The sequence below is a fragment of the Xenopus laevis genome, chromosome 8S, assembly GCF_017654675.1.
Source record: "Xenopus laevis strain J_2021 chromosome 8S, Xenopus_laevis_v10.1, whole genome shotgun sequence".
Taxonomy (NCBI): domain Eukaryota; kingdom Metazoa; phylum Chordata; class Amphibia; order Anura; family Pipidae; genus Xenopus; species Xenopus laevis.
In genome coordinates this window covers 82,242,849-82,375,695 of record NC_054386.1, presented here as the reverse complement: position 1 = coordinate 82,375,695, position 132,847 = coordinate 82,242,849, and the positions used below count along the sequence as shown (strand labels likewise).

The window sequence follows — 132,847 nt, the reverse complement described above, 5'->3', positions numbered from 1 at the left end:
CACTGAGATCCATTTTTAAAAAGTGCAAACAGATTTGTTTATATTCAATTTTGAAATCTGACATGGGGCTAGTCATATTGTCAGTTTCCCAGATGCCCCACTCATGTGACTTGTGCTCTGATAAACTTCAGTCACTCTTTACTGCTGTACTGAAAGTTGGAGTCTAACAAAAGAACAATGGGAAGGTAACCAGATAGCAAATTAAACCTCTCTAAAACTGAAATGGTTCTCTTTCCTCTAACTAACACCAGTAACATCCCGGAAGTATCCATCATAGTTAACAATTCCACTATCACCCCCTCTCCCCAGGCCCGGTGCCTTGGGGTTATCCTAGATATGCAGTCACTTATTTAATCACTTCCACCTAAGGAACATATCCAAAATACGATCATTTATCACCCAAGATGCTGCCAAAATTCTTATTCACTCTCTCATCATATCACGTATAGACTACTGTAACTCTCTTTTAATTGGCCTTCCCCTCCAGAGACTGTCACCTCTCCAGTCCATAATGACTGGCTCGCCATTCTGTCAATCCCTACACTGGCTTCCATTACCTTTCAGAATCAAATTCAAATTAATGACACTGACTTTCAAAGCACTTCATAACTCGGCCCCAACCTACATCTCTGAACTCATCTCTATATACTCACCCAACCGCTTACTACGCTCCTCTACTGACCTGATACTCAACTCTTCTCTCATTACCTCCTCACATGCTCGCATTCAAGACATTGCAAGGGCTGCACCCCTCCTCTGGAATTCTCTCCCACAGTCTGTCTGACTTTCTCCCAAAAAATAAAATAAAAAATAATTAAATAATTAAAAATCTGTTTGCTCTTTTGAGAATTGGATTTCAGTGCAGAAGTCTGCTGGAGTAGTGCTATTAACTGATGTGTTTTGGAAAAAAAACATGTTTTCCCATGACAGTATCCCTTTAAAGATGCATACAGAGAGCAGTTAGTCTTTTAAATAGTGCTGTTTTCTGCAGGAAGCTCACTGGACAAGAAAAAAAACCACAGCAAATAAATGATTGTTTTAGTAATGCACTGCATTTTGCACTTATTTTAATATATGTTTTGTTTTGTTTCGTGAGGATGGGTAGCAGGAAGATCTAACAAGTAAACAGACTGTATACTTGTGAATCTTTACATGTTGTAAAATCCAATATGAGTGAGCATGGGAAGACAAGCTTAACTAATCTACTGTAATGCTACTTAGATAGAAATAGTTTTTAAGTAGAAATATTCTGCATGATTTATGTATCACCTGCTCATCTAGATATAAATACTTAAAAGAGAAGTAAAGCTTAACAAAAATAGTAGGCTAGAAATGTTGTACATTTAGCAGTAAAGATCTGTGTCTCCAAAGATGCCCCAGTAGCTCCCCATCTTCTTTTCTGCTGATTCACTGCACATGCTCTGTGCTGCTGTCACTTACTGAGCTTAGGGACCCACTCACAATATACAGTACACATAGAATAGAAATATCACAGTATAAGGCTGATTAATAATTAATACAGATATTTACAACATGGCAGCACATAAAGCAGTGTAACTAGCATTCGAATTTAATAATAAGTCTTGTACTATCCACTTATATTACAGGCCAACCTCATTTTCTGCTTGGTCATTTGTGACGACCCCTAAACTTAGCTTCTCAACAGCTGCTCAGAGCCCACTGAGCATGTGAGTGTCGCAGACACTTTCCAAGATGGTGACCCCCCGTTACAAGTTTGAAGTCCTGAAACATTGCTGCTATTGAGAAGCTGAAACTTTAGTCTGGTGCCATAAGTTTACTATATAAAATATGGCATTTTAGCCAAAATTCATTTTAATGGTTTAGATCTCCTTTAATATGATTTTACATATTAACATAACTGCTCTAGCGCAGCTATTAACAACAGCTAACCAATTCGATCAATTAACTATTTAGAGGGTGACACTTGTGAAACTGCAACTGGAGGTTTTCTATTGGCTAACTAAAGAATCACAGCAAGCTTTCAGAACAAATTACCTCTTTATTAAGCTGATTCACTTTTACCTGGATTAGCTAGAATATATTAGGAGTTGTTCACCTTCCAAACACTTTTTTTCAGTTGAGTTATTTTCAGATTGTTCACCATAAACAAATTGCTTTCCATCTTTTATTTTTTACCGTTATCCCAAAATTTAAGTTTAATGTTCCTGTCTCCAGTGTTTCAGTCTGGCAGCTCAGTGATCCAGGAGCAGATTCTGAACTGTTACAATTTGCTACATTTAGTTGATACAATCAGTTGATTCATAATTCAGCAGTATCTGTGGAGTATTAGCAACTATTGTATCAATTCTAACAGCTGCCTTTAATGACACTTAGGGGCACATTTACTATGGGTCGAATATCGAGGGTTAATTAACCCTCGATATTCGGGCATCTAAGTAAAATCCTTCGACTTCGAATATCGAAGTCGAAGGATTTACCGCATTTACTTCTATCGAACGAAAAATCGTTCTATCGAACTATTAAATCCTTCGAATCGAACGATTCGAAGGATTTTAATCCATCGATCGAACGATTTTCCTTCTATCAGAAATTGCTTAGAAAGCTTATGGGGAAGGTCCTCATAGGCTAACATTGGTGCTCGGTAGGTTTTAGGTGGCGAAGTAGGTAGTCGAAGTTTTTTTTAAAGAGACAGTACTTTCGACTATCGAGTGGTCGAATAGTCGAACGATTTTTAGCTCGAATCGTTCGATTCGAAGTCATAGTCGAAGGTCGAAGTAGCCCAAAAAAACTTAGAAATTCAAAGTTTTTTTCATTCTAATCCTTCACTCGAGCTTAGTAAATATACCCCTTAGGGATTCTGCTCAGCAGGGACAAAGATAATAAATGTATCAACTAAATGAATCAACAGTTACAGAGTCAGCGACACCCCCCCCCCCCCCAGAGCTGCTTAGGTGTAAAATTAAACTTTACATTCAATATTATTAAAGCGGTCACAAGTAGAAATTAGAAAGTAATTGGAAAAAGTCTTTATTTCTGGTAATCTATCTGAAACCAATTGAACTGGAAAAAAGGTGTTTGAAGGTGAACAACCCCTTTAAAGAAACATGAGTGGTTGCTATTGGGTAGTAAATCAGGCCCGATGTATTGATTCTAGGTGTGTAAGACATTAAGCAAATCTACACTCTATAGCAAGGTGTTCCAAGAGTAGTTTTTAACACTTTCAGTGTCACAGGCTTCGATCTTGCAGCAAAGTTTAGAGAGAAAGGCTGAGCTGTAATATCTACAGCACTATCAGGACGGTACTTTAGAGCCAGCACTGTTGATGTTACCTCTACAGCACTTAAAGGGTTAAAGAAGAGTACTTGTTTCCATATTCTTATACTCATGACTCTTGTATAATACAGCATGTAAAGGTTCAATGGGTAAGTCTGAATTTAAATAACGTTTTTGTAGCTATAATAAAATGGGAGATTACGGAATAATGTTTGCTGGCTTAATGTTAAAATATGGAAATAAACAGCATCTTCTGTATGGAAGCCAAAACCAAAACAATATTGTTTGCTCTGCCAATAAATCAGTATTCTTAGCTTATGTGTGATTTATTTTGTTTGTGCACCTGTAACTTTTGTCTGTTATACTACAATGGACATGTACTACTTTATATTTTTTTTAAATGTATGATTTGTTTTTAATAAAGGTAAAATCTTTTATTTATTTGTGTGTCTTTATATTGTCCCGTGTCCTTTATTAAAAAATGTAAAAAAAAAAAAAAAAAAAATACAGGCATGTGATCCTTTATCCAGAAATCAGTTACACAGAAAGCTCTGAATTATGGAAAGGCCATCTCCCATGAACTCCATTTTATACAAATAATACAAATTTTTTAAAATGATTTATTTTTCTGTAATAATAGCTTGTACTGAGCATTCTGGATAACAGATTCCATAGCTGTATATATATATATATATATATATATATATATATATATGTATGTATATATATATATATATATATATATATATATATATATACATATATATATATATATATATATATATATATATATATATATATATATATATATATATATATATATATATATATATATATATATATATATATATATATATCCCATATCTGGCCAGTCCTATGCTCAATTATCATCTGATTCATTAAGAATTCTATTGCTTCATTATACATTTTACAAAGGGACTAAAGTTTTACCTGCAACTTACTTGCTGCTTTCAAAGTAAACCTCCATACTTGGCCCTGGCCACTCCAGTCTATCCATGGGTAATATTATTTTACTTATCCAATTGAGCATATTGCAACCGCCCCCATATTGTTTTCATAATCTGCCTTTATTTGCTATGCGAGTAGTCCCCAACAACACGGCTAAACTGACTGATGGACGACTGACACGCCTACGCTCTAGCGTGGAGCTGCACACCCACCGACCTATGTCTCTCAGAGCTTGCCGGCTTTGATCTGCACGCCAACATACTGCAACCAACACGGGATGATACGGAACCTGCTTTTGGAACTCTGGTCAGTGCACCCTCCTTACTATAGATATGGACATGGCCGCCCATTTGCTAATGTTTGGACATAGCCGCTGAACAATTCCTTTTCCCCCCTGATTCTGATCGGTACCAGATATTGACAGTAAAGTCCCGCTGCTGTGATCAGGCAAACCATCGATTCCAGGCATTTCGATTGCCACAAATCCTTTACTTATCACAATGTAACTTTCTGTCCCTGCTTGGTGTTTATGAAACAATATTGACTGGAACAATTGATTTTAACTTACTACTTTGTACCCTCCAATTGAGGTCACGCTTGACTTACGGAACAGCGTGTTGATCACAATATGTTTATGATTGGTTACATTGTTAATTATGTTCTCTTCTTTACACTATGTATCTATTTGACATAATAACCTGTCACAACTATTAAAGATTCGTGATATTCTCATGTGTGTATTCTTTATACCCTATTGCTGCACTGTAAATCCTTCTCCATGCCCCCTGACATCTGATGACATCATCACTCGTGTTTTCCCGCTACTGTGTGTTTAAATATTTGGTCTGCACTGTACTTTGTACTTTGAGAAAGGCTAAAGGGTTTTTTTCAATAAATTTCACAATTTTTGTACTTTAAGACCTGAGAGTGCTCGTCTTCTTCTAGTTTATAGATAGATAGATAGATAGATAGATAGATAGATAGATAGATGATAGATAGATAGATAGATAGATAGATGATAGATAGATAGATAGATAGATAGATAGATAGATAGATGATAGATAGATAGAGAGAGAGAGAGAGAGAGAGAGAGAGAGAGAGAGAGAGATAGATAGATAGATAGATAGATAGATAGATAGATAGACTGTATATAGATAGATATACAGTATATAGATGTATGAAAATTTTTAAGTGATAACATTTATAATATATATATTTCAGTATACAGTATGTTATCTTATTGTATAAATAGAACTGCTATTTATGCATATTTGGGACATGAGATGTTGGGGGTGGGCTGTATCTTGCCACATAAGTTTCTTTGTATGATAGACATTTAGGGTGATGGCTCTTGGCTAAACCCTGTCGACAAAACCTGGGAAAATACATTTCTATTGAAGTAAGTGCAAAGCTCTGCTGGTAACACAAAAATGCAGAATAAGGCCGTTTTGCGCAATTGTTTTATCCTATTGTTTTATCAGCAGATATTTGGACTGGCTTTAGTGCAAAGGTATTTTTGGACATATTGTCACCTGCTCATTAGATTCAGCACATGTGACAAATTGTACCGTTTGCCATCACAGAAGTGACACAGGCAGTTGTTACATCCAGCATAAACTTGTCTGATGCCCCATCCTCTGGTCAAACCATGCAACTGCTGGTAAACTTTTACCTGACTGCACCCCATAGAGAGACAGTGATTTAATAAATCACGGCCCAATGTGCAATGCCAGCCATAGCCAGGACACATAGAGGGTGCCCATGCATTCTTAAGGAGGTGTCTCGGCTGACACAGTTGCAGCTACAGGTAAAAGTCAAAAAGTGCTCTGTTCTACACTTGCAGCAGGTAAGTTGTGTTTTTTGTAAAATCCTACCTATTCATCTTTGACATTACAAGAGGGGCATGACAGACGGAGGTCTATAAAATAGGGTTGCCACGTGTGTGGTTTTCACCGGGACAGACCCGTATTTTGGAGGGCTGCCTGGGTGAAAATTGGCTGTCTGGATTTCCAAATTAGGAAATGCAGACAGGACTTTAAGGTTTATGGCATGGCGATCAGCCAATAGCTTATCACTATGCCATAACCCTGCCCCAACACCACCAGACCCACCCTCCACATCACTAGATCCACCCTTCAATGTCACCCACCTCCCCCCCAATGTCACCCACCTCGCCCCCTATACTGAGTTGATCTACCTAGAAGGTGACAGCCCTACTATAAAAGTTAGCACCAAAAGAGCTGGAGTTGGGGAAACATGCAAAACAAAGATTGGGCGGAAGAGGTCCTTCATATAGTAAGGCCCACTATAAGTAAATTGCTGGCCTGAGCCTGACCCAGCCAGGCACCTCTAGATATTGGAAATGGTGGTGGAACTGATGGTGGAACCAAGGCTCTTTGTCATACTTCCCAACTGTCCCACTTTCTGCAGGATTTTCCTGATTTTGACAGCTCAGCCTGCAGTTCTGGATTTTGATCAAAAACTCCCAGAAATATGTTCAAACTTTCATAGGTGGTAACTTTAATGCTAAGAGAAACCATGTCCTACAGCTAATCATACAGGTCTCTAGCTACAAGGTCATATTTAAAGGGAATCTGTCACCTAGACAGGGGCGTATTTGTATTAAGGCACCTGAGCGCCTGTGCCTAGGGCGGCAGGTTTTGGGGGGGGTGGCCCTCGGGGGCCTTGAAAGGAACAGTTCAGTGTGAAAATAAAAACTGTGCAAATACATAGGCTGTGCAAAATAAAAAATGTTTCTAATATAGTTGGTTAGCCAAAAATGTAATATATAAAGGCTGGAGTGACTGGATGTCTAACATAATAGCCAGGACACTACTTCCTGCTTTTCAGCTCTCTAACTCTTAGTTAGTTAGTCTGTGACTTGAAGGGGGGGCACATGGTACATATCTCCTGATGAGTCTATAGCCCAATTGTATTTTCATAGCAACACCGTCCTATGAAAAAGTCAGGACTTTTGACATATAGAGGCAGATTTATCAAGGGCTGAATTGAAACTTGTTTCGAATTTTTTCCGTGCAAAAAACTCTTATGTCAGGAAGGCTGCAAACAACTCCAAATTGATTCCAGGACATCTTCCATAGGCTAAAACAGCAATTCGGCAGGTTTTAGGTAGCGAATAGTCAAATTTGAGTTCTTAAAGGGCCAGTGTATGATAAATCTCGAAAATTTAAACAAAAAAAACAAATCAAAATTTTAATAATTTTCTAGTTGAATTTCATAGTTTTGGCCTTAAAAAATTTTGAAAATTAAAATTTTCACTTCGACCCTTGATAAATCTGCCCCATAGTGTCCTTCCCTTTCTCCCTTTTTAATAACACTGGCATCTGGCATCATACCTCTCAACTATCCCGTTTTTAGCCGGACAGTCCTGATTTTGACAGCTCAACCCGCAGTCCCTCGTTTGTACTGGAAAGTTCCGACTTTCTCTGCACTGAACAGACAGAAAAAGAAAGAAAGTTCCTCACTTAATTGGCTTTTGGCAAAGAGCCCAGAACAACCACAGGTGCAAATAAGATACTTTGTAACAATTTTAAGATAAGCAAATAAGTAATTGTAACAATTTAAGGAGGTCCCTTGAGAGAAGTCACACTCACAGCTTAAAGGGCAATTCACCTTCATTAGCAAAATTGTAATAACTTAAAAAAAACCACAGACATATGTTCAAACTTTCATAACCTGCCACATTTTGTCAAATTAACCTAGAAATTAGGGGTGTGGCTACAAAAATGGGCGTGGTCGAAAAATGTTTGTCCATCTTTTATTTCCAAAAATGTTGGGAGGTATGTGGCATCATAGTGGCCAGCTGGCAGACTGTAACACAATTCATGTCTGCTGAAGAATTACAGAAGTCTAATTTAGTTTATAGAATACAGGCAATGGTCAGGTCAGACTGACAGGCAGTCACTGGTGAAACCAGAAGACGAAATACAATTACACTGTGTTTATTTAGAATTTAGAGCGACGTCGCTAACCGAGCCTACGTGATGACGCCAAGTACGCGCACGTAGACGCGTGATGTCATTGGGTTGCGCCGGTCTCATAGATCAACGCGACCCGTATGGGATTTATATGTAGACGGAGCAACTTTTGAAACCACTGAAAATGGAAGGAGTGGAGATGTGGGTGAAGAATCAGCTCCATGATGTTCTGGGCATGAGTGACCGACATGTGGCTCAGTTCCTGGTTGGTACTGCTCTGAGAAGTACGAGCACTGCTGACCTGCTGACCCGTCTTAGGGACACTGGGGCCATTGATGTGACTGAAAAAGTGAAGGGGTTCCTTGAGGAGCTCTGGCAGAGGGTGAGCGGACTATTTGACTATAATGGGAAATAACCTACAGTGCTGGTTGTAATGTCTGGTCTTCTGATCATGAAGGGGAGAAACGCATGCAGCCAGATTATATTATATTACATATATATATGTTTTTTGGATTTAGGGCAGAGACACACGTGGAGATTCGGGGAGATTAGTCGCCCGTGACAAATTGGCTCGAAATCGCCGGCAGGATGGCACTCAGAGCGCTTCGCTTTCTGAAGTTGCCTCGAGAGGAAACTTCGGGCGACTTCGGAAAACAAAGCACTCCGAGTTCCTTCCCGCCAGTGATTTAGATTCTAGCCCGCGGGAAGGCAGTTAATAGAGATTAGTCGCACGAAGAAGAGGCGATTTGTCACCAGGCGACTAAATCTGCCAGAATCTCCACATGTGTCTCTGCCCTTAGGGTAAGGACACATGGGCAGATTAGGGGAAATTAGTCGCCCAAGCGACAAATCTCTTCGACTTCGGAAAACGAAGCGATGCAAGTGCCACCCCGCTGGCAATTTTTCATTATAGCCAGCGGGAAGGCAGTTAGGGGAGATTGTCGCCCCGAAGAAGAGGAGGTTTGTCGCCGGGGCAACTAATCTGCCCGTGTGCCCTTACCCTTAAAGGGGTTGTTCACCTTTAAGGGCAGAGACATACGCTCAGATTCGGGGAGATTAGTTGCAGAGCGACAAATCTCTTCTTCGGGCGACTAATCTCCCTGAACTGCCTCCCGTCGGCTAAAATGTAAATTGCAGGCGGGATGGCAATCGGTGCGCTTCGTTTTCTGAAGTTGCTTCACGAGGAAACTTCTGGCGACTTCAGCAAACGAAGCACTCCAAATGCCATCCCGCTGTCAATTTAGATTGTAGCCGGCGGGAGGCAGTTTGCGGAGATTAGTCACCCCTGAATAATAGGCGAGTTATCGCCGGTCGACGAAATCTCCCCAAATCTGAGAGTGTCTCTGACCTAGAGAGTGATATTCTGAGAAAATTTGCAATTGGTTTTAATTTTTTATTATTTGTGTTTTTTGAGTTATTTAGCTTTTTCATAAAACAGCTCTCCAGTTTGCTCCTCTCCTGGTTGCTAGGGTCCAAATTACCCTAGCAACCATCCACTGATTTAAATAAGAGACTGGCATATGAATAGGAGAATGAACTTTACATTTTTTAAAATGTGTACAGTCCTGTCATTGTGCTGAAGGATCTACTCCAGTGCAAGATAAACACACAACAATACTGGTCAGAGCAATTGTGTTAGCAACTATATATTGATCTTCACAGAATATGATGATGTCCGCTCTTAAAATTCTCAAGTGGTGGATTCCCTTTCCACACGTGTCCAACTTCTTTAGGGAAATGTATATCATTCTATTTTTTTTTTTAACAATAATTTCAATCAAGGGTCGGGTCTGGAACTTTTGTATAGGGAAATCCCAATTTGCATTCATATATGTATGTTCCTGCAAATCCCTATTTTGTTGGCATGACAGCAAAAATAAAATTGTCCAATTAAAGGGGTTGTTCACCTTCCATACTCTTATATATGTCTAGCTGCGTAGTATTCCAGGTTCATATTCTGAACTGTTACAATTTACGATGTTAGTTGATACATTTCTCAGCACCATCTGTGGAATATTAGCAACTATTGTATCCAGAGATAACAAATGCATCAATTAGAACAGTTTACAGAGTGGTTGACTCCTACCCAAGCTGCTCCAGAAAGACTTAAGAAGATAAAAAATGAAACTTTAAAGGTCAGTATTTAAAAAAAAAAAAAAAAGGTTACAAATAAGTAGGGATGCACCGAATCCTTCGCAAAAGATTGGGCCGAATACCGAACCGAATCGGAGACTAATTTGAGTATACAAAGGGGGAAAATGTTTTACTTCCTTGTTTTGTGACAAAAAGTCATGCAATTTCCCCCCCCCCGCCCCTTCTACTTATTATCAAATAAATTCTTATGTTCTCTTCTGAGCAGGAAATACCCGGAAAACCTATGTTGCAGTTATTTAATTGTGGAGTTGCTAAAGTTTTTAGCTAACTGAAAGCGGCCAGTATAGGCTAGTAGTTCTAGTACATCTGTTGTGTATTGCCTTGATTTTCAGTTTTCACACTCTAATGCTATTATTGTTTTTATATTCCTGTATATTTACCAGATCCCTAGAAAGGCCCCTGTTGAGCGACCAGCTCGGGCTGCTGAACGAGAAGCAATGGCTATGCAGGAGAAGAATAAATCATACACTTTGCTAGAGGATAGTGAAGAAGAGGAGAAGCCTAATAGCAGAGATGAGAAAAGGAAAAAGAAACACTTAAGGAAAAGAAGGAAAGAGGAGTCATCTGATAGTGAAAATGAAAATGTGCAGTAAGTAAATAAATGTTTATTAATGAATTCAATAAAATACACCATCAGTACTATCAGTTCAATGTATAAAGATGAACTGTTCTAACTCTATAATATAGTTGGGAAGAACATAGTTTCATGTTTACAGCTTTGGGCTGTATTCCCTTTTGAATGTCTTTGAATTCAAGTTCCTCCAACGAAACTTGTATCACTAAAGAAAACCGTCTAGAAAGAACCCTCATACCACCGGTACGAAGGAATCCAGAGGTTTAGACTTCCAAAGCCATTCCTACTTTTCATAGGTTTTCCAACAGATATTCTGTCTAGCTGGATGAAGACAAAAATGTGCAAAACATTTTTTCATTCCTTGCTTGTCCCTCAATGCAAACTCTATAACTGAGGAAAAATATTAAAAGGCCGCCTTATTTTCCCTTTTAGTCTTCATGCAATACATCCTGTATATGTGTCAAACTTTTATGAAGTCTTGCAGGTTTTTTTGTAAATTTTCCTTCATCATCTTCACCATCCTGTTTTTCTTCAAACATATTTAATGTTTACACGCATTTTTCTTTTCTTGCTCGGTTATTCCGTATTTGGCCCACATTTTTTAATCTATAAATGATTCTTGCATTCTATTTTAACCATGCTAAAATTCTCCCAAGTACATAAATCGGGGGTGTGCATGTGACCTCACTGCCTGGTATATTATAAAAATAAATATTCCATTCATTCTTTCTATCCTAGGACCACTAAGGTACCATCCCCTCAAAATACCTCAGAGGATGAAGATGAGAGAGAGGAGTTGGCACGATTAAAAGATCTGGAGGAGCGAGATGCCTTTGCAGAAAGAGTGAAGAAAAGAGATAAAGAAAAAACAAGAAATATTGTAGAGAGGTCAGATAAGAAGGTCTGTAAAATGAGAAGCAATCACACTAAAGTAAATGGCCCTGCCAGGGCAGATCATATTTATAGAGCTGGCATATACAAAGCTATATACTAAAAATAACAAGCTGCACCTTCCACCTAAATATTTCATGTGTAAATAAATGGAGTAACTATGAAATGGCTGTTGCATGATGAAGAAAATGATATACCATAAATCAGTACCTTCCATAATTACATAATTAATTTTCTGCAATATAGTGAGGGTGACAAATAGCCCTTTTGCCAGTACCCTAAAATTATTTGTAGCCAAACTACTGACATCTTTTATTTCTTAATTGCATTAACCCTTTAAGTGCCACAGAACGTAGAATCTACGTTCTGTGGAAAAGTAACTTGAAATGCCACAGAACGTAGATTCTACGTTCTGCAGCACTTCCGGGTTCTGGAGCGGAGGAGCGGCTGTTAGAGCCGCTCGCTCCGTTCCGCTTCGATCCCCTGCCCCTAGGCAACGAGCAGAGCAGGGGATCGAGTGGCCCCTGGGGCGCGATCGCCCAGGGGCCCAAAAACAGCAGCAGGCACGTGTTCCTTACGTGTCCTGCTGCTGCAGCCTGCACTGCGCCGATCAGCTCCGCCCCCACAGCACAGAGACACGCAGATCGTCGCAGATGTCTTCCTGGGACCCCTCCACATCGTGTGCAACAGTCTTCAGCGACTTTTTCAGGTTAGTGCAACAATTACACACACAAACACACCAACACACACTTATTACAGTAATACACACTTAGATTCACACTTACACACACTTACACATACATTTTTGGGGATTGGGGGGGTCACTTACACTCACTGCACTTACACACACGTGCACACGCACACACGCGCACATAACATGTAATTTACCATTTGTACACACGCACACGCACATACATGGCATTGTGGCTTTTTTTTTTTTTTTCTTATCGCATCGTCTCTTTATTTTGCTGAAAAAAATGTTTTATTGCCATTACGAATAGCGTATTCGCTAACCGTACTGTGCAATATCTTTTGTATGTTATTTCGGTGATTATATTGCAATTTTGGGTATTTTGGTGCATTTTTAGCCATTTTATTGAATTTTTAGCCATTTTATTGCATTTTCAGCTCTGCATATGTTGTGTTCACTTGTTTCTAGCCGTATAACCTGTTTGGCCCAGCTAAAATATTCAAACTGTGATTCTGACGGCCGATAACACTATTCTGGAAAAAAAACATTGATTTTTGTGGTTTTATTGGATTTTTTTTCATTTCACTCTTTACTGCCTTATTTTGTTTTGCCTTGTAAATTTTATCTACTATATATCCATTTGGGGGTCTCTGTGCGCCACATAGTTTGGTATATCTATGCATATTGGGCATCAAAGTGTTCAGTAGACCTCTGGCGTTCATATTTAGGATGTTTTATGCTGATACGTTACGAAATGTGGGGCATATAATGGGGTAAAATTCAAGCTTTGTGACGATTTTCAGAAATTTGATAAAAACCGTTATGTTCAGCATTGCTTTGCAGTTTGGCAGTTTGTAGTAGAAACACTTATTTACCCATATTGGATTCGTCAGAATGTGTACTTTCTGAAAATATATGGTTTTCTGGGGTCTCTGTACTGTTAGGGGGGTCTAATGTCGCATAATACACACACCAGGTGCTCATATTGCAGCAGCCAGCGCGTCAGCTGTGAAAATGTATATACACTATTGTCATTTGGTGGTCTCTGTGCGCCACATAGTTTGGTATATCTATGCATATTGAGCATCAAAGTGTTCAGTAGACCCCTGGCGTTCATATTTAGGATGTTTTATGCTGATAGGTTACGAAATGTGGGGCATATAATGGGGTAAAATTCAAGCTTTCTGACGATTTTCAGAAATTTGATAAAAAACCGTTATGTTCAGCATTGCTTTGCAGTTTGGCAGTTTGTAGTAGAAACACTTATTTACCCATATTGGATTCGTCAGAATGTGTACTTTCTGAAAATATATGGTTTTCTGGGGTCTCTGTACTGTTAGGGGGGTCTAATATCGCATAATACACACACCAGGTGCTTATATTGCAGCAGCCAGCGCGTCAGCCGTGAAAATGTATATACACTATTGTCATTTGGGGGTCTCTGTGCGCCACATAGTTTGGTATATCTATGCACATTGGGCATCAAACTATTTAGTAGACCCCTGGCGTTCATATTTAGGATGTTTTATGCTGATACGTTACGAAACGTGGAGCATATAATGGGGTAAAATTCAACCTTTGTGACGATTTTCAGAAATTTGATAAAAACCGTTATGTTCAGCATTGCTTTGCAGTTTGGCAGTTTGTAGTAGAAACACTTATTTACCCATATTGGATTCGTCAGAATGTGTACTTTCTGAAAATATCTGGTTTTCTGGGGTCTCTGTACTGTTAGGGGGGTCTAATGTCGCATAATACACACACCAGGTGCTTATAGTGCAGCAGCCAGCGCGTCAGCCGTGAAAATGTATATACACTATTGTCATTTGGGGGTCTCTATGCGCCACATAGTTTGGTATATCTATGCATATTGGGCATCAAAGTGTTCAGTAGACCCCTGGCGTTCATATTTAGGATGTTTTATGCTGATACGTTACGAAATGTGGGGCATATAATGGGGTAAAATTCAAGCTTTGTGACGATTTTCAGAAATTTGATAAAAACCGTTATGTTCAGCATTGCTTTGCAGTTTGGCAGTTTGTAGTAGAAACACTTATTTACCCATATTGGATTCGTCAGAATGTGTACTTTCTGAAAATATATGGTTTTCTGGGGTCTCTGTACTGTTAGGGGGGTCTAATGTCGCATAATACACACACCAGGTGCTTATATTGCAGCAGCCAGCACGTCAGCCGTGAAAATGTATATACACTATTGTCATTTGGGGGTCTCTATGCGCCACATAGTTTGGTATATCTATGCATATTGGGCATCAAAGTGTTCAGTAGACCCCTGGCGTTCATATTTAGGATGTTTTATGCTGATACGTTACGAAACGTGGAGCATATAATGGGGTAAAATTCAAGCTTTGTGACGATTTTCAGAAATTTGATAAAAACCGTTATGTTCAGCATTGCTTTGCAGTTTGGCAGTTTGTAGTAGAAACACTTATTTACCCATATTGGATTCGTCAGAGTGTGTACTTTCTGAAAATATCTGGTTTTCTGGGGTCTCTGTACTGTTAGGGGGGTCTAATGTCGCATAATACACACACCAGGTGCTTATATTGCAGCAGCCAGCGCGTCAGCCGTGAAAATGTATATACACTATTGTCATTTGGGGTCTCTGTGCGCCACATAGTTTGGAATATCTATGCATATTGGGCATCAAAGTGTTCAGTAGACCCCTGGCGTTCATATTTAGGATGTTTTATGCTGATACGTTACGAAATGTGGGGCATATAATGGGGTAAAATTCAAGCTTTGTGACGATTTTCAGAAATTTGATAAAAACCGTTATGTTCAGCATTGCTTTGCAGTTTGGCAGTTTGTAGTAGAAACACTTATTTACCCATATTGGATTCGTCAGAATGTGTACTTTCTGAAAATATATGGTTTTCTGGGGTCTCTGTACTGTTAGGTGGTCTAATGTCGCATAATACACACACCGGGTGGTTATGTTGCAGCAGCCAGCGCGTCAGCCGTGAAAATGTCTATACATATTGTCATTTGGGGGTCTCTGTGCGCCACATAGTTTGGTATATCTATGCACATTGGGCATCAAACTATTTAGTAGACCCGTATGTTTATATTTAGGATGCTTTATGCTGGTAATGATACATGGACAATACGATGCTGGAAAGTTGAAGCTTTGAGGCAATTTTCAGATATTTCACCAAAACCGCCAAATTTGGCAAAGCCTTGCGACTCAGTAGTTTTGAGCAGAAAAGCATGGGTACCCATTTTAGATTCTGTAGAATGTGTACTTTCCAAAAATGTATTGGTTTGGGGGGTAAACATATATTTCTGTGTTTTTACCCCACAAAAATGCAGACAATGTGCTGATTTTTCATTAGCTGAAGTTACCCACAGGACAATTTGTATGTGCTAACTTCATTTTGGGGCCTCTAAATGCCATATACTTTGGTAAACCTATGCACAGTGGGCACCAAACTGTTTGGAGGACCCCCGGCAATCACAATTTGGGTGCTTTTTTGTGATACGTAATGATACATGGGCGATATGATGCTGGAAAGTTGAAGCATTGAGGCAATTTTCAGATATTTCACCAAAACCGACAACTTTGGGAAAGCCTTGCGACTCAGTAGTTTGGAGCAATAAGGCATGGGTACCCATTTTAGATTCTGTAGAATGTGTACTTTCCAAAAATGTATGGGTTTGGGGGGTAAACATATATTTCTGTGTTTTTACCCCACAAAAATGCAGTTAATGTGTTGATCTTTCATTAGCTGAAGTTACCCACAGGACTATTTGTATGCACTAACTTCATTTTGAGGCCTCTAAATGCCAGATACTTTGGTAAACCTATGAACAATGGCCACCAAACTGTTCGGAGGAACCCTGGCAATCACATTTAGGGTGCTTTTTCTTGGTGCATAACGATACATGGGTGATATGGTGCTGAGAAGTTGAAGCTTTGAGGCAATTTTCAGATATTTCACCAAAACCGACAATTGTGGGAAAGCCTTGCGACTCAGTAGTTTGGAGCAGAAAGGCATGGGTACCCATTTTAGATTCGGTAGAATGTGTACTTTCCAAAACTATATGGGTTTTGGGGGGCAAACATATATTTCTGTGTTTTTACCCCACAAAAATGCAGTCAATGTGTTGATTTTTCATTAGCTGAAGTTACCCACGGGACTGTTTGTATGCGCTAACTTCATTTTGGGGCCTCTAAATGCCAGATACTTTGGTAAACCTATGAACAATGGCCACCAAACTGTTTGGAGGAACCCTGGCAATCATATTTAGGGTGCTTTTTCTTGGTGCGTAACGATACATGGGTGATATGGTACTGAGAAGTTGAAACTTTGAGGCAATTTTCAGATATTTCACCAAAACCGACAATTGTGGGAAAGCCTTGCGACTCAGTAGTTTGGAGCAGAAAGGCATGGGTACCCATTTTAGATTCGGTAGAATGTGTACTTTCCAAAAATATATGGGTTTTGGGGGTAAACATATATTTCTGTGTTTTTACCCCACAAAAATGCAGTCAATGTGTTGATTTTTCATTAGCTGAAGTTACCCACGGGACTGTTTGTATGCGCTAACTTCATTTTGGGGCCTCTAAATGCCAGATACTTTGGTAAACCTAGGAACAATGGCCACCAAACTGTTTGGAGGAACCCTGGCAATCATATTTAGGGTGCTTTTTCTTGGTGCGTAACGATACATGGGTGATATGGTACTGAGAAGTTGAAACTTTGAGGCAATTTTCAGATATTTCACCAAAACCGACAATTGTGGGAAAGCCTTGCGACTCAGTAGTTTGGAGCAGAAAGGCATGGGTACCCATTTTAGATTCGGTAGAATGTGTACTTTCCAAAAATATATGGGTTTTGGGGGTAAACATATATTTCTGTGTTTTTACCCCACAAAAATGCAGTCAATGTGTTGATTTTTCATTAGCTGAAGTTACCCACGGGACTGTTTGTATGCGCTAACTTCATTTTGGGGCCTCTAAATGCCAGATACTTTGGTAAACCTAGGAACAATGGCCACCAAACTGTTTGGAGGAACCCTGGCAATCATATTTAGGGTGCTTTATCTTGGTGCATAACGATACATGGGCGATATGGTGCTGAGAAGTTGAAGCTTTGAGGCAATTTTCAGATATTTCACCAAAACCGACAATTGTGGGAAAGCCTTGCGACTCAGTAGTTTGGAGCAGAAAGGCATGGGTACCCATTTTAGATTCGGTAGAATGTGTACTTTCCAAAAATATATGGGTTTTGGGGGTAAACATATATTTCTGTGTTTTTACCCCACAAAAATGCAGTCAATGTGTTGATTTTTCATTAGCTGAAGTTACCCACGGGACTGTTTGTATGCGCTAACTTCATTTTGGGGCCTCTAAATGCCAGATACTTTGGTAAACCTATGAACAATGGCCACCAAACTGTTTGGAGGAACCCTGGCAATCATATTTAGGGTGCTTTTTCTTGGTGCATAACGATACATGGGTGATATGGTGCTGAGAAGTTGAAGGTTTGAGGCAATTTTCACATATTTCACCAAAACCGACAATTGTGGGAAAGCCTTGCGACTCAGTAGTTTGGAGCAGAAAGGCATGGGTACCCATTTTAGATTCGGTAGAATGTGTACTTTCCAAAAATATATGGGTTTTGTGGGGTAAACATATATTTCTGTGTTTTTACCCCACAAAAATGCAGTCAATGTGTTGATTTTTCATTAGCTGAAGTTACCCACGGGACTGTTTGTATGCGCTAACTTCATTTTGGGGCCTCTAAATGCCAGATACTTTGGTAAACCTATGAACAATGGCCACCAAAATGTTCAGAGGAACCATGGCAATCATATTTAGGGTGCTTTTTCTTGGTGCATAACGATACATGGGTGATATGGTGCTGAGAAGTTGAAGGTTTGAGGCAATTTTCACATATTTCACCAAAACCGATAATTTTGGGAAAGCCTTGCGACTCAGTAGTTTGGAGCAGAAAGGCATGGGTACCCATTTTAGATTCGGTAGAATGTGTACTTTCCAAAAATATATGGGTTTGGGGGGTAAACATATATTTCTGTGTTTTTACCCCACAAAAAATGCAGTCAATGTGTTGATTTCTCAGTAGCTGAAGTAAAGTCCTGATCAATTTGGATGTGCTAACTTCATATTGGTGTCTCTAAATGCCAGATACTTTGGTAAACCTATGCATAATGGCTATCAAACTGTTCAGTGGACCCCTGGCAATCATATTTCAGGTGCTTTTTCTTGGTACCTAATATAGTTTGGGATATGCAGAGCAGCAAAATAAAACCTTTGAAATGATTTTTCAGAATTTTGAATTTTTTTTTGAAAAACCGCTATGTTCAGACAAGCTTTTATGTTTGGTAGTTGGGAGTAGAGAGACATAGTTACCCATTTTGTAATCGGCAGAATGTGTACTTTTCAAAAATGTATGGTTTTCTGGGGTAAACCTACGGTTTCAGGAGTTTTGGCCTTGGAATCTAAAGCATGCCGTTTTCTGCCTTAGTGCTTTCAAAATTCGGCAATATACTGCCGGGAGTTTTTGAGGTACAGAAGTCCTAAATCTCCCTAAAACTATACATATCTGGTATTGGCACGTTCGAGAGACATAAGGCTTTCCAAATCAGTTGGATTTTCATCCGTAAAATGAAATATTTTTCTGGTATAAATTGATATACGATGAAAAATGGTAATTTTTCATTTTTTTTTGGTATTTAGCACTATAAATTTTTTTGCACAGGTGGAAATACATGAAAACTCAGGCAGATTTAGAAAGCTCAGTTTCTACCGAAAAAAACAATGTATAGTTTTCCTAGGTAAACTATAGGTTTCCCCTCAGAAAATGCCCCTAAAGTGAGAGAGCACAAAATGTTTCAAAAACGGCTGGCATTTCGCGTAACCAAAATGTGAAATTCTGCTGGCACTTAAAGGGTTAAAGGCAGGAATTTCTTAGAGCACTCTGTGTATGTGTTTATTTTTTTGTTTGTTTTTTCAAGGCATACGAAGAAGCCCAAAAAAGGCTGAAATTAGCAGAAGAAGATCGCAAACAAATGGTAGATATTATTGTTATATATAGTTTTTATTATCTGTATAAATGTGCTTCTTTATAGTTAACCTTTAACGTTGCTATATGTAATATATTATGTTTCTATAAGGTGATCTGTTTTATAAAGGTTCCGTTTTATAAGGGGTGTATATGTGTAGCATTAGCTTCAAATAGCTTCTAACATCATAGCTGGTGTAAATATACTAAGAAAGAAAAAAAAAAAAAAAAGCTGAGAATTCGGTTAGTCTATATAAAAGTATAATGTGGATTGTACTATCTAAGTATAAATGAAGCATGTAATATGACTTCTACTAGTTTTCAGAGAACATTTAGTTACAAAGATATGAGTAAATTTTTTAAGTACGCTTGTTGATTACCAGTATAATGTGTGACAGTCTAGAATATCATTTTCATGAAATATGCATCCTATAACTTGTTAGATTCCTGAGCTAAGGAAGAAGTCCCGTAGGGAATACCTGAATAAAAGAGAAAAAGAGAAGCTGGAGGATCTAGAGGCAGAAATAGCAGATGAAGAGTATCTTTTTGTGGAACCTGATTTGAGTAAAACAGAGAAGAAGGAGCTTGAATATAAGCGCAGGGTGCGTGATCTTGCAAAGGAATACAAGAAGGCTGGGGAAAAAGAGAGAATGGAAAAGCATGACCGCTATTTTATGCCAGAAGAAAACCGGAGTAAGGTATGATTAATCTAAACATTTTTTTCTTCAACAACAGTGGAGTAGGCAATTTCACTGATTTTATAGGTATTATATCTTTTAATTTCATTTTATAGCACTCCTGACTTGGAGCAAGGGGTTGTTAGGAAGATCTGTATTTCCTACAGTTAACCTAAGTAATGAAAGCTATTCATATTCTGTACCTAACAACCTAATGGGTAACTTAGGGGCATCTCCTCTTGTATCGGATGTGAATTTTACACTTGTCTTGTCGCAGAAAATTCCTGATCGCTATGAGGAACCTGTGACTGAGGAAAGATTTGCTCCACGTGAAGAACAGAGGCGGTGGGAAGAGGAGCATATTGGGGCAGCTTCTCTGAGATTTGGAGCAAAGAATGCACGTGATCAAGGGAAGGAGTATGAATTTGTAATGGAAGAAAATGAGGTCATACAGTTTGTTAGCTCAGCACGCATGAAGGGGACTATGGATAAGGTAAAGCATTAAAGGGGGGGGTAGCTCACCTTTATGTACTAACATTTAGTAGATGTACATTGTAGAATGACCAATTCCTGACAACTTTTAAATTGGTCTTTATTTTTTTAATTATTTGCCTTTTTCTGATTATGGTTATGGTGAACAGTCCCTTTTACTGAGGGTTTTAAATGATCATTTAGGCTTATTATTAAAACTGTTACTTGATTTTTAGTAGTTATAGAAATGTTTGGGACCTTGGAATCTCCATATTAGGATGCAATTTGTATAGCCATCCCTTTAATACACTAAAAAATTCAATAAACCCAGTAGGATTGTTGCTGCTGTCGGCTCAGTTGCCATTAGGTACCAGGAAAAGCAAAGAAAAGGCAAGGAAATACAATTTTAATGATGATTCGCTTAAAATTGCCAATATGGAAGATGTTTTCAGTACTTTCAGGTAGATCCCATAGCTGTATATATTATGAATAAGAGCTTTATAGCAAAGAGAGAGTGACACTCATTATCCATGTTAATGTGAGGATTCTTAAATGAGGTTTTATATTTATAATAGGCATTCTGGCAAGTCATTTCATCCGTATCAATAAATTGTGAAATACAGAGATTTATTTTATTTTTAGTTAAAAAAAAAAAAAAGCTTTTTTTCTGATGATGTACTTGCCACAGCACAGAGCAGCTTAACACAAACAAAAGATAAGCTAGCCACCACTCAGTCCCACTACAAGGCCACTTTCTTGTATCCAAGAAATGCTCAGAGTGCGATATCATTACTCCCTTCAGTAGTGATCTTTGTAGAAGTACTGTCCATGCATGACTTTATGAAGCTTTTTCGTATTTCTGCGCACATTGGATTACCTTATTTGTAGCCATCTCCACTTATTAAAGTCTATATTTTCATTCAAGGAGGAGGAGAATTCTGAAACCTTGTCTGAATCAGAACGGAGGAAACTGTCTATACAAGAGGTTCGACGCAGTCTCCCTGTCTTCCCGTATCGTTCTGATCTTCTTCAAGCAGTCTCCAATCATCAGATTCTCATCATTGAAGGAGAGACTGGATCTGGCAAGACAACCCAAATACCACAGTACCTGCATGAACATGTAAGTTGTATCAATAGTTTAAATTCAAAAACAAGGGACCCCAGCTCATAATATTTGAAAAAAATTTTGGTTTTCGGTTTAACAAATCTCACCAACATATTTTACTGCACTCCGTATGAGAAAAAAAACCTCCCTGCCTTTTTCCTTGATAGGGTTATACTAACAATGGTTTAAAGATTGGTTGCACACAACCTCGAAGAGTGGCTGCCATGAGTGTAGCAGCACGAGTTTCCGAAGAGATGGGCGTTAAACTAGGCAATGAGGTGAGTCTTTTGTTCACACATTTTCAGTAATTCATTTGTTATTTTCCTCATCTCACTTTAATCTATGGCACCTACATTAACCAAACAACTTCTACAAAATGCCACTTTGTTTGATCAATTGTGGTAACAGAGGTGCAACATATATTTATGTTTAATAGTTACTCTTTGGATGTCCAGTTATGTATACCTCTGTAAGACTCATTCAGTCAACACATTAAATGATTTGGTTCCTTTACTGATATTACCTTCTCTGCTCAAACAATGACAGTCATGCTAGACAGTAATTTTTCACATATGTATTCCTTGTTAGTGGCCCTCTTTCATGTTTCAGTTTACCCAGCTGCTTTATCTTCACATGGCAAACACTGATTTAACCAGTTGTAAACTGTTGGAAAAAGAGACCCTTTCTTACTCCCCCCCCCCCCCATTCTTTTGCCTTAGGTAGGATATAGCATTAGGTTTGAAGACTGCACATCTGAGCGCACAGTGCTGAAGTATATGACAGATGGGATGTTACTGCGGGAATTCCTCACTGAGCCTGATCTGGCAACTTACAGGTATGCAATATTTAGCTTAGTTTGTATTTAGACAGGTGATTTTTGTTACATATAATCTTTAGAAAAATAAAGATAAATAATAAATATCTGTATGTCTCTCAGCTTATCCAATTTTAGATTACTCTCTCTGTTTCCTTTTTTTTTTTTTTTACAAGTGTAATAATAATAGATGAAGCTCATGAACGGACTTTGCACACAGATGTTCTTTTCGGCCTCATTAAAGACATTGCCCGTTTCCGCCCAGACCTCAAAGTTTTGGTTGCCAGTGCCACACTAAACACTGAGCGATTCTCCTCGTTTTTTGATGATGCCCCAGTGTTTCGTATTCCTGGGCGCCGGTATCCAGTGGATATATATTACACCAAGGTAAATCACTGTAGGTTCCACTGACATTTTAACTATGGCTATAGAGCATTATGTTCCCTTCTTTGATATATATATATATAATTTTCCCCGAAGGCTCCTGAAGCAGATTACTTGGAGGCCTGTGTGGTGTCCGTGTTGCAGATTCATGTCACCCAACCATCAGGAGACATCTTAGTCTTTCTTACAGGACAGGTATGTAGGTAAAAGTAGGAAACTGCTAACCAGCAAAATGTGTACCGTTTTGTTATTTAAATTTATTCAGTGCTTGATGAAATGTTATTGACCTTAGGTTAATGTGATATCGAATTGCCTTGCAGTCAAGATGCCCACTACTTGCTTCCAATTAACATCTGCATGAAGTGGCTGATGCTGAATAATGGTAGTGTGAATGTCGCATGTGAATTAACTCTAGCTTAGGTTTCTCATTTTATGTATTTGTTGTACTGATGGCATGGGCCGTGCCAATGATCTGCAGTCTTAGTATGTGTACTTTCTATTTGTTGCAGGAAGAGATAGAGGCATGCTGTGAAATGTTACAGGAAAGATGTCGTCGGCTAGGATCCAAGATTGCAGAGATGCTAGTATTACCAATATATGCCAACTTGCCTTCTGACATGCAGGCAAAGATCTTTGATCCTACACCACCAGGAGCAAGAAAAGTATGCGCGTATATACCTTATTTTGTCATTCCACCTTTCTGGCAGACCTAATCATATGAAATCGCATGTCTGACAGTCATCTTGTAGTGTGACCCAATTATGTAGAGGGCTACATTTTTAGTAAAACCCTATTAAGGATTGCTCTGACAAAAGTAGCTGTAAGACATTCTCTTTCATTGTAGCTTGTTTCAGGGAGAAGGGTATTATGAATTTTTTCCTTTATATGTGGCAAAGACTGTGCAGTATTGGGCTGTCCTTTCCCAGTGGTATAAACTGATGTAGCTGGCGTTCTTTCCTTTCTCAGAAAAGGGTCAGACGGTGTTATAACCCTTTTGGCATTGTTGCCATTTTTTTTTCTCCAGGTTGTGATAGCAACTAACATTGCTGAGACTTCACTTACAATTGATGGGATTATATATGTGATTGACCCAGGTTTCTGCAAACAGAAAAGTTACAATGCCCGTTCAGGAATGGAGTCCCTCATTGTCACTCCCTGCTCAAAGGTAAGTCTTACTAGTCTTTTAGGCTTATACGCTTTTCAGTGTAGAAGTTTGCAGGTAGATTATGCAAAAGTAAGTATTTGAGTCAAAGAGATCTGTTGAACACTTGGGCAGGCAAGGAGCCAAAACAGTCTTTGGTACTCCAGTCTTATTTCGCTTGTGGAAGATGGTCAAACAACAGCCTAACATTAATTTATAACTGCAGGGCCACCCTTACTCCAATACAATCATAAATGCCTTCAAAACAATAAAGGTAAACCCTTATAATGCCCTCCGTGTCTTTCCAAGTAATTTTAAAAGTAGATCTTAAAGCATATTATAGTTGCTTTTTTTTTATTTACAGTCATATTGTTTATCATTGGCTGAGCTTTCAAAGTAGCAGCTTTTTAAATACATTTGAATACAAGGAAGGGGGAAGGGAAGCTATACAACTTCAGTGACAACAACACAAACTTGGTTCACAATTGAAATTGAGCAAAGAAAAGTGATGTCTCCAGTGGCCCTTACGGAGCAGCCACCAAAGATGTTCATAATTACATTGTATTATACAGCACTGTCCTACAATATTATATTCAACATCCTGTCCAAAAGCCTCATCCAATTGAGCCATTGTTATATGTATCATGCATCGGGAATCTCTATCAGGTTAACATCCAGCCACAGGCTCCATATTCTCTCAAATTTATCCGTATTTACTTACCCCTAGCCAAATAAATGAGTTTAATGGAGGGAAGAGTTTTATTTAATTAAATTAACCCATTGAGTTTAAAAGTTTATTGGATTAACAGAAAATATGCAATATGCATAACATAATTAGTCAGGTGCATAAATTTGGGCACCACAACAGAGATATTACATCAATCCTTTTGCAAATGTAACGGCCTCTAGACACCTCCTATAGCCTTTGATGAGTGTCTGGATGGCGGTATTTTTGACCGTCCATACAAAATCTTTAGAGTTCGGTTAAATTTGATGGCTGCCCAGCATGGACAGCCTGCTTCAAATCATCCCATAGATTTTTGATGATATTCATTCCTTACAGTTGAAACTGACAGTTTAAACTTCCGAGACAACTTTTTGTGACCTTCCCCTAAACCATGATACTGAACAATCTTTGTTTTCAGATCTTTTGAAAGTTGCTTTGAGGATCCCATGCTGTCACTCTTTAAATACATTGTCTCATGATTGGTCACACCTGTCTATGAAATTCAAGGTTTAACTAGCTAATCCACCCAATTTGGTGTTGCCAGTAATCAGTTTTGAGCAGTTACATGCATTCAAATTAGCAAATTACAAGGGTACCCACATTTTTGCACAGCCAATTTTTCACATTTGATTAAATTTCGTACTACTGAATACTGCTTCACTAAAAAATCTTTGTTCAGAAAACACCCCAGTACTCAGATGTTCATGGGAAATGAAAGACATACCACTGTTATCTTTTTTTGTTGAAAGTGGAGTAAATTATTATGCCGACTGAGCGGGGCTCCCAATCTTTTACATATGACTGTATATATTTTAACCCAACCTGTACATTATTAATCTGTGTTCCGCACAGAAAATTCTCTACTAAAATCCATTTAAAAAGGGATCAAAGACTCCAGACAACAATAGAACTGTCCTATGTATATTGCCTATTGCTCCAACAATACCTTATTGGAGAATGCCTTCCTGGAGTATATGTTGCACAATGTGCTTTTTTTTTTTTTCTGCTTGTGGAGAAAAAACGGATATGTCACACTACTGTTTCACGGGCAAAGTAACTTTCATGAATATCATCTGCCTGTTACTGTTTGGTAGATTTTGTCTAGAAAAAAGGTAAAATGTCAATTTCCTGGATCAGGGTCTCACTGGCTGACTATAGTTGTTGTACGGTATACTATATAACATATGTTGTATAGTATATGACATATAGAGGTCTAAAGCAAGGATTGGCCATTTTTTTCAGGCATCAGCCAATCAAAGGGCTGGGAGAGCTGGACGTGTGGCAGCAGGAAAATGTTTTCGACTTTATACAGCTTGGGCATATAAGCATGAGATGGAGGATACAACAGTGCCTGAGATCCAGAGAACTAATCTGGGAAATGTAGTTCTCTTGCTTAAAAGTTTAGGTGAGAAAATGTGTCTGGCATATAAAGAAGTGGTAAAAAATGATGGACTGTATTTAACATATGCAATTATATCTCTGTTTTGTAGGCATAAACGATCTAATCCACTTTGACTTCATGGATCCACCACCCCATGAGACTCTGGTTTTAGCACTTGAGCAGCTTTATGCACTTGGTGCCCTGAACCACCTTGGAGAACTGACAAAGGTAAAAAAAAAGGATAATTTAATAATGTTGATTGTGTTTTCAAGTATTGTGTTGTAATGTTTTTTCTTTATTTGATAGTTGGGTAGAAGGATGGCTGAGCTTCCTGTGGACCCTATGTTATCCAAGATGATTTTGGCATCTGAGAAGTAAGTTTCTGAAGCCGATGCATGCTCTCATGGTGGATACTGGCGTGAAAATGCATACTTTTGTGTTTTCACATTGAAATTCTCCTTGTGTCTTGAAAAGAAAGCAAATAGATATAGACACAAGTCAAGTTGCCCATACACAGGCTGATATAAGTTGCAGATTTGTCCCCTCCAAACAGTATTGACATCCTGCTGGCCCTTGTATGAGATTTTCCAAACTATATCTAAAGGTGGCCATACACTATAAGATCCCCTCATTTGGCAAGGTCGCCAAACCAGCGGATCTTAACCCGATATGCCCACTAATGGCTGGGCGATATCGGATGAACCCAAACGTTCGGCGCCTAACAATCGGATTGCAATACTATGAATGGGCTCCGACGGGGTGCAGGACGGCATCAACTGATGCGGTCCTGGATTGTAGAAAAAAAAATAAACTTGACCGACATCTGGCCGATCTTTGGCCTGATATTGATCGGGACGACCCGTCGAGGGTCTGCACATACGGGCAGATAAACTGCCAAATCAGTCTAAATGACCAATATCGGCAGCTTTAATCTACCCATGTATGGCCACCTTAGCCAAACTGGGCAAATAGAAACTTGCTTTGCGAGGATTTGTGTATGGCTAGCTTTACTGTACTATTTTTTTTTTTTTAGTCGTATCATGCTTAACCAGAACTGCTTGGGGGACAATTGTGGACACCTCTGTCTTTTACAAGTGTGCAGTTACCTTACATCTTCTAAATCTTATGTTAACAGGTATGGTTGCGCTGAGCAGATCCTCACCATTGCTGCCATGTTATCTGTAAACAATACTATCTTTTATCGACCCAAAGACAAATTGGTTCATGCAGATACAGCGCGTGCTAATTTTACTGTGCCTGGGGGAGACCACATGGTGCTGCTCAATGTATATACACAGGTGGGTATATAGAAGGTGCCATAACAAATTCCATCTGTAGCCTCCCTGCTTTAGTGAAAATGCAGGAATGTCTTGGTAGTATCCGTGGATGCAATATGATTTCTATGCCCATAGTATCCCAATTATATAACTAAAGCAGCATCCATTTCAGTTCTAATTCACACCACCTATTGAATTGTGTTCAGTTTATCCCAATTACATTGTATATATTATATATCTGTATTTTTTTGTATTGTTCTTCAGTGGGTAGAGAGTGATCCTAATTATATAGCTAGGAAAGCATCAAAGAGGCTGCATCTATTTCAGTTCTAATTCACACCACCTATTGAATCAAGTTCAGTTTATGCTAATTACATTATATGTATTTTATGTATTGTTCTTCAGTGGGTAGAGAGTGGTCACTCCCTCCAATGGTGCTATGAGAACTTTATCCAAGCTCGCTCTCTCCGCCGAGCACGAGATGTGCGTGAGCAGCTTGAGGGCCTAATGGGACGTATTGAGATTGAGTTGACATCCTGTGAGGGGGACTGCGTACCTGTGCGCAAGGTAAAGTCAGATCTATTAAAGGGAATCATATTTTTAAAAAATGTGTGTCTTTACTAAACGATTACCACTCTGTATAATAGCTATATGTTTCCTATTTAAACAATATATGATCAGAGATTAACAATTCAAAGGGATGGTGTTTGACCATTCAGTGCAGGAATTGACATTCATGAGCTGGGCTTTCATGAAAGGTGTGGTTCACTTTAGTATGATGTTTAAAAGAAGGTTTTGTGTATTCACCATTAAATCTTTCTCTTTAGTTGCTTGGGGGACACAGGAACAGCGGGGGTATAGTAGATGGTACCTCTAGAAAACAGGACACTGCAACAGAAGAATAGAACTAGCTCCTCCTCTCCTGGCTGTACCACCAGCAGGCAGAGCCCAGTTCAGTTTTGGACCAAAGTAAACCAAAATCTAATATAACATGAAATGAATAACCTAATGCAGGCACAGCAGGTACTGAAAATCACTAACTACTACACCACATCTGACTGGCAATTAGGGCCTCTATCCGGGGAGGGAAGTCCTGTGTTCCCCAAGCAACCTGAAGAGAAATTTAACGGAGAGTACACAAAATCTCTTCTCAATTATCTGCTTAGGGGGAACAATGGGGACAAAAACTGCCACGAGAATAAGGCAGGAAGGATAAGCCTATGAGAAAACTGCCACCGCTGGTGGAGTGAGCCTTCAGTCTTGAAGAGGGCTAAGAAACACTGAAGATGATTTGTCGCTTAAAGAGTGCCTTAGAGCTTTCAGAAGTGACTTCGGACTCCTGAAGATAAAGTGTGTCTATAACCTATAAAATCAGAGAGTCCACAGCCTCAGAAGAAGGCAGGGGAGACTCTTCATCATCCTGGTCTGAACTAGGGTTTTTTAGTTCCAGTTTGTCAGTTTTTTTCTTTTATTTTCACTTAATGTTGTTACTTTTCTTTCATAATAGGCAATCACAGCCGGATATTTCTACCACACCGCACGTCTTACTCGTAGTGGATACAAGACTGTTAAACAACAGCAGGCTGTCTATATCCATCCTAACAGCAGTCTACACGAGGAGCAGCCCCGCTGGGTTATATATCATGAACTGGTTTTCACTACCAAGGAATATATGAGACAGGTATTGTATTTTTATACCAGACCAACTTGCATTAAACTGTTTCACATTTCATTAAAGATCTGTATTGCTCTCCAGAGCCACAGCAGTAAACTGAGCAATGGCTAAAACATGAAGAGAAGGGGGAGCCTGGAAAATGCATTGTTTCCTGCTGCTGGTAGAAATTGGCACACCTGAATTAGAAGAAGGTTTGTGTATGTACTGGACCCTCTGCTCAGGCTCCTCTAGCATGCTGAGGGCTACATTGAGTTTCCTACTTCAGGCCTGCAAAAGGGGGACCAAAAAGTAATATGTGGCTGGGACACTGGGATCACCTGGCTGTAGCTAGGGATAAATTGGAGCTACAACATGGAACTGACCACTGCTCCTGTATAAACTGTAGCAAACAAGGGATAGTTGTGTTTACCTCTAAATCATTTAAACAAATAGGTGGGGATACAATGACTGTGCAACCACAAAATATGTAGACAAAGACAAGAGGTCCTCTGCACTCCCCCATAATCTATATACAAAGGAAATTAAAAATCTGTTCTTAAAAATGCCTTCCCCTTTAAACAAATTTGGCATTGTTTGTCCTTCTTCGTGTACTTGACTGCTATTTAGACCCACCACATACAGTGGCCTAATCACATTAATAAATTCTTTGGTTTGGACCTTTATATTCTTCTATTTACATGGTCTATTTCCATGAATACAACTGTTTGACAGGAGTGCTGTGGGCAACTTTCTAACCAACACACCACACCGCAAATCTCCATGTGTGCATTTTCAGAGCGCATCCATGCACCAGAACATTTTGTATTTTAAAAGATGTTACATATCTATATATTACAAGTCACTAAATAGCTTGTATTTAAGAACTCAACACTGTGACTTTATATGGTCATTAACTGCCTTAAAGGACCAGTAACATCAAAAAATTAAATTGTTTTAAAGTAATATAAAATTATAATGCAGTGTTGCCCTGCACTAGTTAAACTGGTGTGTTTGCGTCAGAAACACTACTATTGTTTATATAAATAATCTGCTGTGTAGCAATGGGGGCAGCCATTCAAAGGAGAAAAGAGTCAGGTTACGCAGCAGATAAGCTCTGTAGAACATAACGTTATTTGTTATCCACTATTTAACCTGTGCCATATAGACTTTTTCAATTTCCACCATTGCTACACAGCAGCTTGTTTATATGAACTATAGTAGTGTTTCTGAAGCAAACACATCAGTTTCACCAGTGCAGACTAACACTACCTGATACACTTTCATTTTTTCGTGTTACTGTTCCTTTAATGACTGCTAATGTTGTTTATCAGTGGGTGATGTCTTGTATACAATTCAGAATAATGGCAGTCCGATATCACTAACCTGATCAATCATTGTTTTTGGTAGAAATTACATTTCTACATGTCAAATAATTTACTAGTATGTGTAGTAGAGTAATAGAAAACTAACAGACCCAACAGACATGACATGCTGCTGATTCTGTGTAATTGAATCATTAGTTGAAACTTGTTCCAAATAATAGCAGTATGAAGAACAGCATACTATGAAGTAGACCAGAGAGGGCAAAACACATAAAGAAGTGCAGAAAAGATAGGCTATTCAGCTAAAATGATCTCAAATCTTTAAAATGGCAACCACAACCTGAAAGATGTGGAAGAAAAGGGAAAACTACCATTCGAATGGATAGAAGAATAGCAAAAAATGGCAAAGACTCAGCCAATAATCAGCTCCAGGAAGATCAAAGAAGGTCTAAAGTTACCTGTGATACTGTTACAATTAGAAGACGCCTCTGTGAAGCCAAACTATCAGCAAGAAGCCCCAGCAAAGTCCCATTGTTGATAAAAAGACGTGCTGAAGAGGTTACAATTTGCCAAAGAACACATTAACAGGCCTCAAGAGAAATGGTGCATTATTTTGTGGACTGATGAAACCCTTAAACACTGAATTCAAGTCACAGTACATAGTGAAGACAGTGAAACATGGCGGCCCAAGCATCATGATATGGGGATGTTTCTCATACTCTGGTGTTGGGCCTATTTATCACATACCAGGGATCATGGATCAGTTTCAATACATCTAAATACTTGAAGAGGTCATGTTGCCTTATGCCAAAGAGGAAATGTCCTTGAAATGGGAGTTTCAACAAGACAACGACCCCAAACACACCAGTAAATGAGCAACATCTTGGTTCCAGACCAACAAGATTGATGTTATGAAGTGGCCAGCCCAATCCCTGGACCTTAATCCAATAGAAAACTTGTGGGTTAACCTCAAAATTGCTGTTTCTGAGGCAAAACCAAGAAATGCAGAAGAATTGTGGAATGTAACAGGTGCCAGAAGTTGGTGGACTCCATGTAACACAGATGTGCAGCAGTTCTCAGAAACACTAATTATACAACTAAATATTAGTTCAGGGATTCAAAGGAAAGCCAAATCTTGAAACACTTTTTAGTTCATACAGTGAATGTTTTGAGTTTGTAAAGAAGAATGCAGACACTGCTATTTTTTTGAACAGCCTAATATTCCATTTTCTTTATAGGAATAACACAAATTTGATACATTTTTATTCATGTTTTGATTTGGAATATAATGTGCAGTGTTTCCAATGCATTTGTGTGTATGGAAATAAAATTATTATTATAAGGATTTTGATCTTTATTCACTTTTTTAAACACCCTGCTATTATTTTTTTGAATATATACCGTACATGGTATCTATATATGTAATATATATATATACATTTTGTTTTCAGATTATAGAGATTGACAGCACATGGCTCTTAGAGGTAGCCCCACATTATTACAAGTCTCGGGAGCTGGAAGACCCTGCTAGTAAGAAGATGCCAAGGAAAGCTGGCAAAAGCAAGGAAGAGCTGGGCTAAAGGTAGCTATTTACATTAATTGGGAATTTGTATGTTTCTGCCTTGCAGTATGTGTCTATTGCAAATAGTATTTAATAGCTCTGTTGATGTCTGCTGCCTCATTTAAAATTAGTAATGTTTATAATGTTTTCACAAGGTGGCATCTCTTAGGAACACAATGAATAAATTATAATTCCTGTAAAGTTGGTTCCATCATTCTGCTATGACCGTTTGCAGTATGGCACACAAACACTCCCACCCAAACAAATAAATTCAGACATTTTCTATGTTTACATCCTGTTATCGGAAAACGTTTTTTTTTCAAAACGCATCAGTTAATAGTTAACAGATTTTTTTTATATTCAATTTTGAAATCTGAAATGGGGCTAGACATTTTGTCAATTTCCCAGATTTTTTTTATATTCAATTTTGAAATCTGAAATGGGGCTAGACATTTTGTCAATTTCCCAGCTGCCCCTGGTCATGTGACTTGTGCCTGCACTTTAGGAGAGAAATGCTTTCTGGCAGGCTGCTGTTTTTCCTTCTCAATGTAACTGAATGTGTCTCAGTGAGACATTGGTTTTTACTATTGAGTGTTGTTCTTAGCTCTACCAGGCAGCTGTTATCTTGTGTTAGGGAGCTGTTATCTGGTTACCTTCCCATTGTTCTTTTGTTTGGCTGCTGGGAGGGAAAGGGAGGGGGTGATATCACTCCAACTTGCAGTACAGCAGTAAAGAGTGATTGAAGTTTATCAGAGCACAAGTCACAGGACTTGGGGCAGCTGGGAAATTGACAATATGTCTAGCCCCATGGCTGATTTCAAAATTGAATATACAAAAAACTGTTTGCTCTTTTGAGAAATGGATTTCAGTGCAGAATTCTGCTGGAGCAGCACTATTAACTGATTCATTTTGAAAAAAAAAATTTTTCCCATGACAGCATCCCTTTAAAAACGTTTGGCACCACCAAGTGTAATTTGCCTTTTGTTCTCCTTTAAGTTATTTGTATATATGTTGTAAATCCCTTGGCTGAGCCTGGGATTTTGCCTGACGAAGGGGTCCGTGTGCTCTGAAAGCTTGCAAATGTTACTTATTCAGTTAGCCAATAAAAGGTATCAGCAAAATTTACATTTTCTGCATTTTTTCAATGGCTAACACGGTACAACATCTCAAATCCCCTGTACGTAATGGTTAATGTTAAGGGTTAAAATTGTACCCATTTTAAAATTATTCTTACTTTTATCTTCTAGAGCGGTTACTGTGCTGAAGTCGTAGAAGATTCTGAACCAGTTGGATTGTCCAAACATCTGTAAATCTCTTGTATATAAATATTTTTGGTACATGAATGGTTTGGTTTGTTTTTTTTGTTTTTTTAATTTCCCTTTGTCTGCCAACTTGTTCACTTATTTTTAATCAATCAGTGAGAACAAGAAGGGGCATACTGAAAGAAAGCTGAGAAAAGTTATTTTGCTTCTTTCAGAGTGTACCACCTTTGGGGAATTGCACCATTACATACAGGGCAGTGGTAACTCAGGAACAAGCTAAACAGGGGTTGAATGAGAGGCTCTAACTCAGGACCAAAATTTTTCTGCTGTTTTGTGATGGAGAATTAAAGCCTGAGAAGAGTTAAACTACAAATGCACTTTCTTGTGTACTACACTTACAGCAACAACTCTGTATTCACTAATATTTCTGTTGGGCAAACTTTCTCCTGAGCATTCCATCTTTTTGTCTAGGCTGGCAAGGCTTAGGGGTATATTCAGTGGCGTAACTATAATACAGCAGACCCCGCGGTTGCGGGGGGGCCCGGGGGACAGAGGGGCCCGGACCAAGGGGTCTGCTGAACGGAAATTCCTTGAACACTGTGTGCGGCAACCGCCACAAGTAATTTAACGGCAGAGCGGTGGGGCTGATCGGAGGACAGGACAGGATGTGCGAGCACTGAAGCGGATGCGTGTATGCGCATGCAGGTACGTGCGTGCGTGCAGCTAAGCCGGGCCCCTGAAGATTTTTTTGCAGGGGGGCCCGGTTAGCTGTAGTTACGCCGCTGGGTATATTGGGCTTAGAATATGCTCCAGCCTTTAGCATTGGTCTTCTTCGGTTATCTCAGAGAAATTACATATGCCACGTGTTCCATTGGGGATATTAATGATTGGCTAAGAGCTCAAAGGGATACTGTCATGGGAAAACATGTTTTTTTCAAAACGCATCAGCTAATAGTGCTGCTCCAGCAGACTTCTGCACTGAAATCCAATTCTCAAAAAAGCAAACAGATTTTTTTATATTTAATTTTGAAATCTGACATGGGGCTAGATATATTGTCCGTTTCCCAGCTGCCCCCAGTCATGTGACTTGTGCCTGCAGTTAAGGATGGAACTACTTTCTGGCAGGCTGTTATTTCTCCTACTTAATGTAACCGAATCAGTCTCAGTGGGACTTGGCTTTTACTATTGAGTGTTGTTCTTAGATCTACCAGGGAGCTGTTATCTTGTGTTAGGGAGTTGCTATCTGGTTACCTTCCCATTGTTATTTTGTTTGGCTGCTGGGGGGAGGAAAGGGGGTGATATCACTCCAACTTGCAGTACAGCAGTAAAGAGTGACTGAAGTTTATCAGAGCACAAGTCACATGACTGGGGCAGCTGGGAAATTGACAAAATGTCTAGCCCCATGTCAGTTTTCAAAATTGAATATAAAAAAATCTGTTTGCTCTTTTGAAATATGTATTTCATGGCAGAATTCTGCTGGAGCAGCACTATAAACTGATCCATTTTGGAAAAAAAAGTGTTTTCCCATGACAGTATCCCTTTAATTTAAAGAGGCACTGCTTTGGGTCTTTAGAGAGCTGGACTGATTTTTCTGCCGTAATAAGAATACATGGGGGTGAACATCTTCCTGGTACTAAAGCAAGGAGGAATATTCAGGCTACTTAAAGATCTAAAATTCTTCAAACAATTCATTACAAAATACAATTTCAGGATGGATAACTTTAGGTATCAATGTAAGAATAATACCTTATAATTACAGTCTGTTGAAAAGATGCTTCTCTTCCCCACTCAGATTCATCCACCAAACAGGAAATATTTGAGAATTTACTGGATTTCATTCGCTTATTTTCAGTTCAAAGCATTCCTTTTTTAGTATTACTTATGATTAGAAAGGCTAACGTAGAGGATGAGAAATACAGGTCATCTAGAAGTAGAAGCTAGAACATCCACTACCTGAGTGCACTGAGAGAAAAGAACTTGCTTAAAGGGGTTGTTCACCTTCCAAACACTTTTTTCAACTTTTCAGATTGTTCCCCAGAAATAGACTTTTTTCAATTACTTTCCATTATTTTTTTATTCATTTTTTTACTGTTTTTCCAAAATCTAAGTTTAAAGTTGAATGTTTCTGTCTGTGGTGTTTGAGTCTGGCAGCTCAGTAATTCAGGTGCAGACTCTAAACTGTTTTCTCAGCAGCATCTCCGGAGTATTCGTAAATATTGTATCAATTCTAACAGCTGCCTGTAATGAAAATCAGAGATTCTGCTCAGCAGGGACAGTGATAAGAAAAGAAATGTATCAACTAAATGTATCAATTTATAGCAGTTTACCGGGTCAGCGACCCCCCCCCCTCTCCCAGAGCTGCTTCAGAAGGTGAAAAATGACACCTTACACTTCAATATTAGAAAAACAGTGACACATAGAAAAAGTTAATTCTAGTGATCTATCTGAAAACAACTAGTTTGAAGGTGAACCACCCTTTTAAAGGAAAACTATACCACCCGAACAATGTAGGTCTCTATAAAAAGATATTGAGTAAACCGCTCATGTGTAAAACCCTGCTTCATGTAAATAAACCATTATCATAATAATATACTTTTTTAGTAGTATGTGCCATTGGATAATCATAAATAGAAAATTTCCATTTTAAAAAATAAGGGCCGCCCCCTGGGATTGTAAGATTTACTGTGTACACATACAAACCACATGTTAGGTCACATGAGCCAATTAACAGACAGAGTTCTGCCTTTTGCTTCTCACTTCTTCCTGTTACAGTTAGTGTTGTAGTATTTCTGGTCAGGTGATCTCTGAGGCAGCACACAGACCGTCATGAAATGGTGGTTTAAGGAAAGAGATGTAAAAGGGCAATATTTACTTACATATATACCAGTTTGTTAAGATTCTATAATATGTCACTTAATTTGATATCTACTATCTGTTGCTTAAGTGTTCATTTTGGGGGGTATACAGTAGGTTTCCTTTAATCCTGAGATGTAGCCATGAGATCCGACCTCCAGTGACGAAAGAAAAAATTGAAAAGCTGAATGAACTGCTCTCCTGGCAGAACATTTAGAAGTCTGACTAAATGTTGAGCTTCCCTGGTATATGAGACTTTCCAAGGTAAGTTGGTGTCAAATCTGCAGTCGAGCGAAGTGTTTACAGAGCTTGGCTTCTTGTCCCTTAAGAATGATTAGCATAATTGCCAGTGTAGCAGTATTCTCCTATATTTATATAAAGCAAACATTCCACTGCACAAATTATGTATCCACACTTGCTTCAATTCATTGTAAAATCACATTTACACATATACTCTATTTAGTCTATATTTTTAGTCAATAACCTACGTTTTATAGAAACCATAACAATCAAAAAGACTACCCACCTGGAGATACACTTGAGGACTTCTGATTGTAAATGATCAAAAAGGAAAATATTGGAGCTCATTGAGCAGATTTAACCATCAAAGAGAAACAGATCTCAGGTAGAGAAGTTATGGGGCAGAATACAGACTAATCTGAGCTCTCAACAGGATCCACTAGAAAATCCTAATCTGACCAAAGTTAAAAATAAAAAATCAGATTGTCTTGGAGCTAAATAGTAATAAGTATCACCAAGACTGCTGGGCATGATAAGGAGTGGGCTGTGTACTGTGCACTCACAATGCCAACATCGCTTCATTCATTACAAAAAATAGCAAAATAATGAAAATGTGAGGTGTCCCGTATTTTGTGTTGAAATTAAGATACTTTTATACAGCATATAAAATGTCAAAGCATTCTAGTTTATAAACCTATTGTTGTTCAATTATGTTTATACTGAGGGTTTATATTCTGATAATAGGCTGTTTATCCCCATGAGTATGTTAAGAAGTCTATACTGAACCTAAAAGTGGGGTGAATGAAGTAAGTAATGCAGAGCTGATCTCAAAGCAGGTGCTTATTTTTGACAAACTCTGGTCGCCTACAACAATGTGTCCTGCCAATGAGAGCAGTACACATGTTTTAGGCTCTGTTTAGCACAGCTTTTATTGGTTTCCCGGGGAATGTTTTAGATGCTTGTGTTGTTCCCAATTCTTTTTAATCTTGAATGTAGCACGTGGGTAAAAAAAAAGTTGGGGATCTAGGCTAAACAACACCTCGTAGAACTGACTGCAGTATGTGTCTGGCAAGATAAACAGGGAAGCAAGCTTCCACAGATCGATTCCTTTTTCCCCTTGAAGGACAATTGCGCAAGAGGCACATGATTTGCCCAGAAGCGCCATTAAAGGAGAAGGGAAGCTACCAAGACTGTTTATTTCCAATAGATTAGCCACAATATTGTAAGCTATAACACTTTTTATGCAGAATGCTTTACCATACCATACCACCCCTTTAGATTAGAAGAAAAGAACTTTCATTTGAAGCAACGTAGGGGGTTCTTCACAGTCAGGACAGTGAGGTTGTGGAATGCACTGCCGGGTGATGTTGTGATGCTGATTCTGTTAATGACTATAAGAATGGCTTGGATGATTTCTTGGACAGACATAATATCAAAGGCTATTGTGATACTAAGCTCTATAGTTAGTATAGGTATATATAACTTGTGTGAAAGTAGGGAGGGGTGTGTGTATGGATGCTGGGTTTTCATTTGGAGGGGTTGGACTTGATGGACTTTGTCTTTTTTCAACCCGATTTAACTATGTAACTATGTAAACCGCTCTAGAAACACTCTCTGTTCATATTATCCTGGTGTGACAACACTTCCTGCCTGAGTCTCTCCCTGCTCACTCATAGCTCTGGACTCAGATTGGAGGGGGAAAAGGAAAGAGGAGCAAACTGAGCATGCTCAAGCCCTAGCCCTGGAGGTTTTAGCTGAAAACAGGAAGTCTGATACAGAAGTCCATGTATACACAATAGAAGGAAAGAAATGCTGAGTTTCTTTTGACAGAGAGCAGCATTACTTTGAGGGTTTACTGGTGTATTTATATAGACCTTTCTGATAAACCTTACTTTATTTTAACCTTTTTACTTATCCTTTAAAGTTCTTATGAAATCAAGAAAACCTGCCAGAAACTCTAGGTACTGTAGGATCTGGAGGTCTATCTTGGAAGATGGAGCAAATCTTTAAGCAGTTCTTCTGTCTTAATTGAGAAAGATTAGGTAAAGGGCCTAAAGCTCAGCAACCTAAGTACTTCTGCAATTTTTGCCTTTTCATGGGTCCAGTGGGTACTTCTCCAATTTTAAGGCATCTATCTGAATTGTACAGGGAAGTAGACCCCATTGTCCTACATAGGCTTCCATTGGTTCTGGAATTTCTCTCTGTTGTTGCTGTTTGCTATTAAATGTGCCAAGGACAGTACAGAGTTCTTCTGGACTGAGTTTGCTTGAAATTTGTGCCTAAAGTGATAACAGACTTCCATATAAAATAAGTTTATACGGTGAAGTGTTGAAATATAATGTTGGGTAGCTCAAGATTTTGGCCAGTCTGATAGATTATTCATTTTACCAGGAGGTAGGAGGCATGGTAAAGCAGCTTCTAATTCCACCGTTTTCAGATCTCGTTGTCATCATGAAGGCTAACCTCAGTAGGGCTGCAGCCAGCAGACACCTTCCTCAGTATAAGCTCAGAGGTCAGTAGCAGAAGTGGGAACTTGCCTAGTGGTGATCTGCAGGCAAGTGTCTCAGTACTAAGACTACTGTTTGGATCAGGCCCGGATTTGTGGGAAGGCCACCTAGGCCCGGGCCTAGGGTGGCAGGATTTTAGGGGGGCGGCATGCTGCCCAACCACACCCACATTGGTTCAAAAACACTGGGGATGCGCATGAGATACAATCTCCATGAAAATTCGCACGAATAAAGGGGAGGGGACAGGGGCGACAAATTGCAGTGGGCCTAGGGGCGTCCGCTATGTAAATCCGGCCCTGGTTTGGATGTGGCATCGTGTAATTGGTCTCCATATTCTGCCTTAGGTTTTCTATATATATTCAAACGTGCAGATTTCTGGGAGTCGTATTATTTTCTCCCACCCATCTTTGTGAGTGTGCTCTATCCAGGTAAATGCATATATGTAGGGGGACAGGGAGAAGGGAGGATTGCTTCATACTTACAGTAACTGTGATTATTTTTCATTATTTTTTATTTATCAGCATACTTCCCTCTCTTTCATGTTGTTGGGGTTCAAGCTTGATATGCGACACAAGAATGCTCTTCTGAGATATTAATTACTTTTCGGGAGGGGTCTTCCCTGAGGTAGGAGGTGGGGCTATCCCAGTAGTGAGAGCGGATATGGAAGATTCCAGGAAAGGGAAAATCAAGGTTATGAGGCAATTTTCACTTTTGTAGGATGTTGTACCTACATACAGTTTGTGAGAAAAAAAAAAAAGTAGGGATGTACCAAATCCACTTTTTTGGATTCGGCTGAACCCCCGAATCCTTCACGAAAGATTCGGCCGAACCGAATCCGAACCCTAATTTGCACATGCAAATTAGGGGTGGGAAGGGGAAAACAATTTTTACTTCCTTGATTTGACAAAAAGTCATGCAATTTCCCTCCCCGCCCCTAATTTGCATATGCAAATTCGGTTCAGCCGGGCAGAAGGAATCGGCCGAATCCCGAACCAAATCCTGGATTCGGTGCATCCCTAAAAAAAAAGTCGTCTGTACTAAGGGACCATTTTCAATAATATGGGGCTTTAGCTTAATTTCAAGGTAAAATATACTCTGCTGCAGGATTAACATTAGTTTTCTCTATATGATATATCATGTAAAATACAGTATATGGACATAGATGATCCTGCACACTGGCCTTTATTTATCTGCACATTTGCATTTAGACAACAGGGAGCAGCTCTATTGCTCTGAATAGCAAATGTTATTCAACAACTCTAATGAAACGGTTTAGTCTCACGGACAAATTAATGCTGAAATGGTTGTGTTTAGAATGTTATCAGCCCTGAAAAGTATGTATTGTTTTTTAAATCCATAATTGGTTGGTAAAATGTGTATATTCACAGTCCTAGGGTAAATCATTATGAACACACATTTAAAGTGATATGGAAAAGTTTGGGAACCCCTCTCAGCCTGCATAATAATTCACTCCACTTTCAACAAAAAAAGATAACAGTGGTATGTCTTTCATTTCCCAGGAACATCTGAGTACTGGGGTGTTTTCTGAACAAAGACTTTTAGTGAAGCAGTATTCAGTTGTATGAAATTAATTCAAATGTGAAAAACTGGCTGTGCAAAAATGTGGGAACCCTTGTAATTTTGCTAATTTGAATGCATGTAACTGCTCAATACTGATTACTGGCAACACCAAATTGGTTGGATTAGCTTGCTAAGCCTTAAAGTGTCTCCAATCATGAGAAAAGGTATTTAAGGTGGCCAATTGCAAGTTGTGCTTCTGTTTGACTCTCCTCTGAAGAGTGACAGGATGGGATCCTCAAAGCAACTCTCAAAAATCTGAAAACAAAGATTGTTCAGTATCATGGTTTAGGGAAAGGCTACAAAAAGCTATCTCAGAGGTTTAAACTGTCAGTTTCAACTGTAAGAAATGTAATCAGGAAATGGAAGGCCACAGGTACAGTTGCTGTAAAACCCAGGTCTGGCAGGCCAAGAAAAATACAGGAGCGGCATATGCAGAGGATTGTGAGAATGGTTACAGACAACCCAAAGATCCCCTCCAAAGACCTGCAAGAACATCTTTCTACAGATGGTGTATCTGTACATCTTTCTACAATTCAGCGCAATTTGCACAAAGAACATCTGTATGGCAGGGTGATGAGAAAGAAGCCCTTTCTACACTCACGCCACAAACAGAGTCGCTTGTTGTATGCAAAAGCTCATTTGGACAAGCCACAGTCATTTTGGAACAAAGTGCTTTGGACTGACGAGACAAAAATTTAATTATTTGGTCATAACAAAAATCGCTTTGCGTGGTGGAAGAACACCACATTCCAAGAAAAACATCTGCTACCTACTGTCAAATTATGTGGAGGTTCCATCCAGGCCCTGGTTAGGAGTATGGAGTGAGCATCGTACTGCTTGACCTTTGTTATTATGCTTGGCAGGACTGGTACTGAAGAAAAAGCATAGATCAGGCTTAAGTTCCAGGGCATCCAAAAATGCTGCTTCTGGATCCATTGTCCATATTGTGTTGAGCAATAAAGAGGTAGTCTGTGATTCTTGTGAGAAGCTAATATTTGAATGTCTGGTAGAACCAACTTGTGAACCATCTGTTGGAACATATCTCAATGAAGGGTCCACTCACCTCGATTTATTGTTTGGCTGCCACCCTGCCTGTTTATGAAAGCAGTGGCATTGTCTGCTGAATATGTAATGTTTGTGATCTTAGCTAGTAGGGATGCACCAAATCCAGGATTCGGTTCTAGATTCAGCCTTTTTCAGTAGGATCCGGATTCGGCAGAATCCTTCTGCCCAGCAGAACCGAATCCTAATTTGCATATGCAATTTAGGCGCAGGAAGTGAAATCGTGAGACTATGTCACAAAACAAGGAAGTAAAAAAAAAAAATGTTTTTCCTCTTTCCACCCCTAATTTGCTTATGCAAATTAGGATTCATATGCGGTTTGGCGAATCTTTCGTGAAGGATTGCAGGGTTCGGGCGAATCCAAAAGAGGATTCAGTGCATCCCTATTAGCTAGAGCAACCATCTGGGTACTGCATTGCAGATTACCCAAATCTCTAGCGTCTGCAGTTAAATATTTTCTACTGACAACTATCCTACATTCCCACAAATACTTTGTTACAACATAGTTGAGCACATAAGTAAAAATTGCTGTTTGAATAAGTTGAAATTTCCATTGAGGGTCAGATCTGTGACAAGTACTGCCAGTGAATAAATATAACCTAGTTAAGCAACTTTATTTATTGGCCATCATCTCTTTCAGGTAGGGTTTATAAAGCTTTCTCAGTCGTACTGCATCTTTGGGGTTTGGCTCCTGCCACTCATACCAAGAGTACCAAGGTCCTGCTTTAGGCGAAAGTGTGTCTGAAACGGCACCATGGCTATTTAAATAGTCTTCATGAGGCAAAACTATATAGGGAACATGAGCAGGAAGAAACCCTAAACAAAACCAAAAAAAAAAAACACAGGGATGAGACTAGTGCAAATGGAAGCAATACACAGATAACAAACTGCTTTAACCCTGCTTAGTGCTTACCATGATCCGTTGCCTCTGTAATAACTTCCATCAAGACTTTCTGCTGTTTCATACACACACCTAGGAATTAACAAGTGACAGTTTTATAGTGTAGCCCTAAACACAACCACTGGTTTGTTCCATCTCTTGTATGTCACATATGAAGGCCATCTATGAACCTGCTTGAAATACATACCTGTTGTTGTTGGATCGTAAACTATTCCTGTATGGGGACATATAAACTGCTGAAGTAATTTCACATTCTGGAAAAAGAAAAGAAAAATCCAATTACATGGTTTCCACTTAAGAATATTGGTCCAATAGCTAAACCTGAGCAGGGTGCAAACCACCAATCAACTTTGTCATGTGGCACAGGGAAACAATCATACTTATGAACAGCAGGGGGAGCCCCTGTCTTACTTCCCAGCCATGCAGAACTCAAGCATGTTTGTTTCACTATAGAGCAGTCGGCGACTGTGTAGAGATTTGTATTGGATTTTATTTTTGCCTTTACATCCCCTTTACTGTTTCAACTCCAGCTGCAGGGACAAAGATCATGGAGCCAGATTTAAATAGATAAACTGGGATTCTATTTGGAGGATTATTTGCTGCAGCCACTGGTTCTTCAGAGTTGGAGAAAGTTTGTATTAAATAATACAAAAACTATAAAATCAACATTTAGATTACATGACAACACAAGACCCAGTGCAGTCTGTATATTCCGATTATTAATCAGTCTTGCTGTATCGGCTTCTGGCAAATATTATTGGACTTGTGCTGTTTTGATCATTTATGACGATCCCTAAGCAGCCCAGACCACACTGAGCATGTGCACAGTCTTGTCTTGCAAAGATGTGTAACAAAGTTAGAAGATGATGACCCACTGTGGCCAACTTTGAAAGCATAAATCATTTGTTTGATTAGGCTTGTGGTGCAGTAAGTTCATGTTTATGTTTAGTATACAAAATCCAGCATTTCTAGCCTTATTCTATTTTAGATTTTACTTCCCCTTTAAAGGCGTGGGTTTTTTTTTTTTTTTTTTTTTTTTTTATGAACCACCTTGTTGGATGAGCAGTTTGGTTTTCCAACAGAGCACATTGTTGGTCAAAATGACTAGTGTGCCATAGGCCTGCCCTAAGAGCAATGGCCGACTAAAGGTGGCCATGCATGGAGAGATCCGCTCGTTTGGCGATGTCGCCAAACAAGTGGATCTCCCTCCGATATGCCCACCTTGAAGTGGGCAATATCGGGCTGATCCGATCGTGGGCCCTAGGGCCCAACAATCGGATCCTAGTGAACGCGAACAGGCGGTCGGATCGCGGGACCGCATCAACGAACAGATGTGGCCGCGATCCGACGGGATTTTTAGTCCCGTCCGATCGAGATCTAGCCGACTTTTGGCCAGATCTTGATCGGGGAAGCCCATCGAGGGCCCCCATACACGGGCCAATAAGTTGCCGACTCGGTCTGTCGGCAGCTTTTATCGGCCCGTGTATGGCCACCTTAAGAGAAAATTCCTGTTGGAAATAACAGATATCAATGTTGGTAAAACCTATTCCCCATAGTTTTCTCCAGACGTAACTAAAAATAGAAATAGCGATGCGTTGGTTTTACATTCGCAGATTTCTGGGAGATTTGTTGCCAGAGAAAAAAAAATGCACGAATGCGGGCGACAAATCTCCTAAAAAACAGCTGGTGTCCAACAACAGTTTGTAATCCACAGTATAGTGTAGCCTTGAAAGAATAAAATTCCTTCTCTAGAAAAATGGCAGCCATTTAGTGCAAGGAAAGCCCCCGATCCTTTGCTTAAGTGTTGTCATTGTATAGCCCACATACAGTTGCTGGCACTATATAAACAATATTTATAAACAAACAATCTATATAATGCTTTTAGAAACATATACGCACCTTATAATGCAAGCCGAGCTTCTCATCCCGACAGATTGGGCATGGATTCCCACAAACCTTCCCTCCTCTCTGTAACACATGACAAATTGTAATACATTTAAAAACAGTTTATATACTTTGTCTAGAGACTCTAGATAAAATGAAACCTCTCTGGGAATATCTTCTGATGCACTGGAAGGAGATACTTTTGGTTCAAAAACGTCAGGGGGCTCTGTGTATATTTCATGTCAACACAAATCATTTTTTTCGACACAAAATGCAACAAAACTTTTTAGGGACTTTACTCACATCTGAGGGAAGGTCAGAAATTACTTATCTACACAAAACGTGTTCCCCTTGCCACAACGGGCCACTGTTTTATCTCACTAGTCAGATTTTAGCATTCATCTGTACATGTACCTAAGGAAGGGATCCCCAACCTTTTGAACCCGTGAGCAAGATTCAGAAGAAAAGGGAGTTGGGGAGCAACACTAGCAAGAAAAATGTTCTTGGGGTGCCAAATAAGGGCTGTGATTGGCCATTTGGTAGCCCCTATGTGGATTGTCAACCTACATTGAGACTCTGTTTGGCAGTACATCTGGTTTTTATGCAACTACAACTTGCCTCCAAGCCTGGAATTCTAAAATAAGCTCCTGCTTTAAGGCCACTGGGAGCAACATCCAAGGGGTTGGAGAGCAACATGTTGCTCATGAGCTACTGGTTGGGGGATCACGGACCTAAGGGCTGTGTTTTATTCCATTTACCCAAAAACCACATGGCTGACCAATCAGATTACACTCTTCCATAATATAGAACTACTCAACAGGCCTTATTTTGGCATTAAATTGTGTGTACAAAGGAATGATTTGTGGTAACATGAAATTACTCAGGAGATAGGGCCCAGGAATATGCCACTACAAGTGGGGACCCATGTTTAACCAAAAATACACATTAAAGGGATACTGTCATGGGGAAAAAAAAAAATTTTCAAAATGAATCAGTTAATAGTGCTACTCCAGCAGAATTCTGCACTGAAATCCATTTCTCAAAAGAGCAAACAGATTTTTTTATATTCAATTTTGAAATCTGACATGGGGCTAGACATTTTGTCAATTTCCCAGCTGCCCCATGTCATGATGCTTGACAAAGGGGCTTGCCCCGAAACGTTGCACTTCCAGTAATAAAACTTTGCAAGGTGTTCACCTGCATTCACATCTTGTGTGCCAGTGTGCCTTTTCTTAGTATCAGATTTGAGGTTGCCAGTTACCTCTATCACTGTGCACCAAGGAAATTGGAATTATCTACACAGACAGGTGTGCGTGAGCAACTACTACTTTCCGAGATGCACCTACACACCAATATTACAACTTAAAAAAAAATACACTTGCTGGTTCAGGAATGACATTTTATATTGTAGAGTGAATTATTTGCAGTGTAAACAGTGTAATTTAGAAATAAAAACAACATCATAGAAATCATGACAGAATCCCTTTAACTGTGAGCAAAATGAAAAAGCATGGAATTAAGTGTAAAACAAAGTAAGGCTACAGTCAGATGGACGGTTTCTCAGCCTGCACAAGTTATGTATTTTTGTGCCAAAATCTGCCCCCCGATCTGGCTAAAAAAAACAGAAGGGGAAAAAAATAAAAAAAAGATTGGATGATGGCAGGTAGACACAGGGAAAAGTAATACAGTTCCCATACAAATATACAGATTTGAAGCCAATATTCCACTCCTCCAGCCACTTACAGGTCTTCTCTTTCTTCAATAAATGGACACTGACTGCTAATGTATTTCTTAAAATTGTCTGCAAAGATCTACCCTTCTCTTGATTCAATGTACTTTTTGTGTACACACAAAAACAATTATATTATAGATTATACTTACAATACAGGTTTTACGGGTCTTTTGTGGTGGAATAGGCCCTTTATGGTTTCGTCTGTAATCAGCCCATATAGATTTCTGGCCATACCTCTGTAAATATTCTGAAGGAGGCAGAGAGGAAGTAATTTATACAAAAAGGAAAAATGATCCTAGAGAAAAGCTGTTTGTAGACAACAGGCACACTGCTAATTTTCAATTTAAAGGAACAGTAACACCAAAAAATGAAAATGTTTTAAAGTAATGTAAATATAATGTAGTGTTGTGCTGCAGTGGCAAAACCAGTGGGTTTGCTTCAGGTGTACCATTATAATTTATATTAACAAGATGCTGGATGGCCATGGGGGCAGCCCTTCAAGCTGGAAAAAGGAGAAAATACACAGGATGCATAGCAGATAAGCTCTGTAGTATACAATGATTCTTTAGTACTTATCTGTTCTCTACTGTGTCTCCTGTACTTGAATGACTGCCCCATGGCTACACAGCAGCTTGTTTATATAAACTATAGTAGTACTTATCCGTTATCTACTGTGTATCCTGTGCATGAATGGCTACCCCCATGGCCACACAGCAGCTTGTTTATATAAACTATAGTAGAACGTATCTATCTACTGTGTATCCTGTGCTTGAATGTCTGCCCCCATGGCCACACAGCAGCTTGTTTATATAAACTATAGTAGTACTAATCTGTTCTCTACTGTGTATCCTGTGCTTGAATGGCTGCCCCCATGGCCACACAGCAGCTTGTTTATATAAACTATAGTAGTACTAATCTGTTATCTACTGTGTATCCTGTGCATGAATGGCTACCCCCATGGCCACACAGCAGCTTGTTTATATAAACTATAGTAGTACTTATCTGTTATCTACTGTGTAACCTGTGCTTGAATGGCTGCCCCCATGGCTACACAGCAGCTAATTTATATAAACTATAGTTGTGTTTCTGAAGGAAACACCAGTTTTACTAGTGCCAGACAACAAAATCTTTTGGTGTTACTGTTCCTTTAACGCAAACAGAAAAAGAAACAAAGTACAATACATTTTACAGGATGCAGTTTAATATTTAAAGGAGAACTAAAGTAAATTAACAACTGGCTTCCAAAACTTTGATCTTCAACCCCTCTCCTGAAACATATGGTTAAACTGTAACAATGCACCTGTACAGTTCAGCATATCTAGAAGTTGTCCCCAATTCATGCAAGCATTCAATCACCATCTTAACTGGCCACAAAATCTTTCCTCCTTCTGCCTTACCTTAATGTGCATCTGAAATACATGACTTATGCCCTGATCTCATAACAGAAACGATTTTTACAGAAATGGTTGGTTAGAAGGGTTTAAATTTAGAGATCATTGGTTATGCTTTTGGATTCCAACAAGGTCCCCACTTGCAGGACTTGTGTAGAGTCAATTAGGTAATTTTATTAGTGAGACGGACGTTTCGGCTACAACAGTGTCTACAACTAATAATTACAACTCGTTTCTAATTATTATGTGACAATTATCTTATACGGAGTGCCTGGAACGTTGCCCTAAATTTGTATGCACTTAGGCTAAATAAACCACAGATTCATTCTTCATCATATCAGTGTACTACCTAACACAAGATAACAGCTGCCTGGTAGGCACTCAATAGTAAAATCCAGGTCCCACTGTGACACATTCATTTACATTGAGTAGGAGAAGCAACAGCCTGCCCAAAAGCAGTTCCATCCTAAAGTGCTGGCTCTTTCTGAAAGCAAATGACCAGGCAAAATGACCTGAGATGCACCTACACACCAATATTACAACTAAAAAAAAAAATACACTTGCTGGTTCAGGAATGAAATTTTATATTGTAGAGTGAATTATTTTCAGTGTAAACAGTGTAATTTAGTAATAAAAACAAAATCACCTTCCAAACACTTTTTTCAATTCAGTTGTCTTTAGATTGTTCCCCAGAAATAAAGACTTTTTTCAATTACTTTCCATTATTTATTTTTTACTGTTTTTCCAAATTCCAAGTTTAAAGTTTAATTTTCCCTATCTCTGGTGTTTGAGTCTGGCAGCTCAGTAATTCAGGCGCAGACTCTAAACCAGGGATCCCCAACCTTTTGAACCCATGAGCAACATTCAGAAGTAAAAGGAGTTGGGGAGCAACACAAGCATGAAAAATGTTCTTGGGCTGCCAAATAAGGGCTGTGATTGGCCATTTGGTAGCCCCATTTAGATAGTCAACCTACATTGAGACTCTGTTTGGCAGTACACCTTGTTTTCATACAACCAAAACTTGCCTCCAAGTCTGTAATTCAAAAATAAGCACCTGCTTTGAGGCCACTGGGAGCAACATCCAAGGGGTTGGAGAGCAACATGTTGCTCACGAGCTACTGGTTGGGGATCACTGCTCTAAACTGTTACAATTTTGCAACATTTAGTTGATACATTTCTCAGTTGCATCTCTGGGGTATTAGCAACTATTGTATCAATTCTAACAGTTGCCTGTTATGAAACCCAGAGATTCTGCTCAGCAGGGACAAAGTTAAGAAATGTATCAACTAAATGTATCCATTTATAACATTTTAGAGGGTCCGCGACCCCCCTCCCAGAGCTTCTTCAGAAGGTGAAAAATTACACTTTACACTTCAATATTAGAAAAACGGTCACACATAGAAAATGGAAAGTCATTGGAAAAAGTCGTTATTTCTGGTGATCTATCTAAAAAAAAGATGAAGGTGAACCACCCTTTTAAGTTGGAATTTTGCCCACTGGGCATTCACATGTGTATGAGACATTTATTTATATATTAAAATGACAAACTAAATGCGTGATTGCTCATAAGATACTCTGGTTACTACACAGCGAATACCTCAATAACAACACAACAGTTATATTTATATGAATCTATCTGGCAGCTTGTGTTGTACTATATTTCTGTATTTATGGCTTTTTTTTTTTTTTTTTTTTTTGCAGTTATAGAGACTGATGTGATCCATAAAAGGTCAAATTTCAAATTGATGCAAGTTTTTAAAAACTCCCATAAATTTGAATTAGACAAATTGAAATTTATTAAAAAAAAAATGTAATTTTTCAAACTCGGATGCATCAAATCAACCCGAAAACTAGAATAGATCTCAATTTGAATTTAAAAAACTCAATTTGAGTTTTTTCTCTGGAAAAAAAACTTGAATGTCAGGAAGTCTGCAAACAACTCCAAATTGATCCCTGGACGTCTCCCATTGACTTAAAATGCAATTCGGCAAGTTTTAGGTGGCGAATAGTCGAATTTGAGTTCTTAAATGTATGATAAATATCTAAAATCTAATTTTTTAAAAAACTTGAATATAATTTGAATAACTCCTTAGTCAGATTTGACCATAACAAAATTAGACCCTTGATAAATCTGCCCCTTAAAGATATTCATGACATTCACAGTGTGTGCCCGTGCATTTCATGATATTTACAGTGTGCCCCCCACATATCATCATTTTCAAGTGGGAATCCCTGAAACCTGAGCTGCACTGCCTCATGCTGCTGCCTGTATTGCTCTGCTATGCATCATGTGTATGGATTCCCAAAACCCATGGGGCCTTGTTTATTGAGGAGTATGACACTACAAAGGACAAGAGAACAGTTAATTGTTTAGTTGTAAATGTTCACCATTCCCCTGCACCCCTCCTCTGCAGCACGGAGTTGGGAGTTGGAGGGGGTTGGGCCACTGCAGACATATAAATGTCTTTAAAGAAAAAAAAAAACCATTGGTCATCAGGCCCCCCCCTTAAAGAAGAACTAACCCCCCCTTAGGCAAAAGTCCCCACTGCCCCCCTGCACAATGTTTCCCCTGAATTATGTGCCCTCTTGAAATACTGACCGCACATGCAGAGTCAGCACAGCGGAGCTTCCGGGTGCCTTCTTCTGGCGCTTTGGTATTCTTTGTGGCTTCTTCCTGCCCTTCGCCAATTTCCGTTACTTTCAGCACATGCGCAGTTGTAACGAACGGGAAGATTGATCCAACTGCGCATGCGCCAATACATCGATCACGTAATGAAGAATACCAAAGCGACGTAGATGACACCTGTGAGCTCTGCTACGCTGACTGTGCATCAGTATTTCAAGAGGGGACACAATTCAGGGGCAACACTGTGCAGGGAGGGGGGCCAGTGGGGACTTTTGCCTAAATGGGGATTTAGTCCTCCTTTAAAGTAACAAAAAAAAAAAACACACTGGTGTTCAGTGGAAACCAACTAAATTTGGCAGGCAATCTTTCTCCTAGGCGATAGCAGCTTCTTCGTTCTTGGTGGCTTCTGATTTGGCCCCAATTCCTGTTTGGGCCACCAGACACTTGCCCGAGCGTCTCGATAGCCAGAGCGGCCCTGCCGGAGGTAAGGGCTGTAGTACCTTGGTGCTTGGCACAGCTGCAAGTGGGTCATAGCAGCATGTGGTGACTGGATTTAAATTGCGTCCAATGAGGTCAGGAGGAGGATGAACGAGGTAGGCAGGATCTGTCAGCACTTAGTATGCACAAGATTTGATACAGTCCATCACTTCTATCTACACATGCACAGTAGCAATTGTTTTAGCAGCGGACAGCGCATGAACCCATTTTAATATATTATAAATATTTATACCCACACACTGGCAATTACATTAAGTATGTACATCCTCACCTTCACTATTCAAATACTCCCAAGGCTGGTCTTTATAGCGAGAATTTGCATCAAAGGAGTCAGCAAGACTTGTAAGTTGGCGACTGCACAAAAACAAAGTGGGACCAGGAACCTGAAGAGACAGCAAATAGGCCAGTTACACAATTTATTCTTCTATAGAAAAACAAACACTCATCAAAAGGATGTGCGTCTGGGGACAAGGTAGCAAGGTAGCGTCTGAAAAAAATGATAATGGAATTTATGTGACCATCTAATCCCATTATTTAGCATAATTAGCATTTTATTCTGCCCAAGCACAGTTGCATAGCTATACAATTATATAATAGTTGCAGTACTATATAACTAATGTGATACATAAAGTAGCTTAAAGGAGACATATTGTGTGAACAATAAGAACGTGCTAGTGCATTATACTCATTTAGATATAGAAGAATTGTGCTTAAAAAAAAGTAGCGTTTCAGTCGGATTTATTGAATATTTCTGCAAAAACCCTAATACTCCCTCCCTTCTCTTTCACTTCCTGCTCCCTGAATTCCCAGGCTGTGCAGGGGAGCAGGCGGCACTCAGCTCACTGCACTATAAGGACAGGAACCAATCAGCAGCTACTGCAAGACCTGCTAGGGAACTGAAGCCTGTCTGTGCTTGTGTGACTGCAGGGCTGTGATTCGTTGTCCCCCTCCTGTGCTTCTGGCTTCCTGATTTTCAGCTCTATAACTCTGAGTTAGTCAGTGAATTGAAGGGGGGCCACATGGGACATAACTGTTCAGTGAGTTTGCAATTGATCCTCAGCATTCAGCTCAGATTCAAAAGCAACAGTTATGACCCATGTGGCCCCCTCTCCAGTCTCTGATTGGTTACTGCCTGGTAACCAATCAGTGGAAACCAAGAGAGCTGAAAAGCAGGAAGTAGTGTTCTGGCTATTATGTTACACATCCAGTCACTCATGCCTTTATACATTACATTTTTGCATAATTAACTATATTATAAACATTTTTTATTTTGCACAGCCTATTTACCCAGTTTTTATTTTTACACTGAACAATTCCTTTAAAGGGTTGGCTCACCTTTAAGTTAACTTTTAGTATGTTGTACAATGGCCAATTCTAATCAACTTTTCAATTGGTCTTCATTATTTATTTTTTATAGTTTTTTTTTAATCAGGTGGCTTCTTCTTCTTACTCTTTCCAGCTTTCAAATGTGGGTCACCATACCTCTCAACATTTTGGGAAATGGAAAAAGAGGGACAAAAATATTTTCTGTGCGGAGCGCGCCAAATTTTTGGCCACGCCACTTTTTGCAGCCACACCCCCTAATTACCATGACTATTTTACAAAATTTGCCAGGTTATAAAAGTTTGAGCACATTTCTGTAGTTTTTATGTTTTATTACAGTTTTACTAATGAAGGTGAATTGCCCTTTAAGCTTTGAGTCTAACGTCTCCCAAGGGACAAAACTGTTACAAATGTATCAAGTATCTATTCTGGGCTCTCTGACAAGAGCCAATTAAGTTAGAAACATTGTATCTCTTTTGGCTATTCAGTACAGCAAAATAGGGACTTTCCCCTTCAGTGCAGCGAAATAGGGACTTTCCCCTTCAATGCAGAGAAGTCGGGACTTTCCACTACTAACGCGGGACTGCGGGTTGAGCTGTCAAAAGCGGGACAGTTGGGAGGTATGGGTCACTGACCGCATCTAAAAACAAATGCTCTGTAAGGCTACAAATGTATTGTTATTGCTACTTTTTAGTGATGTACCGAATACACTTTTTAGGATTCGGCCGAACCCCCAAATCCTTCTTGAAAGATTCGGCCCGGATACTGAATCAAAACATATGCAAATTTGGGGTGGGAAGGGGAAAACATTTTTTACTTCCTTGATTTCCGACAAAAAGTCACACAATTTCCCTCCCCGCCCCTAATTAATTCGGATTCGGGCAGAAGGATTCGGACGAATCCGAATCCTGCTGAAAAAGGCAGAATCCCGAACCAAATCCTGGATTCGGTGCATTCCTACTACTTTTAATTACTCTTCTTTTTGTTAGGTTCTCTGCTGTTCATAATGCGGCCTCTTATTCAAATCAATGCATGGTTGCTAGGGTAATTTAGACCCTAGCAACCAGACTGCAGAAATTGCAAAGCAGAGAGCTGCTGAACAAAAATCTAAATAACTCAAAAACCACAAATAATACAAAATGAAAACCAATTGCAAATTGTCTCAGAATATCACTCTTCTACAAGAGCGCCCCGACATCTGGTTGCTTCTTTATGCAGTCACCGACGTTCTACAGCACCTGCATTACAGTGACAGCGGTGAGTTGGAGGGGCTACTAACGCCCCCAATACATTTAGTCTGTACACGTGTTAGTACTCATTAATTACAAGCCATTACCTTGCACCAAAGCGCCCGCTTGATGGCAGACACACACACGCCACCCAACCAAGTAGCCATGTTCTTGCTACAGAACGGGCACCTTGTAACGCTACGTCACGAAAATATCCACCAATCACGTCTCACAAACACACACGTTTTTTTTTCTACGTGCTTTTTTTTTTTCGCCAACTTTATCAATAAAAGCAAACACACATTTCACCGCTAAGGGTGCGCTTCTAAAAGAAGTACTTCCTGCTTTATTAAAACACGTAGTCAGGGCATAAAGCTAAAGCTCCCGATATCACAAGTTTATATGTGTCTGGCAATAAATGTGCATATGGAAATATAACAGGGTCTAGTGTAAGGATGAGTAGAAAAGGCCAATGAAGTTGGGTCAGAGCTCAAGCGCTAGTCATACTATAGTTAACTTTTTTTTTTTTAATTAAGGGCGTTGGCCTCGATTACGTAACGTTGCAGGTTTATTTTTTGCTGCGTCATCATTGACAGAGAGAGACGTTGTTTCGCAGATTTATTCGTTAACTAAAATTCAGGTTTAGCTCTGTGAGCACGGTTTATTTCGCCGTTAAATTACATTTATGGAAGAAAAATCGCATTTCAGAAAACTCAAATAGAACTAGACGCTTTCTCTTTACATTCTCGACGACCATTGGTCGATGCTGGTGACGTCACCAGTTGCTACCATTTTCTAGCGCCTGCCGCTTCTTGTTGAACCAATCGTTTTTTCGCCTTTCGGATTGCTCCGCCTCCACACTCTGTGACGCTGCCGAGGCTACTTAAAGTTGCGGTCGGGTCGACGGCGCCATTCCAGCCTTTGTCGTCAGGTAGGTGGTTTGGTGACTGTTGTTTGCAGTGTTATTGTGCCCTTGAAATGGATTCGTTTGTTTTATTGTTTCCTTTGTTGCGACCAATCGTTTGTGCACGTGTTTTATGATTTTTTTTTTCCTTTTTAGGTATATCTACCCGTGTTCTACTTGGCTTCAGCGTCGCACCAAACATTTGGACAGTAGTTAAAGTTAATATCAAAAGATCAAGAACCTTCAAGTTTGGAAGCTATAGAAGAGCAAAAAACAAGGGAGCCTCGTCACACACCTTCTACACCACCTATTCCCTTCCCCCTCCTTTTTTTTTTTTTTATCCCACCAATTTATACCAATCAATCTTATCTGCCCTCAAATAAGGAGACTCTGGACTTAATTGTACCAGTCTAATATACAGGAGTTCAATGTTCAATATATTCTCTTTAATTTGAATATCTATTATGTAATTTAAAAAGGGCACAGTTTTTAGGTAGTGGCACCTAGCCAGCCACACAAAACGTAGATTTTTTTGATAAAATGCCAACCACAGCCTTTGTGTGGGTGTAAGCCTAAGGCATTTTTTTTTTTAGAGGATATATTCCCAAACCCCTATCCCCAGCTTTTTTTCTTTCTTTTTTTAGCCCTCATCCAACCTACGAATCGGTGAAGGAGAATTTTGGATAGTAAGTGTTGCTTTTGAACGACCTTGGAAAACCATTTTACCCCACCAACTCCCTCCCTCATAAACCCTTGGTGGGTTCAGCTAATATCTGCCGTCCCGCAAGATTTTTGGATTTCTAGCAAATCCATCTTGGATATATCCTAGCTATAGCTGTAATTGCTTTGAATCATATTGAAAGAAGGCTAAACCTGCAGACAACTATTACCCTCTCAAGCTTTTATATAGCTTTATGAAACATTGGCACATCTTTCTAAGTTCTAAATGGATAAATGACCAATGCCTATGTGTAAGGTATTGTTCAGGCACATTATAATAGCAAGTACATTTTACTGAGTCTGGACAGTGATTTTGATCGGATTTTATGGGATGTACGAAAAAATGAGCTCCCATACCAAAGATGGCGTCTGGGCTTTGTTCAAAAACAAAAAAAGCAAACGCAATATCTCGGTGTGGGAGACGGCATCCTACATTAACCTAAGGAATATAAGCCTATTTTTTCCCCCCAGGTGTAACTTATGTTCGGTTCAAGGAGCTTAGTGAACAGAATCATGAGCAATCTGTACATAAAGATTGCAGGGAGAGTCTCATGAGTCTACAGGGAGGTATAGTTCTCCATAAAGGACAATGCATTGAAATGTGCCAAAGCTGGCAGAATCAAAGTAGGGAGATTTAAAAAACAAAACAAAAGGGGGAGTCCATGTGGATTAAAATTTCTATTTTTGAACTTTCTGTCCCTATCTGCTCTACTTGTTAATCTACATGCCAATTACTGTAATAATTACAATTTTAGATGTCCTGAAGGAATTACTGTTTGCACAGCAGTGGAGTCATTTTCTTCACCCCCTGGCAGACTGAGGATATACCTAAGAGGATTGTGTGCAATCTATCAATAAAGATTGCTTTCCTTCATCCCACTATTATCCTGTATGATAGCAAACTTTGATTAGATTTAATAGGAGGCTATAATGCAAAAATAATTTTGGTATAATAATCTGTACATGGATTTTTGTAACCATTTTGTAAACGCCATGTTACTCCTAATACATCAGCTTGATTTTTAGCAACCTTTCTCATCTCATGAATTCCATTATTGCCAGATGCCATATATGTCTCTATTTTTATATAGTTATCTATAAATTAACACCCCATATTTCCTGCTTAGATAGGAAGATATGGAAATGTATTGTTTCATCTCCAAACGTTACGCTGTGATTCTTTTACAACAAGCAGTTAAACAATTTTTTCCCGTTCATTATATATATAATATATTTTTTTAACTATCAAAATGGCTGCCTCGGTTGTTGTTTTAACATCTAGCACGTTGTAGCTCTAAAATGGACTCTCCTCCTTTCTCTTTGTGTTCCTGCTGAGGCAGGCATTCTAGACTGTATGGCTGCCACTTTTGCTCATCTAATGAACGCCCTCTGGTGTCTACATTGATAAAGAGTAATCCTGAAAATCATAGAGGAAAGAGATTTTTTTTTTTGGTACAATTCTGTCCAGTGAGATATAGCTATATTTAACTCCTTTACATAAATGTTAGTTATTTAAAGAATACCTCATTTTCACAGGCAATCAAATATTTTTAATTGAGTTGAATTAATTTTAAAGATCATCTGTGTTTTCCCCAGTTTTCTGCACAGATCACAGAACAGGCTCCAGTTAAATGTGCAAAATGTTACATTTCCCTAGCTGTCTGCATTACAGAATCTGCTTTTTATTTTCAACTAAATTATTTATTAGATCTGTATCTTCTTGGAAATTTAAAACTTGTATATTTAGACTTTACAAGCCAGGAGTTGAATCTTACACTGGCTTTATTATAACCAAAATAAATATATTCCCAGTTAAGTTAAAGTGATACTGACACTAAAAAGTTTCTTTTTCAAAATATTAATCTATATTAAAAGTTACCTATAGGTCTTGTTGATCGTTTTTCGCTGATAGTTCTGCTCTTGTAAGTAATTACTTGAAGTTCCTAAACCTGACTTTTGCCAACCTGACTGTCCCTTCTCAGTCTGTCAGTTAGAGTTTCTAATGCTAACGGACTCCTGCTGTACAAATATGGCAGCCCCCTCATACAGGAGCATGGGGGTAAGAAAGGTAATGTAAAAGCATCAGGAAAAATTATAAATATCATTCAAAGACAGTTATGATAGATATAAAAAAAGATTATTTTCTGGTGTCCGTATCTCTTTAAGCAGAATTTTAAAATGTTCACATAAATAATACCATTGGGTGGGTGATAATTGGCGTTCTCTAAATTAGCTTGCTTGTATTATAATTTTTGAGGCAGTCTAGCTAAAGCATTTGAAAAGAATGTTAACTAATGCAGTCCTGTTCAAAATTTAATGTTTTTCTTCATATGGCCTGTTCTTGTTTTCATTAATATTTTTGCATTTTATTTTGACAAACAGCATATTTTTTTGTATACTTTATATTGCTACAAATAATGAGTTAAGAAACATCTCTTTACTACATACTTTAAATAAAAAGCACTAGACTTTAAGATATATAATAATAAATTTGAGAACGGTATTTAAAGAGAAGAAATGTATTGTTAGTGCTCACCTAAAAATTCAATGAAACATTGCTAATTTTGCATTTCATAAAAATTTTAATTGATGAATTGAGCAATCCTTTAAATACTAGGACAATTCTAAAATTTTTGCCAGGTAAGTAGGAATGTAGTTCATTAGAATGTACACTAGTGGAACCCAGGCCTCACATTTTTCAGAAGTTTGCATTTGATTTTAGGTTTTTTTTGGTTTTTTTTTGCAGAACTGTTTCATAATCTCCATATAATGTAATGTATAGGAAAGGAAGACTCCTGTTAGAGAAATGAGTTCTGCACACTACAATTTTCAAACTATTATTATATATTTGCAAAAATAAGGACATTTCATCATTTGTGAATTCATACTATCATAAATGTAAACTTTTCAGATAAGTTGTGCTTTTCTATATTAACTAAATGCTGATTATCATTTAGGGATGCATATGCAAATTAGGGGTTGGAAGGGAAAAACATTCTTCACTTGCATATGCAAATTAGGATTCGGTTCAGCTGGGCAGAAGGATTCGGCCGAATCCTGCTGAAAAAGGCCGAATCCCGAACTGAATCCTGGATTCGGTGCATCCCTATTATCATTAGCTATATATTTGGACTTGCGCTTGCTTACTTATTCTTACCTGTGATTTTAATCAATTTTAATAGAAGAAGACTAGTTTTCTTTATGCATTTATAATGCACACCTGTATTTGAGCAGACATTTTTTTAAAATATGAATATATTTTTTTTATCATAACCCTGCGTTAACATATAAATATTATGCACATTAGTACTTAGTATCGAAATCACGTGGCATTTTCAGAGAAGCTTAAGTCTCTGAACTGCATCATCAACAGAGAGGAAGGACATTTTGATAACGGCTTAGTATTTCAAATTAGTCATTATCATATGTGAAAATACAGCAAATGTGGCCTGCAAATAAATTAGGTATTTTCTGTATTGTTAAGAGAAAACAAAGCATTATTGCCCTGCTAAGAATTTTGAGGTTAGTCTTAAAGTGGAATAAAAATGTAATATATCACAATGTCCTATAAGATATATTGGATCTAACTGTTAATGAATATCTGACACCTAACTCCTGCAAGAAGAGAAACAGATGCCGAGAGAGGAATAGTGAAGATAAACTTGATTATTTTCCCTTAAAGACTGTGTCATAGTCCCTTAGATGTTGCCCCAAACCATTTGGAATCTTGGTTTTTCGACCGACTCTGTTTATCACACTGGTGTGTTATCGAAGTACTTGAAAGGTGTATCCAGCAGAATCGTTTATTACATCAGATTTTGCCATGACATATCAGTAATTTTACATACAAAGTAGACCATTCTAGGCTAGGTAATTATTCAAGTTATTATTAGGAGGTAGATAGTGGCATCCCATTTTTCAATACTGTAGAACAAAGCCCTGATCAGTTAGTTTGAAGCTTAAAAGCTGTCTTCTTATATTTTTTAGTCCCCTAATTCTTTAGTCCTGTTTCTGCATATCACCACATCCCATATTTACCACATATTTTTTTGCTACAAGTCTTTGTAACCTCTTCAACATCTTACATTATCCTTCTTCCTCCAGATCATGCATAGTCATACATTTTGTAATCACTTGCCTTGTTTTACTACAGTGTTTGCCAATACCTTTTCCAATATCTCCTCTAATTCAGACTTGCTTGTTTGTTATTTTCTTACCTCATGCCTTGCTGTCCTTTCCTTTAGAACCCTGAAATCATGGGGTCAGGACCTATTGACCCGCTAGAACTTTTGAAGGGGCTGGATAATATACTCGGCCAAGGTGGTGAAGTTAAAGCACTTGAAGGGATGGCCAAGATCTTCAAGTATGTATCCTCATAAGACTGTTTATGATTTAACACTTTGTAACTGCAAGAAGTTAATGGATTTTGTTCTTTCATGTTCGTAGCCTTATGAAACAGTCTCAAAAGATGGTTAACCGTTGCATTTACTTGAACATTGTTCTACAGACACATTCCCCAGATATTCTGTCCAAGTGAGTGCCATTTGCATCTTTAATAGCATTACTATAGATGTACTATATTTGTTGTTATTTTACATATATTTTAATAAAACGTAACTGCTTAATATACCTAGAACTAGCATTATATACTTAAAATATACCTAGAACTCGCACCTGGAGTCTAATTCTTAAATAAAATTGTTTAATAGGAACGTGTGGCAATTTGACAAGTATTAACATTAAGTTAAATCTAAATTATACTTCTCTGTTGATGGTAATAGTGTTTAAGTAAAAGGTGAGCATTTTGTTTTATTGGTGGTTCAAGTTCCTAACATACAGGTTTCCTAACTTTACAGGTTTATTCGTGTTGGAGGGTATAAGTTACTGAATAACTGGTTGACTTATGCGAGGACTTGTAATAACAGCCCACTCTTGCACCAGATACTCCTCACACTGCAGCATCTGCCTTTAACTGTTGATCATCTAAAACAGGTTAGATCTACAGAGGTAGACTGTTTAAATTGTTATATGTCTCAAGCTGTTTATGAAAGTTCAATATAGCAAATACAAAACATACTATAGAGGAAACTAACACTTTCATGTTTCTGCTTCAGAATAACACTGCAAAACTTGTAAAACAACTCAGCAAATCAAGTGAGGATGAAGGTAAGAAACCAAATTATTGTTCTGCATACACTGCATTAACAAGGTCTTTTTCTCAATCTGATTTGTTTTTAGTATTGTTTTATTTGGTATTCGGCAGGGTCTGTTGTTATTCGCTTTCTAACATTTTCATTTATTTTTTTTTTCTCCGTTTTTAAATCATTAATAAAATTATTTTTTTTAAAAAAACTTTCTCCTCTTTGTCTGCTGCTCTTTAGAACTTAGAAAACTAGCTGGAATTTTGGTCAATGACTGGATGGCAGTTATCAGGTCCCAGACCAACATACAGCCTGCAGGTAAAGGTCAATCTTTCTGGAAGTGTTTTTGTAGGGCTCTCCATTAACATGTACAGTAACGAGCTATTCTTATGCCGAGCTCAGCATTATTAGTTTATTAACCGGTAGTTTATAGTTTGATTATTTTTGCAGACTCACAAAATGAATACGGAATATATTAAAATAATTCTGTTTATAATACACAATAATGGTATAACCTGTAAAATGGTATCCATTATAACTGATGTCTAGCGGTGTTATGTCATGGCTGTTTAACAATTTCCAAAATAATTTGCTCCCTTCTTGAAAATTTGATTTGATGGTTTTTTTTAGCCATTAACTTGAAGATCTTTGAGCTGTACAAAAGCACATGCAGGCATTCAGCCTTGTGTCTTTATGTACTTGTGAAGCTAAAATTTAATATAAGCTTCAGCACACTGAAATAAGAAACTTTATAAATACAGTCAATTAAAAATCCTGAAATAATCAAGTTTATCCTTACTTTATCTCTCTGCATCTGTTTCTCTTCATTCCCTCTTCATGCAGTTGGGTGTCAGATATTCATTGACGGTTAGATCCAATATATTTTATGGGGGGGGGGGGCTTCCTTTTGCCTAGAAGATGTATTAGAGCTCACTATATTAAAATCACCAGAAATCCTGTATCTCTACATACAGGATTTGTGCAAAAGGCAGTTATTTTGTTAGATTTTGTTTGTACTGGAATTATTTATTTGATTAAACTCTAATTCGTCTGCTAGGAAAGGGAGCCCCCCTGTAAGATATATTGGATCTAACTGTCAACGATTATCTGACACCCAGCTGCTGCATGAAGACAGAATGAAGAGAAACAGATGCTGAGAGAAGGATAGTGAAGATAAACTTGATTTTCTCTGTCTTCTCAGGGGGACACAGGGAACTCTTGGGGTTAAGCTCCACCCTCCAGGATGCAGGATACCGTCTTAACCCCCACACACTGTAGCAATCCCTCAGTTTTTAAGTGTCCTGCTTACAAGGAGGATGGACACTGTCTTCAAGACAGAAGCATCAGCATTATGGGGTGTCACCAGGTGCAGGGCTACCTGCATCCTTCAGAGTGAATTCCTCCCCTTGAGGGATACCTCACCGGGGTCATTTCCTAGCCATGACAGTCTATATCGGACCTGCACAGATAATCCTGCAACCCAATAGGGACAGCAGACGTTCTGACCGGTGAGGAACATGAATGAGTATGATGTTTACTTCATGCTCCGTCTCCCTGGGTTGCTCCCCCTCCCCCACATCAGCCCTTCTGACTGCAGCCCTGTTATGCTACACTCAGCCTGCCCCTCCCGCGCCCTTCCCTCAGGCTCCAGCGCCTTACTCAGAGAGACAGGCTTCACGCTCCGTGCCCTTTCCTCCGCACCGCATTTGGAACGCATCACGTCAGACCAGTATCAGCAGGAGCCCAATCTCCACTGGCACAACTCTTGGAGGCACAGGTGATTACTCGCCTACCCCTGGGGCCACGCTCTCTCCCTTCAGGCGGCAGTACCTTTGGCAGCCACTTCTTCCAGGGATCCTAGCCCAAGGCAGCCATCCCTCAGCAGGTACCCTAGCCACTGCACACATGGCAGAAGGTAAGTCAGGGGGACTTTTCTCCAGGACGGGGAGAGCACCAGCAGCACAGGTGACTTACTTTGCCTGCAAAAATCCCCGGGGGCCAGGCTGAGATCTTACTCAAAGGGGCAGGGGCCCACGCCCACCCAGGGACCCATCCCACCCACGACATCTCAATATGGGGATCCCTTACAGCACTAGATGGGCTGGCGGGCACATCAACAGACCCCTTATAGGCCATTCAGCGGTCGCAGTCTCTGGCATCCTTGCAGAGCCTTCCATTCATTGCTGATAATTTGGGCAAAGCTCTAGCTGAGCTAGGTCAGAAACCCGGTGGAAATCGCAAGAGACTTCCCAATCCCAAAGGTAACACTGACACCCATACCCCCTCTGATGGGTTATCAGCGGGAGGGGACGTTTCTCATTCAGAGGGTGAACTTCCGCCATCTGATGTTTCCTCAGAAGAAGAAGAGGAGAGTGAGGAGGAGACTAGGTGCAGAGATGTCCCCCATGACGTGGACAATATCATCAAGGGTGGGATGGAAGTACTAAAAATCACACAGACCGCAGAATAACAGGCTTCATCTGCGAGCTTATTCAAGAGGAAACGGTATGTTTTCCATCGCTTGATCAACTACTCAGTATAATACATGAAGAGTGGAACTCCCCAGAGCGAAAGTTCCAAGCTACACAGACATTTTCCAAATCCTACCCATTCCCCAAGGAATTGGTGGAAAAATGGTCTATGCCCCAGTCTCAAGACTGTCCAAATCCACAGCCTTGCCAGTCATAGACACCACAGCCTTCAAATCCCCATCCGACTGACGTCTAGAGGAATTCCTGAGGACAGTTTACTCATCTGCGGGATCGACTCTTCAGCCAGTGTTGGCTTCGGCCTGGGTAGCCAGAGCCATACAGGCATAATCCGAGTCCCTAATTGCGAACATTCAAGAAGGTTTTCCCAGAGCAAATCTTATCATCCACAGTCTGTCGCGGAGGTGGAAGCCTATTTGTGCGGCGCAACTCTAGACACCGCACAGATCACCGCACGCACCTCAGCACTTTCCGTGGCAGCCCGCAGAACACTCTGGCTGAAGAATTGGGCAGCCAACCTCAGTTCCAAGAAATCCCTAACTTCGCTTCCCTTCAAGGGATGACTTTTCGGTGAAGAACTTAAAAAGATTGTTTCCCACGCCACGGGGGAAAAAAGCACCTTTCTTCCTCAAAACAAAAACAGAACCACAACACCGTCCAGGCGAGGAAAGTTTTTTTTTTTTGTGGCCACAGTGGACGATTCTCCAGACGAAGCAGTCCTCCTCAACATTCCCAGTTTGCTCAAAACAAGGCGATCAGGGTCGTACGCCATGGAAGACCAACAAGTTCCACAACAAGTCTTCAGAGGAGGTCATTACCACAATGCTAAAATCACACAAAGCCACATCATCTAGAGCTTATCACCTTACCTTTCCTTGAGTGTAACATTCCCAGAATTCTATCCTTCCTGTAGAAAGGCCTTCAGCTAGGTTTTAAGTTGAGTTCCTTGAAGGTTCAAGTTCCGGCTCTCTCTCTGTTCTATTCCAGACTTGACTAGCGTTGACCGATTCGGTCCGCACTTTTCTGCAGGGAGTATTGCACATCGCCCCACCGTTTCGGCCATCGATACCAGGATGGGACCTCAATCTGGTGTTGGAGGCTTTCCTTGATCCCCCCTTCGAACCCCTGGGGGTCTTTTCCAAGAAGTGGCTTACCTGGAAGGTGGCGTTCCTAGTAGCAGTTTCATCTGTCAGAAGGGTTTCGGAACTCCGTGCCTTGTCGTGTGATCCATCATTACTGGTCTTCCACAAGGATAAGGCAGTACTGCATACGGTGCCTTCCTTCCATATGAACCAAGAGATTGTACCATCTCTCTGTCTGGAACCCAAGAACGACAAGGAACGTCGACTTCACAGTCTCGATGTAGTCAGGGCTCTTCGCTGGTATCTTGAAGGCTCCAAACCATTTTGACGCTCTCAAGCGATATTCGTAATTCCACCTGGGCCTCTTCTAAGACTTCCATTGCAAGATGGTTCAAAGAGATCATCCGCCAGGCTTCCCTATCTAAGGGAAGATCTCCACCAGCAAATGTTCGAGCTCACTCCACGAGATCTTTGTGAGCTTCCTGGGCATGGCGCAACTCGGCCTCTTTGGACCAGGTCTGTAGAGCAGCCACTTGGTCCTCGGTGCATACATTTACTAAATTCTACAGCCTAGACACATTTTCTTCAGCGGAAGCCTTCTTCGGGCCACAAAGTACTGCAATCTGTCGTGCAGTAACATGTCTCAATCTACATCATAACTTTAACCAGATTTCGCTCCCACCCTGCTGTTCTGGGGCTGCTTTAAGTCCCCAAGAGTTCCCTGTCTCCCCCTGAGACGACAGAGAAAACAGGATTTTTTGATACTCACCATTAAATCCATTTCTCTGTAGTCTATAGGGGGACACATGGCTTCCCATCCCTGAGCGAAATGTTGTTCCTGTTGGTCCTACGGAAATGTTTTCCTGGTTTACCAGTTCTGCAAGTTACAGTTATATATATATATATATATATTACTTTTCAGCAGTATCTTTGGTACAAACTGAGGGATTGCTACAGTGTGTGAGGTTAAGCCAGAATCCAGGCACATCCCCTTAATTTTAATCTAAGTGTCCTGCCTCCTGGAGGATGGAGCTTAACCCCAAGAGTTCCCTGTGTCCTCCTATCGACTACAGAGAAACGGATTTAACGGTATCAAAAAATACTGTTATTTTAGAAACCTTGCATAATATTTAATTGGTTGTATTTAGAAAGTTTCTTATTTCAGTATGAAATTTATATTAAATTTTCATTTTTGCGATAGTTCCCCTTTGAATTTTACTAGGGATGCACCAAATACAGAATTTGGCTGAATCCAATTGTTTGGCAGAACTGAATCCTTAACGGAGAATTCAACCCGTAACATAAAAAACCCCTACCCTACGTAGATCCCCCCCCCAGCCTACCGGGTACCCGGGGCAAATGCCCCTAACTTTTTACTTACCCCTTGGTGCAGATTCTGTCCACGGCAGCTATCTTCTTTAAACTTCGGAAGCAGACCGTCGTTTTCGGCACATGCACAGTTGGGAGTAATATTCCGGTCCCGAACAACTGTGCATGTGCCTAAAGTCACGGAAATCTCTGAAAATTTTCGTGACTTTCGTCGCATGCGCAGTTGTTTGGGACCGGAATATTACTCCAACTGTGCATGTGCTGAAAACAACGGTCTGCTTCCAAAGTTTAATGAAGAAAAGAAGAAGGCTGTCGTGAACTCCCGAGGACAGAATCTGCACCAAGCGGTAAGTAAAAAGTGGGTACCAGGTAGGCTGGGGGGGAGGGAGGGGGTCTACATAGAGTAGGGTTTTTTATGTTATTGGTTGAATTCTCTTTAAAATCATGTGACTTTTCATCCCACGACCAAGGAATTGAAAAAATGTAACCCTTCTTGCAATTAATTTACATATGCAAATTAGGGTTCCGGTTTGGTTCTAGATTTGTCGGATCTTTCATCAAGGATTTGGGATTCATGTGAATCCCAAAATAGTGGATTTGGTGCACCCCTACATTTTTGAATACAGGATAAATCCTTTTCTATGTAATTGTTGTGCAATTCTGTTGAGACCCACGTATATTCTTAAACTGGGTCATCATCCGTGTTATTTGTACAGCGCCAGCAAGTAATGCAGCTGGAGCTTTATAAATGTTGTCAAACTACCTGTTTCCTGTTCTGTGTGTGAGATAAAAAAGTTAAATTCAATCTACTCCTTATTTAAACACTAATCTAAGTCTCCTCTTCATAGATAAAGAGAAGAAAAAGAAAAAAGAAGATGCCAAAGGATCTAGCCCAGTCCTTGACAAGACCTCTGAAGCCAAATCAGACGATAATGGCGATAAAAAGGAAAAGCCCAAAATTCAGCGTACAACAGCTCCAAGTCATGCAAAATTTAGATCCACTGGTAAAGCAAACCATACCACATTCCGTGTATTTTTAAAATCCTGCCCATATGGGATGTAAAGATAGCTGTCCAACAACATGTAAAGAGTTGAACTGCATTTCTGTTAATTATGAAGACCATTGTTGTAGAATGAAGCTTTTCTATAAGGAAAGTGGTTTTGGCATAAAGATGGGGGTTGTTCCAGAAATATAAATCCTATTACTGGTTTTGTAAGCATAACTTCACTATTTGTCGACTCAGGGGGACAGAGTGATCACATGGTGTTAAGTTCCATCCTCTAGGAGGCAAGTCCACTCCCACTTTGCCCTTACACTGTTCCCATTCCAATTAGTTTCCTGCTTGCAAGGTGGGTGGACAGCCATGTTTCTTGTGAGAGTCTAAAAATACTTCTGTGGTCCGTGCTAAACACTGAATTCCAGGGGTAACTCTGTGGTTGAATAAATGAAGATCATTGAGTAGAGTGAAGCTTTTGTATACGGGAAGTGGGGCTTGGCACAGAGATGGCTTGTTCCAAAAATATGGGTCTTATTACATTTTTTTAAGCACAATTTCACTCCTATTTCAGGTCTTGAAGTAGAAGCTTCTTCGCTTGTTCCAGTTAAGAAACCTACACCTGTTCCAGTCTTGTCTGACAAGTATTTGAAACCAGTTCCTGTTAAGAGGCAGAGGTAGGAATACAATATTTAAGTGAAAAACATTTTTGCCAAAATTACATAGGCGTGATTAAAGTGCTTACTTAATCCATTACATAAGGAGTAGTCCTGGTTGTGTTGTCCTCCAGTCAGAGGAGATCTGGCATTTGCAAAGGGGAAAAAATTATTTTGAGTATGACAGCTAAAATAATGAAGCTGTGAATTACTATTTTTAGAAAGGCAGAAAACTAGGAAAATGACAGATGCTGTAGACAATAATGCTGGTAATAAAGATGTGTGGACATATAATTTAATAAGAGGCACACAGTAACACTGTTAAACAGATGATTTATTAAGATTCTTGTGCAGTTTCATTCACAACTTGCCAAGATTGCCTAACGAGATGTTTATTAGTATTTGACACCATTTTTTGCTTCCTTAGTTCAGTTTCAGTACCTAGTGATGCTGCTCCAGCAGAGAAAAAATACAAACCTTTGAACATAGTTCCTAACACTACTAAAGAAATTAAGGTCAAGATAATTCCTCCACAACGTAAGTTCTTTTTGCATTTACTTTGCTTTCTATTGAAACTACATATGCCCTCTTTTTGAACTTAAAGGAGAAGGAAAGGTTATAACTAAGTAAGCCTTATCAGAAAGGTCCATCTAAATATACCAGTAAACCCCCAAAGTAGTGCTGCTCTGAGTCCCCTGTCAAAAGAAACACTGCATTTCTTTCCTTCTATTGTGTACACATGGGCTTCTGTATCAGACTTCCTGCCTTCAGCTTAAACCTCATTGCCCTGGGCAAGAGCATGCTCAGTTTGCTCCTCTTCCCCCCCCCCTTCTCTGCTGTAATCTGAGCCCAGAGCAGTGAGAGACTCCGGCAGGAAGTGATGTCACACCATGTTAATACTGCAACTCCTATCCTAAACAAACAGAGAGTTTCTAGAGCTTTTTACTCAGGTATGGTAAAACATTCTACAGAATAAATATAGCATTCTAGCTTGCACTATTGCAGCTAATCTATTGCCAATAAAATGCCTCCATAGCTTTCCTTCTCCTTTAAAATCTGCTCCATCACCTCAAAATTTTAAATCGGCATGGCCAAGTGTACAAATTTTCAGAAGGAAAAGAATACTATATTAACTGAAGTTTTTTTTGTTTTGTTTTGTTTTTACATTTTATTTTGAAGCCATTGAAAGTTTGGGCTTTTTAGATGCACTGAATTCAGCCCCTGTTCCTGGAATAAAAATCAAGAAGAAAAAGAAAGCTGTTTCCCCTACTAGTAATAAGGTATGTAACCAAAATAATGGTAACCTCTTCTGCAATACAACAAACAAAACAAGCACTAATGCTTTCCTTTCACTAAATTAAAACATTGTTACCCCAGAAGCTTGTAATACTGCTTTACAGCTATTGTAATGTAGAGTAATGTGCATTGTCTTTTTCAAAAGGCCAGCCCATTTGATAGCAAGTCCCCAACTGAAGCAAGCAGTCTCACCAAGCCTTCATCACCTGAGCCAGAGCCCCCAGTAGAAGGGATGGAAGTGGAGCGTCCAGGAACCCCAGTTCCTGCTATTGAATTACCAGAGCCAATGGAAAGTAAGGCACTTTGTTTTATCACAAAGTAGTATTTTGTTTCTCCTTTTGCAATTTTTTGTTCTTTACAATCTGATTTTTATTTTCAGTTTCTGCACCACCTCCTCCTGCCCCTTCTGAAACCAAGCCCAGCGAAGCTGATGCTTCTCAGTTGACCAAGAAAGGGAAGAAAAGGAAAACGGTCAGTTGGCCAGAAGAGAGCCGTCTCAGGGAATACTTCTACTTTGAGCTGGATGAAACTGAGAGAGGTTAGAGCTTCTTGCTTAAATCATTGTTTTCACTATAAAGCAAATCTCACAATCAAAATATTAGATCTTATGTTCCTTTATATCAATACCTATGTATGGTGCACTTTAAAATCCTGTGTTCTAGCTTAGTTTCATATTATATACCCATTCTACCTGTGAAACAAGGTGTGCTAAGTTTTTTTTTTTTCGTTATTGGTACTCTCAAATGAGTTCAGTTTACATCCTTGGTATTCATGCTACTATGTATTAGAGCTAAAAGGAATTTTTCAGTGTAAAAATAAAAACTGGGTAAATAGATAGACTGTGCAAAATAAAAAATGTTTCCAATATAGTTAGTTAGACAAAAATGTAATGTATAAATGCTGGAGTGACTGGATGTGTAACATAATAGCCAGAACACTACTTCCTGCTTTTCAGCTCTCTAGGTTTCCACTGATTGGTCACCAGGCAGTAACCAATCAGTGACTTGAGGGGGGGGGCACATGGGTCATAACTGTTGCTTTTGAATCTGAGCTGAATGCTGAGGATCAATTGCAAACTCACTGAACAATTATTTACCATGTGGCCCCCTTTAAAGTCACTGATTAACACATAGTTAGAGAGCTGAAAAGCAGGAAATTGTGTTCTTTTATGTTAGACATCCAGTCTTTATACATTACATTTTTTTTATCTCTTTATTTAAGATTTTTGTCAAATAATTGTATGAAATGACACATCAGTATTGTTATTCACATCATATTGGGTGGTACATTGGTGCGTTATGCACTGTTATATACATTACATTTGTTATATACATTACATTTTTGTCTAACTATATTAGAAACATTTTTTATTTTGCACAGCCTATTTACCGTACCCAGTTTTTATTTTTACACTGAACTGATCCTTTGAATATAAACATACCTTTCTACTTTTACAGTCAATGTAAACAAAATTAAAGACTTTGGTGAAGCAGCGAAACGGGAGATGTTAAAGGACCGGCAAGCTTTCCAAAATGCACGCCGTCATAGTCATGATACTATGGAGGAGGTCATTCCATGGGTTCTACCTCGACTTCTCAATCTTCCTGGGGCTTTGGTGCAAATGGGAAGTAACAGCACAGAAAAGCACGCTCAAGCTGAACGAGAAATGGGTATTCTCCAGGAGATCTTTCTATCTAAAGAGAGGTGAGAATGGCAAATGCAATTTCAATGTACATATTTTATGCAAAAGTTAACTAATAGTGTATGAAATATGATCTTGCAAACTTGTTCCCTAGATTTTTTTTACCCTATTAGTGGCCGGTAGTTTATTTTTCTGTTTAAATGCTTGTTTTTTGTCTGCCACAGTGTTCCTGATACACCACATGAACCTGACCCTGAATCGTATGAACCATCACCTCCAAAACTTATACCTCTTGATGAAGTAAGTTATTATAGACTAAAATGACAAAGTATAAACTAGTGTAAACTAGTTGTCTGTATTTAGTACTATATAGAAACAGTCAGTATACCAAAAGCCATCTCACTTGCTTTTATGTTGAGAGGCTTCTTCATAGTTTAACGTTTCCTTTTTTTAACATTCTATGTTAGGATTGCTCCATGGATGATGGTGTTTATCCTGAATCTATGGACCAGAGCACTGAGTCTCAATCTCCAGATTTGAATGGGGCAAAACTTCCACCTGTCCTTGCTAACCTAATGGGCAGTATGGGGAGTTCCAAATCACCACCTAACACTTTGCCAGGAACTATGCAGGAAATTCTGACGTCCATAATGGTGAGCAGTCCAGTAATATAGTTGCATTCAATGTTACCTTTATCTGTGTATGTAAGAGATAAAACTGGCCATTTTGTCCATACCAGTATAATGGGTTTAAAACTGCATTTCATGAGTTTTGTTTAGAATGTTTTTAAAGTATGTCTTGCAGATTTGAGCATTCGCGTGTTAAAAAGTAACTTCCGTTTATGAATTGCTTTACTTATAGGGTGCCCAAGGTAATGCTAAACCAGAGGACCTAATGAAGCAGCCAGATTTTTCTGAAAAAATCAAACATCTCCTAGGCTCTTTGCAGAATCAAAATCAGAACCAAGGTCCACCAGGGCCAGGTACGTCTATGACCTTTGGGAAGCACAGACTTTTTAGCTGTGTATTTTATAAAAAAAAAAGTGCAATGATTAATACTGCTGACTTGCAGTGCTTGGGGTCCTAGGTGTAATTTCTGCCAGTGCACTGTATGCAAAGCGTTTGATGTTCTTGATGTGCTTTCATGAGTTTCCTCTTCAGGCCATTTAAAACCTTATAAAATTTACAATAGTCTGAATGTAATATAACTGGGATTGTAAACTTTATTCAGCCTGGGAATGTTTTGAATTATGTACAATCTTTTAAAAGCATTGTGGAATATTGCAGCACTTTATAAAGCATTAATCTGTTTTACAGCTGGGCAAGGATCACAGGGACCAGTTAATATTGGCTTCCCTCCTCCATCTCAAAAAAATCATCAGCCGCCACCACCACATCATCAACCACCACCTCCACATTATCCTCCTCCAGGACCCAATGGACCATTCCAAGGTAAGCATGCGTGTCAGGTAAAATCACTATGATGTAGACCATAAAATTACAAAACCGTTCACAACTCAAGTAAATGTCTATTTGTTGGGTTTCTGATTTACCGCTCTTCTGTCTTTTTTTTTTTTTTTTTTTTTTTTCTTCCAATCTGGTCATTGACCCAAATAGCAAGAGAGTACAATTGAAATGAAAACAAACTAGTGTATGTTAAATCTGTCATAAAATGCTCCTACCTACATCATTCTTGTCTGAAGGGATTTTAATCTGTCCTTTTATTTTTCAAGTGACCGCACTGTATATCATTAATGCAATATGAAGAGGGTGAAAATTGATTTAGAAGCATAGTAATTTTTTTTTTAATAATGTAAATGTCCCCCCCCCCTTTCTTTTTATAGGACCACATGGTCCTCCTGGCGGTCCACGCATGATGGGGCCACCTCCCCCACAACGAGATGGTTATTGGGAGCCCCCACCAAATGAAAACATGAGAGGAGGAAGCCACCATGGAGGAGAAAGAGGAGGAATGAGAGGAGGTGATAGAGGGCCTCCACCCCCTCCTTTTCACAGAAATCGAGGAGGTAGAGGGGGTGAACCAGGCTATAGAGGAAGAGGTCGGGGAGGTGAAAGGGGACATCCAGGAAGGAATGGACCTTATGGCATGGGACATGGAGATCATCGTGGACATGAGGGGCACCGTGGTCATGGAGGACATGGAGATCACCGGGGGCATGGGCATGGAGGAGGTAAAAAAAATGTTTATTTCAATCTGAATTGTAGTAAATGTCCAAAAATGTCAGAAGTTTGTCATAAAAGACAGGTTTTATTTGCACAGACTAGTCTTCATTTCTTGCTGTATCACGACTTTCATTCTACAGCGGTATTCTGACAATTAATAGGTGTGTTAACTAGCGCATCAGCAGTTGCATGTGTTCAAGTTACTGTTGAACACATTTAAGAATGCCACTGAGAAATTTTTCTGAGAGAACCCAGTTATGGCTAATACATGTCATGCTCCCTTATACTACTTTCTCACTTATACTATTGCAATATTCTCTTTTTAGACATGTCTACCCGCCCAACTTGTCGACACTTTATGATGAAGGGCAACTGCCGTTATGAGAACAACTGTGCCTTTTACCACCCTGGTATAAATGGGCCACCACTGCCATAAACCTACAATCTCGATTTCCAAAGCATAGGTGTTTTACAGGAACAAAAGCAAGCGGACAGCTTGAACATTTTTTCATAAATATATTTTTCTAATATGGCTTCTGTGAGGCCTACTACTTTCCCTCATTTACCAGCTTTTGGAGGGTAAGGGCAAATGGACATTATTGTAGCCCAGTGAATGAACACTTGCACGTGCGAATTGTTTGCTATTGGGCCTGGGCAAACTTGTGTTATTTATTCCGTTCGCAATGGCTTGTTTTGGGATAAATGCATAAAACGTTTTTCTTGGTGAACTTAAAATGTAACATTTCAAAAGGCTTGAGCTACTTGGGATTATCTATTTCTCATTTTTTTTTTTACTTGACACTCCCAAGTGTTTTTGTCTTCTTTCTAATGTCTGTAATGTCATTTATGCAAATATCTGTTGAAAAGTGCTCCCTTACCCATTGCTATAATGCCACCATAACATTTGTAAATACAACTGTGTAAAATATTTTACAATCCGTTAAATGCCACCCTCTTTAACCATTTTTGATCCAGTTTACAAGCTGGGTTTATTAAGAATAACTGCTTAGTACTTTAAAACAGATCTTTTTTTTTTTTTTTTCTGCCAAGCAAATTTCTGGTTCCCTTTTTGCTGCTCTTCTGAAACACTACATCTCTATTGTATCCCAAAATTAAAACTTTGCTAATGCCAAATCATATTAACAGTACAAAGCTACACTGTAAAATATTGTTCACTGTTAAAGATAAAAGGGTTTTTTGTAAGAGTGCTGGGTTATCACTAAGATAATGAACATGCCAACCTGTGGATCTATACTGTAACTACAGAAAGTCACTGTTAATCAGTAAATATTTAAATTCTTTGCAAAACCAATGCACATTTGATTGCTGACCTGCATAAAAATACAGTATTAGAGTAATCTCAGCTATGTAAATGCCTTGGACCCATACAAACCCATGGTAGGAAACAGCTGTGATTCTTATCTGAAAATGTTTTCTATGAAAACTGACCCAGAATATGTTGTTTGTATTTGTTTTTCTTTTTTTTTTTTAATATTTTTTCTTTTTTGGATCCCCTAATGGATTCTTATTTTCTTTTTGTATACTTTGTAAGTGAGAAATAAATTCAATTATAAGGGGTATTGCTTTGCAGTTTTTTTCCTAGGAGACATCTAGACTACAGATTACAGTTCTCATTATAAAGCTCGGGTACCCTTGAAATGATTACAAATGTATTTGTTTGTCTAACACTTAGTTGCGAAAATGATGAAAATATGCAGATTCCTTTCATGATGTATTATTAAGGGTGCCAGAGAAGACTATATTTCTTTTAAATACTGTGTATAATATTGCTGTTGAGCCTATGATTAAAGGAGAACTAAAGCTTAACTAAAGAAGTCGGCTAGAAATGTTGTACATTATGTTTTTCATACATCCTGGGGGACACTGGGACCATGGGGTTAAAGGACCAGTAAAAAAATTTTTTATCTAAAAATTCCATTGGCTGGGCAGAATTGCGGGGCTAGAGGCTGCTCTAAGATAAGAAATGCTTTGTGGGATCAAACGGAACAGCTGGACAAACGAGGGGGGAGAGATAAAGAGAGGCTGCAGGGGGGGGAGGAGAGACATAAATTGTGGAAGGAAGTGAAAGGCTTGTGAAGAGAGTCTGCGGGGCGAGAGAGAGAGAGACATGCTGTGTGGAGGGAACAGAACGGCGTTCCGTTTGATCCCACGTAGCATTTCTTATCTTAGAGCAGCCTCTAGCCCCGCTCTTCTGCCCAGCGATTCTGTTCCCTCCCAGCATTTCTCTCACGGCAGTCTGTCTGCACACAGCCTTTCCCTCCCTGCAGTCTCTCTCTCCCTCCCCTCGGCAGTTCTCTCATGGTGCTCGGACTGTCACCACCTTACCTCTGTGTTCCGACTTCCTGTTCCTCACTTCCGGTTCTTCGTGGAGGAACACGTCGGGAGCGAGCACGCTGTGGGAACTGGTTGCCTTTTCGCCATTTTACAGAGAGTCATGGAGAAAGGCTATTTTGACATTTTTTGAAAAAAACAGCTAGGTAATTTATATCAATGTATTCGGGTATGGCTATTATTTTAGCATTTGGAATGGAATTTTTAGTTAACATTTTTTGGTGTTACTGGTCCTTTAAAGCCCCTCCCATCAGGAGGCAGGACACAGAAGAAGCAGATCCTCACCTCTATATAGCCTCCTTCTGCCTCCAGCTATTCAGTTTTTAGTGTGTACTCGCAACGTCAGGAGGTTCTGGAAACTTCAGCCCAGGGTTAGCCTGGGCACCTGAGTCAGCTCTTGCTGTACTCAGAGTCAGCGCCCACCGCGGGAGCCTCACCGGGAGAATATAGCCCCAGATCTGTCTACAGTAGCAGATACTCAGTGAGGCAAAACGGGCAGGTAGGAGCGTGAAGTTTCCTCTGGGCTCTACCCCATGCAGACAGGCGCAGCCGGTGGAGCACCGCCCGCTAGAGTCCTGCAGCTGGTCGGGTACCTGCGGGTTACCTGCAAAAACCTTTTTGCCTATGGGGGACCTCCTAGAACCTACTTGGAATCAACTGGTGGACTTTGAAAAAAATTTTATTTTTTTTTGGGAAAAAGGTCGAATCGAATTTGATTAAATGCAAATTAGGGCATATTTATCAAGGGTCGAATTTGGAGTTTATGGGATTTTATAAAAACTCCCATAAATTTGAAGAAAAAATGACCAATCGAAATATATTTTAAAAAAAATCTATTTTTTTAAAATTCAGGTGAATAGGATCGACCCTTAAACTCAAATTGAATTGGATCGAATTTGAATCGTTTTTTTTTTATTGCACAGTTGACAATACAGTAAGTTGCATATAACCAAAATACATCATATAAGTATGTATAACAATGCAATAGCTTGTCAATGTTATAAGGTATTAACACACATTTGGGGTTACTCCTGGATATTTATACTTCTTGTTGCAGAGGGTAAACACCAAGCCAAAACTCCCATATTTTACTAAATTTGTCAGGCAAACCACGTGCTTCATATGTTATTTTAATTAACGGGAGCATATGGTTAACTAAATTTATCCAATACTTGTATGAGTTGAGTTAACTTTTAGGGGCATATTTATCAAGGGTCAATTTCGAATTGAAAAAACTTTGAAATTCGAATTCAAAAAGACCAACCGAAATTAAGTTGAAGTTTTTTTTTTTTTGTTGTGGAATAAGGCCGTTTTCGATCGAATAAGTCCGTATTCGACCGAATTCGAATTGAAGGAATAGCGCATTCGATTGAATTAGATTCAAAATTTTTCCCACCAATTGACTCCAAATAGGTTCTAGGAGGTCCCCCATAGGCTAAAACAGCAATTCGGCAGGTTTTAGATGGCGAATGGTTGAAGTCAAATTTTAAAGAGACAGTATATGATAAATTTATATAAACGAATTTTTTTCAAATTCAAATAGAATTTGGACTATTCCCTAGTCTAAGTAAACGAAAAATAGCTCAAAATTGACCTCGACCTTTGATAAATTTGCCCCTTAGTATGATGTAGAGAGTGATATTATGAGACAATTTGTAATTGGTTTTCATTTTTTATTTGTTTTTTGAGTTATTTAGCTTTTTATTCAGCAGCTCTCCAGTTTATAATGTCACCAATCTGGTTGCTAGTGTCCAAATTACCCTAGCAACCATGCACTGATTAGAATAAAAGACTGGAATATGAATAGGTGAGGACATACATAGAAAGATGAGTAATAAAAAGTACCAATAAAAATAAGGGGCATATTTATCAAGGGTTGAATTTCTAATTGAAAAAGACCAACCAAAATTAAGTTGAAGTTTTTTTTGGCCGAATCGGTCTGTTCTATTGAATAAGTACGTATTTGGCCGAATTCGAATCGTACGAATCGAAGGAATAGCGCATTCGATCGAATTCGATTCAAAGTTTTTCCCAGAAAAAAATAAAAATCCAATAAAAAACGTCCAAGGCTAAAACAGCAATTCGGCAGATAAGTCTGCCCCTAAATGTGTAGCATTTGTTTTTAGATGGGGTCAGTGACCCCCAGGGTCGGACTGGGGGCGGGACCAAAAAAACCATATGCAGAGACATGCGGGTGTTCGTATGTGGCCCTGGAAGTAGAGGCTATTGCGCTCTCTGCACTAGAAGAGCCAAATTTCTGGGTTGAAAAACGGAAATTCAGCTCTTAGTTACCAGGAGCGTCATTTTTGCCACCCCTGGGAACCAGGGGGGCGCTGCCGTCTGAGGCGAGTATCTCAACTTGCCTCATTGGTGGAGCGCCCCTGCCTGGAAGTTTGGAACCCAGTGAGCCCCAATGCTCCAGTCCGACCCTGGTGACCCTCATTTGAAAGCTGGAAAGAATAAGAAGAAAAAGTCAAATAATTAAAAAACTACAAAAAATAAACAATGAAGACCAATTGAAAAGTTGTTTCGAATTGACTGTTCCATAACATACTAAAAGTTAACTTAAAGGTGAACCACCCCTTTAATTGTTAACCCTAAGGGGCCAGCAGCACAGGCTTGAAAAACTTAATTCTAATGAAAATCAAACCCTTCCATTGAAACCTAGTGCTGAAACCTAGTGTTGGCCGAAATCTATATCTTTAGCTGTTGAAACCACAAATAGAAGAGAACATGAAATGAATGGCAGATTCGTAACACAACCAAGAGAAAGCAAAATAAACAGCTGCAAGAGCCTTGCCGTCTGCTAACGTAACTAAGGCGTGGTTATGTGTCCAGAGAAGCCGTTGCTAAGGGGAAGCAGCCGCTCCCTCAGTGATTGGAGGGAAGTGATGTCACTTGTCTACGGCTCCCCGTTTCCACGCCTCTTCTTGCCACTCGCCGGTTTCTATTGTTTCTTGGAGAGAGAAGGGTCGGGCAGTGGCAACGAGTTTATTGGCACATTTGTAGTGGCTAGTTTGCGTGCCGTAGCATATACACACCCTCCTGCTACTTCCTAATTGTAGCACGTTTTTCTTTGTACACACAATCAGGCGTAGTTGGTGTCGTTTTCTAGATGCTTGATCATGAATACTGAGGCGATATTGGTAGATGTAGTCGCTTGCGTGTTTGTTGTGTGAGAGAGAGAGAATCTCTGATAAACTGACCAGCAGCTCTCAGTCCCACAGGAGGCACATTCCTCTTATAAACACACACTGGCCCTTTTTCTCCTGCACATTGTTCCCTTCTGCAGTCATGGAGTTTGAGTTTGACGTGCACAAGATTTTTCTGGAGCCAATTACAAAACTGGACAACAATCTTATTCCTCCTCGACGACCTCTTATCTCAAGGTAAATATATGCACAGAATAGGGTGTCCACCTGGCTGCAGTTTGACCGGCCTGGCTGGTAATAATGATGGTTGCGCCCAATGTTATTAATAAGGGAAAAAGATAAATATAAAGGAAGGCCGGTATTTTTTTTTTCCAGGAAAGGTGACAACCAGGCCTGGACTGAGATTCAAAATAGGCCCTGGCATTTCAGGTACACAGAGGCCCAAACAGGCCACACAGCAACCCAAACAGCCTCCCACCAGCCCAATATATAGTGACTGGCAACTTACAGCAGTCCCTCTGGCATTTGCCAGAACCCACAAATTGCCAGTCCGGGCCTGGTGACAACCTTAGTACAGACAGAGCTTCGGTATGGCAGCACCTAACTATCTGCATGCTGAGGAACTGCCGTACTGTGTGGCAGGTCCGGAATGAGAATTAAAATAGGCCCTGGCATTTCAGGTACACAGAAGCCCAATCAGCCCACACAGAGGCCCAAATAGCCTCCAACAGCCCACTAAAGACTGACTTTCTATGGCAATTTATAGCAGCCCCTCTGGCCCCCATACACGGGCCGATAAAAGCTGCCGACAGACTGAGTCGGCAGCTTATTAGGCCGTGTGTGGGGCCAGCCAACGGGCTTCCCGATCGATATGTTGCCGATTGGGCAGGTAAAAAAAATCCCGTCAGATTGTGGCCACATCTGTGCGTCTATGCGGTCCCGCAATCCGACCACCCGTATCGGATACATTATGATCCAATCGTTGGGCCCTAGGGCCCACGATCAGATCTGCCCGATATCGGCTACTTCAATGTGAGCATATTGGGGAGAGAGAGACACTCATTTGACAATGAGTGGATCTCTACGTCTATGGCCACTTTTTGAGGGAAAAATTCATATAGAGCAGTACCAGGACTTGTCAATGTTACAAGGTATAAACACACATTTGGGGTTACACTTGGATATTTATACTTCTTGTTGCAGAGGGTAAATATCAAGCCAAATCTCCCATATTTTACTAAATTTGTGCTTTATATGTTATTTTAATTAGAGGGAGGATACGGTTTACTAAATTTATCCAGTACTTGTATGAGTTGAGTTAACTTTTAGTATGATGTCGAGAGTGATATTTTGACACAATTTGCAATTGGTTTTCATTTTTGTATTATTTGTGGTTTTTGAGTTATTTAGCTTTTTATTCAGCAGCTCTTCAGTTTGCAATGTCAGCAGTCTGGTTGCTAGGGTCCAAATTACCCTAGCAACCCGTGTGTGGGGCCATCCGACGGGCTTCCCCCGATTGATATCTGGCCAATTGGGCAGGTTAAAAAAAATCCCAATGGATCGCTGCCACATCTGTGCATCTATGTGGTCCCGCGATCCGACCACCCGTATCGGATACATTTAGTGTTGCCACCTAGCCTGTATTTCACCGGCCTGGTCGGTAAAAATGATGCTTGATGCCAATGCTATTAATAGGAAAAAACGGCAATAATATAGGAAGGCCGGTATTTTTTTCCTGAAAAGGTGGCAACCCTAGATACATTATGATCCGATCGTTGGGCCCGATATCGCCCACTTCAATGGGAGCATATCGGGGAGAGACGCTCATTTGACATTGCAAACGAGCAAATCTCTACATCTATGGTCACCTTTTGAGGGAAGAATTCATACACGGGCCGACAAAAACTGCAGACAGACCAAGTAGGCAGCTTATTGGCCCATGTGTGGAGCTATCTGATGGGCTTCCCTGATCAATATCTGGTCGATTGGGTAGGTTAAAAAATCCCGTTGGATTGTGGCCACATCTGTGCGTCTATATATATTTTTAATTCCAAAATATTAAAGGATACATGTACTGTTAATATGAATGAATTTTGTTACAACAGCGCCACCTGCTGGTTATTTTCCCAGACCAGCCTGACCACCAAGTAGTCAAGGAAGTTGTCAGGAGGAAGAAAGAGGCTGCTCTGATGTTCTTCAGGTTAGGAAAGATCTGAGAAAGGTTTCTAATTTTTTACTAAGCAGAAGAACATCAGAGCAGCCCTCTTTCTTTCTCCTGACAACTCATAAAAACCCATGCTGTTGAGAGCATGGGTTTTTATGAGATTTATCCACACACAAACCATCACCATGTGCAACACCAAGCAACAGCTGGAATGGTGTAAAGGTCACCAGCATTGATGGTAAAGGGAGACAAAATTAAAATGGGTTGTTCACCTTCAAACACCTAGTTCACCAGAAATAATTTTTCCCAATTACTTTTTATTTTCTATGTGTCGCCTTCTAAAGCGGCTCTGGGAGGGGGTGGTCGACCCTGTAAACTGTTCTAAATTGATACATTTAGTTGATACATTTATTATCTTTAGCTCTGCTGAGCATAATCCCTGAATTTCATTAAAGGAAAACTATACCCCCAAAATGAACACTTAAGCAACAGATAGTTCATATTATATTAAGTGGCATATTAAAGAATCTTACCAAACTGGAATATATATTAAAGTAAATCTTGCCCTTTTACATCTCTTGCCTTGAACCACCATTTTGTGATTCTATCTGTGCTGCCTCAGAGATCACCTGACCAGAAATACTACAACACTAACTGTAACAGGAAGAAGTGTGGAAGCAAAAGACACAACTTTGTCTGTTAATTGGCTCATGTGACCTAAAATGTATGGTTTGTTGGTATGTTTGTGAGTACAGTGAATCCTACAATCCCAGGGGGCGGCCCTTATTTTTTAAAATGGCAATTTTCTATTTATGATTACCCAATGGCACATACTACTAGAAAAGTATATTATTATGAAAATGGTTTATTTACATGAAGCAGGATTTTACACATGAGCTGTTTTATGCAATATCTTTTTATAGAGACCTACATTATTTGGGGGGTATAGTTTTCCTTTAAAGGTAGCTGTTAGAATTAATACAATAGTTACTAATACTCCAGAGTTGCTGCTGAGAAATGTATCAACTAAATGTTGCAAAATTGTAACAGTTTAGAGTCTGCACCTGAATTACTGAGCTGCCAGATTGCAACATCAGAGACAGGGACATTCAACTGTAAATTTAGATTGTGAAAAAGTGGTAAAAAATAAATAATGTTAAAAAATTGAAAAAAAGTCTTTATTTCTGGGGAACAATCTGAAAACAATTGAACTACAAAATTTTTTTGGAAGGTGAACATCCCCTTTAATACTGTAGTATGAATACCCTTTGATATGGCATGTGATTTTGTTCTTGGAAATATTTGGTAATATAGTGTATGTTTCCACCTCAAACCTCACCCTACGGAGTCTGTTCTTTTGTGAACATGTGGTATAAATAGTACAAATGAAAAAACATTTTAAAGGGGTTGTTCACCTTTGAGTTAAGGTTAAATAGAATGTAGGGAGTGATTTTCATTGGTTTTCATTTTTTATTATTTCTGGGTTTTGAGTTAATAAGCTTTCTTTTTGGCAGCTCTCCAGTTTGCAGTTTCAGCAATCTTGTTGCTAGGGTCCAAATTACCATAGGAATCATGCATTGATTTGAATAAGAGACTGGAATATGAATAGGAGAGGCTTGAATAGAAAGATAAGTAATAAAAAGTTGCAATAACAATACATTTTGTAGCCTTACAGAGCATTTATTTTTATATAGGTTCAGTGGTCCCCATTTGAAACCTGGCAAGAGTCAGAAAAAGAAGGCAAATTAACTAAATTAAACTATATAGAATAAATAATGAAGCTCATTGGAAAAGTTGCTTAGAAGTGGCCATTATATAACATACTAAAAGTGATCTTAAAGTTGAACTACCCCTTTAAATGATATTTGCTAGCTTTCTTCTTTGAATGTAACACATCTAAAAGGTTATTTTTAACAGAATAACATTATACCTTTAAACCTGTGCCTCTATAAATTGCACATGGTGCTAAATCTTTGGGGGGGAGGAATACAGAGCTACAGATGCCTGATGTGGGACAAACAAATATGTATCAAAACAACTTGTAAAGCCTCTTCTTTTTTTAAAGTAAACAGCCCATAAAAATTGGACCTATGGTAGTAATTAATGTTCTTGGTAAACTGACCCTGATCCATGGTATGAAAAATGTCAGGGCATTCTGCAAACAGTCCGAAAGTCGTACGAACATACAATGGTATGACTTTTATCTTTGCGTCTATGGCCAGCTTAAGCTCCCCTGGGTCAGGAGAAATCTCTGTAAAAATGTTAGCACTATATAAATAATAATAATGATGATATTGATGCTGATAATAAAAATAATAATCATGATGTATAACTTAATAACTCTGATGGTATTTTTGCAGCTCAGAGGCGCAGAAACAGATTATGACTGTAATAGATGAGATTGGGAAGGCGTCTGCAAAGGTGATATCTGTGATTTAAATGTTGGTAAATGGTTTAGTAACTGCTGAGCTATTGAACGGTGTCTATTGTATGTGTGGGCAATAATCCTGTGCTAGTAATTAGATTTAAGATGGACAATGGTTAGACTGAACTATAAAGTTTAACATAAGTCTCAAAGTAAATAAACTTTCTAAATGTATGAAATTATAATTTCTGTACATCTAATACTGGTTTCCTGCCTTCTCACTTGAGTACAGTGATTCCTCCAGATTCAATGAATCTTTTAATGAGATGTACTGTAGACAATGTACGTGTTTTGTTTTTAATTTGTATGCATCAGTTATTAGACAAACACACATATACCACACACCACACACACACCACACACACACACACACACACACACCACACACACAGTTTTGTCCTAGGAAGAATTTATTTAGACTTCAAATTGTCACTGTGAAGTGCAACTTAACCTGTCAAGATGATAGTTCCTGCTGTTTTCTTACCATCTCCCCTACCACTTAGAAGTTGTCCCTACAGGATAAAAGTTTAAATGTTGAGCTCTTGAGTATCTTTAGCATTATTTACTTGATTTTTCCATCTCAATAAGCCATTATAAAGAGCCATCGAATTGTAACTAGTTTAGATGTAGTGCTAACAATGACAGCTGGATTTCAACCCGCACTGATTTCAGAATACTCTCTGTTTCAGGCCCAGAGGCTACCTGCTTCTATAACCAGTGCCTCCCGAATGCAAGCAAACAAGCATCACCTGTATATATTGAAGGACTGCACACCAAAAACGTGAGATTTGGCAGGGCATTGTTGGTTATAATCCTTTCACAGGCATCTCTAGAAAAATTGTTTATTAACATATCCACTCTAAAGGAAAACTATACTCCCAAAATGACTACTACAGATCAGCAACAGTTTATATCAAATTAAGTGGCATATTAAAGAATCTTTCTAAACTGGTATATATATTTAAGTAAATATTGCATTTTACATCTCTTGCCTTGAACCACCATTTCGTAATTACCTGTGTGCTGTCTCGGAGATCACCTGACCAGAAATACTACAGCTCTAACTGTAATAGGAAGAAGTATGGAAGCAAAAGACAGAACTGTCTGTTAATTGGCTCATGTGACCTAACATGTTTGGTTTGTTTATGTGCACCGTGAATCCTAGGATCCCAGGGGGCAGCCCTTGTTTTTTAAAATGGAAATTCTTCAGGAGTATTATTCATGTATGAAGAATTTTGGAGTTCTGCTACTTATAAAGCTACAGTAGGGGATCAATTGATTGGAAGTTCGGATGGTGTTTATACACCTTTGCTATATAAACCCAAAAAGGGGATATATTTCCCTTAAATACATTAGTTACATTTATTTCTATCAACACGTGTGGTTTTGCACTGTACTGTACTATAATTTCCACAAGACCCCACGCTGCCTCGCTTCTATTTGAATCCATCTTTCCTGTCTTTTTTTTTTTTGTACAGGGCAGGCAGAGGAGCTGTGATTGGTTTTCTGAAGGTTGGATACAAGAAACTCTTTATTCTAGTAAGAAATGGAAATTGACAGTGGAAAAAATACAACTTTTGTGGATAAGTGAATAAATGAAATTAATAAATGTCTCTCTCTCTTCCTAGGACCAGAAAGGGTCCCATATAGAAGCAGAACCACTGTGTATCTTAGACTTCTACATCCATGAATCACTTCAACGTCATGGATTTGGAAAAGAATTGTTTAGCTTTATGCTCAGGGTAGGATCCCATTACACTTGTTGTGTGCATAATATAACTATGCATGGTATCTTTACCATTGTTTTCATTCACATAATTCTACTTTGTATATGTTACTCCCATTGCACATTTTATTATTTCCTCACCTTTCTGCCTTTTAGATTCAGTTTCATCTTTTTAAAGGAACAGAAACTTCAAGACATGTGTTTTAAGTAATTAAACTATGATGAACTGTTGCCCTCCACTGACAAAAAAATGTGTGTTTGCTTCAGAAACCCTACTATAGTTGCAGGGCCGCTCCTGACAGCAGCAGCCCCAGGATTGCCCCTGTATAGTTGATCTAAACAAGCTTCCTTGATGTGCAGTCGTTCAAACTGAAAAAGGAGAAAAGGCACAGATTAGGTAGCGGATAACCTATAATATATGTGGAATACAATGGGTTTAGTTCTTACACAGGAATATACATTCATTCAAAATACCATTCATGTCTCACTACAGGACGGCAGACTGAAAAATCTTTCTGATATAAAATAGGAGATTTGTTGCCGTGAAATACCTTTAATATAAAGGTATTTGATCAACAGATATTTTAAATGTAAATAAATGGATATATTTATTTAGGGATGCACCGAATCCAGGATTCAGTTCGGGATTCGGCTGAATACTTTGTGTGACTTTTTGTCACAAAACAAGGAAGTAAAAAATGTTTCCCCTTCCCACCCCTAATTTGTATATGCAAATTAGGATTCAGTTCAATATTCTGCCGAATCTTTCGCGAAGGATTCGGGGGTTCAGCCGAATCCAAAAAAGTGCATCCCTATATTTATTGTAAGTTTCTGGTCCTTTAAGGTTTTTTTCCTTATATTGGCAGTAGTTTTCTCCCTAATTGGTTCCTCTCTCTCTTAAACATACCTTCTGTGTGTGTTAGAAAACTGAACTGTCTGTCCTAAGTTAATGTAGTTCATGTATATTCTGCTCCTCTCCCCTCATGTTGCCAGTCACATGAGCTGTTTATGACTTCCCTTTTACATTATTTACTTTTTTTTGGTGGTTTTTTTTTTTTGTCTTTTAATTTTCCAACTCCCTTATTGCTTTCTATACTTATTTACAATGTCTGTTTGTCAGAATGAACAAGTTGATGTCCAGCATCTTGCCATTGACCGTCCATCCGAAAAGTTTCTCTCCTTCCTAAGGAAGCATTTCAACCTTTGGTCCACAATCCCACAGGTGAGAGAGGCAGAGATCTACAGAGTGATTGTAGAGAAATAAAGATGAAGTGAGAGAGATGTAAAAGCAGAGTAGGGAGATATAGAGAAACCTGATGAATTCAGAGCATGAAGGATATAAAATTGTAGATTAAAGAAACACACAATTGAGGGAAGGACTGTATATAATAAACTTCTGATAATTCCAGTAAATCCCATTTTCTCATTTTAGGTTAATAACTTTGTGGTGTTTGAAGGTTTCTTCAGAGATCGGAAAGGTAAAATGTTATTTTTTTTTTTAAACTAGGATTTAGACTTTCAGTTAGGTACATGAGCCACACAGTACGAAGCCTGGCACCTCTAGGACTGATGCAGTAACACTAGGGCCAGTTACTCAATTCCTGTGTCATCTGGAAACATTGCTGTACTTAGCTAATCCTCCTGCTTCTCAGAACTGTGCATTAAGCATGTGCAAGGTTTTTGAGAAAATTACTTTTTCTCTTAAACAATTTTTCAGTGTCAGGAACTTCTGCAACACACATTGAGGGATTATTTTCAGCTGTTCTTGGTGGCTGGCTGGTGCATACCAAATTTCCTTCTTTGGGGAAAGAGGAGTAATGGGGCACAGGAGTGACATGAGCACAGACTCTGAATCAGATAGCTCAAAATCATCCTAGTTTAAATTTTGTCAAATTTCGACCTAATAAAGTAAAACTATCCTGCCCAATTTACTCTCTGCAGGCTCATCTGTTACAGAAAAGAAATGTATTGTTACACAATGGGCAACTGTTACTGGGTTAAATTCCTATCTGGCATATGCCTGATAACCCCTCTTGGTCCTTGATCAATCAACAAGCTTTTGCATATCCCACCGGCTATAATGAAAAATCGCCAGCGTGGTGGCACTCGCGGTGCTTCGTTTTCCAAAGTTTCCTCGTGAGGCAAGTTTGGGCGACTTCGGAAAATGAAGCGCCACGAGTGCTATTCCACTGGCGATTTTTCATTATAGCCGGTAGGAAGGTAGGGGAAGGCAGTCCGGGGAGATTGTCGCCCCAAAGAAGAGGCGATTTGTCGCCGGGGCTACTAATCTCCCCGAATCTGCCCATTTGTACTTACCCTAAAACTCTTTCCTGTTGTGCAACACAAATGTATTTAAATTAGTTATAACGTTCTGAATATTGTAACCAAGCAAAGGAAGAGCAAGTTCTTTTTTTGTCAGCTTTGTTTACTGGACTGTGCTTTAACCTAATAGCATGTTTGAGCTCATCACATATGAAGACAATACAATATAAACAGAACTGATAATAGAAAAATAAAATCTTTTCTTAAAGGCTAAAAGTAAGACTTTTAATTTATTAAGTCATGTTCCAAACTGTATGCTAAAGTATATGGGGCAAATTCACTAAGATTCGTAGTTGCGCCAGGTGTAACTTCGCCACACTTCGCCAGGAGTAGTTTTGCCAGCGCTCCGCAAAATCACTAAAATCCGAAGTTGCGCTCAGGGGTAGCGTAAGGTTGCGAAGTTGCGCTAGCGTTGATTCGCGAAGCGAAGTTACGCTAGCGATGGTTAATTTGCATACGGCGCCAAATTCAAATTTCAATGGAGGAATACGTACAATCACTACAAATGCCTGTTAAACCTTTAAAACATCAAATAAATTATTTTTTTTGCCCTACACATGTGCCCACTGTATAGTTGCCATGAGTTAGGAAATGTAGGGGGGATCACCCCACCCTATCACCCATAATATAGAAAAAACGCCAGCGTTTTATGGGACTTAGAAAAAATGTGAACTTTTTTTGAAGCAATCCCTATCTACTCTATTGCGCTTCGCCTAGTCTGAGGTGGCGAAGGAAGTCTAGCATAAAAGGTAGCGTTCAGTACAATGCGCACATTAGTGAATTTGCGTAGTTACGTCCGTTGCGAAAATTCGCCAGGCGTAAGGGTGCGAAGTAACACTAGCGAATTTACGCCAGCGTTCGTTAGTGAATTTGCGAAGTAACGAAAATGACAACGCTAGCAAATTGACGCTAGCGAATAGTTAGGCGTTTCGGCGCTTAGTGAATTTGCCCCTATGTGTTTTGAGAAAGCTTGATGATATGTTGCCTTACGTGTGCTTCTTTTTAGATGCCAGTGGAATTTAGTTCCCCATAGCAATTAAACCAATTTATGTATGCAAAGCTATTACCGTTAATTGGCTCCCAATGAAAGCGTCTGATAAGTGACTACCTTTTATTCTTGTTGTACTCTGCTTAATTTTTTTAAAGTGTGCAATATGTTGCTAATAAAAAGCTGATTTATTAAAAGAAAAAAAAAACCAGAGATCCACAATTTGTGGTGAAGGTTCTGGCAGCTGAAATTAAGCAATAGCTGAAATGTCACAGGTTGCAGATCTCTGAATCCAAATGACCCACTGTTAACTTTGTATGACTTTTGCTGACCCCTTCCTAATCCCATGCAGCTGATGTTACTTTACTCAGAGAAGTCGAAGGCCATGCTGCTAATTAGACAGTAAGATATCCCCCAATAATCCCTATTTCCCAGTTTTGTCTACAAACATTTAGCCCCACCTTTTGCTCCTCTGCTCTTTCCTTAATGTATTTTCTTATATATGGTTTGTATAGGTTTGCATTTTTCTACGAGTCTTCTCTCTTCAGTTTGCGTTTGGCTAGAATAGCATGCATTTTTCTATGTACATTGTTGGGTGATATACAGTATATTGAGTCTTTGTTTTGACACAGTACATACTTATGTAGGACACTTGCCGTTGGCCCGGATTTCTTGTAGACATATAATACAGGATGTTTCCATTAAAAATGAATATAACTGACACTTGCTGTGTAATAGAATTTGCCAATTTTCATCACTTTTATGCCAGGGTAATTACAAATATTACTATAGTAGAAACCCATATGCAATTTATGTTGGTCTTTATAAATACATACAAGATGTTGCACTTGAATTGTAGTTTATACCCTGAAATTAGCATTTCTTTTTGGGTGCCCTGCAGTTTACAATTATATAGTGAATAAAGTAACCCCTCTTGTAAATTATAAGTAGGTATGCACCGAATCCACTTTTTTGGATTCGGCCAAAACCCCGAATCCTTTGTGAAAGATTCGGCCGAATACCGAATCCTAATTTGCATATGCAAATCAGTGAGGAGGAGGGAAATTTTTTTACTTCCTTGTTTTGTGATGAAAAGTCACATGATTTAAGAATTCGGATTCCGTTCGTCTAGGCACAAGGATTCAGACAATCCGAATCCTGCTGAAAATGGCCGAATACCGAACCGGATCCTGGATTCGGTGCATTCCTAATTATAAGGATATTATAAGTTACTGAGGAGTTTCATATATAGTCATGGAACTCCAAGGTTACTTTTAATATCCTCATATTTTGCAACAGGGGGTACTTTATTTATTATAATACACAAGTTTTAGTGAGTCATGTGACTGAAATGACACCACTACTCACTGTTTATAACTGATGACATCAGTACTTACCGTTTATAAGGATTTAATTTACAAGATATTCATGGCTTTTGTGTATTATATATAATACAGCGATTTGGAACGCAAAACCACAAGTATCTGCACTGCCTGGGTCTTGAAAAATTTGAATAATCCCACAGATGACGGCACACCAAGGAGACTTTCTCATCAACATCTGATTAAAGGAAAACTATACCCCCAAAATGAATACTTAAGCAACAGTTTACATCATATTAAGTGGCATATTAAATAATCTTTCCAAACTGGAATATATATTTAAGTAAATATTGCCCTTTTACATCTCTTTAAATTGAACCCCCATTTTGTGATGGTCTGTGTGCTGCCTCAGAAATCACCTGACCAGAAATACTGCAGCTCTAACTTTAACAGGAAGAAGTGTTGAAGCAAAAGACACAACTCTGTCTTTTAATTGGCTCATGTGACCTAACAAGTATAGTTTGTTTGGTTTGTTTGTGTGCACAGTGAATCGTACGATCCTAGGGGGTGGCCCTTATTTTTTAAAATGGCAATTTTCTATTTATGATTACCCAATGGCACATACTACTAGAAAAGTATATTATTATGAAAATGGTTTATTTACATGAAGGGAGGTTTTACATATGAGCTGTTTTATGCAATATCTTTCTATAGAGACCTATATTGTTTGGGGGTATAGTTTTCCTTTAAATAAAGTGCAGGTTTATTTAAAGACCAACGTTTCGATTCTTTACTGGAATCTTTGTGTATATATCTTATAGAGCAATGTTGAAGTGATCCTTGTATTGGTTACTGGTTGTTATGTATGTAGATCTTTATGTTCAGATCTACCCATTTATTGTTGAATATGGTGGTAGATTTATGCATATTAATACACATAAGCATAAACGCAGAGCAACACAGAGCAAGGGTTAGTTGGAAGCTTATTTGCTGTTCTGGATGTTCCAGGCCCATGAGTTCAAGTCCACTTTTATTGAAAATAAATACACTTCTAATGCCAAGTAGGGTTGCCGGTTGCTACCTTTTCTTGAAAAATGTACAGGCCTTCTTATAGCTGATATCTTTCTTTTGTATAATAAACATTGGAATCAAGTTCAAGTCTAACGGCCGGGTGGCAACCATAGAGCCACATGCAGCAAGCTAATATTTTGTATAGAAAAGCACCTGTTTAACCGTGTTTCTGTATTGAGCATGTAGTTGTCTTGTCAGCTGTATCTCCTCACTTTGATTTGTCATGATGGAGCTGCCCTTGCTTATAAGTGCATATATTCAGCATTTGATTTGAGATTTACCTGCTGTGTTTTTCATTTGAGTCTTCAAAGAAAATAGTGACAGCTGCATATGTAGTATTTTGGACCATTCTACTAACCACCCCCTATTTTCCATGGATTCAAACCAACTGTCCTAGGAGTGTGTATTAAGATTACCTGATTCAAACCCTCTCACCCCCAGAGCATGAAAAAGCTCCAGCCCCATGTTTGTATATATGTCTATGTATGTGTATATATATATATATATAACTTTTAGTATGTTATAGAATGGCTCATTCTAAGCAATTTTTCAATTGGTCTTGATTATTTAATGTTTATAGTTTTTGAATTACTTCTTCCTCTAACGCTTTCCAGCTTTCAAATGGGGGGTCACTAACCCCATCTCGAAAACAAATGCTCTGTAAGGCTACAAATGTATTGTTATTGTTATTTTTAACTCCTCTTTCTATTCAGGCCTCTCTTATTCATATTCCAGTCTCTTATTGAAATCAGAGCTTGGTTGCTAGGATAAGTTGGACCCTAGCAACCAGACTCCTGCCGAATAAAAAGCTAAAGCACTCAAAAACCAAAAATAATAAAAAATGAAAAGCGATTGCAAATTCTCTCTTTATCATACTAAAAGTCTTTTCAAAGGTGAACAACCCTTTTAACAGTCTATCTTATTGCCTGTCCTTATCCTGTCAGTTCACTTATTTGTTGTTTATGTATCCTTTTTTTTTATATTTTGGTCTGGCAGATCCCCTTGACGACTCGTATATTCTTATGATTCTTCAAAATTTTACTCCATATTGTTGTTCTGCATTATTTGTTAATATTAACCCTTTACCTGCTGGTATTTTGCTGGGTTAAACATACTTCAAATCCATGTTGCCAGGCAACATACTCTTCCTAGCGCATGCCCTTAAATCTGAAAGCATATGTGCTATGTAATTGGCAAAGTGACACTTAAGGGCTAGTCCACACGAGAAGATTCGCCCGCGACAAGTCGCCGCGGGTAGAAAAGCAAGAGTAGCGGCGACAAAGCGCAGGGAAAAACAGGCATGTAAAATACGAAGCGATTTGGCTCACGCGCGACTATGTTTCCCATGGTGCATCTCAGTACTTCCGCCCAAACTGTATTATGGGTAGAGGACGGAAGTACCAACAGTAGTGTTGTTGTTGTTGCCGGCGTGTTTACTTCGGCGTGTTTTCGCAGCGTCTTTTGAGAATGGAAGCAGATTTGGCTGCTGTTTTTTTTTTGGTTTACTTATATTTCTATTTGCTAGAGAAAGATAAACAGGAAAGGGCTGCTGCTAGAAAATATTGGGTTCATCCCTTAACTGATCAGCGGCTAAGGAATGGACAATTTCATGTTTTATATGGTGAACTTCGCAACTATCCTGATAAATTCTTCAAGTATTTCAGAATGTCAATTGCAAGTTTTGATGAACTTCTCATCATTGTAAAACCAGGACTGTGTCATGCCCAAAGTTTGATGAGGGTTCCAATCTCACCAGAGGAGCGGCTGTGTGTGACACTAAGGTTGGTATGCTTTTTTTTTTGCTGCTTCTTTGTGATATATATGGTTTTAGGTGACTGGTATGGGCAATTTGGTGTGTGTATATGTATATATATGCTGGATATACTGTATACATATATAGAGATAGATAGATAGATAGATAGGTAGATAGAGAAAGGTATATGTGTCTTTTAGCAATAATACAGGTCCTCCCTATCATAATATATTTTTTTTTTATCAGAGAAGTAATGCTTATCTTTTCTTTTTCTTTCAGGTTTTTAGCGACTGGACAGTCATTTGCTTCTTTGTACTTTCAATTCCTAATTGGTCGAAGCACTATAAGCAACATTGTAAGAGAAACATGTCAGATTATTTGGACTGAGCTGCAAAGAATTGTCATGCCGCCCCCAAATGAAAATGCTTGGCGTACCATTGCTGAAGATTTTTACAAACACACCAATTTTCCTAATTGCTTGGGGGCCTTGGATGGAAAGCACATCAGAGTTACAATGCCATTCAAAAGTGGATCAAAGTACTTTAATTACAAAAAATACTTTTCAGTTGTCCTTCTGGCTAGTGTTGATGCCAATTATTGCTTCACTATCATTGATGTGGGATCCTATGGAAGCACTGGTGATGCCAGTGCTTTCCGTCATTCGGCATTGGGACGCAGATTATCAGAAGGGTCACTTGGTATACCTCTTCCTAGACCATTGCCTGGGACCTCGGCACCTTCCTTGCCTTATGTTTTTGTGGGAGATGAAGCCTTTGGTCTCACAGAAAATATAATGCGGCCTTACCCAGGGTCACAGAGGGCAATAGAGAAACGTGTTTTTAATTACCGTTTATCAAGAGCACGACGTATGGTAGAGTGTGCTTTCGGCATTCTCTCAAACAAATGGCGTGTGTTCCATACAAGTATACAATTGGAACCCCAGTTTGTGGACATTATAATAAAAGCATGTTGTGTCCTACACAATTTTGTTCGCCTTAGGGATGGCTATCACTTTCAAGACACCCTGACTGATGATATCCCAGATATTGATTGGGCCCCTGTTAGAGGTCCAACAGGAGGGATGAGAGTTCGGGATCAGTTTGCAAATTATTTCATGTCTCCTGATGGAGCTATACCATGGCAGCTGAACCGAATTTAGTCTGCATACAGTTGCATACAGTTGCATAGATACATATAATTAAAATACTCATTGTCTACATTGTATTAATAAAAAACTGTTTATTTCACAATCTATGGTGTACTCAGTTGTCTTTTCTGAAATGTTACTAAAATGACAATTTACTTTGCTACTGTAAGAGCCCAGTGCCTTAGTTGCACCTGTTAGCTGTTCTGAGCTATCTTCCAAAAGCCAATTAAGTTAGTTCCAAAGTATGTTATTTGCACCTGTTAGCTGTTCTGAGCTCTCTGGCAGAATTAAGAATTAAGTTAGAAACTGTTTGGTTGTTCTGGCAGTGCAGATAAAAGAGGGACTTTCCAGCACAAAAGAGGGATGTGATAGAGGGTTGAGTGGTTAAAAGAGGGACTATCCCTCAGAACTGTCTAAAAACAACACGCAGACGTCAAAGAATATAGAAAATACGCCACGAAAATACGCCACGACAATACGACCGTATACGACGGTATGCGTCATGCGTCATACGTTACGTCGTGCGTTACGTCGTGCGTTTTAGAGCCTGCGTCATTGTTTTTTTGCAAAGTCGCAATAATGGTGGGTCTGAACTCCCTTACTGATGGACAGACTTGGGAAATTGCTAGCTTTCTGCAGGCGGAAAGCTATGACAATTTGCCTGTGTGGATGCCCAACAAAAGGGCACATAAGCAGAGCCTGCTGCGCAGGCTCCGGCGCAGGTTGAGGCATCGCCATGGGGTCAATCTGGACCGCCGCACATTGCAGCGACTGTGGTCAGATTTAAAGCGGAGGGACCCAGATTATGTTATGCAAGTGCAGCTGCACCATCTCAGTGAGTATTTACTATTTCTAAACTAACCTTAACAATACATATATTAAATATATCCATTAATTGATTACATAATTTCTATCAGGGGGACATCCACAGGCCAGAGCTGATGTTGAGCAGGAGGCAGAGCTTTCTGATATGGAGGAGGGGGGACATCCACAGGCCAGAGCTGCTGATGAGCAGGAGGCAGATTTCCTGGAGGCTGAGCAGTCTGATGTGGAGGCTGCAGAGGAGTCCGTGGAAGCAGAGCTGCCAGTGGAGGTAGCAGAACAGGAGGCACGTGCATCAGATGAAGGTAGCTGCAAGATGACATCACACCCCCCACATAAAAAAATGTTATGATATACTTCAACATGAGTTTTATTATAATAATTCTATATATTTTTTTTTTTCATAGAAGACGATGAAAACTGGGACCATGCACGGCTGGTGGCAGAAGTGCGGCAGCTTAAAAATCGGGTGCTGGACCTGGAAAACCAGCTTATGTAATTTTTTTTTTTTTGTAAATAGTTTTTTTAGTAAAAAGCTTTCCACCTTATGGATATCTGTCTGTCATTTTTATAAAAATATATGGATACAAGGAAGAATTGAGCTTAACAAGTTCACCATTTATTTAGAAAACAATGGGAAAAAAGTGCAAAAACATAACTAAAAAAGACAAAGTGCAAAGTGCAATCTGTTTGAATAAACAGTATACATTAATAAACATAATAAACTGCATAACAGTTAATGGTATACCAAACCAGTAATTCTATTAAAGGTCGGTAAATGAATTTTGGGAATCCCATGCTTGGGAAGTCGAAGGGTATGGAAAAGGGTAAGGATAAGGGTTTGGGGTACTACTTTGAGGCATACTGAATGATTGTGGGGGTTGATGAAATGGTTGCGGTGGGTGCATAAGAGGCCTGTTTGGTACGTTATTGCCTTGGGGTAAATATTTATATAGCAACTGCAAAAAGTCCATTCTCAGCATTTGCCTATGCCCCTCAGGAACCATCATAATGGTTGGAATTAAACCAGTATAAAAGGCAAATTCTTGAGAATCCTCAAAGGCATAGGCCCTCTTAGCAGAAGATTCTTGGGAAGCCTCTCTGGAAGATGAGACCGAATCACATAACTTGGACAGCATATTTTGTACATCACCATATGAAATGTTTGATTTTTTTCTTTTTGCTGCCCGAGTGATGTCAGATTGAGATGATTGTGAAGGTGGGGTGATAGTGCTGCTTAAAGTGCCAGGTGGAGTGCGAGTACTGCTGGAAGTGCCAGGTGAGGTGACAGTGGTACTGGAAGTGCTAGGTCTTGTAGGAGTGCCAGTTGGTGTAACAGTTCTGTTATTGTTTGCAGGATCCACTGTTTCTTGAACCTCATCATCCAGATTGCTAGAAGTTCTAATGGAAAAAAAAAAAAATTGTTACAACAAGGCATTGTTTCCTTAAATGCATACATTTTGTATACTCTGGCATTCCTCTGCATTGTAGTGTTACATACATATACAGTAATACATATATATACCAGGGTAGGTAAAATTCAAATGGAGTTCACTGAGTCCACCTGAAGTTCATATAATCAAAGGCTACAATGTTATCCCAATAACAATTATTTATCTTCTTTCTATATAGGCCCAGTCCAAGATTAGTATGATGCATACCTCCCAACTCTTTTACAACTCAACCTGCAGTCCCTCATTTGTACTGGAAAGTCCCTCTTTTCTCCGCACTGAACAGCCTAAAAAAATGGTTTCTAACTTAACTTCTAACTTAATTTTGCCAGAGAGCTCAGAACAGCTAACAGGTGCAAATAACATACTTTGTAACAATTTTGCGATAAGAAATAAGAAAATAAGTAATTATAACAGTTTTGATAAGGAGACATACTTTCAAACTTTTCATAAGCTACCAAAAATGATGATGTAGCATTGATCAACCCCCCCCCCAAAATTAAGGAGGATTATTGACCCCCCAAAAATAAGGAGGATTATTGACTTACTGTCTCTTAGCAAAAGCAGGTAGTAAAAATGTTAAATGATCTGCATAGATGTACTTCTTCCGTTTGGAAGGCGATGCACCACTCCGTGTTTCTGTCTTCTGGGCAGCCACTTCCCTACGAAAGCAATCACGAACATGCTTCCAGCGCATTTGCATTTCTTTGACTGGGACAAAGAAAAAATAAATATTAGTACTAAACAAAAAGAAAAAGCCATACTAATGATTACCACATACCTATATAGAAAAAAAAACCACATCCACAGGCTGTATGCATACCCCCTACATAAGCTTATAACAGTATAAGGTTCGGTCGGTATAACAATTTTAAAAAAAAGAAAGTGGCAGACATACCCTAAACTTTATATCAACTAAAAATTGTGGCCATCACTTACCTCGCAAATTTTTTTCAACATCCGAAAGAGCTTCCCAGCCTTCAAACAGTTCAACCGCCACCTCATCCCACAATTGTCTCCGAGCAATTTTGTTGTGATATAACGGTTGCTCTGTCATATAGAGAGCAGGTCGGTTTTCCACCAATTGAATCAGCTTGTCTGTATCAACATACAACTTTGTCAAAGACATTTTTCCAAAATGTGTTGGCGCAGGAGAAAAGTCGCACCGCGATGTCCCTCGACCAAACAAAGTTTGAAATTCGCGGTTATGTGTTGACGCCGTGATTTATACGTTCACGCCTACGTCTTGTCGCCGTGACATCTACGGCCGTGACATCTACGGCCGTGACTTCTACGGTCGTGACTTCTACGGTCGTGTCCTCGCATACGCAATTACGTATGCGTCATGTCGTAGTAATGTATCGCCGCTGTTCGTAGCCTCGTCTATTTGCTACACGCGTTTTTGTATGCTTTCCTATGCATTTGCTTTTTTCGTTGTGGCCGCGTCGTGTCGCTTCGAAAAGGGTCTCCATGCGTTTTCAGGCTACTGGCGCTTTTTAGTAGCCTGGTGTGGCAGGTATCTTGCGTTTCTCTGTCTTGCCTATTACAAGACAAGACGAGCGTTTTGTCGCCGCTACTCTTGATTTTCTAACCGCGGCGACTTGTCGCGGGCGAATCTCCCCGTGTGGAATAGCCCTAAATTACTGCGGACAAAGCACATGTGTTGTTAGCAGGCAAAGGCTGGTTGCATATTCAGCATGTGTGCACTTTTTGTTTTTGTTTGTCACTGCATACTGAACAAAGGTTGGAAGGGGGGGAGCCCAACAGCAGAGAAATCTAGTGTGCCATTAGTGCAAGGGTTAAACAAGGTAAAGATTACCAGTGAATGGGCTTGTGTGAGAGATGGGGGCGAAGCATTCTTGACTGATAACAAAATTGTGTAAGTTTAATGTCACACTGTGAGATTTGGGGAGATTTAGTCGCCCGGTGACTAATCGCCTCTTCTTTGGGTGCGACTAATCTCCCTGAACTGCTTACTCCTGCTAGAATGAAAAATCGGCGGCATGGCACTCGTGAGGCAACTTCAGGCGACTTCGGAAAATGAAACGCCGCGAGTGCCATGCCGTAGGGGTTTTATCATTCTAGCAGGCGGAAAACAGGGGGAAGCAGTTTGGGGAGATTAGTTGACCCAAAGAAGGTGTGACCTTACCCTAAAGAGAGAGAGCCATAACCACATTCTAAGTCACAATTTTGTTTATCTTTTTCAGCTTCTGTGAAAAAAACACCAGCCAAACGCACAGAGGGAGAAATCAAACCATATTCTCTGACCGATAGAGACTGTAAGAAAGGGGAAGACAGTTGGTGGTGAAGGGTGGTGTTCTGTTCATGGGTGGAGGGTTAAAAAGAGAGCATAACGAAACTGGGCAGTAAGGGAAAATAGTATAGAAATAGTATAGATATGACATTGCAGTCTTAAGGGTGGTGGCAGATGGGGAGATTAGTTGCCCACTGACAAAACTTCTCTACTGTGGGCAACTAATGTCCCAAAATGCCTCCCTGCCCGCAAGAATGTGAATTGCTGGTGGGATGGCATACGTAGAACTTAGTTTTCCGAAGTTGCCTCACGAGGAAACGTTGGGCGACTTTGGAATTCCAAAGCAATACATGTGCCAAGAATACGAATTCCTGGTGGGAAGGCATTTTGGGGAGAATAGTCACCCACAGTAGAGAAGATTTCTCGCTGGGCGACTATTCTCCCCGTCTACCACCACCCTTAAGGAGAAGGAAAGGTGTTTTACTTGGGGGTGCCAAAAGTTAGGCACCCCCTAGGTGATTGTATCTACTTATCTTACACTCTGGGCCAGTGCTCCTATCAGGACAAAACTGCACCAACCAGGGGTTATTGCAGCGATCTCCTTCCTGCTCAGGGTCGGACTGGGGGGCCCGGGGCCCACCGGGACTGCTGTCCAGGGGCCCCCCTCCGGCCCCCTGCACCCCTACTAAAATGCGTCGGGCCAGCAACACCGCCGTTTGGCGCGTATGCGCAAGAGCGCCGTTCTGCGTGCATGCATCTAGAGAAGGGTTCTGGCCCGGCGGGGGCCCACGAGGGTCGGGGCCCACCGGGTTTTTTCCCGGTTTCCCGCCGGGCCAGTCCGACACTGTTCCTGCTTCTTCTTTCTTCAAATTTCCTGGGGCAGATGAATGCGCAGTAGAAAGAAATAGTCGGCTTTTTCGTTAAAGGTCGGCTTTTTGCTCTACTGCGCATGCACAACCGCGAGAAATAAGACGAAGCCGGAAGACAATCTCTCAGTGGTGCTCACTGAAATAACCCCGGGCCGGTACAGTTTTCTGCTGATAGGAGCACTAGCCCAGGGTGTCGGGTAAGTAAATAGAATCATTTGGGGGTGACTAACTTTTGGCACCCCCAAGTAGAAAATGCCTTTCCTTCTCCTTTAAAAGGCAAGTTCACCTTTTTTGTGGCAATGCCGAGCTACTGTGCAAGCTTGAGTGATTTTGATTGGAGCAGTTCAGCTTCTGTATTAACACATCAGACTCAATTTTGTGGGCTGTATCCACTATTTAGGGATTTACTTATTCTTTAAATAAACCTTTATTGTGGGCAGGTTTATCAAATATAGAACTGAGGAATCGTGAAGTTTTAATATTTTCTACATTTATAATAACTTTCCTGTCTGGAACATTTTTGTTAAAGGAACAGTAACACCAAAAAATGAAAGTGTTTTAAAACAATGAAATTAACATGTAATGTTGCCCTGCACTGGTGAAACTGATCTGTTTGCTTCAGAAACACTACTATAGTTCATATAAACAAGCTGCTGTGTAGCAATGGTGGAAATTGAAAAAAGGCTATATGGCACAGGTCAAATAATGGATAATAGATAACATTATGTTCTACAGAGCTTATCTGTTATCTGCTGAGTAACCTGAGCCATTTCTCCTTTGAATGGCTGCCCCCATTGCTACACAGCAGCTTATTTATATAAACAATAGTAGTGTTTCTGAAGCAAACATAGCAGTTTTATCAATGCAGGGCAACACTGCATTATATTTTTATTACTTTTAACACTTTCATTTTTTGATGTTACTGGTCCTTTAAAGGACAAGCAGCACCAAAAAATTAAAATGCTTTAAACGATTGACAATATAATGTACAATTGCCCTGCACTGGTAACACTGGGGTGTGTGATTCAGAAACACAACTATAGTTTATAAATATATAACAAGCTGCTGTGTAGCTGTGGGGACGGCCATTCAAATACAGGAGACACAGTAGATAACCGATAAGTACACAGCGTTGCGCACTATGTTGGCACCCTAAAAATACATGGGGATAATAATACTGAAGAATCCCATGGTATACTACAGAGTTTATCTGCTATCTGCTATGTATCCTGTGCCTTTTCTCCTTTTTCCAGTTTGAATGACTGCCCCCATAGCAACACAGCAGCTTGTTTATATAAATTATAGTAGTCTGTTTGAAGCAAACACATCAGTTTTAACAGTGCAGTGTAACACTACATTATATTTGCATTAATTTAAAACACTTGGTGTTACTGTTCCTTTAAAGCAGGGATCCCCAACCTTTTGAACCCGTGAGCAACATTCAGAAGTAAAAGGAGTTGGGGAGCAACACTAGCATGAAAAATGTTCTTGGGGTGCCAAATAAGTGCTATGATTGGCCTTTTTTAGCCTCTATGTGATTTGTCAACCTACATTGAGGCTCTGTGTGGCAGTACATCTGGTTTTTATACAACCAAAACTTGCCCCCAAGCCTGGAATTCAAAAATAAGCTCCTGCTTTGAGGCCACTGGGAGCAACATCCAAGGGGTTGGAGAGCAACATGTTGCTCATGAGCTACTGGTTGGGGATCACTGCTTTAAAGCAATGAATTGTATGAACAACCTTACACATTTTTCATAGCCTTATAGCTGTGGCAGTTTTTAGAATGTGTTTGACTGCTTTTCTTTAGTCTAACGCCATTTTGTTCTATAGAGTTTAAAGCTGTCCGGCAGCAGAGCTGAGCATTATCATTTGTCAGAGTGCTTGCTTGGTCATGTGTATTGCTTGTAATCCTAACTGGAGTAAAAACAATCCTATTGGGTTTATTTAATGTGTAAATCATTTTTTAGTGGGCTTTAGGTATAAAGATCCAAATTACTGAAAGACCCCTTATCAGGAAAACAGGTCCCAAGCATTGTGAATACCAGGTCCCATACCTGAACTAAAGTATTGATAAACTTGACCCTTGATAAATCTGCCCCTATATTATAGATTTTTTAGTGGGCTTTAGGTATAAAGATCCAAATTACTGAAAGACCCCTTATCAGGAAAACAGGTCCCAAGCATTGTGAATACCAGGTCCCATACCTGAACTAAAGTATTGATAAACTTGACCCTTGATAAATCTGCCCCTATATTATAGATAGATTTTTTTTTTTAAATGCCACTGTCTACATAATTTTAGAATTTATAAATATAAAGAGCAAGGAAATTGATTGACATTTAAAGGGGTTGTCCACCTTTATGTTAACTTTTAGTATTTTATAGAATGGCCAATTCTAAGAAACTTTTCAATTGGTCTTTATTATTTAATTTTTATAGTTTTTTAATTATTTGCCTTTTTCTTCTGACTCTTTCCAGCTTTCAAATGGGGGTCACAGACCCCATCTAAAAAAAGAAATGCTCTGTAAGGCAACAAATGTATTATTATTGCTACTTTTTATTACTCATCTTTTTATTTAGGCCTCTATTCCAGTCTCTTATTCAAATCAATGCATGGTTGCTAGGGTAGTTTGGACCCTAGATTGCGGAAATTGCAAACTGGAGAGCTGCTGAATAAAAAGGCAAATAATTGAAAATCCATTGCAAATTGTCTCAGAATTTCACTTTCTACATCATGATAAAATTTTAAGGTGAACAACCGCTTTAAGTTTCTGCCCTTGTTGTTTGCCTTTTCAGTTCTTAAACAAGAGGAAGGGCTTCCCTGGCCTTTAAGCCAAGCCCAGATAAACCTTAATCGGGCAAGTAGTCTTGGTTCTTCTCCCACTCGGGCATGCTCACGCCCACCACCAGGAGAGGAGGATTTTGTGAAATCCCTCCGGAATTGTCGCCCTCATTCCCTGCAAAGAGCAGCCAGTAGCGAACAAGAAGATCACTCTCAAAGGAGGCGGACAAGGTAAGCGCAGTCATTCCCTGGCTTCACTGAGCAAATCAAAAGTATATCCCTTTTCTAACAGCTTAGCATTTTCATTGTTGTGTTAGAGGGGATGCATACATTTTATTTTGCAGTGCATCCCTGACAGGAAAGTCACATTTATACTTCTTAAACACATCAATAGCCAAACCAAATTGTTTGTTCTTCTCTTTATCTAAAGTTGGCCAAACACAGTCCAATAAAAGCTGCTGACCTGGAGCATCCATGTATGGGGCCCTCCTAATATAATTAGGACAGGTTTTATGGCCATCTTAAATAAAATGATTGCAAAGCACAGAGGCCTTTACAACAGACTGGTTATTTGACGATGCTACATAGTTGCCTGTGGTAAATTGCCTGCAGTAGTGCAGTGACAAATCTTCGTGTCTGCCAGTACTTTAAGGGTCTGGCCACACAAGCAGATTCGGAGCGATTAGTCGACTCAGCGACAAATCTCCTCCTCTTCGGGGCGACAATCTCCCCGAAGGCACATGTGGCTTCGTTTTCTGAGGTCACCCGAAGTTTCCTCGTGAGGCAACTTTGGAAAACGCTGGCGGAGGGCAGGGGGAAGGCAGTTTGGGGAGATTGTCGCCCTGAAGAAAGATTTGTCGCTGGTGCGACTAATCTCCCCTAATCTGCTCGTGTGGCCAGACCCTCAGGGCTGGACTCTTCAAGCTTTTTCCGTCGGATCGTCGCCTGTCGGCAAAACGCAGGCGACAAGTTGGACGGAGTTGCAGGTGTCAAGATCTACGACGAAAAGTCGCAAATAAAACTATACAGTCAGACTGTCGGGTGAAGACGCTGCTTTCTGCGTTCACATCCGACAATCGCTTCGGACGTAATGTAGCTTTTCGTTAAGTCCAATTATATCTTGATACCTGCAACTCCGTCCGACTTGTCGTCTGGATTTTGCCGCCGGGCGCCGATCCGACGGAAAAGGCTTTTGGAGTCCAGCCCTTTGGGTCCTGAAAACGAAACAATCCCACTATTTTTTATTTTTTTTGCTACAAGAATTTTTTGTTCTTTCTATTTGCCGCATGGAAACCTACTATCTTGTCTGTATTTATATATCTCCTGTATTGTTTATAGGGAAAGAATCCTCTTTAGCTCCTTTATTCCTTTACGATATTCAGTACATGTATGGTGGGAAAAGAGCCGAGCAATATTTGCAGAAGGCTTGCATATCGGACGGCTCGTCGATCGGGCTGGATGGAAAATTTTGATCGGGAGCCTTTGAAAAAGCCCAAACATCGACCATTGTTAGTGCTGAATCATCAGATTCAGGTAGAATTCTATTGTTTCTATCTGTATATCTGACGATTCAGCTCTACACGTGTGTATTGAAATGAAAGATCTTTCTTGGAAAGATCTTTTCCAAGAAAGATCATAATTGCTACGTCTATGGCCACCTTAAAGGGCACAAACAGCTTAACTGTCTGGTCTATCAAGCAGTGGAAAGCACATACATTACCACCCGGGTCTCTTTATTACCCAGTAAGAAGGGATTCTGTCTTTCTGTGCCATCTTAGATCTGACGGGTTTACACAGTAGCAACCATCTCCTTATATCACCCAAAAAAATGAAAGCCTGACACATTCTCTCATCTCTTTTTCACCTGGTAGGGAATAACTGACACATTCAATAGCTCCAATTTCTCTGTATCACCCAGCAGGGGAATCCGAGTATTCGCAAGTGCACACAAACTCAGCAGATCCCCCATCTCTCTGTCACATGTATTGGGTGACACATTGTGTAGCTTCCATCTTACTTTTTCATGCAGAAAGGAAAGGCACACTTATTTTAGCTCCAGTTTCACTGTGTGCCACCTCTGTCTCTCATTTCACTATGCCATCCAGTGATGACCATGGTTCAAACGACTGATGAAATTGTAAATGTGCAAGAGGCTTATATAAATCTGTCATCATATCTCTTCTTTCTCTCCTTCTCTCTCTGTCTGTCTTTCTTTACCTTCACCAGTTCCCTCAACCGTCCTCAAAGCATTCACCATTAACCTGGACTTTTGTTCCCTACTCATGATAATTCACTCTGCATATAAAGGCAGATCTCCTCCTTATTAAGACTACTTGGATTAGCATTCTCAATAAAGAGAGCATTGGGGCGTATGACATAGATGGAACCATTTAGTATGTGCAAAGTTTGCCATTTTTTTTTTTTTCATAATTGTCTTTGGCACCGTTTGTCTTGACTCGTAATTCTCATCTTGTGACTCTCTAGTGTAGTTCAGAAGTTGGAAAGCCAAAGAATAAAGGAAAAGTAATAATGAACTTCCAGTGGTATTCTGAGGCAATATGCAGCTGTATTCATTTATGCATGACTGTGGCAAGCAGGATTAGGGTTAAATAACAGATTTATGAAAGAGGGTCTGATTCAATAGACAGGTAATTTAAAAATCTAGTTCCATGAACAATTTGCTTTCTGCTTGTTTGGGTCACTGGAACCAGATTAAAAGGAAAGTCTGCGGGACCTAGCATTATGTCTAACAAACAGTAGGGACTTTTTTTTAAGGGACTGTAATAGAATTTACGAACTTAGCCCTTGTAAATTACTGCCATAGGGGCAATCAGAAAATGCCTTAGGTTTTAAAGGGGTGCTTCACTTTTAAGTAAACTTTTAGTATGTTATAGAATTGCCAGTTCTAAGCAACTTATCAGTTGGTCTTCATGTTTTATTTGTTATAGATTTTGTTATTCACCTTATTCTTTCCAGCTTTTAAATGGGGGCCACTGATCCCATCATCCCGTAAACTTTTGTTCTGTGTGGCTACAATTTTATTGTATTGTATACTTTTTATTATCTTAGGGCCTCTCCTACTCAACTTTCAGACTCTCATTCACACCACTGCTTGGTTGCTAGGGTAATTTGGAAACTAGCGACCAGATAGCAGCTGAAAAAAGCAAACTAATGCAAAAAACACAAATAATAAAGATGACTACTGTTATGTTTTGGTAGCCAAGGATGAGTAGAGTATAACAGTGCTTTATTAGCAGACTCATGCAGGCATTACACAACAGGAAGCAACTCTAACACCACAAGTCTTGAGCACAGTGACATCTACAGGCCATTTGTATAAACACCACAACTACCAACTGCAAATTGTCTCAATATATAACTCTCTACATCATACTAAAAGTTAATTTAAGGTGAACAAACCCTTTAATAATAAATTTGCATTGTTATTTACCTTCCTTCTACAAGATAGCCAGTTATGGTTAGAAGAACTTTCATCTTATGTTATCCAGATTTAAAGTGAGCATATTCTTTTGTAGCCAGATGCCAGCTCTTGACAGAAATATAGATGTTTAGGCTTTTTTTTTTTCTAAGAGAGTCATTTTTTTTAAGATTGGGCTAAACATATTTGTTTATTTACTACCTATAGTATTTTCACTTTAGACGTTCCATTATCTATTTTATTCAGTAGTTACACCAAAATGGTTATAAAGCCATGCAAGTGATTACAATGATGGCAAAAAAAAAAACCCCACGCTAGGCTATAAACTCAATTAATAGCCTATAATTCTAAGCAAATAATTCTAAGCAAATAAAACTTTTTAAAAAGAACACAATAAGTACCTTGTACTTGAACGTAAGCTGCGTGAATATATATTGTTGGCAAAACAATCCAATTGGGTTTAGTATTTACATGATTTTTAGCGGACTTAAGGAATGGTGGTTCAAATTACAGAACAATCTCTTATTCAAACATTCCAGATAATATATCCTATACAAGTATGGGATCCATTATCCGGAAACCTGTTATCCAGAAAGCGCTGAATTCCAAAAAGGCCTTCTCCCATAGACTCACTTTTAACCAGATAATCCAAATTTTTGAAAATGATTTCCCTTTTCTCCGTAGCAATAAAACAGTACCTTGTAATTTTGATCCAAATTAAGATATATTTAATCTGGAAGCAAAACCAGCCTATTGGGTTTACATATTGTTTACATGATTTTTTAGTAGACTTAAAAATGAAGATCCAAATTATGGAAAAATCCGTTATCCAGAATAACCCAGGTCCCGAGCACTCTGGATAACAGGTCCTATACCTGTATAAGGTAAAAAAAACAGTCCAATAAATAAAATAAATCTGGAGCAAAATATAATTTTACACTGTCTCTGAACCTGAGTGGCGCATGAACAACATGTTTATGCCCTCCAATGGCCCTTAAAGAAGAACTAAACCCTAGAAATGATTATGGCTAGAAATGCTGTATTTTATATGCTGAGCATACTGACCGTACTTAAAGGTTCAGCATCTCTATTGTAGTAATGATCCAGGCGTTCAAAGTTGTCAATGGAGTTTCCCATCTTGGATTATGGAAACAAGGGGCATTGCCATTAAAGGCAACCAGACAAGCTGCATAATAAAAACTATTTTCAAATTAAACATGAACATAACTATTATGCATCTGCCATATGCAGACCAAACAACAACAGTTTTTTATTTTTTTTTTATAGGTAAACTTTTTCCTTTTATTATTTTGTAACCAATACAAACAATAAACCGTTCTTCTTGAGTTAACATTTGTCTCTGGTTATGGTCACACTTATTACACTGGTAACAATAGGTTTCTTAATTTGACAGGTGGAAGGTGGTAAATGTGTATGAAAAACTTAATGCCATTTCATTATTATCACTCGGGCCGCTCCTGGCCCTGACTCCCACCTGGGACTCCATATTTTGTTGAATTTAGTAGCATTGCCTCTAGTTTCATATGTGAGCTCAATCTTGGGTATTGTCAAGTTTACTAGGTTAATCCAGGAGTCCCTTGTGGGATGGGCCCCATCCACCACACTATTACACATTTCTTAGCATAGAACATCAAAGCACAGAACCTCAACCTTGTGTGGGCTGTAGGTACTAGGTGTTCCACTACTCCCAAAAGACACACCGTTGGGGAGTACTTTTGGGAAGTCCAGGTTCGTCACTAAGGAGGCCATAACTTGCGACCAAAAGGCAGCTAATGTTGGTCAGACCCAAATCATGTGCAAGAAATTGGCCATGTGGGTCCTACACCTGGGTCAGGAGTCATCATTTCTTTTGCCCATCGCTTTCAGCTTTTGGGGAGTTGTGTTGAGCTGGTGAAAGACTTTGTCCTGAATTAATTTATCCAGCACCGCTATTAGACTGGTATACATGGTCTCTGTGGCCAATCATCTTGGGTAAGATCTGGGATGCTTTCTTGCCATCTCACCTTTGCTACATTGAATGGATGGGGGACATAGGTAAGGGTGTTATTGTTAGAGCTTAGATACCAGCTTTGTGGGTAGCTCCTCTGACAGGGTTTCTTTCACCGCCAATGTGGTTAGGGTGGGGGACTTGAATATGTGATGGATCTGAAAATACCTAAATGGCGGTATGTTTTGGCAGAACCTTTAGCTTGAAGTGCTTCAAAGGCGAGGAACCTGCCATTCTGCATGAGATCCCCTAGGTATTTAATTCCCTGTTTTGGCCAATATAGGAAGTCCTCTAGATTGCAGAAATGTGGGTTGCCCCATAGTGGTAAGCTGGAGATAAAGTGAGCAGGACTCTTTTTAAGGATTCTCAATGTTTGGGTCCAGGCTCTATGTGGTGTGGTAATGGTAGGCGGGAGATTGCTCACAAGTTTGCGGCGTGGCAGGTTTTTAAGGCCTTCTAGTGACCCCACTATTGTATAACTGGGTATGCTAGGTAGTATAAGCGAAAATTGGGCAGGGCTAGTAAAGCCAGCCTATTAGGTTTATTTAATGTTCAAATGCTTTTCTAGTAGACTTAAGGTATGAAGATCCAAATTACAGAAATGTGTTATCTGAAAAACCCCAGGTCCCAAGAATTCTGGATAACAGATCCCACAACTGTATTATAATATTCCTTCCTACAGTCATACATTAAAAACATGCAACTTTTCAAGCTAGCCTGCACATTTGGGAAACACTTCTCTAGAAGTATTTCTTACTTTGTGCCAAAAAAATGTATTTTGGAGAGGGGTTATAAATATCAACCAAATTATGTGTTGGTGGTGTTGTAACTATGACTCTCCTACTACATGCAAACTACTTGGGAACTTCAAAGCATGCTAATAGGGTGTAATGAAATCATTAGAAACACATCTAACCAACACCATTTAATCCTGAACAAAGGTGGATAACTTTCTTTAAAAAAATATGGTATTCCAATTACATGGCTTATTTTAAGCAGAAAAGCATTTTAAACTAGATCAATAAATATTCTTTAGTTTTTCTATTTTGTGTTTTCCTTTTTTTTTTGTCTTAATCACTTATAATTCAAAGCTAAAGAAGCCACTTTGATGAGTGGTGAAATATTTAAAGTCCACGTGCTGTACACTTATCACTAGATATTATATCTCATGGTTGAATGGATGAATATTGTGGTAAAGTCTTATGGTGGTATTCCAAAATGTGACAAATTGACCAATAAAAGTTGACTGGAGATTAATGTGGTTTTTTTTACTGCTTTTATAATGGCATCCAGCTGTTCAAAGCAATCAAACATATTGTGACGTGACTTGTAAGTACCAACCAGTATCTGAATTTTGCAGCAAAATTGTCAAGCAAATGATTAATTCAACACAAGACGCAGCTATGTGCATGGATATTAGTTGTGATCTCTCTGCCCAAATGCTTCATATAATGGGTTAGTGAGCAGGCAACGCAAAAATGTGAGGCTGAGAACATGGACATCTGTCATTATTTTTGGTCCTGCCCTTTAATCTCTCAATTCTGGGGAAAAATTGGAAAGATTTCTATCTCTTAGATTAGAGAAAGAAATCAAATTATATCCCACCTTTGCTTTATTAGATTTAATTGAGGGTGATCTTTTTTTGACAATAGAGGAGATTTTGAATTTATTACATCTTTTTATGAAGGCTACAAGGAAACTTACATCTCTTTATTGGATACAGAAAGAAGTCCCTACCTTAAAGGAAGTTCTTTTTTCGCTAAGCCAAGAAGCTTTTAGATATCATTTTGAGAAAGAAAAGTCATCTTATTCTTTTTATTGTTTATGGTCCAGATATCTAGCTAACAAAATTGGGATTCATAAGATCTTCTGAATAAGGGAATTGGATAGTCAAAATATTTCCTGGAAATTCTTCTAATTTTCCACGCAGTGTTCTAATTGCTTTGTTGTTTTTATTTCTTTCATGTATTTATTTCTTTTTCTTTGTTCTACTGTATTTCATTTTGTTTTGTTTTACTTTTATGATCTTTCTTGCTCTTGGTTTGTCCTTGAAGAGCATCATTAGTTTTATATTACATTTTTTGGAATTTTGTTTATGTACAGCTTCATTATTGACTTGTTTATGAATAATAATAAACCCGTTGTAAATTGAATTGAGCAGGCAACTGTAATATGCACGGACATGAGTTGTAAATTCCCAAGGGCCGTGGAGTTATTCCTTATGAAACACTTGACGTGGCTGCAGTCACAACACCAGCGGTTTTTCTTGACAGAGCTTGTTGTTCTATAATGTTGTGGTAGTGATGATAGTCTGGATAGAATTTACAGAATATAGCCAATAGGGTGAAGAGAGGAAAGAGCAATGATTTAAGTGTGATTATGTTTGAACAGTAAAGGGCAGGTGGTTAGAGAACTGCAACCTTGATTGTTTTGTCTTTTTTTCCCCTGGTCTCACGTTTGTTTTTTGCTTCATTCACTCTGTTGCTTTCACTTATTCTATGAACTCGATCCCCTACTATATCTCTTCCCATCTCTCTCTTCGCCTCCCTGCTTTGTTTTTTTCTTTCTGTACTCTCTATCTTTAGTGAAATGAATCTCTCACGTGGTCTCCTGGCTCAGAAAAATGGTTATAGCCGGTATTTGTCCCCACCACCTCCTCTCCTGACTCAGGGGCCATATGCAGGTAAGTGTGAAGATGTCCTGTCTGTGTTGGTCACCTTGCTTACTTTACTTACAATAACCATAATTATCATCAAACGTTAACAATTTTTACATGGGATTTTTCTCTTTTTGCAAACACCATGAAACCATAGTCAACATGTAAACTAATTATAATAAAATATAATAAAATAATTAGTGGATTTTGAAAAAGTACTGCTTTTATTTACACCAGGGCAGCAGCACCCATAATTACAAATGTGGTCTTAAATATCACATAAATCCCATTAAAGGTATATTATACTGACCAGCTATGAATTTAGAAAATTAGCCTTTTTGTTATTGTGTTGCTGAGAGATGTCAGAATTTTTTGCTGCATTTAAAACAAAAAACATCCTTCTGTTTTTTGAGGATTGTCTTAACACCTTCTCTTGAATCAGTGGATGGCTTTTCATTCTACATTGGCGGAAAAAGTATGGCAGGTCCTATCTATTGAAGTAAATAAGCAAATAAATTAAGCTACACAATATCTTTGCTTAAAACTAAAGGACAGTATACATTTCTCATTTCTAGGGTGTATTTTACCTTGAAAAAATTTATTTTAAGCAGCTTTATGTCTGGTATAAGGGGGTCTTAATTCAGACACTGTTTTTGGTAGAAATTTTACATGGCAAATAATTTTTTAGTAGGTGTAGTACAGTAACCAGCAGACCCAGCAGTCGTGACATGCATGCTGCTGATTTTGTGTAACTGAATCATTAATTAAGGCTTGTCCCAAATAATAATGGCTTGTTCCAAATAGCAGCAATGTGGAGTTCAATTAGTGAGGTCATCCAGTCTGTGAAAAAACAGGTGTCAAGTACGGCCCTTATTTAAGGAATAAGGGCAACAAATGTTGTGCATGCTGGTTATAGTGTATTTTTCTCTGAAAATCTGAGTAGAATGGGTTGTTCCAGACATTGTTCAGAAGAACAGCTTACTTTGATTAAAAAGTTGATTGGAGAGAGGAAAACATATAAAGAAGTGCAGAAAATGATAGACTGCTCAGCTAAAATGATTTAAAATGGCAACCAAAACCTGAAAGACGTGGAAGAAAACTGAAAACTACCATTTGAGTGGATAGAAGAATAGCCAAAATGGCAAAGACTCCATCAATGATCAGCTCCTGGAAGATCAAAGAAGGTGTAAAGTTACGTGTGATACTATTACAATTAGAAGACGCCTATGTGAAGCCAAACGATCGGCAAGAAGCCCCAGCAAAGTCCCATTGTTGAAAAAGAGACATGCTGAAGAGGTTACAATATGTCAACATTATGTATGGCCTAAAGAGAAAAGCAAGATTGTTCTTTTTGGGTCTAGGGGCCACAGACGGTTTGTCAGACGACCCCCAAACACTGAATTCAAGCCATAGTACAGAGTGAAGACAGTGAAACATGGTGGCACAAGCACCATGATATGGGGATGTTTCTCATACTATGGTGTTGGGCCTATTTATCTCATACCAGGGATCATGGATCAGTTTCAATACGTCAAAATACTTGAAGAGGTCATCAAAAATGCTGTTTCTGAGGCAAAACCAAAAATGCAGAAGAATAGTGGAATGTGCCAGAAGTTGGTGGACTCCATGTAACACAGATGTGCAGCAGTTCTCAGAAACATTGATTATACAACTAAATATCAGTTCAGTGATTGAAAGGAAAGCAAAATCTTGTAACATTATTCAGTTTATACAGTGAATGTTTGAGTTAATAAAGAAGAATTCAGACACTACTATATTTTTGGAACAGCCTAATATTCCCTTTTCTTTACTTTCTGTAAAGGAATAACACAAATTTGAATTGGTGATTTGGAATAGATTGTGCAGTGTTCCCAATGCATTTGCGTGTATGGTAATAAAAAGGATTTTGAGCTTTATTCACTTTTTTAAACACACTGCTATTATTCTGAACACAACTGTAAATGAACATCTACTGACCAAGACATGTCATTTGTTTCCATCTCTTAGCAGCTCAAATTAAAGAACAACAAAGCAGAACAGACAGTAGGTAAGTGATCATTTTGTCAATATTGCAGTTTGTAGTTGTCTTTGTCAGTGTTGTCCAACTGTTTCAGTACAGTGGGCCAATTTATCAATATTCTAGTTGTTTGGGTCCACATTATAATCAGGTTAAAGGTGCTCTTGAACAGTATGAGTTTCTTCAGAGTCTCTTGAAGCTCCATCTTGCCCCTACAACGGATGTTGGACAAATGGCCAATTCATTTCCCACCTTTCTTGTATGTGAAGTGATAAATCTGGCCCTTAGTGTTTGTAGTTTTCATCGTGGGCAGGGGATTTTGTAAATGGTATTATTACAAATTACCCACAGCTACATTGCCGATAAATTTGTAATACCGGCCCCGGCCCTGGCAGGTGTTTTACCGGCAAGGTCGGTAAAATACCAGCCGGGTGGCAACCCTGCATGTAACTGTATGCCTATATCCAGCCAGAGTCCGGCCCCTTCTTTTATAGGGATAGCATTCATCTTTTTGGAGAGCATAATTATTTTCCATCTCCATAGGTGCATTGTGGGTAAAAAAAAAAACATGGCAAGATGATTGTTTTTGCACTTCTGTAAAAATAAGGTCTTGTCTATTATATATTTTTTTTTATAGTGCCCAAGAAGGGAGATCCCAGGACAGGCCTAATGGTACAAACAGTCAACATCAAAATGATCTTATTTCATCTAAACAACATGTTCAGGATTTACATATGGAACTGGCAGCAGGAAGAACAATGAGTGACCTGAAAGAAGGACAGAATGCCACTAAATCCCCATGGTGCGACCACCCATCCTACACAGTGTTGGGAACAGTGTTAAATGCAGCTTGGGTTAAGAAGAAACAGGAGCTGCGAAGTACACGGCCATGGTGAATAGGATGGTGTGGAAAGCTATGGAATGTAAAGGCAAGACAGGAATTTAGCTGACAAGCACAAAGACACTTTATTAAATGCACAGACATATCTATGTCAAATAAATATTTTTTTAACAAACTTTTGTGTGTTTGCAGTGGTGCATTTACTCTTTCAATTCTTTTATATCCTGAGCTGGAATTCTGGAATGATTTTTATGGTGTAGTTTTTATTTCTAAATTACAGTTTACACTGCAAATGATTCACTCTACAATGTAAAATGTCATTACTGAACCAGCAAGTGTATTTTTTTTAGTTGTAATATTGGTGTGTAGGCGCCATCTCAGGTCATTTTGCCTGGTCATGTGCTTTCAGAAAGAGCCAGCACTTTAGGATGGAACTGCTTTCTGGCAGGCTGTTGTTTCTCCTACTCAATGTAACTGAATGTGTCGCAGTGGGACCTGGATTTTACTATTGAGTGTGATAAAAACGACATCATGATAATCATGATAGAATCCATTTAAGATTTTCTAACACTGGCTTTTCCAGCTGAAATAAAAGCATGCGATTGCTTTCAGTCAAAGCATTAATTTGCTATGGAACACATCCCTGAATCACTATAGGGATTAAGCCACTATCCTTATACATAGACGATAACAGATCACGCCAGTTAACTATAGAAAGTGTAGCTCTATATAACAAGTAGGCTAATGTGTTCATTTGGGGGTGAATTTCACTGTTGCAGCTACAAAGCAAAAAACAATAGGATCTTAGGCTTCCTTTTAATTTACGAGGGCAGAACTCTCAATTTACCCGATTATCCTGGGAATTATCTGTTTTAGGTGTCCCTCCCCTGTTCATAGGGTTGCCACCTGGCCGGTAAAAATGATGGCTGATCCCAATGTTATAAATAGGGAAAAAAGATAAATATATAAGAAGCCCGGTATTTTTTTCCAGAAAAGGCAGCAACCCTACCTGTTCATGAAACCCCATCATGATTCCCAAGGTGTAGTAATTGCCATGTGCAGTAAGCACCCAGCTGACTTGTCCTGGCCAAGATTTGTCTGTTCATAAACCAAATACCTAGTCATTCTAGCACCTTATAATAGGATTTCTATGTGTCCCATTTTGACCCAGAAAGCCCAGTTTTCAGAACGGCTGCCCAGGTCAAAACTGCCTTCCATGTGACCATGAGAAGACTACTGTATATAAACTCTGACATTTCTTTTTTTTTTTTTCAGTGTTTTGACTCTTGGTGAGTTCAGAATCCATGTAGCTTGTGTCAAACAAACTTTTATTATCTTTTACCACAAATGGTCTCCGGTAACTGAATTTCTCAGGCAGTTTCAATGCTATTAATGTGCTCATGTGACACTTTGGTGAGTGACTTCAGAAGCCTCCCCCGGGGAAGTAACAGACAAAGTAATGTTTTTCTAGAGACACACCGTGAATAATAATCCAATAATATTAATAATATTGACACTTATAGGAGGTAGAGGATATACACATACCTCCCAACTGTCCCGTTTTGATAGGGACAGTCCCGCTTTTGAAAGCTCAACCTATAGTCCCTGATTGTTACTGAAATATCCTGAATTGCTCATTGATCTCCTGCACTGAACAGCCAGAAAAAAAATGCAAAGTTTCTAACTTAATTGGCTTTTGGCACAGAGCCCATAATAGATACTTTTGTAACAATTTAAGATATGTAGGTCTCTTGGGGAAACCATGACTTGCAGTTTAAAAGGCAATTCACCTTCATTAACTGTAATAACACATAAAAACCACAGAAATGCATTCAAACTTTAATAACCTGCCAAATTCTGTAAAATGAACATGGTAATTAGGGGGTGTGGTCACAAAAATGGGTGTGGTCAAATAATTGTCACCGCGCTCCACGCAGCAAATCTTTTTGTCCCCCTTTGTTGGGAGGTATGAAATAGGCTGGGACAAAAGCTGACAGTCTAGTATCATTTTTTCATATTTTAGATTCTTTAACATATCATCAGTTGATGGTGATTGAGGTTCTGTTGATCAATAATTTGGTATTCAACACAGTACCATATGCATTTCCATTGAACATAAATAAAATGTTCTACTATTGCATTTTATTTCAACTATAGATACACTAATTCATTATAGCCGATGCCGAGCGTTAAAGGTCCATTAATGGTATGTGGTGAGCCAATGTTTGGGCGCTGCTTACTCCGTATAACCATCTTTAAATGACCCGAAACAGTGACTATTTTTTAGAAATAAACTAAATAAGGAAAAGCTGGCCAAAGACAAATGACAGTAGTATCTTCTCCAGAACCGCTACTGTGGGATGATTCTTTTGGCAGAAGAATAAATCACAGAACTTGGAGGGCACTGCTGTACAGAAGGGGTCCTCAAACTTTTTTCCCATGAACCACATTCAATTGCAAAAAGAGTTGTGGAGCAACACTAGGGTTGCCACCCTTTTACTACGCTATGTCCGGGCAGGGGTGATGTCACATGAGCGGAGCTATCGCATCACACGGGTAGGGTGATGTTACGTGGGTGGAGTTACGATGTGACGATTGGTTATTGGCTGAATGCCATGTCAATCTCGGAAAACCCTGCCTGGTTCACCTCTTCCGAAAAGCAGGCTGTCCGGGTCAAAACCAGACAGGCAGCAACTCTAAGCATGAAAAAAAGTTCCTGGGGGGCAAATAAGAGCTGTTATTGGCTATTTGGTAAATCCTATATAGCAAACAGAGGAGGCTTTATTTGTCAGTACACCTGTTTTTTAGGCAACCAGAACTTAAAAAATAAACCCCTGATTTGAGGCCACTGGAGAGCAACATGTTGCTCACAAGCCACTGTTTAGAGTGCATTGGGGATAGAGGGACGAGCTTTTATAATAAATACAAAGATGTTTAGTTGCTTCAGTCAGACCTATTTTCCATACAACATGCACATTAGATTCAGTTCTCATTAGAAGCCTAGAAAGATGTTTTTGGACTGCAGGAAAAAAATCTATAAACACAGAGAGAAAAATCAGAGAATATTGCACCAAAGCCACAATCAACCCGCCAATATCCGCCAGTGCCCGACTTCCGGGTTCCTTTTATAGACCCGCCGATGACGTCACTCCAACTTGCAGTACAGCAGTAGTGACTGAAGTTTATCAGAGCACAAGTCACATGACTGGGGCAGCTGGGAAATTGACAATATATCCAGCCCCATGTCAGACTTCAAAATTAAATATAAAATAATTCTGTTTGTTTTTTTGAGAAATGGATTTCAGTGCAGAATTCTGCTGGAGCAGCACTATTAACTGATGTGTTTTGAAAAAAATTCCCATGACAGTATCCCTTTAAAAATATCAGTCTGATCACACTAAAAGTAGCTCCTAGGTATAATCTATTCTTGCCATAAATACAATAAAGTGGCACACAATCCCTAGCCTTCACTTTACTTCGTAACTCCCGCCCTCTTCTTGTCTCGACTTCCTTTAATAAGAAAGTGCGTTTCCTGTTGCTGGTCACGTGGTGCAGTGATGTCACGGAGGACGTCTGTAGATTCAGCCGGACGGGCAGGAAGTGTAGTATGTGTTGGTGCCGGCTAGCGCCGAATTACGAAAAGCGGCCCCGCAGGAGAGGAGGACGAGTGGATGTCAGTGTGTGTGAGGAGGCTCCGCGGGGCCCAGGCGCTGGGTGGTCGGTGGAGGAATGGAGTCCGAGGCGCAGCAGTAGGGAGAGTGAGAGAGGGAACGAGGGTGAGTAGAGTAGTGAGCAAGTAACAGGCACAAAGTGTGCAGGGAGAGCGCACTTATACCAAAGGGGGTGTGTCCGTGTGATGAGGAAAACACTTGCCGCAAGTAGGAGGCTGTCAGTCACAAGTGGATACTGAGTGTAGTGCTGACACTTTATTTTTCTATACTATATGAGTCTGGTGATACTGGTCTGCCTCATGTATAATTATATATATGTGTATCTTTCACTTCACTGTACCCTACTGAGCTCTGCAAAATCCTACGCTCCAGTATATGTAGCAATGAATCCACAGCTCGTCACTCTGAACTAGGATTTTATTGATGCAAGATTATTGTAACCCTCCTGGTTGTATCTATACTGATTATTAGGGGTGCACAGAATCCATTTTGGATTCGGCCGAACTCCCGAATCCTTTGCTAAAGATTCGGCCGGATACAGAACCTGAACCCTAATTTGCATATGCAAATTAGGAGTGGCAAGGGGAAAACAGTTTTTCCTTCCTTTGCTGACAAAAAGTCACATGATTTCCCTCCCCACCCATAATTTGCATATGCAAATTAGGATTTGGATTTGGTTCTGCTGGGCAGAAGGATTTGCCTGAATCCTGCTGAAAACGGCCGGATTCGGTGCATCCGACTAATGGCATCTGAGCTACTGTTACTTATCTTTATTTTCTTCTAGTCATTTTCAAAACATTCATTCAAACCAGTTTCTCATAACTAATTCCACTGACTACATCAGTTAAAACACAGACTGTACAACTGTAGAGTTAGTTGGATGTGTCATTGAACAAACTCAACAACTGTTGTATTTCCTTCACACCTTTGTGTGTATTAACTAGGGATGCATCGAATCCACTATTTTGGATTCGGCCGAACCAAATCCTAATTTGCATATGCAAATTAGGGGCGGGGAAGGAAAAAAGTGGGAAAAAAATTGTTTATTTCTTTGTTTTGTAACAAAAAGTAACGTGAAATCCTGACCTCCCCACAATTTGCATATGCACATTAGGGTTTGGCCAGGCACAAGGATTCAGCTGAATCCGAATCCTGCTGAAAAAGGCGACTCTTGGCCGAATCCCGAACCAAATCCTGGATTTGGTGCATCCCTAGTATTAACTTTTCTAAACCAATTTTTTGTTGTTTTTTTAACTTCACTTACATCCAGATGTCATCCATTTCAAATAGCACTGCCAAAATGACACGTTTCCACAGACGTTACAGTTGCATATTTACAATATCTTCGCAAAAGTTTGTAACTATTACTGTTCCTTTAACTTTTCAGAAGAAGTTCTATATGAGTAGTACTGGAATGTTTTCTTTCCTGGGATTGTGTTATTCTGCCCTGTTGTCAAGGCAGCTTGCTTTATCATTTTAATTTTTTTTTTTTTTTTTTTTTTTTTTTAGCCTCATGATGTTAGCTGGCCCCCAGAATTGAACCCACGCTTGTTTTATCCCTCACCTCTCAAAAACCTTTTGCCTACAACGACTACAAGCTCATTTACACGCCCTACATCTGCTAATAACGGGGAATGGCCTTCAGTTAATGGATGGGAGAAGCATCAGAGACATCTGCCGTCTACTATGGCACCACTGAGGACAAAAGTCTCTGCATCTAAATCTCATTCTTCCAATGTGCCGTGCTCCAGTGTGAGCTGTGTGTATCCAGTGGGAAGTGACGCCTGGCATTTCACTTGTGCTCAGCTTGACTGTTTTAGAAGTTTGTTTGAACCTGGAGTTTGCAGGACACCTTACCAGGCTGTTGCATTACCCATTCCTGGAACTCCGCATGGAATTTTAGCATTTCACCCAAGTGAGGAGATGCAAGCCAGTTCAGTCCCTGGAAACAACCAGCCTGATATGGAACAACAGCTGGCTGTAATGCATGCCAAACTGAGGGAAGAGGTACACTTCTATGTAATGCATTATAAGCAATATTACTTAAAGGGGTTGTTCACCTTTAAACACCTAGTTGTTTTCATAGTTCACCAGAAACAAATAATTTTGCCAATTAGTTTCTATTATCTATCTGCGACAGTTTTTCTAATATTTAAGTTTGAAGTGTCATGTTTCAATGTTAAAGCAGCTCTGGGAGGGGGGGTCAACGACCCTGTAAACTGTTCTAAATTGATACATTTAGTTGATACATTTCTTATCTTTGTCCCTGCTGAGCAGAATCTCTGGGTTTCATTACAGGCAGCTGTTAGAATTGATACAATAGTTGCTAATACTCCAGAGATGCTGCTGAGAAATGTATCCACTAAACGTTGTAAAATTGTAATAGTTTAGAGCAGGGGTAGGCAACGCGCGGCTCTTCATCCTGTTTGTTGCGGCTCGGTCTTGCAGCTTTGCCTGTCATGTCGTCTATACAACCCTTGCACCTGCTGGTGGCTTCTTAAAGGAATAGTTCAGTGTGAAAATAAAAACTGTGCAAATAAAAAATGTTTCTAATATAGTTAGTTAGCCAAAAATGTAATATATAAAGGCTGGAGTGAACAGATGTCTAATAAAACAGCCAGAATCCAACTTCCTGCTTTTCAGCTCTCTAACGCTGAGTTAGTCAGCGACTTGAAGGGGGGCCACATGGGACATAACTGTTCAGTAAGTTTGTAATTGACCCTCAGCATGTGGATGTGACGTCTATATGTGACGAGTTGGGTGTCAGATGTATTCAAGCTCACTCTATTAAAATCACCAGACATCATCTCTACCTGAGATATGTTAGATTTTATGTGTTCTGGAATCAGTTTTTTGAGTGAGCTCTAATACATCTTCTAGGCAAAAGGAGCCCCCCTATAAGATATATTGGATCTAACTGTCAATAAATATCTGACCCCCCAACTGCTGCATGAAGACAGAATGAAGAAAAACAGATGCTGAGAGAGGGACAGTGAAGATAAACCTGATTATTTCAGAAAGGATGCAGAATTTTTAATCGATTGTATTTAGAAAGTTTCTTATTGGAGTATGATGAAGCTTATATTCCATTTTCATATTCGCGATAGTTCCCCCTTTAATTGTTTGGAACAGTTACCTAAGCCTAGCCCCCTGCTGATCTGTCTGACTACTTTGCTGAGCTGGTTGACTACTGTTACTTTGTATCAACAGCCTCTGTCCTCAGCCTGCTTCCTCCAAACCCCACAATTCCCTGCACACGTGATTTCAATAACGAAAGGAATATCACAGTGCAATGCATTGTGGGTTATGCAGTTTCATCATGCTGTCTGTAAGCTGTGGAGAAGTTGTTACAATTTGTAACATCAGTGTTTAGTCCCTCCTTCCCTGCCATTATTTCAAATGATGCTGGATTTCAGCATAGAAAATGGCATTTATTCATACTTTTTGAAGAAACACGTAATTGTGATGTATATATTAGGGGTTTCTGTGTTATGTGGGCCTCTTTATCAAATTTTGGTTTGGAAGCCGGAGTTCCTCTTTACTTCTGTAATGGTTATGTTGAGAAATTGTAGTGTGTTTGATTTGTAATTATATCATTGACTGTAACACTTGCTAATATTTTTTATCTGGTCATGTTAGGGGATTGCTGATAGATGGCTTAATAAAGGGCCCAGTGGGAGCCCAATAATGTTGCATGTGGGCAATATTCTTACATGTCAAAGTACATTATTCAGCACTACTAGTAAGTTATTTGGAAAGGTTTAGCAGCCTTAGATATGAGCACTATGAAAGGACTCCTGCCTGCTACCCTAAACCCCACCCCCACCCACCCCTATGGTCTTTGTATCTTGAACGAATGGAAAATTTTGATTTGTTTCCTATTAGTTGCCAGATTTCTTGTTGAAAACTATGGATTACTCGCTATACAGGAAGGATGTGGAATTTGTCAGCAATGTCCTGCATATACATACAAGGTGAGAACATGCTTTACTATCCAGATGATTCTCCCCAGAGGGCATGGGGCTTAATTCCAGTGCTGAACCACAAAAATATTCTAAAATTATCTGTAAATGTCATGCCTACTGATTGCTGTTTCTTCTTTCTCTGACTGCTAAAAACATTAGGCGGCTCTTTTTAAAGCGGACCTGTCGTCTACACACGAGTTGCAAAATGAAAGTCTAGTAAAGGAGAAGGAAAGGCTAAAAATAAGTAAGCTTTTATCAGAAAGGTCTATATAAATACACCAGTAAACCCTCAAAGTAATGCTTCTCTGAGTCCTCTGTCAAAAGAAACACAGCATTTATTTCCTTCTATTGTGTACTCATGGGCTTCTGTATCAGACTTCCTGCCTTCAGCTTAAACCTCCAGGGCTAGGGCTTGAGCATGCTCAGTTTGCTCCTCTCCCCTCCATCCTCCCCTCCCTGTTGTAATCTGAGCCCAGAGCTATGACTGAGCAGGGATATACAGGCAGGAAGTGAAGTCACACCAAGTGAATATGGCAGCTGCTATCCTAAACAAACAAAGTTTCTTGAGCTGTTACTCAGGTATGGTAAAGCATTCTACAGAATAAATAGTGTTATAGCTTGCACTATTGTGGCTAATCTATTGACAATAAACTGCTTCAGGACCTTTCCTTCTCCTTTAAACATGAAACACAATTTTTTTTTTTCATTCAAACATCCATACCTGTTATAATGGTGTTTAAATATCTGAGCTGTCAATCAAATATCTGCCCCGCCTCTATGCCTGAGGCATAAAGGGCGGGGCATTCAATCACTTTCACTTTCCATTCACCACTTCCTACATGTCTCTGCACTTCTCGCATAGTCCCTTCCCTCCTCCGGCTCTATCATTATCTAGGGTACTGCACATGGGCATTAGGTAGGGATGCACTGAATCTAGGATTCGGTTCGGGATTCGGCCTTTTTCAGCAGGATTCGGATTCGGCCGAATCCTTCTGCCCAGCCAAACCAAAGCCGGATCCTAATTTGCATATGCAAATTAGGGACGGGGAGGGAAATTGTGTGACTTTTTGTCAAAAAACAAGGAAGTAAAAAATGTTTTCCCCTTCCCACCCCTAATTTGCATATGCAAATTAGGGTTCGGATTCGGTTCAGTATTTGGCTGAATCTTTAGCAAAGGATTCGGGGGTTCAGCCGAATCCAAAATAGTGGATTCGGTGCATCCCTAGCATTAGGTTCCCCATTCTGGTGCATACACAAGATTTTGGGGTGATACACAATTTATCCTAATAACAGTGTCCACAACATGGCTCTTGCCTGCTTGTTGTGATTGTGTAATTCCAAGACTGAAGGAAACAAAATTCCAATACAGTGTAAGTAAAGTTTATTTTACTCAATTAACATGACATAAAAGAATTTGGAATCATTTCTTTGGGGTGACGGGTCCCCTTTAAGCCCAGACCCTAATTCCCACAGTGCCTAACATGTTCCGCGATTAACAGACCCGGGAAGAAGCAATTGTGATTGTAGTCAAAATTCTTTTCAATAGAAATTTTAATTACAGCTTTCAAAGAAGTCAATATCTTTTGGAAAGCTGCTTAGAATTCCATATTTTGTCATTATAAAGAAAAGAAAGCAAATTGATTGCTTTGGTGTACTTTCCAATTAAGCACATTTTTTGCTTCCCACAAGCCATATCTTCCTATCACAATGTGTGTTGCATTATTACAGTACAGTGATTCCCTGTCTCTCTCTTTTTGTTCTGTTCCAGAGGTATCCTGTTATATCGGCTACTTTTGACACTTTCGCGGTTTTTGTTCTTGAGTTACTTATCCAATGCACATGTCTCTATCCTGAAACTGACATCTCACCCCGAAACATGTAGTATCCAAGCTCGCTGGGCAATCTCAGGCCTTCCTTTGCACACTCTTCTCTTTCACTTCTATCGTAATGACAAGACAGAGCTTTACAAGTAAGTAGTCTGATATAGCGTCACCCTTGCCTTCTACTGTAGAAAACTATATTCAATTGCTGATGTTCTTGCTTGGTTTTTAGGTCTTTTGATGCTCACTCCACCTTTTACTTGGCCTCAGATGGTCTAATACGTCTACATAAATTGGAATGGGTAAGTGATGAATAAAACGGATTAGCATGAACCCTCATTACTGCACAGAAAGAATATACAGTCATGGCCATAAATATTTGATTATTTGAAATACAGTTATGGGACCTATTATCCAGAATGCTTGGGACCTGGGCTTTTCCGGATAACTTCTTTCCTTAATTTGGATCTTCATACCTTAAATCTACTAGAAAATCATGTAAACATTAAATAAACCCAACAGGCTGGTTTTGCTTCCAATAAGGATTAATTGGATCTTAGTTGGGATCAAGTACAAGCTACTGTTTTATTATAACAGAGAAAAGGGTAATAATTTTTAAATATTTGGATTTTTTTTTATTATAATGGAGTCTATGGGAGAAGACCTTTCTGTAATTTGGAGCTTTCTGGATTAGGGATGCACCGAATCCACTATTTTGGATTCGGCCGAACCCTTGAATCCTTTGCAAAAGATTTGGCTGAATAACGAACCAAATCCTATAGGGGTGGGAAGGGGAAAACATTCTTTACTTCCTTGTGCTATGACAAAGTCACGTGATTTCTCTCCCAGCCCCTAATTTGCATATGCAAATTAGGATTCGGATTTCGTTTGGCCCTGGCAGAAGGATTCAGCCGAATCCAAATCCTGCTAAAAAAGGCTGAATCCTGAACCAAATCCTGGATTCTGTGCATCCCTATTCTTGATAATGGGTTTCCAGATAATGAATCCCATACCTGTATTTGATGTTTGACACATTTTCAAAATGTTAGCTCTGCTTTCCACAGAAATGGATCCGCAATGAAGCAATCAAGACATTATTGAATTGTAGACTTTCAGCTTTATTTCAAGGGGTTTAACAAAAGTACTATATGAGCCATTTATGAACTGCAGCCATTTTTATTTATGCCCCCCTCCCCCCCCACACACTTAATCAAGAGCTCAAAATTAATTGGACAAACTAACAATAAGTGATTTTTTTCATACTTTGTTTAAAATCTTTTGCAGTCAATGGCTGCTTTAAATGCGGAACCCATGTGGATCATGAGATGCTGTGATCCCTCCCTAGTGATGCTGCAACTGTTCTCAGTTTGTTCCTTGGTCTCCCAGCCTTTTGTTTTCTCTTTTGTTTAGCAAGCGAAATGCATGTTCAGTTTAGTTGACGTCAGGGCTTTGAGGACTACTCCACTTCTTTGTTTTCAATAGCTTTTTTACGGAATGTTGTGAACAGTTGTTCATCTGTACGTTGAAGCTTTGGTTGACTCTAAACACATCCCGTAGACCTTTTCATCTCGCTTGTCTATTCATCTGTCCAAATAATATTGTTCTAGAAACTGGAAAAGCCTTTTTAGATGTTTTCTGTCATCTGATCTGACCTTCCTATTCTTGAGTGGTTTGCACCTTGTGGTAACCGCTCTTTTTGACAACATTAACTATTTTTTAGACCTCATGTAAAAGAAATTGTTCAGTGTAAAAATAAAAACTGGGTAAATAGGCTGTAAAAATGTTTCTAATATATTTAGTTAACGTAATGTATAAAAACTGGATGTGTAACATAATAGCCAGAACACAACTTCCTGCTTTGCAGCTCTCTCGGTTTCCACGGATTGGTTACCAGGCAGTAACCAATCGGTGACTTGAGGGGGGGTGGTCACATGGGTCATATCTGTTGCTTTTGAATCTGAGCTGAATGCTGAAGATCAATTACAAACTCACTGAACAGTTATGTCCCATGTGGCCCCCCTTCAAGTCACTGACTAACTCAGTGTTAGAGAGCTGAAAAGCAGGAAGTAGTGTTCTGGCTATTATGTTACACATCCAGTCACTCCAGCCTTTATACATTACATTTTTGCCTAACTAACTATATTAGAAACATTTTTATTTTGTACAGCCTATCTATTTACACAGTTTTATTTTTACACTGAACTGTTCCTTTTAAGAGTTCACAGCAACCGCTTCCAAATGTTACTGCCCCTTTTAACTAAGACATCTCCACTTTCCAATTAATTGCCCTGCCATTGGCCTCATATCCTCCCACAGGTCTGCAGTACCCTGTAATATTAAACTAACCCTCTTAGATTCAGTAATTCAGATTCCAAGAGGAAAGGCTACCTGCATCTCTCACAATTAAATGCCCTCTAAAATGGCTGTTCCTAGACTGCATAGAAGTGATGAAACGCACACTGACTGGCACCAACAAACCCACTGAAACCTCATTCTTAAACTGGTTACTTACTGGTGACTCCCAAGTGCCTCCTGCAAGGCTTTTTAGTATTATGGGTTTCTAACACCTGCTAAATACACATGCAACACTCCCTAAACAGAAAGCCTGTGAGAATTTACCTGGTAAACCCCTCCCACTTAATTGGTAGTCCGAGGAAAAACGGCTAGTTTTTTTTTCCCCTTGCCGTGAAATTCAGCCCACTTCCTATTAACTTTTATAAAAGTACTCTTAGTAACTATTCCAGGAGACACAATATATATTAAATGTATTTATCTATCGCCTTAGTACACAGTCCTAGTCTCATTATGAAAAGTGTAGCAAATATATACACAACAATTCAGCTTTCACACTCGCTGTGTAGTATCTCGTTTATTGAGGTTTCAAACTCCAGTTGTGCTGCAAAACATCATGAAAAAAAAAATACAGTTGTAGGTAAAATGCTTTCCTTCATTTCAAACAAAGCAAATGGTCCTGGGAGTTCAGCCTGAATTGCAGTAAAGCACAATTAATAGCAAAACCAGGGAATCCAAATGTTCTGTTACATATATTTATCTTTATTTTGTTTCATCTCCTGGGTTTCTCTTTCATGCAGGTGATGCCTTCTCAGCCACTTACCGTACCCAAGAAGACTCTTCTCGCTGCTGCTCTAGTAGCTTTAGGCTTGGGAGAAAATCGTCCTGCACTCAATTTACTATCTTCCCCTAAAGCATCTCCCAAGCTTTGATACAACTTTGATTCTTGCTTCTGCTTCTAAAAGTCTTTCTATACCGTACAGCATGAAGATGGCTTGCAGAGTAGCTGGTTTTGTTAAAAAATGTAGGGTAGACACTGTTAAACCGTACAGACAACTGTGGATGAACGCAATCTGTACAAAAGCCCAGATATACATAGAGGGTGCTGAGTCAATAACTCTGTTTCCCTTTCTTACAGATATTCTGTACTCTGCTGTATATGTTGTTGTAACTGTTGATTCAGCCTGTGGATGTGTAACATTCTGTACATAATTAAATTATAACATTAGGTCTAAACAGTTGCGCGCACCCTGTATCTGTGTGTGTGATTTTTAAAAAGTAATGTGTATAGATGCACCCAGGGAGGCACAGGGGGTAGAACTGTACCAGGCTTAAAGGGGGGCCCGGCTGTGCTGCACTTTTGGAAATAACTGGGCTCCCCTTGATGCCGCATCTGCCAAACAGCTGAAGTTCTGAAGCCGTGAGTTCAGTTCTACTGAACACCAATGTTTTTTTTTATTTTATTAAACCCCTGGCCACCACTGTATTATTTTAATACTCTATAGGTACCCCTGCCACCAATGTTTTTTTAAAAAAAAAAAAAAAAAATATCCTCTGGGGCATTTCATTTTAACTTGTAAGGGGGGCCCTGACGGCAGTGTTTTGTTTTTTTTAAAAAAAACTTATGGGGGGCTCTGGTGCCACAGTTTTCTTTTTAAACTTATAAGGGGACCCTGACCATCAATGGCTTTTTATAACTTGTGGGGGGTTTACCGTTTTTAGCACTGATGTCTGTGTGGTCTTAACTGTGGGGTGAGGGGCTCCCAGGGGGCCCCAAAAATTGTTGTACGGAGCCCTGTGATTTCTAATGGCGGCCCTGGATGCACCAATTAACTGATATATAGCAATGTATGGTTGGACAGTTGGCATCTTATTTGCTCATGTATGGCCATCTTAATTAAATGAGCAGTGGCTCCAGACCAAAGAATGGTCGTGGCTGTATTACAGGTAAATGTTTATTTGCATATTTGTACATTATACTTTTTGGAAGTGTTTCTTCTACACAAAAGGCACATCAGTCATAGTTTCCAAAGTTGCACCATGGTGTCCGGCCTTCTATCAACTATACCTCAGATCAGACTGCTCAAGTCTAACCAGATTGTATTAAAATGCAAAGTCATGAAACCGATTCTAAAGGCCAAGCGGAAAGCCTTGCGCAGGCAAAACCTGACGTTTGTAAGTGGCCATCCCATTGGCCTTTATTTGGTAAGCTCAGGTTTAGGTTATCTCAAAAATAAATGGCACAATTACTAACTTTAAAGTAGGGATGCAACGAATCCACTGTTTTGGATTCAGCCGAATCCTTTGCAAAAGATTCGGCCGATTACCGAACCGAATCCTAATTTGCATATGCAAATTAGGGGTGGGAAGGGGGAAAACATTTTTTACTTATTTGTTTTGTGACAGTCACACAATTTCCGTCCCCGCCCCTAATCTGCATATGCAAATGTAAATTAGGGGTGGGAAGGGGAAATCATTTTTTACTTCCTTGTTTTGTGACAGTCACGTGATTCCCCTCCCCTAATTTGCATATGCAAATTCGGTTACGCCAGGCAGAAGGATTCTGCCAGATCCGACTCCTGCTGAAAAAGGCAGAATCCCGAACCGAATCCTGGATTCGGTGCATCCTTACTTTAAAGGAATGAAGCCTCTCTCTCACCAGGAGAGAAAAAAGGTCACTGAATGCTTGATTAAACCAATTGGATGTGCTCTATACTTCATCTTTATATTTGAGAATACTCCTTATAAAACAATACCTCCTCTTTATACTCCTTATAAAACAATACCTCTCACACTGCCTTAGAAAATTGAACCAAAACCTACTGTATGTGTCTCTGCAAATAGACCGTAACTTTACTCTTGCTTCCACCCAAACACTGAGCAGTTACTGTCCTTTAATAATGGCACAAAGGAAATGCGAGTGAATGGGCAGAAAAAAAAGATGTAATATGGCATTACTGCCATTTGAATACGATTTAGAATTAATAAAACAATTTACTTTCCCCACAAAGGGCTACTGCCCTCACTTCTAATAAGTGTACTGGGCAAATCTAAGCTACATTCTAATTGGTTACTAGGAGTTATTACAGTGGCACATACTACATAAACCTATAAAACATTTAACAAGACTCGTTTACCAATACTGAGAAAATTTGCATCTGGACATTAACCCATGGCAACTAATTACTGGTCAGCTCTGTTCAGTCAGCGGCATGTAAAACAACAAACTTGCTGTTGCCATGGGTTACTGCCTAGGTGCAAATTCACAGACTGTTATTAAAATGGACCCAGATAGCTGCTGATTGTTGCTTCTAGAAATCTCTAACACATTCAATTGTGCAGATGAATGATGCCATTTTGTTAGACTGTATACTAGTGGTCCGACAGCAAAAGACGAGGTGGGGAAAAATGACCAGGAACACTTACTCCAGCATTGCAAGCAAAAAATCCTGCCATGTAAGCTACACTGAAAAGCAGCTGTTATGTCACTTAAAGGAACAGTTTAGTGTGAAAATAAAAACTGTGTAAATAGATAGGCTGTGCAAAATAAAAAATGTTTCTAATATAGTTAGTTAGCCAAAAATGTAATGTATAAAGGCTGGAGTGACTGGATGTCTAATAAAACAGCCAGAATCCAACTTCCTGCTTTTCAGCTCTATAACTCTGAGTTAGTCAGCGACTTGAAGGGGGGCCACATGGTACATTTCTGTTCAGTGAGTTTGTAATTGATCCTCAGCATTCAGCTCAGATTCAAAAGCAACAGATATGACCCATGTGGCCCCCCTCAAGTCTCTGATTGGTTACTGCCTGGTAACCAGGGTAACCAGTCAGTGTAAGCCAAGAGAGCTAAAAAGCAGGAAGTAGTGTTCTGACTCCAGCAACATGTTTTATTTTGCACAGCCTATCTATTTAGCCAGTTTTTATTTTTACACTGAACAATTCCTTTAAAGCAGTGATCTAACAGAATCAAAGGTGTGGACTGAGAGAACTCCGTTCTACTACCTAAGCTAGATAGGAGAAAATATTTATCTTTCCATGATGTACTTAGTTTCTCCTTCATAAATACACATGAAAACAAGCAAAGTAATTATATAGTAAGACGTAATATTATTTTGTGAAGAAAACTGAAGCTGTGAGAAGTATTACACTTTGGGGCAGATTTACTTAGGGTCGAATATCGAGGTTAATTAACCCTCGATATTCGACTGTCGAAGTTAAATCCTTCGACTTCGAATATCGAAGTCGAAGGATTTAGCGATATTCGATTAAAATCCTTCAATTCGAACGATTCGAAGGATTTTAATACATCGATCGAACGAAATTCCTGCGATCAAAAAAAGCTTAGAAAGCCTATGGGGACCTTCCCCATAGGCTAACATTGAGGTTCAGTAGGCTTTACTTGGCGAAGTAGGGGGTCGAAGTTTTTTTTAAAGAGACAGTACTTAGACTATCGAATAGTCAAACGATTCTTAGCTCGAATCATTCCATTCGAAGTCGAAGTAGCCAATTCGATGGTCGTAGTAGCCACAAAAAACATTCGAAAGTTTTTTGTTTTTTTTATTCCATTCCTTCACTCGAACTAAGTAAATGTGCCCCCAAATGTTTAGAAGCCACATACCACAGAGAATAATCAGCAAATGTTTTCAACAGCCACACAAGTTGCTCCGCTTGTGAGCAAGGCCCTCTGATAATATTTTTATTCTGCAACAACCCTTGTTTGTTAAATGAATACGTCTTTTGTTCGTATATGTTTCTATCATGGTATATTTGCCTTATCGTTGGTGTTATATAAACGATGATGAAGGGGGTGTTATGGTTTACTTCTTTACACTTTGTAATGCAATTATTGCTTTAAGATGATGCGACTTTCACACATATGCGTTAAGAAAAACATTCTGCAGCAGTTTTATGTGATTTACCAAAACAGATGCCTGTTGGTGTCTACACTGGTAAATTGAGTGCATCTTATTAACAAAACGTATTGCAAACAAAACCACTGGAGACCCTTTCAGTATTATTAGTTTTAGATTCAATTTGATCTTCACAGAAGGATTCAGCCAAATCCAAAACCTTCAAGTTGTTCTTCACCTTTCAACACTTTTTTTCAGTTTAGTTGTTTTTAGATACCGTATATACTCGTGTATAAGCCGACCCGTGTATAAGCCGAGGTACCTAATTTACCTAAGAAAACTGGAAAAATTTATTGACTCGTGTATAAGCCTAGGGGCTGATTGAAAATCAATCTGTACTTTGTACAGGAACGCTCCTCTAGTCATATAGACAGCCCTGCTGAGAATAAGGATTGCACTTCCCCAAGCAAACCAAAGGCGTCCATTGTATATGCTCTGAAAAGTGTAAGGCTAGATTATTACACCTTTAAAATAAATGAGAATGCCAGTCTGAAGCAATTTAATAAAGAAACAGATAATAAAAGATACTGCCCAGTATGAACTTCAAATATGATGCAGATCCATTTCTGATGAGACCCATAAAATATTAATGCAGGATTCTCCAGTACACCCAAGAAGCACACTGTGAGTTTGACAGTGATTAAATGTACTACATATATATTGAGAGTTTGAAATGCTTTGAGATTAATAACATGGTGAATCCAAACAGTTTGTCTCCTATGTGGAAGCAGCAGCTCACATCAATCGCGTAATATCGGATCCCTCACCTCCCTCTCCCATAGCGCATCAGGACTCTGTGACTGACGATCGCCGCCCGGAGCAGGTCCAGGAGCTCCGGGCGGCGCGTCCTTCCCTGCCGGCGTCGCTCCCAAAATGGCGGCGCCCATGGCCGCCACGTGGGTAGAGGCGCCGGCGCCGCTACCCACGTGGCGGCCATGGGCGCCGCCATTTTGGGAGCGACGCCGGCAGGGAAGGACGCGCCGCCCGGAGCTCCTGGACCTGCTCCGGGCGGCGATCGTCAGTCACAGAGTCCTGATGCGCTATGGGAGAGGGAGGTGAGGGATCCGGTGAGGGATTGGCGTATGACCCGCGTATAAGCCGAGGTCGAGTTTTTCAGCACATTTTGGGTGCTGAAAAACTCGGCTTATACGCGAGTATATACGGTAACTCACCAGAAATTAACTTTTTTTTTTTTTTAAATGACCTTAATTCTCCCAATAACGACATTTAAAGGTTCATTTTTCACTTTTTAAAGGATAAGTAAATATTTAAAGGGGTTGTTCACATTCAAAACTTTTTCTCAGTTCAATTGGTTTCGGATTGTTCACCAGAAATCAAGACTTTTTTTCCAATTATTTTCTATTTGTGACTGTTTTCTCTAAGGCCAGACGTGGCGCTTTTACGTGGCATTTTTAAAAAAAAGCTCAGTCGGGCGTAAATACGCCACTGAAACCACACGTGACCATCAACATGCGTTTTTCAGCACGTAGGTTTCTTTTCCCAACATGCACTTCTCATTGTTCTCGTTCCCCATAATTCCGCCATCTGAAAATAGAAAAGCTATTTAGAAATAGAAAAACTATTGCAAGATGGAGCAGGAATGATCGTCATTACGCAACACAATTAGGTCACCGGCAGTAAACACGTATATGCATCATTTATCTCGCAAGAATTTTGACGCCATATTTAAAATATGCTGCGTATTTATGTAAAGTGTGGTTTCAAACTTACAGATCCCATAGAGTCTATTGATTTGGTAGTTTCTTGACGTACTGGCGTCCCATGGTGGATTTTGCCTTGCAAGCGCCTTGTGAGAATTGCCATGGTGCGTTTTCCATTAGTTTCAGTGGTAGTGCAGTTTATGTGTATTTACGCCCGACGGAACTTTTTTAAAAACGCAATGTAAAAACGCCACGTCTGGCCTTGCCCTAAAGTGTAAAGTTTCATTTTTCAGCCTTCTAAATCAGCTCTGGGAGGGGGGGGGTCGCTGACTCTTTAACTGTTACAAACTGATACATTTAGTTGATACATTTCTTATCTTTGTCCCTGCTGAGCAAAAGCCCTGAGTTTCATTAAAGGCAGCTGTTAGAATTGATACAATTGTTGCTAATATTCCAGAGATGCTGCTGAGAAATGTATCAACTAGATGTAGCAAAATTGTAACAGTTCAGATGACCCTGGATATCTCAGTTGATAAACTGAAACACTCGAGACAGGAACATTTAGGGGCAGATGTATAAAGGGTCAAATATCAAGGGATAATTAACCCTCAATATTCGACTGGCGAATTAAAATCCTTCTACTTCGAATATCGAAGTCGAAGGATTCTGCGCAATTTGTTCGATCGAAGGAATAATCGTTTGAACAAACGATTAAATCCTTCGAATCGAACGATTCGAAGGATTTTAATCCATCGATCGAAGGATTATCCTTCGATCAGAAAAAACTTGGAAAGCCTATGGGGACGTTCCCATTTTAAATGTATACTTATCTTTTAAGTCTTTCTAAAGCAGCTCTGTGAAGGGGGTCCCGACTCTGTAAACCAGGGGTGCCCAAAAGGTAGATCCGGTATCTACCAGTAGACCTTTAGCTGGTGATCAGTAGATCTCAAGACACTGTCAACAAACAGCTTGTCTAAATCACCCTCCTGTTTCATGTTTTTCATTCACATATTTATTATTTACATAACAAATATTTACATAAGAAATAGTGGTTTGTTAATTATAACAATATACATTTTCTCATAAATCAATATTTAAGTAATATTTCCCATGGAACAGAATGATATCAATGTTTTTTTTGGATGTAGATCATAATGGAACATCATCACTAATAGTAGACCTCGCATTAGTAAAAGTATGGGCACTCCTGCTGTAAACTGTTCTAAATGATACATTTCTTATCTTTGTCTCTGCTGGGCAGAATTCCTCAGCTGTTAGAATTGATACAATAGTTGCTGATATTCCACAGATGCTGCTGAAAATGTATCAACTAAATGTAGTAAATTGTACCTGGATCAACTCCAAAATAGTGAATTTGATGCATCCCCCAATTAATATAAACTGCATTTTTTTATGATGTGCCCATAATGTAAATATTGTGCTAGGTTTGTTTTACATGTCCTTTTTTTTCTTTCTTCACCACTTTTTCTACATGACAAGAAACAGAAGGGTGACATAATTATCAACAATGCTGATGCTGGACTATAAAGAACAGGGGAGATGCTGGATACTTACCAGACACTCACACACACTTACTAGGCAACATTACTACAGCTCTTGAATTTATCCTGATAGACAGGCCTGGACTGGCCATCTGTGAATTCAGGCAAATGCCCGTTGGGCCGCTGTCTGTGTGATGTAAATGGGCCTCTCTGCACTGTAGATGCAACGAGGCTGCTGTTGCTGACAAACACCACTAGATGTCGCTTATTTCTCTAGTGACTGCAGCTCCTCTTTAGTTCTTCAAAGTAACCACTAGGTGTCAGCACTTCTGGAACCTGTAACTGCCAGATTTTAAGTTTCCACTGAACACCAATGATCTTTTTTTTTTTTCTTTGAAAGCCCTGACCACCAATGTTTTTTTTTTTTTTTTAAATTTTTTAAATGGGAAACCCAGGCCACCAATGTTTTTTTTTTCTACTTGGGGGTCTGGCCACCAAATTTTTTTTACTTGTGGGGGGCACCAATGTTTGTTTTAACTTGGAGGGAGCAGGCTACCAATGGTTTTTTAACTGGGGGGGGGGCCGGTAACCAGATTTTTTTTTACTTTTTCTGAGGCCCTGACCACCTTTTTTCCCCCTCATCTTATTGTTATTCAGAATGCTCTAGACCTGGGGTTTTCCGGATAACGGATCTTTCAAAAATTTGTTTCTTCATACTTTAAAGGAGAACTAAACCCTAAAGTTAAAAACCACTACCCCCTACCCTACACAGACCCCTCTCTCATCTCCCCAGCCTAAGGGGCACATTTACTAAGGGTCGAATATCGAGGGTTAACCCTCGAAGTAAAATCCTTCGACTTTGAATGTCGAAGGATTTACCGCAAATACTTAGTAAAAAACGTTTGATCCAATTTAATCCAACGATCGAACGATTTTTCTTCGATCAGAAATATCTTAGAAAACTTATGGGGAAGGTCCCCATAGGCTAACATTGTAGCTCGGTAGGTTTAAAGTGGCGAAGTAGGTAGTCAAAGTTTTTTTTAAAGAGACAGTACTTCGACTATCGAATGGTCGAATAGGCGAACGATTTTTACTTCGAATTGTTCGAATCAAAGTCGAAGGTCGAAGTAACCTATTCGATGGTCAAGTACCCAAAAAATAAACTTCGAAATGTCAACTTTTTTTTACTTCGAATCCTTCACTCGAGCTTAGTAAATGTGCCCCCATGTGTTACCCTGGGCAAATGCCCCTTACGTTTTATACGTTTTACTTACCCCTCGGTGCAAATTAAGGCATTGGAGTTCATGTGCGCCATCTTCAGCAGCTTTGGTAATCTTCGGAATAAGACCAGCGCTTTGGCAATTTTAGTGAGTTTCGGCGCATGTGCAGTTACCGCGATACAGAAAATTGCTCCAACTGCGCATGAGCCGAGTCGCTGGTCTCATTCCGAAGATTTCTGAAGCGGCTGAAGATGGCGCCCGTGAACTCCAATGCCTAAATCTGCACCGAGGGGTAAGAAAAAAGTTAGGGCGATTTGCCCGGGGTAGCACTTAGGCTGGGGATATATATAGGAAGGGGGTATCGTTTTTTTAACTTTAGGGTTGAATTCTCCTTTAAGTCTACTAGAAAATCATGTAAACATTAAATAAACCCAATAATCTCATTCTGCTTAGGGATGGGCGAATTTGACCCATTTTGCCAAAAATTTGCCGCCGACACCCATTAAAGTCTATGGGCGTCAAAAATTTTTTGTCGCGTGGCGAATTTTTTTGACGCACAATGCCATACAAGTCTATGGGCATCATTTTTGTGGCGAAACAATGCGAAAAAATTCGCCCATCCCTAATTCTGCTAATTATATCTTAGTTTGGCTCAAGTACAAATATTACAGAGAAAATGAAATCA

At 39.4% G+C, this 132,847-nt stretch overlaps 7 protein-coding genes across 9 annotated transcripts; 5 read left to right on the top strand and 2 right to left on the bottom strand.

Annotated features, from left to right (window-relative positions):
* Positions 1–8,228: 8,228 nt before the first annotated feature.
* On the top strand, positions 8,229–33,377 carry dhx16.S (DEAH-box helicase 16 S homeolog). Its single transcript, XM_018233268.2, has 21 exons — positions 8,229–8,544; positions 10,700–10,905; positions 11,629–11,791; positions 19,474–19,530; positions 19,964–20,218; positions 20,475–20,690; positions 21,594–21,788; positions 21,941–22,051; positions 22,493–22,608; positions 22,764–22,974; positions 23,068–23,166; positions 23,481–23,633; positions 23,996–24,136; positions 26,082–26,244; positions 26,330–26,448; positions 26,527–26,594; positions 27,356–27,518; positions 27,903–28,064; positions 29,005–29,178; positions 31,925–32,055; positions 33,282–33,377. The coding sequence occupies exons 1-20, from the start codon at positions 8,347–8,349 to the stop codon at positions 32,051–32,053; spliced, it is 3,099 nt and encodes a 1,032-aa protein (XP_018088757.1). The 5' UTR covers positions 8,229–8,346; the 3' UTR covers positions 32,054–32,055; positions 33,282–33,377.
* An 8,757-nt stretch (positions 33,378–42,134) lies between these two features.
* mrps18b.S (mitochondrial ribosomal protein S18B S homeolog) lies at positions 42,135–53,307 on the bottom strand. Its single transcript, NM_001096209.1, is given in 7 exon segments — positions 42,135–42,355; positions 42,453–42,512; positions 42,628–42,694; positions 44,340–44,408; positions 46,206–46,303; positions 50,843–50,954; positions 53,231–53,307. Coding segments are annotated over 7 exon segments (669 nt in total). The 5' UTR covers positions 53,291–53,307; the 3' UTR covers positions 42,135–42,152.
* A 503-nt stretch (positions 53,308–53,810) lies between these two features.
* ppp1r10.S (protein phosphatase 1 regulatory subunit 10 S homeolog) lies at positions 53,811–73,140 on the top strand. 3 transcript variants are annotated; one of them, XM_018232001.2, is made up of 20 exons: positions 53,814–54,054; positions 54,184–54,713; positions 58,992–59,110; positions 59,194–59,280; positions 59,604–59,739; positions 59,862–59,913; positions 60,129–60,206; positions 65,637–65,792; positions 66,358–66,460; positions 66,867–66,976; positions 67,619–67,719; positions 67,881–68,028; positions 68,115–68,273; positions 69,193–69,439; positions 69,602–69,677; positions 69,845–70,030; positions 70,239–70,359; positions 70,694–70,828; positions 71,221–71,568; positions 71,887–73,140. In XM_018232001.2, the coding sequence occupies exons 3-20, from the start codon at positions 59,004–59,006 to the stop codon at positions 71,994–71,996; spliced, it is 2,460 nt and encodes an 819-aa protein (XP_018087490.1). In that variant the 5' UTR covers positions 53,814–54,054; positions 54,184–54,713; positions 58,992–59,003; the 3' UTR covers positions 71,997–73,140.
* A 3,752-nt stretch (positions 73,141–76,892) lies between these two features.
* atat1.S (alpha tubulin acetyltransferase 1 S homeolog) lies at positions 76,893–111,297 on the top strand (the record flags this gene model as incomplete). Its single annotated transcript, NM_001096517.1, is given in 12 exon segments — positions 76,893–77,301; positions 81,589–81,649; positions 82,343–82,434; positions 83,132–83,192; positions 83,282–83,395; positions 84,500–84,601; positions 84,812–84,857; positions 96,463–96,534; positions 100,175–100,391; positions 108,193–108,290; positions 110,271–110,310; positions 110,918–111,297. Coding segments are annotated over 12 exon segments (1,257 nt in total). The 3' UTR covers positions 111,177–111,297.
* Positions 89,937–92,085, top strand: LOC121397776 (protein ALP1-like). Its single transcript, XM_041575272.1, has 2 exons — positions 89,937–90,863; positions 91,115–92,085. Exons 1-2 carry the CDS (start codon positions 90,550–90,552, stop codon positions 91,992–91,994), a joined length of 1,194 nt encoding a protein of 397 aa, XP_041431206.1. The 5' UTR covers positions 89,937–90,549; the 3' UTR covers positions 91,995–92,085.
* On the bottom strand, positions 93,199–95,528 carry LOC121397777. The gene is made up of 3 exons (XM_041575273.1): positions 95,195–95,528; positions 94,804–94,966; positions 93,199–94,205 (listed from the first exon to the last, which is right to left on the bottom strand). Exons 1-3 carry the CDS (start codon positions 95,382–95,384, stop codon positions 93,569–93,571), a joined length of 990 nt encoding a protein of 329 aa, XP_041431207.1. The 5' UTR covers positions 95,385–95,528; the 3' UTR covers positions 93,199–93,568.
* Positions 111,298–114,652: 3,355 nt separating the features above from the next.
* c6orf136.S (chromosome 6 open reading frame 136 S homeolog) lies at positions 114,653–124,105 on the top strand. Its single transcript, XM_018233267.2, has 6 exons — positions 114,653–114,897; positions 116,302–116,799; positions 118,678–118,766; positions 120,526–120,726; positions 120,810–120,879; positions 123,670–124,105. The coding sequence occupies exons 1-6, from the start codon at positions 114,793–114,795 to the stop codon at positions 123,799–123,801; spliced, it is 1,095 nt and encodes a 364-aa protein (XP_018088756.1). The 5' UTR covers positions 114,653–114,792; the 3' UTR covers positions 123,802–124,105.
* The last annotated feature ends 8,742 nt before the right edge of the window (positions 124,106–132,847 follow it).

Bases quoted from the DNA above. Each gene is read 5' to 3' on its own strand.
- LOC121397777 (XM_041575273.1), bottom strand. From the start codon at position 95,384: ATGTCTTTGACAAAGTTGTATGTTGATACAGACAAGCTGATTCAATTG. The intron at 94,967-95,194 runs GTAAGTGATGGC...TCTTTGTCCCAG, and splicing joins TGTTGAAAAAAATTTGCGAG to TCAAAGAAATGCAAATGCGC. The intron at 94,206-94,803 runs GTAAGTCAATAA...TTTTTCCATTAG, and splicing joins CCTGCTTTTGCTAAGAGACA to AACTTCTAGCAATCTGGATG.
- LOC121397776 (XM_041575272.1), top strand. From the start codon at position 90,550: ATGGAAGCAGATTTGGCTGCTGTTTTTTTTTTGGTTTACTTATATTTC. The intron at 90,864-91,114 runs GTTGGTATGCTT...TTTTTCTTTCAG, and splicing joins CGGCTGTGTGTGACACTAAG to GTTTTTAGCGACTGGACAGT.
- dhx16.S (XM_018233268.2), top strand. From the start codon at position 8,347: ATGGAAGGAGTGGAGATGTGGGTGAAGAATCAGCTCCATGATGTTCTG. The intron at 22,609-22,763 runs GTATGCAATATT...TTTTTTTACAAG, and splicing joins CCTGATCTGGCAACTTACAG to TGTAATAATAATAGATGAAG. The intron at 29,179-31,924 runs GTATTGTATTTT...TTTTGTTTTCAG, and splicing joins CCAAGGAATATATGAGACAG to ATTATAGAGATTGACAGCAC.
- ppp1r10.S (XM_018232001.2), top strand. From the start codon at position 59,004: ATGGGGTCAGGACCTATTGACCCGCTAGAACTTTTGAAGGGGCTGGAT. The intron at 66,461-66,866 runs GTAGGAATACAA...TTGCTTCCTTAG, and splicing joins GTTCCTGTTAAGAGGCAGAG to TTCAGTTTCAGTACCTAGTG. The intron at 67,720-67,880 runs GTATGTAACCAA...CTTTTTCAAAAG, and splicing joins TTTCCCCTACTAGTAATAAG to GCCAGCCCATTTGATAGCAA.
- c6orf136.S (XM_018233267.2), top strand. From the start codon at position 114,793: ATGTCAGTGTGTGTGAGGAGGCTCCGCGGGGCCCAGGCGCTGGGTGGT. The intron at 116,800-118,677 runs GTACACTTCTAT...GTTTCCTATTAG, and splicing joins ATGCCAAACTGAGGGAAGAG to TTGCCAGATTTCTTGTTGAA. The intron at 120,880-123,669 runs GTAAGTGATGAA...TCTTTCATGCAG, and splicing joins GTCTACATAAATTGGAATGG to GTGATGCCTTCTCAGCCACT.